The sequence below is a fragment of the Tachyglossus aculeatus genome, chromosome 6 (genome assembly GCF_015852505.1).
Source record: "Tachyglossus aculeatus isolate mTacAcu1 chromosome 6, mTacAcu1.pri, whole genome shotgun sequence".
NCBI classification, from domain to species: Eukaryota; Metazoa; Chordata; class Mammalia; order Monotremata; family Tachyglossidae; genus Tachyglossus; species Tachyglossus aculeatus.
In genome coordinates, this window is record NC_052071.1 from 46,054,106 (window position 1) to 46,198,064 (window position 143,959).

Below are 143,959 nucleotides of genomic sequence, written 5' to 3' on the forward strand. Positions count from 1 at the left end.
CAACGCGTGTGACGCGGAGCGTGGGCGGGGGTGGGGGAGGGGCGGGCTGAGGTCACGCGCCGCGGGCGCAGCCTCGCCTCTTCCGAAGCGGCCGAGTGTGTGTGGGGGGGGGGAATGGAAACAGCTGCCCCACGTGCCGGGGGCCCGGGCCCGGCCCTGCCCGAGGGACCCGCCCCCCCCACCGCCCAGGCCACGCCCCCCTCCGCCCAGGCCACGCCCCCCTCCGCCCAGGCCACGCCCCCGAGCGCGAGCGCCCGCGCGAGCCCTCGGCCTCGCCCTCCGCAGGCCCCGCCCGACCCCGACGCCGCCATGGCCAGCACCGCCCAGGGTACGGCGACCCCTCCTCACCATCCCCCCCCCCCCACCTTACCTCCTTCCCTTCCCCACAGCACCTGTATATGTGTATATATGTTTGTACATATTTATTACTCTATTTATTTTACTTGTACCTATCTATTCTATTCATTTTATTTTGCTAATATGCTTGGTTTTGTTGTCTGTCTCCCCCTTCTAGACTGTGAGCCCGCTGTTGGGCGCTCAATAAATACGATTGATTGATTGATTCCCCACAGCACCTGTATATATGTAGATATGTTTGTACATATTTATTACTGTATTTTACCTGTACATATCTATTCTATTCATTTTATTTTGCTAATATGCTTGGTTTTGTTGTCTGTCTCCCCCTTCTAGACTGTGAGCCCGCTGTTGGGTAGGGACTGTCTCTAGATGTTGCCAACTTGGACTTCCCAAGCGCTCTGCACACAATAAGCGCTCAATAAATACGATTGATTGATTGATTCCCCACAGCACCTGTATATATGTAGATATGTTTGTACATATTTATTACTGTATTTTACCTGTACATATCTATTCTATTCATTTTATTTTGCTAATATGATTGGTTTTGTTGTCTGTCTCCCCCTTCTAGACTGTGAGCCCGCAGTTGGGTAGGGACTGTCTCTAGATGTTGCCAACTTGGACTTCCCAAGCGCTCTGCACACAGTAAGCGCTCAATAAGTACGATTGATTGATTGATTCCCCACAGCACCTGTATATATGTAGATATGTTTGTACATATTTATTACTGTATTTTACCTGTACATATCTATTCTATTCATTTTATTTTGTTAATATGCTTGGTTTTGTTCTCTGTCTCCCTCTTCTAGACTGTGAGCCCGCTGTTGGGTAGGGACTGTCTCTATATATTGCCAACTTGTACTTCCCAAGCGCTTAGTACAGTGCTCTGCACACAGTAAGCGCTCAATAAATACGATTGATTGATTGATTCCCCCCTTCAAGGCCCTACTGAGAGCTCACCTCCTCCAGGAGGCCTTCCCAGACTGAGCCCCCTCCTTCCTCTCCCCCTCGCCCCCCATCCCCCCGTCTTACCTCCTTCCCTTCCCCACAGCACCTGTATATATGTATATATGTTAGTACATATTTATTACTCTATTTATTTTACTTGTACATATCTATTCTATTCATTTTATTTTGCTAATATGATTGGTTTTGTTCTCTGTCTCCCCCTTCTAGACTGTGAGCCCGCAGTTGGGTAGGGACCGTCTCTATATGTTGCCAACTTGGACTTCCCAAGCACTTAGTACAGTGCTCTGCGCACAGTAAGCGCTCAATAAATGCGATTGATTGATTGATTGATTCCCCACAGCACCTGTATATATGTTTGTACATGTTTATTACTCTATTTTACTTGTACATATCTATTCTATTCATTTTATTTTGTTAATATGCTTGGTTTTGTTCTCCGTCTCCCCCTTCTAGACTGTGAGCCCACTGTTGGGTAGGGACCGTCTCTATATGTTGCCAACTTGGACTTCCCAAGCGCTTAGTACAGTGCTCTGCACACAGTAAGCGCTCAATAAATACGATTGATTGATTGATTTCCCCCCTTCAAGGCCCTACTGAGAGCTCACCTCCTCCAGGAGTCCTTCCCACACTTAGCCCCCTCCTTCCTCTCCCCCTCGCCCCCCATCCTCCCCCCGCCTTACCTCCTTCCCTTCCCCACAGCACCTGTGTATATGTATATATGCTTGTGCATATTTATTACTCTATTTTACTTGTACATATCTATTCTATTTATTTTATTTTGTTAGTATGTTTGGTTTTGTTCTCTGTCTCCCCCTTTTAGACTGTGAGCCTGTTGGGTAGGGACTGTCTCTATATGTTACCAACTTGGACTTCCCAAGCGCTTAGTACAGTGCTCTGCACACAGTAAGCGCTCAATAAATACGATTGATTGATTGATTCCCCCCTTCAAGGCCCTACTGAGAGCTCACCTCCTCCAGGAGGCCTTCCCAGACTGAGCCCCCTCCTTCCTCTCCCCCTCGCCCCCCATCCCCCTGTCTTACCTCCTTCCCTTCCCCACAGCACCTGTATATATGTATATATGTTTGTACATATTTATTACTCTATTTATTTTACTTGTCCATATCTATTCTACTTATTTTATTTTGTTAGTATATTTGGTTTTGTTCTCTGTCTCCCCCTTTTAGACAGTGAGCCCACTGTTGGGTAGGGACCGTCTCTATATGTTGCCAACTTGGACTTCCCAAGCGCTTAGTACAGTGCTCTGCACATAGTAAGCGCTCAATAAATACGATTGATGATGATGATGATGATGATACTAACCTCTTGGGAGGACACAGCCCACTGTTGGGTAGGGACTGTCTCTATATGTTGCCAACTTGTACTTCCCAAGCGCTTAGTCCAGTGCTCTGCACACAGTAAGCGCTCAATAAATACGATTGATTGATTCCCCACAGCACCTGTATATATGTAGATATGTTTGTGCATATTTATTACTCTATTTATTTTGCTTGTACATATCTATTCTATTTATTTTATTTTGTTAATATGCTTGGTTTTGTTCTCTGTCGCCCCCTTCTAGACTGTGAGCCCGCTGTTGGGTAGGGACCGTCTCTATATGTTGCCAACATGTACTTCCCAAGCGCTTAGTACAGTGCTCTGCACACAGTAAGCGCTCAATAAATACAATTGATTGATTCCCCACAGCACCTGTATATATGTTTGTACATGGTTATTACTCTATTTTACTTGTACATATCTATTCTATTTATTTTATTTTGTTAATATGCTTGGTTTTGTTCTCTGTCTCCCCCTTCTAGACTGTGAGCCCACTGTTGGGTAGGGACTGTCTCTATATATTGCCAACTTGTACTTCCCAAGCACTTAGTACAGTGCTGTGCACACAGTAAGCGCTCAATAAATACGATTGATTGATTGACTGATTCCCCACAGCACCTGTATATATGTGTATATGTTTGTACATATTTATTACTCTATTTATTTTACCTGTACCCTCCGCTCCTCTGCCACTAATCTCCTCACCGTGCCTCATTCTCGCCTGTCCCGCCGTCCACCCCCCGGCTCACGTCATCCCCCTGGCCTGGAATGCCCTCCCTCTGCCCATCCGCCAGCTCGATCACTTCCTCCCTTCAAGGCCCTACTGAGAGCTCACCTCCTCCAGGAGGCCTTCCCACACTGAGCCCCTTCCTTCCTCTCCTCCTCGTCCCCCTCTCCGTCCCCCCATCTTACCTCCTTCCCTTCCCCACAGCACCTGTACATATGTATATATGTTTGTACATATTTATTACTCTATTTACTTACTTATTCATTTATTTCACTTGTACATATCTATTCTATTTATTTTATTTTGTTAGTATGTTTGGTTTTGTTCTCTGTCTCCTCCTTCTAGACTGTGAGCCCACTGTTGGATAGGGACTGTCTCTATATGTTGGCAACTTGTACTTGCCAAGCGCTTAGTACAGTGCTCTGCACACAGTAAGCGCTCAATAAATACGATTGATTGATTGATTTCCCCCCTTCAAGGCCCTGCTGAGAGCTCACCTCTTCCAGGAGGCCTTCCCAGAGTGAGCCCCCTCCTTCCTCTCCCCCTCGCCCCCACTCCCCCCTTACCTCCTTCCCTTCCCCACAGCACCTGTATATATGTATATATGTTTGTACCTATTTATTACTCTATTTATTTTACTTGTACATATCAATCAATCAATCGTATTTTACTTGTACCTATCTATTCTGTTTATTTTGTTAATATGTTTGGTTTTGTTCTCTGTCTCCCCCTTCTAGACTGTGAGCCCACTGTTGGGTAGGGACTGTCTCTATATATTGCTGACTTGGGCTTCCCAAGCGCTTAGTACAGTGCTCTGCACACAGTAAGTGCTCAATAAATATGATTGATTGATTGATTGATTGACAGGGACAGCCGGGAGCAGGGGCAGGGGGAAGGGCAGGGGCGGGGCAGAGGCAGGGCATGGTGGGGAGCAGGGGAAGGGCAGGGCAGAGCAGAGGCAGGGAGAGGCATGGTGGGGAGCAGGGGGAGGGCAGGGAAGGGGCAGGGGGAAGGGAAGGGCAGGGGCAATCAATCAATCAATCGTATTTATTGAGCGCTTACTATGTGCAGAGCACTGTACTAAGCGCTTGGGAAGTACAAATTGGCAACACATAGAGACAGTCCCTACCCAACAGTGGGCTCACAGTCTAAAAGGGGGAGACAGAGAACAGAACCAAACATACCAACAAAATAAAATAAATAGGATAGAAATGTACAAGTGAAATAAAGGGCATGGTGGGGAGCAGGGGCAGGAGCATGGCGAGGGCAGGGCAGAGAAGGGGCGGGGGGGAGGGAAGGGCAGGGGTAGAGAAGGGGCAGGGGCAGGGCATGGTGGGGAACGGGGCAGGAGCAGGGGGAGGGCAGGGACAGGGTAGGGGGAGAGTAGGGGCAGAGGCAGGGCATGGTGGGGAGCAGGGGCAGGAGCATGGCGAGGGCAGGGCAGAGAAGGGGCAGGGGGAAGGGAGGGGCAGGGGTAGAGAAGGGGCAGGGGCAGGGCATGGTGGGGAACGGGCAGGAGCAGGGGGAGGGCAGGGGCAGGGACAGGGCATGGTGGGAAGCAGGGGAGGGGCAAGGGCAGGGATGGGGCAGGGGAAGGGATGGGCAGGGGCAAGGGAGGGGAATAGTAGAGGTGGTGGAAAGGGAGGGACTGGGTAGGGTCAGGGCAGTGGGGAGCAGGGGGAAAGGGAAGGGAGGGACGGGGTAGGGTCAGGGCAGTGGGGAGCAGGGGGAAGGGGAAGGGAGGGACGGGTAGGGTAGAGGGAAGGACGGGCAGGGTAGGGACAAGGGAAGGGGCAGAGCAGGGGCAGGGGTTAGGGACAGACAGGACAGGGGCAAGGACAAGGTAGGGTCAGGACATGGGAAGAGCTGGGACAGGGGGAAGGGAAGGGTGGGGGCAGGGGGAGCGGAAGGACGAGCAGGGGAAGGGTGAGGGGACAGGGGCAGGGGGAACGGCAGGATGGACAGGGTAGAGGCAAGGGCAGAGCAGGGGGGGTGCAGATGGAAAAAGAGGAAAAACATTGCACTCCAGACCGTCAGCTCATGCCTCTCGACTGTAAGCTCATAGTGGGCAGGGAACATGTCTGCTAATTCTGCTGCGTTGTTCTCCCCCAAGCGCTTAGAACAATGCTCTGCACCTAGTAAGCACTCAGTAAATACCACTGATTGATTGAGGCGTGGAGATGCAAGGATCTCAATGGGCTGGAGGGCTGAATGGTCACACTCCTGCTTCCTAGATGGAGAGACCCCAGAGGGGAAGCGACCTTCCTCCTCCTTCCCCCTCCTTCCTCTCCCCCTCCCCACAGCACCTGTATATATGTTTGTACATATTTATTACTCTATTTTGCTTGTACATATTTATTCTATTTATTTTATTTTGTTAATATGTTTTGTTGTCTGTCTCCCCCTTCTAGACTGTGAGCCCGCTGTTGGGAAGGGACCATCTCTATATGTTGCCAACTTGGACTTCCCAAGGGCTTAGTACAGTGCTCTGCACACAGTAAGTGCTGAATAAATACGATTGAATGAATGAATGAATGAATAATGGCCCAGGGTCACCCGAACGGCAGCAGGGGCTGGATTTCCCGCCTTTTCCCTAGCGATTGAGGGATGTAATAATAATAATCATGGTATTTGTGAAGCACTTACTCTGTGCCAGGCACTGTATTAAGCGCTGGGTTGGATACAAGGAAATCAGGCTGGACACAGTTCCTGTCCCGTAAGGGCCTCACAGTCTTAATTCCCTTTTTACAGATGAGGTAACTGAGGCCCAGAGAAGTGAAGTGACTTGCCACACAGCAGACAAGTGGTAGAGCCGGGATTAGAACCCATGACCTTCTGACTCCTAGGCCTGTGGTCTGTCTAGTACGCCATGCTGCTTCTTGGCCTCAGGCTCCTTGCCCTCTGCCATCCGGAGTAGCTGCTCCGACAGCACCTGGCCTCATTAAAACTTTTCTTTGAATCTGGGCATCTCTTCGAAAGACAATAATCGGATGCTGGTAAGCCCCTAAGGGCTGGAATTGTGTCATCCTACTCTATGGATACACCCCCGGAACAATTTCCGATCGATATGTGTCCATGGCTTCGCTGTGGGTTGGAGACGACAGCATAAGACGAGACAAGACTCCACTGTACTCTCCCAAATGTGTAAAATAGTAACTGCCCAGTGAATATCAATCAATCCAGCAATCTATCAATTGAGTGCTTACTGTGTGCACAGCACTGTACTAAGTGCTTGGGAGATGGGGAGAGTATAATACAATGTAACAGACACATTCCCTATCTGCAGTGAGCTTACGGTCTAGAAGGGGAGACAGATGTTAATATAAATAAATAAATTATGGATATATACATAAGGGCTGTGGGGCTGAGAGAGGGGTGGAAGGGGGGAGCAAATCCAGTTGCGAGGGTGACTTCCGAAGGGAGCGGGAAATGAAGGCTTAGTCATTTAATACGGCTTTGAAGGTGATTGATTGACAAGTGGAGTTTGCTTCTTCAGTTGTCCTTCCAGTGCATACACCTCCTTTTACAAAAGCAAACTTTCTAGAAAAGTGTTTGTGAAATATCTGCAAGTTTGGCATATGAGTTCTTTGAATTCTTAGTGACTCAGAGTCCGTAGGAGACTCTGAATCACTGCCCTGTCCATAATATTTAGCTGCTTCTCTCGGATCTTTAAATGTAACGGTTATATGTAATAGGTCTTTGAAACAACATGTTGTTGTTTGCAGCTCATGTCTACACTGACTCCCGCCTACCAATACATAAAGACAATACCTTTTCCCACTCCTTTTAATAGTAATACTACTAATAATTGTGGTATTAGTTAAGCACTTGCTGTGTGCCAGACAGTGTACTAAGCGCTGGCGGGGGGTGGGGGGGATACAAGCAAATCCCTGTCCCACATCGAGCTCAGTCTTAATCCCTAATTTACAGATGAGGTAACTGAGGTCCAGAAAAATGAAGTGACCTGCCCAAGTCACACTGCAGTCAAGCGGCGGAGTCAGGATTAGAACCCAGCTCCTTCTGACATTCAGGCCAGGGCTCTTTCCACTAGACCATGCTCCTTCTCTGACATAAAACAAGGCCTAACCTCAAAGGAAACAAAATTTATAATTGAAATTAAAAGGAACTCATTTGGGGGATTTTGAATTTGTCCAGAAAGATTCCAGGATTTTCAGGCATCTTTAGAAATAGAAGGGTCCCTACATTCATACAGTCGTAGTTCCTGAGGGTCTCTTTTGTGCAGAACATTACACTAAGCACTGATTGATCAATCAACTAGTCGGTGGTATTTATTGAGCGCTTACTATGTGCAGAGCACTATACTAAGCTCTTGGGAGAGTCCAGTACAATAGAGTTGGCAGACGTGTGCCGTGTCCACAAGGAGCTTGCAATCAATCCATCAATAGGACAAGATACAAGGTATTAATTAAGAGTCTGTCCCGGGCTCATAGAAGGCTCACAACCTAAGAAGGCAGGGGTGAGTGGCGACATATACAAAGAGCGACTGAGTTTGTGAAAGTAGCAAAACGCGAACGTTAATTAAAAATAATAAGAGCTACTTCAGGGTGGTCCCAAGGCAGTCACCCCTTCGCCCAACATTCTTTCAAAAGGTGTGTTGCCACTGTGTGCATTGGTGAGTACAATAAAACAGTTGGTAGACGTGTTCCCTGCCCCAAACAAGTGTACGTTTTAGATGGGGGAAATAGACATTAATGTAAATAAATCATTAATACTACATAATTTATAATTGTTGCTTATACAATGTATAGATATAGACTCTTTCGAGGCCCTATATCGTTCTCGCCTGTCCCGCCATCGACCCCCGGCCCACGTCATCCCCCGGGCCTGGAATGCCCTCCCTCTGCCCATCCGCCAAGCTAGCTCTCTTCCTCCCTTCAAGGCCCTACTGAGAGCTCACCTCCTCCAGGAGGCCTTCCCAGACTGAGCCCCTTCCTTCCTCTCCCCCTCGTCCCCCTCTCCATCCCCCCATCTTACCTCCTTCCCTTCCCCACAGCACCTGTATATATGTATATATGTTTGTACATATTTATTACTCTAATTATTTTACTTGTACATATCTATCCTATTTATTTTATTTTGTTAGTATGTTTGGTTTTGTTCTCTGTCTCCCCCTTTTAGACTGTGAGCCCACTGTTGGGTAGGGACTGTCTCTATATGTTGCCAATTTGTACTTCCCAAGCGCTTAGTACAGTGCTCTGCACATAGTAAGCGCTCAATAAATACGATTGATGATGATGATGATATGTACATAGGTGCTGGGAGGTTGTGGGGGCAGGGCAGATAGGTGCCCATAGGTCACGAGAAGCAGCGTGGCTCAGCGGAAAGAGCCCGGGCTTTGGAGTCAGAGTTCATGGGTTCAAATCCCGGCTCCGCCAATTGTCAGCTGTGTGACTTTGGGCAAGTCACTTCACTTCTCTGTGCCTCAGTTACCTCATCTGTACAATAGGGGTTAAGACTGGGAGCCCCACGTGGGACAACCTGATCACCTTGTAACCTCCCCAGCGCTTAGAACAGTGCTTTGCACATAGCGCTTAATAAATGCTATCATTATTATTATTATTATTATTAAATACAAGCGCACAGACTACCCAAAGGGGAGAAGGAGCTGGGGAAAAGAAGGCTCGATTGGGGAATGCCTCTTGGAGGAAGTGTGACTCTAATAAGGCTTTGAAGATGGAGAGAGGTGATCCCGTATATGCAGAAGGGGGAGGGACTTGCAGGCCAGAGGGAAGATCAATCAATCAGTCGTATTTATTGAGCGCTTACTGTGTGCAGAGCACTGTACTAAGCGCTTGGGAAGAACAAGTTGGCACCATATAGAGACGGTCCCTACCCAACAGCAGGCTCACAGTCTAGAAGGTGAGAAGCAGCGTGGCTCAGTGGAAAGAGCCCGGGCTTTGGAGTCAGAGGTCATGGGTTCGAATCCTGCTCCACCACATGTCTGCTGTGTGACCTTGGGCAAGTCACTTGACTTCTCTGAGCCTCAGTTCCCTCATCTGTAAAATGGGGATTAAGACTGTGAGCCCCGCGTGGGACAACCCGATCCCCTTGTAACCCCCCCCCCAGCGCTTAGAACAGTGCTCCGCACATAGTAAGTGCTTAACAAATGCCATCATTATTTATTTATTTATTAGAAGGGGGAGACAGAGAACAAAACCAAATGTACTAACAAAATAAAATAAATAGAATAGTAAATATGTACAAGTAAAATAAACAGAGTGATAAATCGGTGGGATGTGGGAAAGGAGTTGGCAGGGATATCGAGGTACAGTGAGCCGGCTGATGCTAGAGGAGCAAGCGGTGAGGCTGGCCTAAGGTAGGAGGGGGGCAAACTGGTTGAGTGCTTGGCTGCGAGCTCATGGCAAGCAGAAATTGTCGTTGTTTATTGTTGTATTGTACTTTCCCAAGCGCTTAGTAGACTGCTCTGCACCCAGTAAGCGCTTAATAAATACGATTGAATGATTGAATAAAGCTAGTGATAAGGAATAACAAGTAGCAGCGGTAGGATACGAACCCAGACCTCCAGGGAGACTGGAGGCTCATATGGCTCAGTGGAAAGAGCACGGGCTCGGGAGTCAGCGATCATGGGTTCAAATCCCCGCTCGGCCACGTATCAGCTGTGTGACCTTGGGCAAGCCACTTAACTTCTCTGTGCCTCAGTTCCCTCAACTGTAAAACGGGGATTAAGACTGTGAGCCCAACGTGGGACAGCCTGATCACTTTTGCATCCACCCCAGCGCTTAGAACAGTGCTTTGCACATAGTAAGTGCTTAACAAATGCCATTATTATTATTATTATTCTCTGTGCCTCAGTTACCTCATCTCTAAAATGGGGATTAAGACTGTGAGCCCCACGTGGGACAACCTGATCACCTTGTATCCCCCCCCCCAGCTCTAAGAACAGTGCTTTGCGCATAGTAAGCGCTTAACATAGACCAACATTATTATTATTATTATGTGATCTTTTTGTGTGATATCCGTTCCGAGTCTTCTTCTGGAATAAGACTAGTAACCCAAAATTTACAAAAAGAAAAAAAAACATTGTATTGATTTCAAGGGGGTGAGCCTGGCTGAGTAAAATGGTCAGTACTTAAAGTAATCAAAACTGAAATTAAGTACAATGATTTCACACATCTATTGCATTAATTTACTTTAGTGTTGTAGTCATGGCTTCACAATCCCAGGGAGGCAGGTAGTGATCTAAGTAAGAGCTTGAGCTTTAGACTTGACTGCCCTTGGTTTACCGTGAGGATATAGGTGGGTGATTTCACTTCTTTTTTTAAATTCATGAAATAGGGATGATATTGAGAAGCAGCGTGGCTCAGTGGAAAGAGCATGGGCTTTGGAGTCAGGTCATGGGTTCAAATCCCGGCTCTGCCAATTGTCAGCTGTGTGACTTTGGCCAAGTCACTTAACTTCTCTGGGCCTCAGTTACCTCATCTGTAAAATGGGGAGTAAGACTGTGAGCCCCCCGTGGGGCAACCTGATCACCTTGTAGCCTCCCCAGGGCTTAGAACAGTGCTTTGCACATAGTAAGCGCTTAATAAATGCCATCATTATTATTATTATTATTACTGCTTTCCCTTACAGGGATGATGGGTTAAACATGATTATATTAGTGGTGGTAATGGATATATCACAAGCCAGAGGTTTATTTTGGTTGGTGACTAGGAACATGGAAATTGCGTGGTCTTTAGGAGGCTTAAGATTTTTCAGTCTGGTCCAAGAATCCTAGCTAGTTGCTAGTGGACTCTTCCTTATGAGAAAACTACTTTGAAATATTTGAAGTACAGATATATATATATATATATATATGTATATATATATATGTACATATATATATACATATATATATATATATTAATGCAAACAAAACCGAGTTTTTCCAAGTTCTTAACCTGAAAAATCTTTGGGGCCCTGGCCATTTTTTTTTTCCATTTTATTCATTTCCAGTGCTTAGTACTGTGGTCTCTGCACCCACTAGTGTTTTTCAATAATTACTATCGAATGGATGACAGAGATCCAAACAGAAAAATGAATGGAATAAGAACACGATCTAGTTGACAGTCTGTATATTTTGATGGTACTCTTCTGACTTCTACAAATTATTAAAAATTTGGTTAATTTGTGCCATCTCCTTAAAAGATGGGTTTTTTACTCAAGTTTTGACTAGGTCAAGCTGAGCCCAATGTTGCTATCTGTCTGATGTAATGATTCTATCAATGGCTTTGTATTAGAAACATGTTTATATGTATATATGTTTGTACATATTTATTACTCTATTTATTTATTTTACCTGTACTTATCCATTCTATTTATTTCATTTTGTTAGTATGTTTGGTTTTGTTCTCTGTCTCCCCCTTCTAGACTGTGAGCCCACTGTTGGGTAGGGACTGTTTCTATATGTTGCCAACTTGTACTTCCCAAGTGCTTAGTACAGTGCTCTGCACATAGTAAGCGCTCAATAAATACGATTGATGATGGTGATGATGATGTTGAGGAGTCTAGCACTAAATAAACTAGACATGTTCACTTGTATCGTAATTTGGCTCTCATGTGAAATTTAGGGAAGCTGCATGGTCTAGTGGTAAGAACTTGGTCCTGGGGGTCAGAGGACATGGGTTCGAATCCCAGCTCTGCCACATGCCTGCTGTGTGACCTTGGGCAAGTCACTTCACATCACTGTCCTTCAGTTGCAGTATCTGCTGTGTGACTTTGGGCAAATCAATCAATCAATCGTATTTATTGAGCGCTTGGTGTGTGCAGAGCACTGTATTAAGCGCTTGGGAAGTACAAGTTGGCAGCATATAGAGACAGTCCCTACCCAACAGTGGGCTCACAGTCTCAAAGGGGGAGACAGAGAACAAAACCAAACATACTAACAAAATAAAATAAATAGACTAGATGTGTACAAGTAAAATAAATTCTGTATTTCAGTTGCCTCACCTGTAAAATGGGCGTTAAGACTGTGAGCCCCATGCAGGAACTGTGTCCAAACTGATTACCTCATATCTACTCTTGTGCTTAAAACAGTGCTTGGCACATAGGAAGCGCTTAACAAAGATCACTGTTATTATTTTCCAGAAAATTCCCAGTTAGAATTTAAAATAAAGAACGTAAAATCCCAAATATAAAAGTGTCGCGGCATAGATATTTAAGATTCCAAAAAAAACTAATATCCTTACCTTCCCTATATGGCTCAGTAACAAATTCAAATGTTTCGCGGTACATCTTATTAATGTTACAGGGAAATTTGACTCACTGGACCTTGCTGAATTCACAAAAAAACAGCCATGGTGGCGTAAACTCTTTGGTCAGGACTCCGGACCCTCTACTGAGAAATACAGCGTAGCAACACAGTTGGTGATCGGAGGGGTCACAGGATGGTAAGTGATGTGTAAGATGACAAATTGCCAAATCAACCTGTATTGCTAGAAATAAGTGGTGTTTTAAAATATTCTGTAGTACAAATGGATCAACAACCTTGTGCATATCTACTATTCTATTTATTTTGTTAATGATGTGCATCTAGCTTTATTTCTATTTATTCTGATGACACCTCTCCACATGTTTTGTTTTGTTGTCTGTCTCCCCCTTCTAGACTGTGAGCCTGTTGTTCGGTAGGGACCGTCTCTATATGTTGCCAACTTGGACTTCCCAAGCGCTTAGTACAGTGCTGTGCACACAGTAAGCGCTCAATAAATATGATTGAATGAATGGAACAACCTCCAAATACTGCAATAGTTTCATTCATTCAGTCGTATTTATTGAAAGCTTACAGTGTGCAGTTACGTTTGAGACACCTAATAAGAAAGACAATAATTCTTACTAAATTTGGAACTTGCATTTCTTTTTTTAACAGACACTTTAAAGCACAGCAAAGTTTTAAAAAATCCGCTCCAAAATTCATCCATCAGTCAATCGGTCAGTGATATTTGTTGAGCATGTACTGTGCTATACTGAGCACTTGGGAAAATGTAATACAGCAGACTTGGTAGACAAGATCCATGGCCATGAGGAGCTTACAATCTACGGGGGGAGACAGACATTCAGATAGATTTAGGAATCGGAGAAATAATAATAATAATAATAATAATAATAATAATAGTGGCATTTGTTAATCGCTTACTATGTGCAAAGCACTGTTCTAAGCGCTGGGGGGATACAGTGTGATCAAGTAGGGCTCACAGTCTTAATCCCCATTTTTACAGATGAGGTAACTGAGGCTCGGAGAAGCTAAGTGACTTGCCCAAGGTCACACAGCAGACTTGTGGCGGAGCTGGGATTCGAACCCACGATCTTTGACTCCAAAGCCCGTGCTCTTCCCACTGAGCCACGAGGATAGGAATATCTACATAACTTGTGGAACTAGGGCGTCAAGGTGTTGAAGGGGTACACAGCCAAGTTCATAGTTGACAAAGGGGGGAGAGCAGGTAGGGGAAATAAAAGGCTTCATCTGGGAGGGCTTCTTGGAGGAGATGTGATTTTAAGAGTTTTGATGGTGGAGAGCATGGAACCTAATTTTTAAAATGAGAGAAGCAGTGTGGTCCAGTGGATAGAGCATGGGCCTCGGAGTGAGAAAGACCTCTGACTAATCCCAGCTCCAACACTAGTCTGCCATGCGACCTTGGGCAATTCACTTTGCGTCTCTGGGCCTCAGTTTCCTCCTCTGTAAAATGGGGATTAAGAATGTGAGCCCTATGTGGAAGAGGGACTGTGTCAAACCCACTTATCTTGTATTTACCTCAGCGCTTAGAACAGTGCCTGGCACAAAGTAAATGCTTAACAAATACTATTATTATTATTATTATCATTCTAAAAATATTCTGATTTCGATTAGTGTGGGGCTGTTTTTAGTGTCTAACCCTAATTAAAACTTGAGGTTCTGTTATCTCTGAAAAAGAGAAGCAGCGTGGCTCAGTGGAAAGATCCCGGGCTTTGGAGTCAGAGGTCATGGGTTCAAATCCCGGCTCTGCCAACTGTCAGCTGTGTGACTTTGGGCAAGTCACTTCACTTCTCTGAGCCTCAGTTACCTCATCTGTAAAATGGGGACTAAGATTGTGAGCCTCACAAGGGACAACCTGATCATCTTGTATCCTCCCCAGCGCTTAGATCAGTGCTTTGCACATAGTAAGCGCTTAACAAATACCAAAAAAAAAAAAAGCTGTATAAAATGTTGTTGTGTACCCATTATTCTGACTGTTGGTCTGATTCTGTAGGTGCACGGGTTTCATATTCCAGAAGGTTGGAAAGTTGGCAGCAACAGCAGTTGGAGGGGGATTTTTTCTACTTCAGGTCTGTATGTGTAACTTTTAATTTATTTGGAGCAGGTTTTGAATGAAGAAGAGGGTTACACTCTACCCTGTTCCTAATTGAATCACAGTTTTCGGACTGTGACTCTCAAAAAGAAATTCCAAATTGTAAATCGTATTTCATTTTATGCCTGGGCTAGATCCTGGTTATTTGTTTTAGTATTCATAGCAGTTATAGCTTCTGCAGATAATTTCTACTGTTTTCTTGTCTGTCAGACATTTAAAAAAATATATATATAAGGGTCCATTTGCCATTTAATTTTTCTGTGTAAGAATTCTTCCCAATTAGTCCAACGAAAATCACATATAGATTCTGGGGCCTGAAAACTACATGGAAAAACTTAGGTACTCACTAACTTATTTTTCTTTCGTTTGGGCGCACAGAAATCTATAGCCAATTTTCCCTTTAAAAATCTGGGAAAAGCAGAAAAAATAGTATGCTTTTAGGTTTAACCCTTCTTTATCGCTTCACTCTTCCACTCTATAGATTGCAAATCATTCTGGCTACATCAAAGTGGACTGGCAGAGAGTGGAGAAGGACATGAAAAAAGCTAAAGCACAGTTGAAAATCCGCCAAAGCAACCAACTGCCCACAGAAGTTAAAAGCAAAGCCGAGGAGGTATGACTTCTTTTCCAAACGGGCTAATCATGAGTGGAAAAACAGTGAGTGACAGGTCAAGATATACAATATATATCAGAAAATTGTGGGTAGAGCTTGTGGACAAAAGGAAGAATCCAGTAGGGGAGCAAAAACCTTATTTTGGTGATATTGTCCAGTACTGAGAGTTCCAGTAACACCCCCAAACACATGCCCCATTTAAGCGGCATGGTGTAGTGGATAAAGCACAGGAGTCAGAAGGTTATGGGTTCTAATCCCAGTTCAGCCACTTAACAATAATAATAATAATAATAATAATAATAATGGCATTTATTAAGCACTTACTAAGTGCAAAGCACTGTTCTAAGTGCTGGGGAAGTTACAAGGTGATCAGGTTGTCCCTCGGCGGGGGGACTCACAGTCTTAATCCCCATTTTACAGATGAGGTAACTGAGGCACAGAGAAGTTAAGTGACTTGCTCAAAGTCACGCAGCTGACAGTTGGCGGAGCCGGGATTTGAACCCGTGACCTCTGATTCCCAAGCCCGTGCTCTTTCCACTGCGCCACGCTGCTTCTCTCACTGCTGTGTGACCGTGGGCAAGTCACATCCCTTCTCTGTGCCTCGGTTCCCTCATCTGTAAAATGGGGATTGAGACTGTGAGGCGCACATAGGACAGGGACTGTGTCCAACCCAGTTTGCTTGTATCCACCCCAGCGCTTAGTACAGTGCCTGGCACGTAGTAAGCGCTTAACAAATGCCACAGTTATTATTAATAAAGCAAATAGGTGGGAAAAGGGCTATTTGGGCTCTTGATATTCACCACACCCTCAAGTCCCACAGCATTTATGTAAATATCTATAAATTATACATTTTAAATCATTTGTATTAGTGTCAGTCTCCCCCTCTAGACTGAAGTTCATTTTGGGCAGGGTCTATGACTACCAACTCTGTTGTATTGTACTCTTCAGGAACTTAGTACAGTGCTCTGTGCTCAATAAATACCACTGATAGTGATCGTAGATGATTAGCAGGCAGTACCATGGGAGATGCAGTCTCACATGCTCCTTTTCTCATTGTTATTTCTTAGCTTTTTACCCTTATTTCCAGTGAGGCACCTTGATAATGTAGAGGGCAGCAACTGGTTGGTCATTTGTGACTGAGGCCCTCTTTTCCGGACAAACAAGAAAACCACAGCAGGTGTAGTCAAGGCCTAGTAGTAGTAGTAGTAGCAGCAGGAAGGGTATTTATTATGCCCCCACTGAATACAACACATTTTTTTAATATATTATGTGAATACAACACTTTTTTTTAAGTGTTTGTGAAGATACAGCAGAAGCACGAGACCCGTTCTCTGCCCACCAGGAATTGTACTTCCTCTGAGTAGCAGAATGACTTAATGGAAAGACCTTGGGCCTGGAAAGAGGAAAGAGCACAGGCTTGGGAGTTAGAGGACGTGGGTTCTAATCCCCGCTCTGCCCCTTGTCTGCTGTGCGACCCTGGGCAAGCCACTTAACTTCTCTGTGCCTCAGTTACCTCATCTGTAAAATAGGGATTAAGACTTTGAGCTCCACATGGGACAACCTGATTACCTTGTATCTACCCCAGTGCTTAGAACAGCGCTGGGCATATAGTAAGTGCTTAACACATATCATCATCATCATTATTATTATTATTATTATTATTAATCCTGGCTCTTCCACATATCTGCTGAGTGATCTTAGGGCACACTTCACTTCTCTGAGCCTCAGTTTCCTCATCTGCAAAATGAGGATTCGGTACTTGTTTCCCTCATACTTAGACTGTTAGGCCCATGTGCAACTTGATTAACTTGTATCTTTTCCAGCACTTAGTACAGTGCTTGACATGTAGTAAGTGCTTAACAAATACCACATTTAGTATTATTATTATTATTATTGTTATTATTCTGAGTCTGGGGCTCTGACTTATTCAGGCGAGTCCGATAACTTTTCTAAATCTTGCCTTACCAAGATACTAAACTTCTGCTGGGAAAAATCTTGCCTTACCAACATACTAAACTTCTGCTGGGAATATACCCAGCCGGTTACAGATAAGGGAGTCCTAAGGGTTGATTCTGCGTTGAGAGAAGCCCGAAATCGGGGTGTCTCATATCAGCGGAAGCAAAACCGCTAGTAAGTAATTGGAAGTTAAATCTAAGTCCCTTTTAGCGGAAATGAGCAATGTAACGAGTGCCCTATCAAAGAAGGGGTGTGGATTGCCGAACTGACTGTTCCATCTTCTGCGCTCAGGTGGTTTCATTCGTGAAGAAGAACGTTCTCGTGGCCGGAGGCTTTGTTGGAGGATTTCTGCTCGGCATGGCTTCGTAGGAGGAAAACATCCGTGCCTCCATTTGACAGGCTGCCTTGTCCAGGCTCCATTGCTCCCATCTACCCTTTCTCCTTCCCCACTGCTCTTAGTAAAGAGAGAGTTTTCCCAACTGGTTAAATCATCACAAATTCTGCTTTTTTCTTTGGTCAAGCTCAATTTGTCTAAGACTGGAAAACTTCTATTACCTTCTTTTCATTTGCTCCTGTAGCCATAATCACCAGTCTTGTCAGTGTGGTGCGTCCATCTCCCCGATGCCCCCTCCCCTCCTTCCAAACGCAAGACTTCCTAAACTTATCTGTGGCATGGGATAACTGAGGTGGCCACAATTATATCAAGAATAGCATGATATCTCTCCTCAGAAAACACTCTTAGCCGTCCTCGCTTATGTCAATGCTGCTATGTGGTCAGGTCTTCTCTACTAACAGGCAAGATCAAGTTTCCTCCCCTCACAGATTTCCTTTTGGATTGTGTGCTCGAAAGATGTCTAACTGTGGAGATGATTCATCCAAAAAGATTGCCTCTCTTTAGTTGGATGAGAAACTGACAGGCAGAGAAATGTCACGCAAACACAGCCTACATGGTGGAGGGTGTGAATACATTGGCCATTAATCCCGCAATGTTGTGGTGGACTTGCCTTGCTGTTGCTTCTTCACCCGGTCTCTGTCTGCAGGCAGCTATTTGGCATCTGCTGAGTTATTTATATCTTTACTGGAACTCCTACTTTGGCACTGTGTTTGGAAACTCTGAATGTTCTCTGAAGCTTTCCCAAAGACATACCCTGTGTATATACGAATGATTTATTGTGACTTTCAAAATGTATTTTTCAGCACAAAACACAAATTTTCCTTCCATCTGCTGAAGGGACTTATAGCCGGCACAGCCAGTGAAAAATAAAGAATTCAAAAGTTTTATTTTTATTGCAGGTAGAAAAGCTCAAAGGCTTAATTGCCCAGATGGAGATCTCAATTTCATTTGACCTGACAGTAGTGAAGCAGTTATGTAACATAACATGCCACCTCTGTTCCCCTATTTTCCCATATTTTCTTTAGTTACTTTGGAATCAGCATTTGCCCCAAAGGACTTTATATAAGAATATAAAGGTTCCAGACATATAACTCTGGGATATCAAACTATTCTATAGTCCCACTTCAGTTCTGAATATGAGCTAGATGCTTCTGGAAATAAGGGATCTGGTACCCATAGAGATTAGAATATTCAAATCTGTTCTTCTCCCTGATCCCTAACCTCCTGAATTTTTCCCGTTTTTAAAGAACTCCAACAATACCACAACATGTTATTTTTAAGGGTTTATTCTTTGAATGGTCATGCAAAATAAAGGAAATGTTATTTTTAAAGAACTCCAACAATACCACAACATGTTATTTTTAAGGGTTTATTCTTTGAATGGTCATGAAAAATAAAGGAAATGTTACATTTCATCTGAGCTTCTGAAGAGGCAAGGAAAAAATAAAGCTGATATTTATCTTGATATGTAGCAAGTGATATAATCAATTTTTCAATGAGAAAATAAATGGTTAACCAAGATAACGTCTCATCGGCCAACAAAATGCTTCAGCAGAGGTAGATTTTTCTTTAGCCCCATATGTAAACAGGGCCAGCAAAAGTGCTGCCTTTCCTGAAAGTAATTCCCAGAGACAATAATTTTCCCTTGAAGAAAACTGACTCCTGATGAGTACTTACGGAGCAGTTCAAAAACTTACTAAAATGAACCTAGATGTCTAGCTTCATTTTCATGTATATCTCAATAGCCTTTTGAGAACTGAGGCTGCCCGTGTGTGGGTCATAACTTATTAAGCATTGCACTTTTCTCCACTTTTTTTAACTTGCAGTAACGTGTTTTTAAGGCATTGTGTTACTTTGCTAGCATTGGATTTAAGCACAGGATACACCTGAAATCATGTCAGGAACTACTGTGTTAGAGACCTGTATTTTCCTAAAAGACCTATTTTGCCATTTTTGCAGAGATTTTAATCATGGTAAAGTGAATGCATTAGCTTCTAATTATTTGATATCATTGGTTTTCCGATTTTAAACCTTGGGCATTTCTTTCAGATCCTTAATGTGCTGTCATCTGGGAGAACGCTCCATTTTTGAAGATGAAGCCTTTGATTAGTTTTTACTACCCCATTTTTTTTTTCAAGATTTGAGGCACGCAGGGTTGAGGTACTGCAGAAGTTGTATCATGATCAATTTGGGGTGTGGAAAATACCTATTCCCATTTTCCAGTCTAACTGCTGACTGTTTTTTGACATCCCAAGTGTTGTTTGGGAGAACATGATGAATTAAAGCAACTTTTATATGAATCAATCTTGCCCAAGTTATAGATACATAGGTTAGTTACTGGGAAAAAGACTGGCCGTGCAGTTCTCATCTCTCCCCTACTCCAGATGTGGATTATAAACACCGTTTTCCTATTTGGGATTCCCAGCTTTAGCATCACCATTTCATTTCTTCCTCTTAAGTTTGAGCCAGTGCTCTTGATTTTCAATTTGTTTTCACAGTTGCTAAATTGGTTGAGTTGCTTTTATTGTTGTTCGAATTATTGTGGCAGGAAAGGTTTTGACCATAGCTATAAAGAGTGGATGTAGGGAATTTAATGGTATTAATGGTATTTATTGAGCACTTTGTGCAGAGAACTGTACTTAACGCTTGGGAGAGTAGTCAGTAGACACAATCCCTGCCCATAAGGAGTGGAGTCTACAGAGGGTGGCAGACGTTAAAATAAATTACAGATAGGGGAAATGGGAGAATATAGGACTAAGTCCTATAGGTGGACGATGGGTACGGAACCAAGTGCATAGATGATGCAGAAAGGAGGGTAAATAAAGGAAAATGAGGGCTTGGTAAGGAAATTGTTGCCAATTTGTACTTCCCAAGCGCTTAGTACAGTGCTCTGCACATAGTAAGCGCTCAATAAATACGATTGATGATGATGAAAGGTATCTTGGAGATATTATTTAAGTAGGGCTTTGGTGGTGGGGAGCGTGGTGGTCTATTGGATACGAAACCAATATAGCAGCATTTATTTTGAGGAAGTTGGGGCAAAGTGAGACTTTTACAGTGCCTCATGTCAGAGGCCTGCCTCATAAGCCTCTTCAGGGCAGGGAACTAATAATAATAATGATAGCATTTATTAAGCACTTACTCTGTGCAAAGCACTGTTCTAAGCGCTGGGGAGGTTACAAGGTGATCAGGTTGTCCCACGGGGGGCTCACAGTCTTAATCCCCATTTTACAGATGAGGGAACGGAGGCCCAGAAAAGTTGTCACACAGCTGACAAGCGGCAGAGCTGGGATTTGAACCCATGGCCTCTGAACTACCAACTCTATTATAGTGGACTCTCCTAAATGCTTAGTACAGCACTTAGTACAGTTAGAGCCCACCCTAGGCTGGATTTGCCTCAGCCAAATTTGCAAAAAAAGGGGTTGCTTGCTTAACTCCCACAGTCTGCTAGTGTTTTGTTTATTTTACAGAGTACTGTATGAGCCTGAAAATGCGGTATTGTAGATTATTTTTTTCAAGGAAGCTTCCCTAGCATTCGTGTCAAGTTAGAATTTAATAATGTATAGTTTTAAAACTGCTTTCTGTATTATAATGGAAGTGCTGGTTTGAGCAAAATATTTTATTAAACTGTTTTGCTGTACTCTGGGATTAACACATTTACTCTTTACCTACGCTTACCTACGTCAGAGTGTCTGGTCAAAGGGCATATTTATTACAAAGTGTGGATGTAGAATAATCATAACTAATGTTATGTCACAGAAAAACCTTCTTGGGTACGTGGTGAGGAAATTTTATGTCTATCCAATTCAGCATGGGCAGGTGACCAGAAACCTATTGCCTCAAGAAGTGATTCTTAGCAGACCATTGATAACATCACCCATTCAGGGCATGCTAAGAAAAAAAAAAGTGAAAAAAAATGAGCAAAAGTAATGTAACACATGAAAAAGTAAAAAAAAAAACCATGCATATACTAAAAACTCCTACTTGAAAGAAGGTACAGAAGGAATTGGAGGATCTTGGTCAGATCAGGGTTTTCACACCTAAAAAGACAAGAATTGTCCTAAGAACAACCTCAATGCTTAAAATGTTTTCCCTTTACAAATAAGGGGTTGACCAACTGATCCTACTCAAATATTCAAAATTGCTTCTGCGCTATGCATAATTCCATTTGTGGTAATGGCCTAAGTATTAGTATTTCCTACACTACTGACTTTTGAACAAAGGATTTTTTGGATGATTTGTCAGTGATACTTAAATTATTCTTATATTTTACCTTTCCATCTTGCCCTGAAACAATGTCATTTGTGAAATTAGTTAATGGACTCTGCACTAAACAAAATATTCAGAACACCTGAAGCAGAATAGGAATGCACTCTTGCTGGGAGTTCTGGACCCAGTTTTCTAACTTAAGTTTAGATTTTAGTGAAAGGAACGTGACAGTTTTTCCTAACATCCCTTCACTGTCAACCGTGCCAACTCCCCTGAGATTATTCTTGAATGGGTAATCTCAATGGGTATCCTTACAATAGAGCCTAGGTTCCCTTGTCAGCTCTCCCTCTAACTCCGATCTTAATGTAAATCAGCTTCCTCAGCCACAAAAGCACCATTTCTGCCCCTTCCTGATACCAGCAGCATTTAAGAATATGAGAAATTTGGGGTTCGTTTAATATATCCTGTGCCATAGATTTAATATCCACAGCAAGAATATATTTCACGAGCTTCATTAAAAAAAAGTATATTGGGCGGAAAACGAGAAGACGGAAGGGTAGAAATCCTTTTAGATTTTAAATTACTCGCATTCTGTAACTGATTCCTTGAGTGACCATTTCAGAATCAAAATATCCTACGTTATTCATTTATTTTATCAGGTCAGCTCCATGACAATTTACCACTTGGCAAAGTAAAAGGTTTTAGAAATCACGTCTTATTTCTTTACCAGGCTTTTATTCTCTGCATGTATTTGTGTGGCCTGGATAACATAACCAGTTATTCTTAGACTTGACTTTTCCATTTGGCAATTTGGGCTCCGGTTCAGGAGGCCAAATAACAACTGCTCGGTCGACTGTTCATCTTTCTGGAGAGGTTCACTCTGACTGAGGCTTAAGCTGCTGGCGTTCTTCACCCTCCTTTTCGAAGCCTGAACAGACCACAGACTTCCCCTTCGGGTACCGGGCACAGCACCTTCGTAGCTCTCGGATTACGTCCTCACACTTGGATTCTATGTAGTTGTTGGCTGAAGAAAAACACACACATACACACACAAAATGAGTTAATCTTTTGCAAGGTAACTGTTAAGTACTATGTGCCAGGCACCATACTAAGCGCTGGGTACCTTCAATCACCTGGCATGAGATCCTAGATTGTAGTCACCTGCCCTAACTGCGGGCCCAGCAGGCACCTGGTCCACCCCCCTACTCCCTCAAAATATATTGCCAATATCCGCTCAATATCAGGACTCTTGATTTTTGTATTTAATCTGGTGTCTACTGCAAATTTTCCCCCAAATGATATCGTCCAAGTCAGCAGACTGGTAGTCGAAGTATCCGGAAGCAGCGTGGCTCAGTGGAAAGAGCCCGGGCTTGGAGTCAGAGGTCATGGGTTCTAATCCCAGCTCCGCCGCTTGTCAGCTGTATGACTTTGGGCAAGTCACTTCACTTCTCTGGGCCTCAGTAACCTCATCTGTAAAATGGGGATTAGGACTGTGAGCCCCACGTGGGACAACCTGATCACCTGGTATCCTCCCTAGCGCTTAGAACAGTGCCTTGCACATAGTAACGCTTAACAAATGCCATCATCATCATCACTATTATTATTATTATCTGGACCAGAGCCCTGAATATTTTAGTTAACAGAAAGGTAGGGAATGGCTGGGTCTCGTTTCTCAGCTAGGATGGGGGACTTAGGCTCAGATCAGAAGAGCCCACTGTTGGGTAGGGACCGTCTCTATATGTTGCCAACTTGTACTTCCCAAGCGCTTAATACAGTGCTCTGCACACAGTAAGCGCTCAGTAAATACGATTGATTGATTGATCAGAAAGGAGATCTACGAGTCATTTTTCCTGCCAGCAGCCTGGGCCTTGGAATGAGGAGTGGTAATATATATATTTTTTTCAAGACTGCTTCTACAAGTTACCTCCCCACTGTTGCTGTTGTGGAAATAATCCTCTCATAAAACACAAAAAGCTCCTTCTAAACCGACAGTGGAAAGTTCTCCCTTTACACGGAGGGAGCCAGGACAGCTTTTCACCCAGGGAAACAGCATCTATCCCCACTCTGCTATCCCTGATGGAGGGGGCATAAAGCAGGTGTTCCTCGGGGGTTAAGGGGAAGGGAAGCGGGAGGGAATGGTAGTGAGTGGCACTGGCAAGCAACAGCCAGCTGAGGATGGGGTTGGGGCACCATTCATTCATTCAATCATATTGTGTGCAGAGCACTGTACTAAGCGCTTGGGAAGTACCAGGCACCCCTCTTTGGCTGGGCCCACGTGGGCAGGGGCATCACTATGACCAAAGGGTGGTTGGTTGCCATGGCAACAGTGCTGGGAAAAAAAATCTACATATGTGAGCCTCACAGCAAGTGAAGATTTGCATGTGGCTCACAAGCTGCAGTTTGGTCTCACCCTAGAGTCTAAGCTGCCTTAGATCTGTGTTCAAGTTTGCTGGTCATTCCCAGGGATTTACCCACAGCCCTGCCACCAACAGTACAAATCCCTAGGAATGAATCAGGTTGCGAAACTGATCACCAAAAGTTGTAGTTTGCTCTCTAAGCTTTTAGTAGACTTGTAAACCTGCTCCTCCCACGTGGGGGTCCGCACTGCTTGCCCCCATTTGCCAAGTGCTTTCTAAATCTTTCAAGAATCTTTCAGGATGACCATCTTATGTGTCGATAATATATTACGGGTTGCTGATTCTGAAAAATCAGTTGCAGAGGTGGGTCACCACATTTAACTCTTTAACTCGCAAATAAACAGATCAAACTGCAAACCCATTCGGATTCCGAAGCGCTGTACGTGGTACCTTGCAAGCATTTCTGTATTTCACAGGCTTGCTTCTGGCAGGGATCCTTCTGGGACATATCCAGAAAACTAAAAAAAAAGAGAAAAACATTAATGTACCATTTGTTTGCCTTTTCTCAGAAAAACACTCCAACTCATCTTATAAAACAGACCTCTATTTTTCCTTCTCTGGCCTCAATCACTGGCAAGTTGTTACACTCCAGCAATTCAAAACACTCGCAATTCAGCAGCTGAGCCCAATAGGGTGAGTATTACTGATTATCGGCTTAGGGAGAAAAGTATTTTATGTAGTTTTTACACAGGGTTAATAAAGGACATTATGGAGGGACTGTCTTTTCGGCCACCTCACACAACGGTTTAAGTCCTCGTCAGCAACGTCCTCTCTGAATATAAAGGGTTTAATGGAGGTGTGTGTGCGCGTACCTTAAAGACATTGAACGCTAGAGTAACCCTTAAAAACAGAAAATCTATTTACTGCTTTGTCGTTTTGAAAAAGGAAACTTTTACAGTTCAAGTGCAATTGAACTATCATACCTATTATTAATTCAATTTTAACTCAAATCTCCTTAGTCTTTTTTTTTTTTTAATTCAACATTATCGGTCATATTGCCTAGGGAAAACGCCGTTTATGCAACTAACATTTTTAAAGATCCTGGAAGCGTGATTTTTACTTAACTGAAAAGCTCCACAAGGCCATGCCCCAGTTAATGATTTTCAATCAAATAAAACTGCAGAGTCAGAAGAGTCCTAGACGGTACCCTACCTTTGAGCGTCGGTGAGTTTTCAACGGATTAAAAAGCCAGGATAACCTAACTGAACCCAGATGTTGGGAGAATGAGGAGAAGGAAAGGGTTGCTGATATCAAAAAAGTCGGGGCCTTAGCTGGAGGCACACCTCGGTCAGTACCAAGTTAGCATGTCGGTCGGGGGATGCTGTGGGAAGCTTTTTCTGCTTTTCGAGTGAGACGCCAAACCTCGGATGTGTACATCAGACATTCCATGGCACTTTTCTACAGAGTCAGGAGTTCCAAGCTAAAATGTCTTGGCTAAACTTTCGTTTCGAATTTGCTTTCTGCCTACCTAGAGCTCCCTCTTCGGTTTCAATCGGATACAGTACTCTTCACTTCCCTTCCTAAACTGTTGAGCTGTGTTCTTGAACAGTTCCACGTTTCGCCCCAAAGAGGGGATAGCATTTTAGTGCTGGGTGAAGTGATTCCCAAATACTGTACAAAACAACTGGGCATGTCTTCTAAGCTTCCCAGCACCTGGAAAATAAAGACACGATTAAACCACCACCGCAACCAGGCAGGAAAAATGTACACCGGGGAGGTGGAGGGGGTGGCGTCGACTATTACCAGATTAATCGTCAGGCAAAAGCTTAAGCAGCAGCTCTTGCACTCCCCTCACCTGTTGGGTGAAGAAGAAACACCGGTTTAGAATGAGGAATGCCACCGCCGCCGCCGCTGCTGCAAGCAGCCGGATAAAACGAAGGACGTTTAGCCGGAATATATACCATTATATGGTGCTCTATCTCCCATAACCGGGAGTTACTATCCTTGTAGTGCTCGTCGGGGTACAGCTGCCACATCAGCGGTAACTGGGACGGCGGGAGGAGACTGGGCCGCACCGGATCGCCTAGTGGGACCTGAACCTGCTGGATTCGGACCCTTAGGACACCGGCCTCCTACGGGAAAAACATCGACAGGCGCTGAGACTAAAGGCGCCGAAGCGTGGAGAATCAAAGGAACCCCAACCGTCGGAAAGCAGGGGACTTACCTCATCCAGGACCGCGACCCACGTCCGCTGATGTTCGTCCCGGTAGACGCCAGCCCGGTGCACCCAGAGGTGGTCGGGTGAGGCCCCTGCGCCCCCGCCTTCTGCCATTCTAGATTTTTGGTTTTGGAGATGTGCTGACCTTTCTCCACCTAAGCCTGCAGCATCCCCATACGACACATGCGCAGCGCCTTAGGTCTGAATGAATGCATGGGGGAATTAGCCCAATAAGTCAATATCAGGTGTCAGAGACCACCCTGAAGGTGGTGGGGGGAGGTGGGGGGAACCTAATAGATTCCCATCTGCATGACCTTAATACAGCTGAGGAAACCACAGATGCCCAAACTGCTTACATCTTTAGGCTTTGGTCAGCATACGGTTTGTGAAGCGCTCAAGGGTCCTTCTGGATGACAGGCCCTATGGCTACCTCTAAGGTTCGTTCTTTCCGAGAAGTCTGACGGTGGCCTTTTAAACTGTGCTAGGATGCATTCCTGCACTGAGAGAATAGAGACTTTTGGCAGAACGAGTGAGCAGGCACATATGCGAGTGAAAAGCTGTGTCCTAGTCCCCAAACAGTCCTAATTTTGAGTGAAGTTCAGGTGGAGGAGACTGGAGAAGCCATTTCTGAAATCATCTCCATTCTGACAAGTGGGATTTTGCAGGCCAGATGAAAAGTTTTTTTTTTCCGTTCATATTTGGAACTGCCTTTCGCTTTTTTCCCCCTTAGGTGCTTAATTCAGTACTCTGCAGAGTACACGTTCAGTAAATATCACTGATGGATTGATTTCCCCTTTTTTTAAGGGCAGGAGCAGGAGGTTCTGTTGACAAGTATCGGAGCTCACACGGAATATCAGCTAGAGGAAGGAGTCCATCCTAGCCAGCAAAGCCTTTTCCTGCCAGAATTTTTTTACTGGATCAACCTCCTCAGCCACTGTGTGAATAATAAAAGAAAATCTCAATACTCGACTGGGGAAAGAGGAAGGCTAAGATCAATTTTGTGATTTAGAAACGAGTGGACATTCAGAATCCAACCAGTGGTATTTACTGAGCTCTTACCGCGTGCGCAGCACTGTACCTACGTGCTTGGGGATGTATGTTGACCTGGTCCCTGCCTTCCTAAAATCACTCATCACTTCCTTTTAACTGTTCCAACTAGGCCTATGACATCCTGTTTCTCGGGAGGTTTTTCTAAAGCCCTGCTCAAGTGGGGCCTAAGAGGATAATCTGGAGCGGGGATGCGTCCTCCCCCACGGGGGCCTGAATTCTGCTTCTAACAGAAGAGCTCGGGCTTTACTGCAATTCAGTGGGATGCGGCGCTCATAGTGCTAAAGGGAGATTTCCATCACAACTCCGTTTTGTCCGGAGTAGAACCAGTGAAATGGGATAGAAATGTGAGAATCAAGCTGAAGCCATTTCCTTCGGGGAATCTTTTCACCTAATGAAATACCTTGGGTGCAGTTCATTTACTTCTGCACGAGGTCTTCTACTGATTCAAGGATCTTCAAAGGGAGATAGCAGATGCCTTGCTAAGTGATAAATTGTCAAGTTTGGAGTCATTTTCAGTTAATATCACATTATCATGAATGCCCTATTACTACCAGTCACTTAGTGCACAAGTTTTCATTTTCCTAAAAGCACACTGACATTTTTTTTTAGATTTATTTAGCTGTTTTTCCCCCAAAACAGAATCACTCTGTTTTAAATTTGAGAGTAACATCTGTACTTCACTGAACTACAGAAGATCCAGACCGCCTCAGAAAATACGGTGAGCAGAAATGTCCATGCTATAAACTTTGGAGTTTCGGGGTAGAGAGGGAAATACAATGGTTTAGCGTGTCATGGACACAGACAAACACACAGTGCACTTAATGGGGATCACTGCATGGCTGGCAAATGAAAATACGAACCAACTATTGAGAGACTCAGATTCTGATACATTTTTTAAGCACTGTAGTTCGTTCCAAGACGTGCCGCTTTGTCCTTTTAAATGACAACGCTTCACTGTGATGGATGGTGGATGAAATTGGGGCCATTCACACATAGGAGCATCTGCCATAAGCACCCACAGAGCTAAGTCTTTTCAATGAATCTAACTTTCCTTTTCCTTTGACGGATTCATCTTTTGTGTCCTAAACAGCCTTAGTCTACTTTGATTTGCCCGTGTTTTGAGAACATATGTGAAAGTATATGTATTATTTCAAGATTCAACAGACCCTTCAAAGAAACTACTCAGTACCTCCAGTCAACTAGTTTCGATTTCAAAAAAATTTATAGCATTAGCTTATTTCATTCAGTGATTTATACAGTGCTCATAGTTGTAGCCAAGTTACTTGCAACTTTAAACATTTATTTTAGCGCCTCCAAAGAATGACATTCTCAAAAACAACCCCCCTCCCCGCAAAAAAAAATAACCCTAGACATTTTTGTGGTGCCTTTTATCCTGAAGGAAATTAAGCACTTTAGATAAATTATCCACTACTAAAAGCTAACCCTTTCTGTTCAGTCTCAACAGCAATGTACAACAATTTAGAAGTGAAGAGAAATAGGCTATTCCGATGGAAACCGAAGGGACAATCTAGCTAGGCCAAACGTAATTCTTCAGTTTGAAATCTGGGCAGGACACCACTGTTAATGTCCTGGTATTTGGGGGGAAAAGTGCCATGGGATCTCTAATGAGCACACGTGGAGAGAACCTTGATTTTTCCATTTTTGGGAACAATGCCTTAAATCTTAGTGAGTTTCTATATGGATTTTTGGACTAAAGAGCCTTACCAGTGACACCACTTCCCACACCTCTCAGGAGCTCTCCCAAGACTAGCAAACCACTGTCGTTCAAAGGCTCAGAAAAGAATCCTCGCAGTACAAAACTCATAGTGAATTTTTCTTCAATAAAAAAAACCCTAACCCATTCCAAGATACAGCAACAAAGATGGGTGAATTGGTGGGCGAAGAGGGCGGCATCTCCACTGTTGAACTTTCTGATGGAAAATGAGAGCTTCACAGAGGACAGTACACCACGGGATCACCGAGAACTTGGGACAGTTCAAGACTTTCAATCAATTGAATCTGTTGAGTACTTACTGTGAGCAGGGCACGGAAGGGAATGCTTGGGAAAGTAAAATATAACAGAGTTGGTAAACGTGGTCCTTGACCACAGTGAGTTTAAAAGTCTATAGGACTGTACAACTTTCCTCCTAGATACCCTGAATCAATCAATCAATGGGATATATCGAGCACTTAGTGTGTGCAGAGCACTTGGGGAAACTACAATAGAGCTGGTAGACAACATCCCTGCCTTCAAGGAGCTAAGAAACTCTTTCTAAACGCTGGAATTTGGGACCAAAGGAACCAAAAGCTTTTTGCTTTTGAAATCGTATGGGGCAAAAGCCTATTTCCAAGGACCAGCAGATATTGCCCGGAGGTTACTAGATACACAGCTCTGCCGCTTGCCTGTTGTGCGACCCTTGGCAAATCACTTAATTTTTCTGTGCCTCATTCTCCACCTGTATAAAATATGGACCAAATTACCGGTTCTTCCCACTTAGAATGTGAGCCCCACGTGGGATGGGGACCGTGTTCATCCTGGATATCTTTGGATCCAGGATTTAGGAGAAAGCAGCATGGCGTAGCGGAAAGAGCTCGGGCTTGGGAGTCAGAAGGCCACGGCTTCTAATCCCTGATCCACTGCTTATCTGCTGTGTGACCTTGGGTAAGTCACTTCACTTCTCTGGGCCTCAGCTCACTCATTCTGTAAAATGGGGATTAAGAGTGTGAGCCCCACGTGGAACAGGGATAATGTCCAACCTGATTTGCTCGTATCCATCCCAGTGCTTAGTACAGTGCCTGACACTGAGTGGTTAACAAACACCATAATTATTATTATCTACTCCCAGTGTTTGGCACAGAATAAGCACTTAAATACCACAGCCATTATATATATATATATATATATATATATATATATATACACATATATACACACATATATATACATATATGTATATATATACATATATATGTACATATATATGTATATATATAATTGTAAATATATGGGTATAAAGTTTACACAACATATACTTGAACATTCCCTATGAATTACTGCATGATTGTTTGGAGCGTGGCATAGTGGATAAGAGCATGGGCCTGAGGAGTCAGAAGGACCTGGGTTCTAATCCTGATTCTGCCACATGTCTGCTGTGTGACCTCAGGGAAATCACTTCACTTCTCTGAGCCTCAGTTCCCCCACCTGTAAAATGGGGATTAAGAGTGTGAGCCCCATACGGGACAGAGACTGTGTCCAAGTGATTAAGCTGATCTACCCCAGTGCTTGGCACAGAGTAAGCACTTAACAAGTACCATAATTATTATTATCATTATTATTATTATTGCGAGCTCGTTGTTGGCTAGGGATTGTCTCTTATTCGTTGCCGAATTGTACTTTCCAAGCGCTTAGTCCAGTGCCCTGCACACAGTGAGCGCTCAATAAATATGATTAAATGAATAATTATTAACAGTGGCTTTAAGGGGCCTAATCCCGGAACACAACTAATATCACCTCCCCCATGAAAACTGCATTTGCTCATTTCCAGCGAAAGAAAACGACCAAGAGCAATTCGGCCCCGCAACCATCTAATCACCTCTCCGCCACTTGTCAGCTGTGTGACTTTGGGCAAGTCACTTCCCTTCTCTGCCTCAGTTCCCTCATCTGTAAAATGGGGGTGAAGACTGGGAGCCCCACGTGGGACAATGTGATCACCTTGTATCAGCGCGGCTCAGTGGAAAGAGCGCGGGCCTCAGGAGTCAGAGGTCATGGGTTCAAATCCCAGCTCCGCCAACTGTCAGCTGTGTGACTTTGGGCAAGTCACTTCACTTCTCTGTGCCTCAGTTCCCTCATCTGTAAAATGGGGATTAAGACTGTGAGCCCCAAGTGGGACAACCTGATCACCTTGTAACCTCCCCAGCGCTTAGAACAGTGCTTTGCACATAGTAAGCGCTTAATAAATGCCATTATTATTATTATTATTCCCCAGCGCTTAGAAGAGTGTGTGGCCCATAGTAAGTGTTTATTAAAAACCATCATTAAGCAGCGTGGCTTAGTGACAAGAGCCTGGGCTTTGGAGTCTGAGGTCATGGGTTCTAATCCCAGCTCTGCCGCTTGTCAGCTGTGTGACCTTGGGCAGGTCACTTAACTTCTCTCTGCCTCAGTTCCCTCATCTGCAAAATGGGGATTAAGACTGTGAGCCCCACGGGGAACAACCTGATTGCCTGGTATCGACCCCAGCGCTTAGAACAGTGCTTGGCCCATAGTAAGTGCTTAAAAAATGCCAACATTATTATTCTTATTATCCCGGAGGCTGATGAGAAGCAGCGCGGCTTAGTGGAAAGAGCCCGGGCTTGGGAGTCGGGGGTCGTGGGTTCTAATCCCGGCTCTGCCACTTATCAGCTGTGTGATTTGGGGCAAGCCAGTTCACCGGGCCTCAGTTCCCTCATCTGTAAAATGGGGGAGAAGACTGTGAGCTCCTCGGAGGGCAACCTGATGGCCTCGGGAGAAGCGGCGTGGCTCAGTGGAAAGAGCCCGGGCTTTGGAGTCAGAGGTCATGGGTTCAAATCCCTGCTCCACAACTAGTCAGCTGTGTGACTTTGGGCAAGTCACTTCACTTCTCTGGGCCTGTTACCTCATCTGTAAAATGGGGATGAAGACTGTGAGCCCCCCGTGGGACAACCTGATCACCTTGTAACCTCCCCGGCGCTTAGAACAGTGCTTTGCATATAGTAAGCGCTTAATAAATGCCATCATTATTATTATTACTCCACTGCTTAGAACAGTGCTTGGCCTATAGTAAGTGCTTTACAAATGCCAACATTATTATTATTATTATCCTGGAGGCCAATGAGAAGCAGCGTGGTTCAGTGGAAAGAGCCTGGGCTTTGGAGTCAATCAATCATATTTATTGAGCGCTTACTGTGTGCAAAGCACTGTACTAAGCGCTTGGGAAGTACAAGTTGGCAACATATAGAGACAGTCCCTACCCAACAGTGGGCTCAGAGGTCATGGGTTCAAATCCCCGCTCCACCACTAGTCAGCTGTGTGACTGTGGGCAAGTCACTTCACTGGGCCTCAGTTACCTCATCTGTAAAATGGGGATGAAGGCTGTGAGTCCCCCATGGGACAACCTGATCCCCTTGTAATCTCCCCAGCGCTTACAGCAGTGCTTTGCATATAGTAAATGCTTAATAAATGCTATCATTATTATTATTATTACTCCAATCAATCGTATTTATTGAGCGCTTACTGTGTGCAGAGTACTGTACTAAGCGCTTGGGAAGTACAAGTTGGCAACATATAGAGACAGTCCCTACCCAACAGTGGGCTTAGAGGACATGGGTTCAAATCCCTGCTCCACCACTAGTAAGCTGTGTGACTGTGGGCAAGTCACTTCACTGGGCCTCAGTTACCTCGTCTGTAAAATGGGGATGAAGGCTGTGAGCCCCCCATGGGACAACCTGATCACCTTGTAACCTCCCCGGCGCTTAGAACAGTGCTTTGCATATAGTAAGCGCTTAATAAATGCTATCATTATTATTATTACTCCAATCAATCAACTGCATTTATTGAGCGCTTACTGTGTGCAGAGCACTGTACTAAGCGCTTGGGAAGTCCAAGTTGGCAACATATACAGACGGTCCCTACCCGACAGTGGGCTCACAGTCTAAAAGGGGGAGACAGAGAACAAAACCAAACGTACTAACAAAATAAAATAAATAGAATAGATATGTACAAATAAAATAAATAGAGTAATAAATATGTACAAACATATATACAGGATGGTTGAATGGATGGACCTGAGGGGAAGCGCTTAGTCCAGTGCTCTGCACACAGTAAGCGCTCAATAAGTAGCGTAGCTCAGTGGAAAATAGAGTAATAAATATGTACAAACATATATACAGGACGGTTGAATGAATGGACCTGAGGGGAAGCGCTTAGTCCAGTGCTCTGTACATAGTAAGCGCTCAATAAGCAGCGTGGCTCAGTGGAAAGCGCCGGGGCTTTGGAGTCAGAGGTCACGGGTTCAAATCCTGCCTCCGCCACTCGTCCGCTGGGCGACTTTGGGCAAGTCGCTTCACTTCTCTGGGCCTCCGTTCCCTCCTCTGTAATAATAATAATAGGCATTTGTTAAGCGCTTACTATGTGCCAAGCACTGTTCTAAGCGCCGGGGAGGATCCAGGGTGATCAGGTTGTCCCATGTCCCACGTGGGGCTCACGGTCTTCACCCCATTTTATGGATGAGGGAACTGAGGCCCCGAGAAGTGAATAAGTGAACATAAATATACGTTAAGTGAAAGTGAAATATAAGTGAAAATAAATATATGTTCACTTTTAGCCTGTGAGCCCACTGTTGGGGAGGGACCGTCTCTCTATGTTGCCAATTTGTACTTCCCAAGCGCTCAGTACAGCGCTCTGCACACAGTAAGTGCTCACTAAATACGATTGATGATGATGATACGTATTTATATATTAATAAATACGATTGATGATGATGATACGTATTTATATATTAATAAATATGACTGATCGAAACGGGGGCCACCCCGGGCCTGCCCCTGCGAGCTGAACTTTTTCGACCGTTGGGTAGGGACTGTCTCTCTGTGTTGCCAATTTGTACTTCCCAAGCGCTCAGTACAGCGCTTTGCACATAGTAAGCGCTCACTAAATACGATTGATGATGACAATACATATTTATATATTAATAAATACGATTGATGATGATGATCCGTATTTATATATTAATAAATACGACTGATTGAAACGGGGGCCACCCCGGGCCTGCCCCTCTGAGCTGAACTTTTCGACCGTTGGGTAGGGACTGTCTCTCTATGTTGCCAATTTGTACTTCCCAAGCGCTCAGTACAGCGCTCTGCACACAGTAAGCGCTCAATAAACATGATTGATGATGATGATCCGTATTTATATATTAATAAATACGACTGATTGAAACGGGGGCCACCCCGGGCCTGCCCCTCCGAGCTGAACTTTTTCGACTGTTGGGTAGGGACGGTCTCTCTGTGTTGCCAACTTGGACTTTCCCAAGCGCTCAGTACAGCGCTCTGCACACAGTAAGTGCTCACTAAATACGCTTCATGATGATGACACGTATTTATATATTAATAAATACGATTGATGATGATGATGATCCGTATTTATATATTAATAAATACGACTGATTGAAACGGGGGCCACCCCGGGCCTGCCCCTCCGAGCTGAAGTTTTTCGACTGCTGGGTAGGGACGGTCTCTCTCTGTTGCCAACTTGGACTTTCCTAAGCGCTCAGCACAGTGCTCTGCACATAGTAAGCGCTCACTAAATACGATTGATGATGATGATACGTATTTATATATTAATAAGTATGACTGATCGAAACGGGGGCCACCCCGGGCCTGCCCCTCCGAGCTGAACTTTTTCGACCGTTGGGTAGGGACTGTCTCTCTATGTTGCCAATTTGTACTTCCCAAGCGCTCAGTACAGCGCTCTGCACACAGTAAGCGCTCACTAAATACGACTGATGATGATGATACGTATTTATATATTAATAAATATGACTGATCGAAACGGGGGCCACCCCGGGCCTGCCCCTCCGAGCTGAACTTTTTCGACTGTTGGGTGGGGACTGTCTCTATATGTTGCCAATTTGTACTTCCCAAGCGCTCAGCACAGCGCTCTGCAGATAGTAAGCGCTCACTAAATACGATTGATGATGATGACACGTATTTATATATTAATAAATACGATTGATTGAAATGGGGGCCACCCCAGGCCTGCCCCTCCGAGCTGAACTTTTTCGACCGTTGGGTAGGGACTGTCTCTCTATGTTGCCAATTTGTACTTCCCAAGCGCTCAGTACAGCGCTCTGCACACAGTAAGCGCTCAATAAACACAATTGATGATGATGATCCGTATTTATATATTAATAAATACGACTGATTGAAACGTGGGCCACCCCGGGCCTGCCCCTCCGAGCTGAACTTTTTCAACCGCTGGGTAGGGACGGTCTCTCTATGTTGCCAATTTGTACTTCCCAAGCGCTCAGTACAGCGCTCTGCACACAGTAAGCGCTCACTAAATACGATTGATGATGATGACATGTATTTATATATTAATAAATACGATTGATGATGATGATGATCCGTATTTATATATTAATAAATACGACTGATTGAAACAGGGGCCACCCCGGGCCTGCCCCTGCGAGCTGAACTTTTTCGACTGGTGGGTAGGGCAGTCTCTCTATGTTGACAACTTGGACTTTCCTAAGCGCTCAGCACAGCGCTCTGCACATAGTAAGCGCTCACTAAATACGATTGATGATGACGATACGTATTTATATATTAATAAATACGATTGATTATGATGATTATCTGTATTTATATATTAATAAATACGACTGATTGAAACGGGGGCCACCCCGGGCCTGCCCCTGCGAGCTGAACTTTTTCGACTGCTGGGTAGGGACGGTCTCTCTATGTTGCCAACTTGGACTTTCCTAAGCGCTCAGCACAGCGCTCTGCACATAGTAAGCACTCACTAAATACGATTGATGATGACGATACGTATTTATATATTAATAAATACGATTGATGATGATGATGATACGTATTTATATATTAATAAATACGACTGATTGAAACGGGGGCCACCCCGGGCCTGCCCCTCCGAGCTGAACTTTTTCGACCGTTGGGTAGGGATGGTCTCCCTATGTTGCCAATTTGTACTTCCCAAGCGCTCAGCACAGCGCTCTGCACATAGTAAGCGCTCACTAAATACGCTTGATGATGATGACACGTATTTATATATTAATAAATACGCTTGATGATGATGATCCATATTTATATATTAATAAATACGACTGATTGAAACGGGGGCCACCCCGGGCCTGCCCCAAAAGAGCTGAACTTTTTCGGCCGTTGGGTAGGGACTGTCTATGTTGCCAATTTGTACTTCCCAAGCGCTCAGCACAGCGCTCTGCACACAGTAAGCGCTCAATAAACATGATTGATGATGATGGTACGTATTTATATATTAATAAGTACGATTGATTGAAATGTGGGCCACCCCCTCCGAGCTGAACTTTTTCGACTGCTGAGTAGGGACTGTCTCTCTATGTTGCCAATTTGTACTTCCCAAGCGCTCACTAAATACGATTGATGATGATGACACGTATTTATATATTAATAAATACGATTGATGATGATGATCCGTATTTATATATTAATAAATACGACTGATTGAAACGGGGGCCACCCCGGGCCTGCCCCTCTGAGCTGAACTTTTTCGACCGTTGGGTAGGGACGGTCTCTCTATGTTGCCAACTTGGACTTTCCTAAGCGCTCAGCACAGCGCTCTGCACATAGTAAGCGCTCAATAAATACGACTGATGATGATGACACATATTTATATATTAATAAATACGATTGACTGAAACGTGGGCCACCCCGAGCCTGCCCCTCCGAGCTGAACTTTTTCGACCGTTGGGTAGGGACTGTCTCTCTATGTTGCCAATTTGTACTTCCCAAGCGCTCAGTACAGCGCTTTGCACATAGTAAGCGCTCACTAAATACGATTGATGATGACAATACATATTTATTTATTAATAAATACGATTGATGATGATGATCCGTATTTATATATTAATAAATACGACTGATTGAAACGGGGGCCACCCCGGGCCTGCCCCTGCGAGCTGAACTTTTCGACTGGTGGGTAGGGACGGTCTCTCTATGTTGCCACCTTGGACTTTCCTAAGCGCTCAGCACAGCGCTCTGCACATAGTAAGCGCTCACTAAATACGATTGATGATGACGATATGTATTTATATATTAATAAATACGATTGATTGAAACGGTGGCCACCCCTGGCCTGCCCCTCGGAGCTGAACTTTTTCGACCGTTGGGTAGGGACTGTCTCTCTATGTTGCCACCTTGGACTTTCCTAAGCGCTCAGCACAGTGCTCTGCACATAGTAAGTGCTCACTAAATACGATTGCTGATGATGACACGTATTTATATATTAATAAATACGACTGATTGAAACGGGGGCCACCCCGGGCCTGCCCCTCCGAGCTGAACTTTTTCGACTGCTGGGTAGGGACGGTCTCTCTATGTTGCCACCTTGGACTTTCCTAAGCGCTCAGCACAGTGCTCTGCACATAGTAAGCTCTCACTAAATACGCTTGATGATGATGACACATATTTATATATTAATAAATACGATTGATGATGATGATGATCCGTATTTATATATTAATAAATACGACTGATCGAAACGGGGGCCACCCCGGGCCTGCCCCTGCGAGCTGAACTTTTCGACTGGTGGGTAGGGACGGTCTCTCTATGTTGACAACTTGGACTTTCCTAAGCGCTCAGCACAGCGCTCTGCACATAGTAAGCGCTCACTAAATACGATTGATGATGACGATATGTATTTATATATTAATAAATACGATTGATTGAAACGGTGGCCACCCCTGGCCTGCCCCTCCGAGCTGAACTTTTTCGACTGCTGGGTAGGGACCGTCTCTCTATGTTGCCAACTTGGACTTTCCCAAGCACTCAGCACAGCGCTCTGCACACAGTAAGCGCTCACTAAATACGATTGATGATGATGACACGTATTTATATATTAATAAATACGATTGATGATGATGATCCGTATTTATATATTAATAAATACGATTGATTGAAACGGTGGCCACCCCTGGCATGCCCTTCCGAGCTGAACTTTTTCGACTGCTGGGTAGGGACCGTCTCTCTATGTTGCCAACTTGGACTTTCCCAAGCACTCAGCACAGCGCTCTGCACACAGTAAGCGCTCACTAAATACACTTGATGATGATGACACGTATTTATATATTAATAAATACGCTTGATGATGATGATCCGTATTTATATATTAATAAATACGACTGATTGAAACGGGGGCCACCCCGGGCCTGCCCCTCCGAGCTGAACTTTTTCGACTGCTGGGTAGGGACGGTCTCTCTATGTTGCCACCTTGGACTTTCCTAAGCGCTCAGCACAGTGCTCTGCACATAGTAAGCTCTCACTAAATACGCTTGATGATGATGACACATATTTATATATTAATAAATACGATTGATGATGATGATGATCCGTATTTATATATTAATAAATACGACTGATCGAAACGGGGGCCACCCCGGGCCTGCCCCTGCGAGCTGAACTTTTCGACTGGTGGGTAGGGACGGTCTCTCTATGTTGACAACTTGGACTTTCCTAAGCGCTCAGCACAGCGTTCTGCACATAGTAAGCGCTCACTAAATACGATTGATGATGACGATATGTATTTATATATTAATAAATACGATTGATTGAAACGGTGGCCACCCCTGGCCTGCCCCTCGGAGCTGAACTTTTTCGACCGTTGGGTAGGGACTGTCTCTCTATGTTGCCACCTTGGACTTTCCTAAGCGCTCAGCACAGCGCTCTGCACATAGTAAGTGCTCACTAAATACGATTGCTGATGATGACACGTATTTATATATTAATAAATACGATTGATTGAAACATGGGCCACCCCGGGCCTGCCCCTCCGAGCTGAACTTTTTCGACCGTTGGGTAGGGACTGTCTCTCTATGTTGCCACCTTGGACTTTCCTAAGCGCTCAGCACAGCGCTCTGCACACAGTAAGCGCTCACTAAATACGCTTGATGATGACGACACGTATTTATATATTAATAAATACGCTTGATGATGAGGATCCGTATTTATATATTAATAAATACGCCTGATCGAAACGGGGGCCACCCCGGGCCTGCCCCTGCGAGCTGAACTTTTTCGGCCGTTGGGTAGGGACCGTCTCTCTGTGTTGCCAACTTGGACTTTCCCAAGCGCTCAGCACAGTGCTCTGCACATAGTAAGCGCTCACTAAATACGATTGATTGATCGATTAAAGAGGATTTTGGGTCCCCGGGCCCGGGCGGGGCGAGGCGGCGCTGAGGAGGGGAGCTTTGGGCCTTGTGGATGGAGGCCCCAGAGGAGGCCCGCCGAGGGGCTCGGCGCGCCGTTTCCATGGCGACGCCGCCTCAGCCCCCGAGGAGCCCCCCGAGCCTCCCCCCTCCCTCTGACCTACCTGTTCCCCAGCCAGTCAGCGGGCCTCTACCCTGTGCGCCGCCCTAATCCTTCCGCCTCCACCCCCGCCTGGGGCCCGGCCCGGCCCTCCGGCTCCACCGCCCCCGACCGGCCCGCCCTCACCCTCCCGGCCCCCCCTTCCCTCCCTCCCTCCTCCGGCCCACGACGAGCCCCCCGAGGGAGGGACGGCCAACGCGGGCGGAACGACAGGCGCCGGCGGACCGTTTCGGGGGACGGGACCGGAAGGGGACCGCCGGGGACGCCGGGAGTTGTAGTCTTCGCGCGCTCCCGGGGGGGGGCAGCTCGAGGCTCCTGATTGGTCGAGGGCGGCGGCGGCGGGAAATGGCGGGCGGGGCGCCGGGGAGGAGGAGGAAGGGGGAGGCAAGATGGCGGTGCAGGCCGTCCACCTGGAGTCCGACGCCTTCCTGGTGTGCCTCAATCACGCCCTCAGCACGGAGAAGGAGGAGGTGATGGGGCTGTGCATCGGGGAGGTGAGTGGGGACAGCTTCAATCAATCAATCAATCGTATTTATTGAGCGCTTACTATGTGCAGAGCACTGTACTAAGCGCTTGGGAAGTACAAATTGGCATCGCATAGAGACAGTCCCTACCCAACAGTGGGCTCACAGTCTAAAAGGGGGAGACAGAGAACAGAACCAAACATACCAACAAAATAAAATAAGTAGGATAGAAATGTACAAGTAAAATAAATAAATAAGTAAATAAATAGAGTAATAAACATGTACAACCATAATAAATATGTACAACCATAATAAAATAAAACAAAATAAAGCTTCTCCTTACATCCTCCTTACATATTTATTACTCTATTTATTTATTTATTTATTTATTTTACTTGTACATTTCTATCCTATTTATTTTATTTTGTTGGTGTGTTTGGTTCTGTTCTCTGTCTCCACCTTTTAGACCGTGAGCCCGCTGTTGGGTAGGGACTGTCTCTATGTGTTGCCAATTTGTCCTTCCCAAGCGCTTAGTCCAGTGCTCTGCACGTAGTAAGCGCTCAATAAATACGATTGATTGATTGATTGATCCTCATCATCAATCGTATTGATTGAGCGCTTACTGGGTGCAGAGCACTGGACTAAGCGCTTGGGAAGTCCAAATTGGCAACATAGACAGTCCCCACCCAACATCATCATCATCAATCGTATTGATTGAGCGCTTACTGTGTGCAGAGCACTGTACTAAGCGTTTGGGAAGTACAAGTTGGCAACATACAGAGACAGTCCCTACCCAACAGTGGGCTCACAGGCTAGAAGGGGGAGACAGGGATCAAAACCAAACATACTAACAAAATAAAATAAATAGAATAGATAGGTCCAAGTAAAATAAATAAATAGAGTAATAAATATCAATCAATCGTATTGATTGAGCGCTTACTGTGTGCAGAGCACTGTAATAAGCGCTTGGGAAGTCCAAGTTGGCCACATAGAGAGACAGTCCCTACCCAACAGTGGGCTCACAGTCTAAAAGGGGGAACAAAACCAAATCAATCAATCAATCAATCGTATTTATTGAGCGCTTACTATGTGCAGAGCACTGTACTAAGCGCTTGGGAAGTACAAATTGGCATCACATAGAGACAGTCCCTACCCAACAGTGGGCTCACAGTCTAAAAGGGGGAGACAGAGAACAGAACCAAACATACCAACAAAATAAAATAAGTAGGATAGAAATGTACAAGTAAAATAAATAAATAAATAAATAAATACATAAATAGAGTAATAAATATGTACAACCATATATACATATATACAGGTGCTGTGGGGAAGGGAAGGAGGTAAGACGGGGGGATGGAGAGGGGGACGAGGGGGAGAGGAAAGAAGCAAACAGACTAACAAAATAAAATAAATAGAATCGATAGGTACAAGTAAAATAAATAAATAATAGCTGTAATTGATTTATCTATTCATTTGATTCATTGTTCTCTGTCTCCCCCTTTTAGCCTGTGAGCCCACTGTTGGGTAGGGACCGTCTCTCTATGTTGCCAATTTGTACATCCCAAGCGCTTAGGACAGTGCTCTGCACGTAGTAAGCGCTCAATAAATCCGATTGATGATGATGATGATTCATTTATTTATGTCAATTCAAGGCCCGGCCCTCCCTCAGCCCCCTGACCCACGTTGGCCAGAGTGGCGGGGTGGCCCAAAGGTTAGCGCCCGGTCGGCGGAAGTTCAGTCAATCAACCGATCGATCGTTTTGATTGAGCGCTTACTGTGTGCGGAGCACTGTACTAAGCGCTTGGGAAGTCCAAGTTGGCAACATAGAGAGACAGTCCCAACCCAACAGTGGGCTCACAGGCTAAAAGGGGGAGACAGGGAACAAAACCAAACATGCTAACAAAATAAAATAAATAGAATAGATAGGTCCAAGTAAAATAAATAAATAGAGTAATAAATATCAATCAATCGTATTGATTGAGCGCTTACTGGGTGCAGAGCACTGGGCTAAGCGCTTGGGAAGTCCAGGTTGGCCACACAGAGAGACAGTCCCCTACCCAACAGTGGGCTCACAGTCTAAAAGGGGGAACAAAACCAAACAGACTAACAAAATAAAATAAATAGAATCGATAGGTACAAGTAAAATAAATAAATAATAGCTGTAATTGATTTATCGATTCATTGTTCTCTGTCTCCCCCTTTTAGACTGTGAGCCCACTGTTGGGTAGGGACTGTCTCTCTATGTTGCCAATTTGTACTTCCCAAGCGCTTAGTACAGTGCTCTGCACACAGTAAGCGCTCAATAAATACGATTGATGATGATGATGATGATTCATTTATTTATGTCTATTCGAGGCCCGGCCCTCCCTCAGCCCCCTGACCCACGTTGGCCAGAGTGGCGGGGTGGCCCAACGGTTAGCGCCATGGCGGCAGAAGTTCAGTCAATTAACCGATCAATCGTTTTGATTGAGCACTTACTGTGTGCGGAGCACTGTACTGAGCGCTTGGGAAGTACAAGTTGGCAACGTAGAGAGACAGTCCCAACCCAACAGTGGGCTCACAGTCTAGAAGGGGGAGACGGAGAACAAAACCAAACATACTAACAAAATAAAATAAATAGAATAGATAGGTCCAAGTAAAATAAATAAATAGAGTAATAAATATCAATCAATCGTATTGATTGAGCGCTTACTGGGTGCAGAGCACTGGGCTAAGCGCTTGGGAAGTCCAGGTTGGCCACATAGAGAGACAGTCCCCTACCCAACAGTGGGCTCACAGTCTAAAAGGGGGAACAAAACCAAACAGACTAACAAAATAAAATAAATAGAATCAATAGGTACAAGTAAAATAAATAAATAATAGCTGTAATTGATTTATCTACTCATTTGATTCATTGTTCTCTGTCTCCCCCTTTTAGCCTGTGAGCCCACTGTTGGGTAGGGACCGTCTCTCTATGTTGCCAATTTGTACTTCCCAAGCGCTTAGGACAGTGCTCTGCACGTAGTAAGCGCTCAATAAATACGACTGATGATGATGATTCATTTATTTATGTCTATTCAAGGCCCGGCCCTCCCTCAGCCCCCTGACCCACGTTGGCCAGAGTGGCGGGGTGGCCCAACGGTTAGCGCCATGGCGGCGGAAGTTCAGTCAATTAACCGATCAATCGTCTTGATTGAGCGCTTACTGTGTGCAGAGCACTGTACTAAGCGCTTGGGAAGTCCAAGTGGGCAACGTAGAGAGACAGTCCCAACCCAACAGTGGGCTCACAGTCTAAAAGGGGGAGACAGGGCACAAAACCAAACATACTAACAAAATAAAATAAATAGAATAGATAGGTACAAGTAAAATAAATAAATAAATAAATAGAGTAATAAATATCAATCAATCGTATTGATTGAGCGCTTACTGTGTGCAGAGCACTGGGCTAAGCGCTTGGGAAGTCCAAGTCGGCAACATAGACAGTCCCAACCCAACAGTGGGCTCACAGTCTAAAAGGGGGAGACAGACAACAAAACCAAACATACTAACGAAATAAAATAAATAGAATAGATAGGTACAAGTAAAATAAATGAATAAATAGAGTAATAAATATCAATCAATCGTATTGATTGAGTGCTTACTGTGTGCAGTACACTGGGCTAAGCGCTTGGGAAGTCCAAGTTGGCAACATATAGAGACAGTCCCAACCCAACAGTGGGCTCACAGTCTAAAAGGGGGAGACAGGGCACAAAACCAAACATACTAACAAAATAAAATAAATAGAATAGATAGGTACAAGTAAAATAAATAAATAAATAGAGTAATAAATATCAATCAATCGTATTGATTGAGCGCTTACTGTGTGCAGAGCACTGGGCTAAGCGCTTGGGAAGTACAAGTTGGCCACATAGAGAGACAGTCCCTACCCAACGATGGGCTTACGGTCTAGAAGGGGGAGACAGACAACAAAACAAGCAGGCAGGTGTCAATACCGCCAGAATAAATAGAATTATAGCTATATGCATGTCATTAATAAAATAGAGTGATCAGTATGTACAAATACGCAAGTGCTGTGGGGAGGGGAAGAGGATAGGGCGGGGGGGGGGGTGATGAGGAGGAGGAGGAGGAGGTGAGCCCTACTGAGAGCTCACCTCCTCCAGGAGGCCTTCCCACACTGAGCCCCCTTTTTCCTCTCCCCCTCCCCATCCCCCTGCCCTACCTCCTTCCCCTCCCCACAGCACTTATACATATTCGTACAGATTTATTACTCTATTTTACTTGTACATATTTGCTATTTATTTTGTTATTGATGTACATTTAGCTTTAATTCTATTTGTTCTGACGATTTTGACTCGTGGCTCCATGTTTTGTTGTCTGTCTCCCCCTTCTAGACTGTGAGCCCGTTGGTGGGTAGGGACCGTCTCTGTCTGTTGCCGACTTGGACTTCCCAAGCGCTTAGTCCAGTGCTCTGCACACGGTAAGCGCTCAATAAATACGATTGATTGAATGGATGAATGAAAGAGAGCTAGCTTGGTGGATGTGTGGAGGGAGGGCATTCCAGGCCAGGGGAAGGACGTGGGCTGGGGGGTCGATGGTGGGACAGGCGAGAATGAGGTGGTTAGTGGTGGAGGAGCGGAGGGTGCGGGCTGGGCTGGAGAAGGAGAGAAGGGAGATGAAGTAGGAGGGGGCGAGGTGATGGACAGCCTTGAAGCCGAGAGTGAGGAGTTTTTGCTTGATTCGTAGGTTGACAGGCAACCACTGGAGATTTTTGAGGCGGGGAGTGACGTGCCCAGAGCGTTTCTGTACAAAAATAATCTGGGCAGCAGAGTGAAGTACAGACTGAAGTGGGGACTGTATTCTGTAATACTGTATAATGTATAATAATATGCATAAATTGTATACACCATACTTCACTCCGCTGCCAGGATCATCTTTCTACAGAAACGTGCAGGACATGTCACCACCCACCCTCAAAAATCAACAAAACACGTGGGCAGGTGTCATTCATTCATTGTCGTATTTATTGAGCGCTTACTGTGTGCAGAGCACTGTGCTAAGCGCTTGGGAAGTACAAGTTGGCAACATAGAGAGACGGTCCCTACCCAGCAGCGGGCTCACGGTCTAGAACCTGTGCTCGGCGGAGAGACAGGCGAGATGGAGGCCCAGTGAGAGGAGCCAAGTGTGCAGGCTGGGGTGCGGAAAGAGGTTCTCAGTTTTCCAAGCCCCTGCTAGATGGTGTATATATGCTTGTACATATTTATTACTCTATTTATTTATTTATTTATTTATTTATTTATTCATTTATTTATTTATTTATTTATTTACTCGTGCATTTATTTATTTATTTATTTATTTATTTATTTTACTTGTACATATCTATTCTATTTATTTTATTTTGTTAGTATGTTTGGTTTTGTCTCCCCCTTTTAGACTGTGAGCCCACTGCTGGGTAGGGACTGCCTCTATATGTTGCCAATTTGTACTTCCCAAGCGCTTAGCCCAGTGCTCTGCACACAGTAAGCGCTCAATAAATACGATTGATGATGATGACGACGGCGAAAATAAATGCTTCTGCGGCTTCGCCTCACGCTCCTAACAAAACCTTCAGAATAAATAGAATTACAGCCATAGGCACATCATTAATAAAATAGATAAAGTATGTGCCAGGCACTGTACTAAGCGCTGGGGTGTATACAGGCAAATCAGGTTGGTCACAGTCCCCGCCCCAAGTGGGGCTCACGGTCTTAATCCCCATTTTACAGATGAGGTAAATGAGGCTCTGCGAAGGGAAGTGACTTGCCCAAGGTCACACAGCAGACAAGTGGCGGGGCCAGGGTTAGTGAGCCCGCTATTGGGTAGGGACCGTCTCTATATGTTACCAACTTGTACTTCCCAAGCGCTTAGCACACAGTGCTCAATAAATACAATTGAATGAATGAATGAATGAATTCATTCAGTCAGTCATACGTATTGAGCGCTAACTGTGTGCAGAGCACTAGAGAAGTACAGTTCGGCAACAGAGACAGTCCCTACCCAACAACGGGCTCACAGTCTAGAAGGGGGAGACACACAACAACACAGAACAAGTAGATAGGCATCAATAGCATCAAAACGGATAAATAGAATTATAGATATATGCACATTATTAATAAAGGAAATAGAATAATAAGTATGTACAAATATAAACAAGTGCTGTGGGGCGGGACTTCTGACTCATGACTCCCAGCCCTGTGGTCTATCCACTACCCCATGCTACTTCCCAACATGGGCCCCGCACTGTGCTCCCTGAGGAGAGGCGTTCCCAAGAAGCGAGTCTCCCCGAGGAAAATCTATAATAATAATAATCATAATGACGGTATTTGTTAAGTGCTTACTATGTGCGAAGCACTGTTCTAAGCTCCGGGGGGATAAAAGGTGATCAGGTTGTCCCGTGTGGGGCTCACAGTCTTCATCCCCATTTTCCAGATGAGGTAACTGAGGCACAGAGAAGTTAAGTAACTTGCCCAAAGTCACACAGCTAAGTGGTAGAATCAATCAATTGTATTTATTGAGCACTTACTGTGTGCAGAGCACTGTACTAAAGCGCTTGGGAAGTCCAAGTTGGCAACACATAGAGACGGTCCCTACCCAACAGTGGGCTCACAGTCTAAAAGGGGGAGACAGAGAACAAAACCAAACATACTAACAAAATAAAATAAATAGAATAGATATGTACAAGTCAAATAAATAAATAAATCGGGTTTAGAACCCACGAACTCTGACTCCCAAGCCCGGGCTCTTTCCACTGAGCCACGCTGCTTCTGTTTATAGACAGCCAAGGGTTTTCCAGGGAGTCTTGAATTTCTTCAACCCTCAGCTTCCATTTTGTAAAGTGTGCTTGGCTGTAGAATGTAAGCTCCCTGTGGCCCGGGGTCTTAGTGCTCTGCACACAGTAAGCACTCAATAAATACGATTGAATGAATGAACCCGACTGTATTTCACATTTATTCTGACGGTTTTGACACCTGTCTACATGTTTGTCTCCTCCTTCTAGATTGGGAGCCTGTTGTTGGGTAGGGACCGTCTCTAGATGTTGCCGACTTGTACTTCTCAAGAGCTTAGTACAGTGCTCTGCACACAGTAAGCGCTCAATAAATGCGATTGAATGAATGTTCTCAAACTCCAAGTACACGGGCATTCAAAAAGTGCCTTTGATTCATTGATCGTCCTATCAAGGCTTGACAAGTACATCAACAACTCTTCAAATCCAGCAGTGGTTACCTCTTCTTATCTGCATCAAACAGAAATTCCTGACCAGTGGCTTTAATCAGCTCCCTCCCTCCTACTTTTTGCACTCTCTCCTTCCACTATATCCCAGCTCGCACTCTGCATTCCTCTCAAGCTAACCTAATCACGGCCCCTCGTTGTCCTCTCTTCTGCCATTTGCTAGGGCTCTCATCATCATCATCAATTGTATTTATTGAGCGCTTACTGTGTGCAGAGCACTGTACTAAGTGCTTGGGAAGTACAAATTGGCATCATATAGAGACAGTCCCTACCCAACAGTGGGCTCTCAGTCTAAAAGGGGGAGACAGAGAACAAAACCAAACATACTAACAAAATAAAATAAATAGAATAGATATGTACAAGTAAAATAAATAAATAGAGTAATAAATAGGTACGAACATATATACAGGTGCTGTGGGGAAGGGAAGGAGGTAAGATGGTGGGGATGGAGAGGGGGACGGGGGAGAGAGGAAGGAAGGGGCTGTCCCCCTTTATATCTGACCGACCACAGCCTTTTTAAAGCCTTTTTGAAAATACATTTCTTCCAGGAGACCTTCTCCAATCTCCCCACCTTATATCCCCCCAGCTGCTACTTTGGCCTTTTTTTGCCCCCTTAACACTCTCAAACCTCGTAGCACACTCTTTTATCTTAAACACTAGTTAATTTCTCCCATCTGTGTTTGTCACTGCCTCTAGGTTGCAAGCGGCGTGGCCCAGTGGAAAGAGCCCGGGCTTTGGAGTCAGAGGTCGTGGGTTCAAATGCCGGCTCCGCCAACCGTCAGCTGTGTGACTTTGGGCAAGTCACTTCACTTCTCTGTGCCTCAGTTACCTCATCTGTAAAATGGGGATTAAAGCTGTGAGCCCCCCGTGGGACAACCTGATCACCTCGTAACCTCCCCAGCGCTTAGAACAGTGACTTGCACATAGTAAGCGCTTAATAAATGCCATCATCATTATTATTATTATTATCTCAAGGGCAGGGATCGTGTGTAATAATTCCATCGTCCTCTTTCAGTTGCTTAGTACTGTGCTTTTTTAAATGGTACTTGTTCAGCACTTACTATGTGCTAGGCATTCTTGTAAGTGCTGGGGGTAGATACAAAGTAATCATGTTGGACACAGTCCACATGGGGCACACAGTCTTAATCCCCATTTGACAGATGAGATAATCGAGGCACAGGGAAGGAACTGACTTGCCCGAAGTCACATGGCAGAGTCATCATCAATCGTATTTATTGAGCGCTTACTGTGTGCAGAGCACTGTACTAAGCGCTTGGGAAGTACAAATTGGCAACATATAGAGACAGTCCCTACCCAACAGTGGGCTCACAGTCTAAAAGAGGAAGACAAAACCAAACATACTAACAAAATAAAATAAATAGAATAGATATTTACAAGTAAAATTAATAAATAAATAGAGTCGGGATTAGAACCCAGGCCCTTTTGACTCCTACACCCGTGCATAGTCAAATGCTATTGTTTGATTAGAAAAACCTTGTCTAATGGTGGTTAAAAGCTGGAACAAGTTTCAAGGGAGGTTGTGGAGGGACTAGATGGTCGTCTGAATTATTTGCCTTTCACCTAGTTGGAGGCCTGCAGGGGGTTGGATAATAATAATAATACTTTTATTTGTTAAGCATTTACTGTGTGCCAGGCACTGTACTAAGCACTGGGGTGGGTACAAGCAAATCGGAGCAGACGCAGTCCCTGTCCTGCATGGGGTTCACAGTCTTCATCCCCATTTTAAAGATGAGGGGACTGAGGCACAGACAAGTGAAGTGACTTGCCCAAGGCCACGCAGCAGACCAGTGGCAAAGCCAGGATTGGCACCCAGGTCCTTCCGACTCCGAGGCCCATGCTCTATCTATTGCTCCAGGCGGCTTCCCAGTTCGAGGATCTCTCAAAGCCCTTGACACTTGGAAGATTCTGTGATTCTCTTCCCCAGCGTTGCACCATCTCCTGGCAGGATTAACTTTACCTAATAAATGCCAAAAGAAAACGGAAGGGAAGCTAAAATTATAAAATCCAGAGCCAGTAAAGACATATATTAAACACAATATTACGAAATGCAGGGGTTCAAATTCAAAGGCTTTGCTTCAGACATGACTTGTAGCCCAGTCGAGAGGTGGGGAGAGCAGGCGCACAGGGAAAGAATAATGGGAATTTCAGCAAAAAGCACCATTAAGAATGCCAGAAAATTACTCCTGGGAGGAAATAAGCTTCAGGCTCGTCATTGCCTCTGACAGTGCAGTCTTTGGTTCAAGCTACCAGAATCTTTCCAAGATTCCTGATGTGGTGTGGACTATCTTCCTCTTGTCATTGAATGATGCCCTTGGGCCCTAAAGCCAACCAGGCCCTCCAGGAGACCAGCCCAGACCTAACCTTATTAATACTAATAATAATAATGATAAAAATGGTATTTGTTAAGCACTGACTATGTGCCAGGCACTGTATTAAGCACTGGGGGGTCTACCAGCAATTTGGGTTGGACACAGTCCCTGTCCCACATAGGGCTCACGTCTTAATCCCCGTTTTACAGATGAGGTAACTGAGGCACAGAGAGGTGAAGCGACTAGCCCAAGCCCACACAGCAGACAAGTGGCGGAGCTAGAATTAGAACCCATGACCTTCCGATTCCCAGGCCCATGCTCTATCCGCTACACTATGCCGCTTCTATGTGTAGACTGAGTTGGTAAACAGGTCTGCAGTGGAAATAAAACACGTCGTCCCTGTTTTCAGAGAGCTTATCTAATGGAGAGGAATGAACCGAATAGGTAAAAGGTTAAGCATACTAAAAATGATCAAAAAGTCAAGTAAGCAATTCGGCAGACATGCAGTTAGGTGCTAAGGTGGGGGTTGGAGTAGAAGATTAATCAGGGGATAATTAGAGACCTGTCTTATCTTGTTTCTGCCCAAGAGCTTCGTAGAGGTCTTGGCATATAGTAAGTGCTTAACAAATATCCCCCATTATTAATGTTATTCGGTTCCACTGGATCAGTTCAGTTTTAAAAACTACTATGAACTAGCAAAGTCAGAAATCTGACCATCAGACGGCTACTCCGTCATTCATCCTGATGCATCGGAGATGTTACAGTGCAGTCACATCTACCCAAGTTACACCTTGATGTGTTTCTTCCAATTGTGATATGCTGTATGACACAGGCTACTTATTTACATTCCACTTAATTGAGTGTTTGGGACGCAATATGTTTCTTATAAAAAAAGCTCTTTTTTTTTTAGGTCGGATTGAATGTCACTTAAGTTGAATGCATGTTCTTTTGAGAGCCAGTACCAGTACTGAATATTGAAAGTGGCTCTTCTCTCTGATTTTTGTTTTTCCTTTAGGTTGATACCAGCAGAATAGTCCATATTCACTCCGTGATCATCTTACGGCGTTCCGACAAGAGGAAGGATCGAGTGGAGATTTCTCCGGAGCAGCTTTCTGCGGCTTCTACAGAGGCGGAGATATCCTTTGAGAAGCGGCCTGGCGTTGTGGATAGAGCCCGGGCCTGGGAGTTAGAGGGACCTGGGTTCCGATCCCGGCCCCGCCACTTGTCTGCTGGGTGACCACGGGCAAGTTACTTCACTTCTCTGGGCCTCAGTTCTCTCATCTGTAAAATAGGGATTAAGACTGTGAGCCTCATGTGGGACAGGGACCGAGTCCAACCCGCTTTGCTTGAATCCACCCCAGTGCTTAGTACAGTGCCTGGCACATAGTAGGTGCTTAACAAATACAATTATTATTATTATCATTTTGTGGGCAGCAGAGTCGAGGAGCCTCTTGGGGCGAACAGGGCCAAAGCTGAGCAGCCGGGTCACTGCCGTAGCTTTCTTTGATCTGCTCAATCAATCAATCAATCGACTGTATTTATTGAGGACTCACCGTGTGCAAAGCACTGTACCAAGCACTTGGGAGAGTGCAGTTCAGTCGAGTTGGGAGACATGGTTGGGAAGCAGCGTGGCTCAGTGGAAAGAGCACAGGCTTAGGAGTCAGAGGTTTGGGTTCTAATCCCTGTTCAGCCACTTGTCTGCTGTGTGACTTTGGGCAAGTCACTTAACTTCTCTGGGCCTCAGTTACCTCATCTGTAAAATGGGGATTAAGACCGTGAGCCCCATGTGGGACAACCTGATTACCTTGTATCCCCCCCCCAGTGCTTGGCACATAGTAAGCACGTAACAAATGCCATCATTTATTACGGTCCCTGTCCTCAAAAAATTTACCAGTGATCTTAAGCTGTCTCTAGACTGTAGACTTCTTGTCGGCAGGGAATGAGTTGTGTTGTACTCTCCCCAGCGCTTAGTACAGTGCTCTGCATATAGTAAGTGTTCAGAGAAGCAGCATTGACTGGTGGATAGGGCATAGGCCTGGGAGTTGGGAGGACCTGGGTTCTAATCCCGGCTCTGCCTCTTGTGTGCTGTGTGACCTTGGGCAAGTCACTTAACTTCTCTGTACCTCAAGTCCCTCATCTATAAAATGGGAATTAAAACGATGAGCCCCATTTGGGACATGGGCCGCGTCCAACCTGATTAGCTTGTATTGACCCCAACACTTAGTATAGTGCCTGCCACACTTAACAAATACCATCAATCAAGCTGGCGGGGCCTATAGTAAGTTCTGGGCTCAATACAAGCTAATCAGGTTGGACGCAACCCATGTTCCACCTGGGGGAACCTAACAAATACCATCAATCAATCAATCAATCTGATTGATTGTTCTGAGGCTATTCTGTTGTAACAGGGCATTTCTGTAATCCCTCCGGATGATACTTCCCCAGATTTCATATTTGCCCTCTCTGTCCAGGTGTTTGGTCAGATGGGATTTCTTCCTCTAAATTGGAGAAGGAATTGCCAAATCTTACTCCTCCTTTTGCAGACTTTAAATATTTCCCACGTACTGTACTGTAAGATCTAGGCAAAAGGTCTCTCTCAGCGGGTTAAGAAATTTGGAAACGTCTTGTGATCCATTCTAAGAGGCCTGCTTCATTAGACTGCTTCCTTTGCTACATAAATAAGAGGAGGTAAGATGTAGCCATCTGCCTGCTCAATCTTCCTACCATTCAGCCGGTTAAATTGGGCATGGCAGATTAAAATAGCTTCAGTTTGTCACATATGAACCACCTTTTAAACTTGAGGGTCTTGTACTAATGAAGCCTTAGTACAGTGCTCTGCGCACAGTAAGCGCTCAATAAATGCGGTTGAATGAATGAAGTCATACTGCTTTCTTTCACAAGCGTTTTCCTTGAATTCGATTGCTCTAATTGTACTAATAAGTTTCTTGTACTAATGAAGCCTTAGTACAGTGCTCTGCACACAGTAAGCGCTCAGTAAATGCGGTTGAATGAATGAAGTCATACTGCTTTCTTTCACAAGTGTTTTCCTTGAATTAGATTGCTCTTAAGTTCACCTTCACTTTTACAAGGCTCCGTTTCACCTTCCAGTTGCTTCCCAAGCCCTGTATAATAATTCTGGTACTTGTTAAGCGCTTACTCTGTGCCAAGCACCGTACTAAGCTCTGAGGTAGATAGAAGATAGAGCGTACCCTCAGTACCCCGTACACTCAGTACCCCACATGGAGCGGACAGCGTAAGTGGGGAGGAATAAGGTAGCATCACCACTTTCTCTTTCTCTTTTTAAAAATGACCTTGACCGACACACAGATTGGCTGAGATAACTGGACGCCCCATGAGAGTCGTGGGCTGGTACCACTCCCACCCCCACATAACGGTCTGGCCGTCCCACGTTGGTAAGTTCAGTCCCGCAGCTTCTGACGAGTAAAGCTCTCGGACTAACTTGTCCAGAAATGACTCAGGCCCTAAACCGACGTTCTGTCTAGCTTTAAACTACCGGGTTTCCGTGTTATTTTAGTTTTTCTTGAGTTTATAGGAGGCTGAATTTGTCCAAAAATGGACTCAGGCCCTAAACCGACATTCTGTCCTGCCTTGAACAACCAGGTTTCTGTGTGTTAGAGAAGCAGTGTGACTCAGTGGGAAAAGCTCAGTCTTGGAAGTCAGAAGTCATGGGTTTTAATCCTGGCTCCGCCACTTATCAGCTGAGTGACTTTGGGCAAGTCACTTCTCTGTGCCTCAGTCACCTCATCTGGAAAATGGGGATTAAAGACTGGGAGCCCCTTGTGGGACGACCTGATTACCTTGTATCTCCCCCAGCGCTTAGAACAGTGCTTGGCACATAGTAAGCGCTTAACGAATGCAAAAATTATTATTATCTTTATTTTAGTTTTTCTCGAGTTTATATGAGGAAAAAAATGCCCATTTTTGTATTGGGGTAGGTAAAAAGTAAAATTTCAAGTCGAGTTTTAGAAGTGGTTTAGAGAATGGGATCCCAGGTGAAATGAGATCTGGGAGAAGGGCATTTTTCCAAGAGCCACTGAGAGCGGCAGGGTAGGAGTTTTATCTATGAAGAGAGGCCCAGTGTACCTTAATCTTAAGGGCTGAATTGTGTCCTGCAAGGCTGTCACCTTGAAGCGTGTCCTCCTGATAAAAGTGAAAGGCTTCCATTAGAGAACACTGAATTCTGGGCTCTACCGATCAGCTAACAGATCTGCTTGATCTTTATCCGGTCTTATCCTGCCAGGATGGAATTGTTCAAGGAAAATTCTATGGAGCCACTCGGAGGTCCGTGGCTGGAGACTTTTCTAAGTAAAATTCCAAATTTTCCCTATCTCAGAAAGGACCCAGGCTTCTCCAGTTGGCCTTCAAAATGTCAATGCAAATTTTCAATGAGCACAAACTAGAAAAAAATCCAGGTTTTCCTCTCCAAGCGTTCACTGGGAGCACTGTTCAGACGCTGTTGAGGTGAGCAGAGCTGGATGAGGGAAGGCCTGCTGCCTCAGTTGATTTGGAGTCCTATGAGCACATCCTTTCCTACCAGTTGTCTGTACGTGGGTCTCTTTCAGTCCGTGACTTTCCTAGCCACTGCATGCATCATCAGGACATGAGATACTGTTTAGACCATATTCATCATTGTCGTATTTATTGAGTGCTTACTGTGTGCAGAGCACTGCACTTAGCACTTGGGAGAGTCCAGCATAACAATAAACAGACACATTCTCTGCCCATAATGAGCTTACAGTCTGTAGGTATCCCAGCCCGGCCTTTTGTCTTCAGCGGTGATCCCACCCTTGATAATAATAATAATAATGATGATGATGATGGCATGTATTAAGCGCTTACTATGGGCAAAGCACTGTTCTAAGTGCTGGGGAGGTTACAAGGTGATCAGGTTATCCCACGTGGGGCTCACAGTCTTAACCCCCATTTTCCAGATAAGGTAACTGACGCACAGAGAAGTTAAGTGACTTGCCCGAAGTCACAGAGCCGAAAAGTGGCGGAGCCGGGATTTGAACCCATGACCTCCGACTCCAAAGCCCGGGCTCTTTCCACTGAGCCACGCTGCTTCTCTTGCTATAATAATGATGGCATTTGTTAAGCGCCTACTATTGTGCAAAGCACTGTTCTAAGCGCTGGGTTGATACAAGGTGATCAGGTTGTCCCACGTGGGGCTCACAGTCTTAATCCCCATTTTCCAGATGAGGGAACTGAGGCTCAGAGAAGCTAAGTGACTTGCCCAAGGTCACACAGCAGACAGTTGGCGGAGCCGGGATTCGAACCCATGACCTCTGACTCCAAAGCCCGGGCTCTTCCCACTGAGCCACGCTGCTTGCTATCATCTAACACCCCTTACATTTCTGCCAATTAACCTTATGTTTCCAATCACCCATCACTTCATCTTTGTGTTTATGATGTGCCAGGCACTGTGTTAAGTGCTGGGCTAGATACAAGTTAAACCTCCATTTTACGGATGAGGGAACTGAGGCACAGAGAAGTGAATTGACTTGCCCAAGGTCACACAGCACAGAAGAAGCAGAGCTGGGATTAGGTCCTCTGACTCCCAAGCTCTTGCTCTGTTCACTAGGGCACGCTGCTTCTCATCCAAACCGCTGCTACATCTCTTGCTATTTTCCTCCTCGTTATTTCTTCTGGAAGTGAATTCTGTGAACTTTTGCCCATTGTTTGAAGATGCACTTCCTTCAGGCTTTAATGGCTACCCCCTAATTCTCATATGATGGGATTTGGGATTTTCACAGATCTTTGCTTCCCTCTCCACGCTCCCTCCCTTCCAAGCTTTCGCCCCCTAGTTCGAATCTAAAATAACTTTTTGGTTCACCGCAGTTGGAACTTGCTCTACCTGCGTCTTTTGTTTAATAGAAAAAGAAATCTCATGTATTAAATTAAAAATTAACTGGATCAAACCCTTCTGATGTTATGGGTGCAAATGAGATTTCCTTTAGTGAAATAAGTCTTCAAACCTCTTGTTCAGATTTGTTTTGAAGGTGGATCAGTAATTTGAGCTTTCACCTGTGTTTCTGTTTCCCTAAGGGAAGAGAGCTTTACTTAAAGTGCTTTGAAATCAGCAGCAGCTGGTCAGCGTTGAAATCAAAAGCTGGTCAGCAAGGAAGAATGAATAATTTTGTGTATTTTGGCGGATGGTTTTATTTATGTTTATCTGTTTACAGATGTTCGTACCCAAGCCATGTATCAGATGATGGACCAGGGCTTTGTGGGACTTATTTTCTCCTGTTTCATTGAGGACAAAAACACCAAGGTGTGCAAGACCAAAACAGAGAAAGCCCAAGAAACCCTCTTAGCTAGCTGCTTTGAAACTAATATCAATTGCTACTTTGCTGAGGTGTCTGTTAAGCCATGAGAAAATGATGTTTGGCACCAGGCCAGCATGTGTGCTTACTGTGTGTGCAATAGCTCTCATCACACCTCTTGAATGTGTGGAACAAACCGGGAAATCTCAACATGAATAGATTTTGAAAAGAAATCCAACGGGTTCCCCTTACCGTTATCAATTTGCTTCCGAGTGTTGTAGTCCTGTTCTTCAGTTTCACTCCTTCAATCTCAGTTTCCTCAAGAGATCATCTCCTCTCCTCAATCTCCACCCAAGCACTCAACATGCTGGTTTTGTTCTTAAGTTTAAATTAGGACTTGGCCCGTGTAAATTTAGCCCCAAATTTAACTGTGATTTTAAAGGTGGAATTTGCCATTTTCTAGTTCTGAGCGCCTTTGATTTCACACTAAGGACATTCTTCCTTTCTCTTTCTTCCTCACATCCAATCCCTCCCCCTGGCCATCCTTGTGAAAACAAATGCTTGTGCGGTTTCTCTGCCTTTTTGGTACCCTTTGCTCCTACTCCAGTAACTGCTTTGGCGTTTGGATGAGTCGATGTGTTCTTTACAGTCAGTTCTGACTTGTTTCTGCGTGAATCGAACCCAGCCTGACTTCCACTTCTTCTGATTCCGTAGACTGGCCGGATACTTTATACCTGCTTTCAGTCCATTCAAGCCCAGAAGAGTTCGGAGTAAGTAGCACAAGAAAGATACGTGTTTTCAGGCTCAGCCCACCAAAGAGAACTGATTCTCTCTGTTTCCTTTCACTCCTGAGCTTTTTGTTCAGTCAGTCGGTGGCATTTATCGAGCTCTTACCGTGTGCAGAACACTGAACGAAGTGCTTGGGAGACTACATTGTTGGAAGGAGAGACTTTTCATGAGTTTAAGCTCCTTGTGGGCAGGGAACATGCCTTCCAACTCTGTTGTGCTCTCCCGCACTTCATTCAGTGTTCTGCACACAGTAAGCACCCAGTAAATTATATTGATTGAAGGAGGGATCTCAGACTTTTTCAGAATACTTACTTTTCGGGAATTCCTTTGAGAATTATCGATTAACCTCTCAGACCACAAACCTGGGAGTCAGAGGATTTACGTTCTAATCCCGGCTCCGTAACCTTGGGCACCTCACTTAACTTCTCTATGTCTCAGTTACCTCATCTGTAAAATGGGGATTAAGTGTGTGAGCCCTATGTGGGACATGGACTGTATCTAACCTGATTAGCTTATATCTAGCCCCGCGCTTATAACTGTGCCTGAAATTTAGTAAGCACTTAACAAATCTTGTCTATGCCGTCTAGTAGTTTCTGACCCATAGCGACACCACGGACTCGTCCCATTCTCTGTTGGCTTCTTGCAGCTTCTGTTGCCGGATCCTGAACTGAGGAGCCCACATTGATCATGTGAAGCAGCGTGGCTCAGTGGAAAGAGCCCGGGCTTTGGAGTCAGAGGTCATGGGTTCAAATCCCGGCTCTGCCACTTGTCAGCTGTGTGACTTTGGGCAAGTCACTTCACTTCTCTGGGCCTCAGTTATCTCATCTGTAAATTGGGGATTAAGACTGAGCCCCATGTGGGACAACCTGATCACCATTTAGAACAGTGCTTTGCACATAGTAAGTGCTTAATAAATACCATTAATATTATTATTATTATCTCTCCCAGAACACCCCGCTCTCCATCTGCAATCATTCTGGTAGTTTATCCATAGAGTTTTCTTGGAAAAAATATGGAAGTGGTTTACCATTGCTGCCTTCCACGCAGTAAACTAGAGTCTCCGCTCTCGATTCTGTCCCATTCCACTGCTGCCCAGCATGGGTGAATTTTGACTTGTAGCAGATTGCCTTCCGCTCGCTAGCCACTGCCCAAACTAGGAATGACTGTACTTCCCAAGTGCTTAGTACAGTGCTGTGCACGCAGTAAGCGCTCAATAAACACGATTGAATGAATGAATGGAATGGGTAGACCTCTGCTTGATTCTCCCTCCCATAGCTGAGACTGGTAGAGTAATGGAAACTCTCCAGGTGCAACCCTGAGAGGGACTTAACAAATACCAAGTGTACATATGTATATATACATTTGAAGCCTAGAGATGGGTTCTGATCTGCCCAATGTCAGGTGGGCCTGAATAAAACCCATGGTTACTCATTCATGAGGAGAACCCAATATGACACCTAGTCCTTTTTCCTTTCCCTTTTATTTATTTATTATTCCTTTTCCTTTTCCTTTTATTTATTATTTATTTATTTATTTATTTATTTTACTTGTACATTTCTATCCTATTTATTTTATTCTGTTGGTATGTTTGGTTCTGTTCTCTGTCTCCCCGTTTTAGACTGTGAGCCCACTGTTGGGTAGGGACTGTCTCTATGTGTTGCCAATTTGTACTTCCCAAGCGCTTAGTACAGTGCTCTGCACATAGTAAGCGCTCAATAAATACGATTGATTGATTTCCCTTAGTTACCTAAAAGTAAGTGGCACTGCTATTAGTCAACCCAGTGAAAAACTGTAATGAAATGAGAACGTGTTGAGAATCGGGGCTGCATTGCAGTCTAACAGGTCCAAAGGCTTTATTTCTACCTTTTGGAAAGTTATTAAACCATCTCCGTGTAGATATCATCACTTGTAAAATAACATCCGGTACCGATTCTTCCTTTCACTCCAGGAGCCTAAGGCATTTTGGAAAACATCCTTATTGAACCCTTTTTTAAAATGGTATTTGTTCAGCGCTTCCAGTAGGTCCCAAGTCGTTAATGAACTTGCTGCTTTGGTGCCACGTGTTGTCTTGGATTTGATGTGTCCCTCTACCTTTGATGTTCTTGGCACCAACCAGCTTTAAATGTGCACTCTGGAGGTCTTAAACCGTGAGTTGGGGAAACTAGAATCACCATTGAAGTGCGGAGGAGCTCTGAGAAACGATTTCATTGCAGGTACGAGCGAATCGAAATCCCCATCCACGTGGTCCCTCACGATACCATTGGGAAAGTGTGTCTCGAGTCAGCCGTAGAACTGCCCAAGATCTTGTGCCAGGAGGAGCAAGATGCCTACAGAAGGATCCACAGGTACTGTGACATTCGAGACCCAGTCAGAATTAATAATAGGATTTGTATTCATCCTCTACAGTGTACGGTCGCTGTGGTCAGGGAACACGCCTACCAACTCGGGTAGATTATATTCTCCCAAGCGTGTAGTACAGTGCTCTGCACACAGTAAGCACTCAGTAAATACCACTAATTATCACACTTCTTGGGAGGAACTTGAATCACTTCACACAGAGCACGGTATCATTTCATATGTTCTCACAGTGTCTCTTTGAAGTAGGTGTGGGTAGATATTGTAATCCCCCCGGCCCTTCTGTGATAGCTGTGCATTTGGCTCGGTCCCCTGTAAGCACTTGATATTCACCCCACCCTCAACCCCACAGCGCTTCTGTCCCTATCTAATTTATTTTCGTGTCCATCTTCCCCTCTAGACTGTCAGCTTCTTCGGGGGCAGGAAATGTGTCTGTTGTATTGGGCTCTCCGAAGCTTTTAGTACAAGGACCTTGCTCACGGGAAGTATTCAGTACCACTTATTGATGGATTCCAGAGGTGTGAAATGATCAGCCCAGGATCACTTGGTTAGCTCTCAAGCCAGGATGAGAACCTGAGTCTTGTACAGAGCTCTCTTCAACTGTTTTCTCACCCGAAAGACCCCAGAGTCCTAAGTCTTTCCCGACGTGACTCTGTAGCGTAGCTGCAGTTACCACGATTACGCTCGAGTGAAGTCACGGGGAGATCACAGGCTCATTAAGCATTTAACGAATGGCGAAGCGACTCCCGACTTTGAGGTTTCACCGTCGTTCAAGCTGGTTTTGTGTTCCTGTCCACAAACCTGACTTGTGTTTTCTCTTTAGCCTCACTCATCTGGACTCAGTAACCAAGATCCACAATGGCTCAGGTGAGATCCTTTTCTCGGAAACTCAGGGCTGGAAGGAGTAAAGCCAAAGGCCGGAGCCTTGAAACCCTAACAGGACGGGCGGGGTGGTGTCAGTCCACAGAGGGCAGTTAATGTTCCTGTGAAGTTCTCATCCAGTAGGTGAGAAGTTCTCATCTCATAGAGAAGCAGTGTGGCTCAGTGGCAAGAGCCCAGGCTTTGGAGTCAGAGGTCACGGGTTCAAATCCCAGCTGTGTGACTTCGGGCAAGTCACTTCTCCGTACCTCAGTGACCTCATCTGTAAAACGGGGATGAAGGCTGTGAGCCCCACGTGGGACAACCTGATCACCTTGTAACCTCCCCAGCGCTTAGAACAGTGCTTTGCACTTAGTAAGCGCTTAACAAATACCATTATTATTATTATTATTATCCAGGCTTTGGAGTCAGAGGTCACGGGTTCAAATCCCAGCTGTGTGACTTTGGGCAAGTCACTTCTCCGTACCTCAGTGACCTCATCTGTATAACGGGGATGAAGACTGTGAGCCCCACGTGGGACAACCTGATCACCTTGTAACCTCCCCAGCGCTTAGAACAGTGCTTTGCACTTAATAAGCACTTAACAAATACCATTATTATTATTATTATTATTATTATTATTATCCAGGCTTTGGAGTCAGAGGTCATGGGTTCAAATCCCAGCTGTGTGACTTCGGGCAAGTCACTTCTCCGTACCTCAGTGCCCTCATCTGTAAAACGGGGATGAAGACTGTGAGCCCCCCGTGGGACAACCTGATCACCTTGTAACCTCCCCAGCGCTTAGAACAGTGCTTTGCACTTAGTAAGCGCTTAACAAATACCATTATTATTATTATTATTATCCAGGTTTTGGAGTCAGAGGTCATGGGTTCAAATCCCAGCTGTGTGACTTTGGGCAAGTCACTTCTCCGTACCTCAGTGACCTCATCTGTATAACGGGGATGAAGACTGTGAGCCCCACGTGGGACAACCTGATCACCTTGTAACCTCCCCAGCGCTTAGAACAGTGCTTTGCATTTAGTAAGCGCTTAACAAATACCATTATCATTATTATTATTATTGTTATTATTATCCAAGGTCTTTTGGGAGGATTGATTGGTCAGTCCTGAGCCAACCTGCCCATCACCAAGTGGCCCAGATGAAGCAGAAGAGGGCAACGCGACTCAACTATGCAGAGCATCGAGGCAGGGCACTATGGAAACCAAACCACATTTAAACGGCGCTACAGGGGAAAAGTGATTCACCCTGATAAGTCGCCGCTATTTCCCCTTGATGACTCCTTCCTGCTTTTACAGCCGAGCCCCTTGATTTCCCCCTCCCTCCGTTCTCAGCCAGCCCTAAAAGCGTTCCAAAAACCCCTTTGCTTGCCCTTCAGGTTAATACTGTAGCGGAATCTGCCGCCGGTTCAGCGTTTCAGCCACCCGCGGTTATTCTAAATGTCAGCCTTGGTCAGTAGAATTTGAATTTGTATATAATTGAGGGAAAATTATTGGGCTTTCCTAAGTCGGCGTCAAGATTTTGGTTAACCTTTTTAACATTTTGGGTTTTATTTTAGCTGGAATGATTCACACGCACCGTCCACCCGGCAAGAGTTGCTTGGCGGATGACTCAATCAACGATATTTAGTGAGCACTTTCTGTGTGCGGAGCACTGTACTAAGCACTCGGAAGTTGGTAGTCACATTCCCAGCCCTCAGCGTGCTTACAGTGCAGAGGGATGCAACTGGATAAAGAGAGAAGCAGCGTGGCTCAGTGGAAAGAGCGCGGGCTTTGGAGTCAGAGGTCATGGGTTCAAATCCCGGCTCAACCAACTGTCAGCTGTGTGACTTCGGGCAAGTCATTTAACTTCTCTGTGCCTCAGTTACCTCATCTGTAAAATGGGGATTAAAACTGTGAGCCCCCCACAGTGGGACAACCTGACCACCTTGTAACCTCCCCAGCGCTTAGAACAGTGCTTTGGCACATAGTAAGTGCTTAACAAATACCAAAAAAAAAAAATGCTGACCATCACAGCTATCAGTTGGCCTTCATTATAGTGTTACAGCTGCCTTGCTTAATTAGCATCACTCCAGAATTTAATACTCTCTGAATCTCGGTTTTGAGGCGAACTCTACACTGGCCTGAGAATAATGGTAACAATCTCACAATGGACAGACAGAGACCACCCATCAGGTGCCAGTTACCCAAGGAAGTACCAGCCTCTCATCATCAATCAATCATATTTATTGAGCGCTTACTGTGTGCAGAGCACTGTACTAAGCGCTTGGGAAGTACAAATTGGCAACATATAGAGACAGTCCCTACCCAACAGTGGGCTCACAGTCTAAAAGGGGGAGACAAAACCAAACATACTAACAAAATAAAATAAATAGAATAGATATGTACAAGTAAAATAAATAAATAAATAGAGTAATAAATATGTACAAACATATATACATGCATATATCTCTCTGCAGAGAGGAAGGTAGGAAATACACCAGAAAAAAAAGAAAAGAGACCAATAACACATTTTTAAATGGTCATCCCTTTCCGGTATCACATTTTAAAAACATACGTCACCGATGTTAACTCAGTCAAAAGCATTTTTAAGGAGATTTAAGGCTCATGAAGTCAATAGGGTGAATTCATAAAGTGGCCCCAATCTATTAGTCTGGGAAAACTAGAAAATTAAAATAGATAATACAAATCAGAGGGATAGGAAAACTTAATATTCAAACCTTAAGTAAAGTTAATCTCAAACTGTAAATTGGTAACAGGCGGGAACCATAGCTTCATCTTGCTTTGTTTAGTGCATCAGTCAGTTACCACGTGATTGAGCCCACTGTTGGGTAGGGACTGTCTCTATATGTTGCGAACTTGTACTTCCCAAGCGCTTAGTACAGTGCTCTGCACACAGTAAGCGCTCAATAAATATGATTGATTGATTGATTTCAACCATCTGTCATTATCTTCATCCCCCAAAGGCATAACGGTAACATCTGTTTCATAGGAAGAAATTTACCCATTTTCTCCCTTAGTAATAATATTAATAATGGTATTTATTACGTGCTTACTATGTGCTGAGCCCTGGGGTAGATGTAAGATAATCAGGTTGAACACAGACCCCGTCCCACGTGGGGCTCACAGTCTGAGTAGGATTTAGGTCCTGTTTTACGGTGGGGAAACTGAAGCCCAGAGAAGTTAGCTGACTTGCCCAGAGTCACGCAGCCGGTAAGTGGCGGAGCTGGGATTAGAACTTGGGTCCTCTGACTCCCAGGATCAGGTTCTTCCTCGAGCGCTTAGTACAGTGCTCTGTAGATCGTAAGTGCTCAGTAAATATGATTGATGCCACTAGGCCATGCTGCCCGCATGTCACTTGAAATCAACTTGTTCCTTCCCGGATGCCGGGGGTGTTGAGTTACCTCACGGCAGACACAAATACCTCTGTGCATCGATATTGCCATTGATGAAGGTGGGATGATGATGATGGCGGCATTTGTTAAGCGCTTACTATGTGCAAAACACTGTTTTAAGCGCTGGGGGGGATACAAGGTGATCAGGTTGTCCCACGTGGGGCTCACAGTCTTAATCCCTCTTTTACAGATGAGGTAACTGAGGCTCAGAGAAGTTAAGTGACTTGCCCAAGTTCACACAGCAGACGTGGCAGAGGTGGGATTCGAACCCGTGACCTCCGACTCCAAAGCCTGGACTCTTTCCACTGAGCCACGAGCTGTTACTCGTGGGATGGTCAGGGTTCTGGCAGACAAGAAGCAGCATAGGCTGCTGCCCAGCACATAGTAAGTGCTTAACAAGTAGGAAAGAGCCCGGGTTTGGGAGTCAGAGGTGGTGGGTTCTAATCCCAGCTCTGCCACTTGTCAGCTGTGTGACTTCGGGCAAGTCGCTTCACTTCTCTGGGCCTCAGTTCCCTCGTCTGTAAAATGGGGAACGTCTGTGAGCCCCGCATGGGACAACCTGATCACCGTGTCTCTACCCCAGTGCTCAGAACACATAGTAAGTGCTTAAAAAATACCATCGTCGTGATTATGATTACTCTAATAATAATTGTGATTATCACGAAGCCAAGGCCTTGTGCTCTGCTCCCCTGAGTTGCTGTTCTCCGTCTGCCTCCCTGCAGTTTTCACCAAGAATCTGTGCAGCCAGATGTCGGCCATCAGCGGGCCCCTCCTGCAGTGGCTGGAAGATCGGCTGGAGCAGAACAAGCAGCGGGTGCAGGAGTTACAGCGGGAGAAGGAAGAGCTCCTGCAGGAACTGGCCGCCCTGGAATAGAGCCTCAGCCGGACGGAAAACCCGACACGTCCGCTCTGCGGACAGAGACACCGCGCGTAACCCCCGACATTGGACCGGGCTTAACCCTGGGCCGGGCGCTGGGCCCGCTCTCCTTCCCTCGGAGGAATGCTTAGTCCGTCACGCTCCATCCAGACGGGGTCTTGACCGGATTTCCAGCTCAACTGGCTAAAGCCGCCCTTCCCCTGCTAGCCAACGGCACGGAGACTTGCCACTTGCGTGTCACCAGCTTAGGCGATGAGCAAATCCAAGGCCGAGCTGCAGGGAGCTCGGGAGGAGATGCCTGGCCCGTGACTTTCGAGTTGGTCTTCACCTTGAAATCCCTCTTCCCATTTTAAAAGATTGCCGGCTCCCTGAGATGAGCCAAGGGAGGAGGAGGAGGAGGAGGCCGGGGGTTTCCTCTGCCCGGTGGTAATGGCGACTTGGGCGTGGAACAAGTGGACGAGCAGCGCGGCCGTGATGAATTGAAAGAGCCGCGTCTCACCGCCACACAGATAGGAAAAGTGGAACCTTTCAAGCGGGTCAGGGTTTGCTTCGAGGTGTTCGGGCCTGGCGGAATAAACCGCGCGCCGGCGCCTTCTGCTTTTAGGGAAAATAAATGATTATTATTATGGTATTATGTCAGTCAGTCATATTTATAGAGCACATTCATCCAGCCAGTCATATTGAGCGCTTACTGTGTGCAGAGCACGGTACTAAGTGCCAGGAAAGTACAATTCAGCGACAGAGACAATCCTTGCCCACAACAGGCTCACACTCTAGAAGGAGGGAGTCAGGCATCAAAACAAGTAAACAGGCATCAGTAGTATCAGTATAAATTAATGGAATTATAGATATAATAATAATAATTATGGCACCTGTTAAGCGCTTACTATGTGCAAAGCACTGTTCTATGCACTGGGGAGATACAAGGTGATCAGGTTGTCCCACTGGGGGTTCACAGTCTTAATCCCCATTTTACAGATGAGGGAACTGAGGCACAGAGGAGTTAAGTGGCTTGCCCAAAGTCACACAGCTGACGGTGGAGCTGGGATTTGAACCCCTGACCCCTGACTCCAAAGCCCGTGCTTTTTCCACAGCCACGCTGCTTCTATATTCATTCATTCAATCGTATTTATTGAGCGCTTACTGTGTGCAGAGCACTGTACTAAGCGCTTGGGAGGTACAAGTTTGCAACCTATAGAGATGGTCCCTACCCAACAGCAGGTTCACAGTCTAGAAGGGGGAGATAGACAACAAAACAAAACATAACAAAATAAATAGAATAAATATGTACAAGTAAAATGGAGTAATAAATACATACAAACATATATATATATACACAGATGCTGTGGGGAGGGGAAGGAGGGGGCTCAGTCTGGGAAGGCCTCCTGGAGGAGGTGAGCTCTCAGTAGGGCTTTGAAGGGAGGAAGAGAGCTAGCTTGGCGGATGGGCAGAGGGAGGACATTCCAGGCCCGGGGGAGGACGTGGGCCGGGGGTCGACGGCGGGACGGGCGAGAACGAGGTATGGTGAGGAGATTAGTGGCAGAGGAGCGGAGGGTGCGGGCTGGGCTGGAGAAGGAGAGAAGGGAGGTGAGGTAGGAGGGGGCGAGGTGATGGATGGCCTTGAAGCTGAGGGTGAGGAGTTTTTGCCTGATGCGTAGGTTGTACGTATAATGTGGGCAGAGCACTGTACTAAGCGCTTGGGAGGGTACAGTATAACAATATAACAGGCATATCCCCAGCCCACAACAAACTTACAGTCTAGAGGGGGAGACAGACATCAATACAAATAAATAAATCGCAGATATGGACGTAAGTGTGGTGGGGCTGGGAGGGGGGATGAATTAAGGGACTACTATTGCTATTACCTCCTTCCCTTCCCCACAGCACCTGTACATATGTATATATGTTTGTACATATTTTTTACTCTTTATTTTTTTTGTACATATCTATTCTATTTATTTTATTTTGTTAGTTTGGTTTTGTTCTCTGTCTCCCCCTTTTAGACTGTGAGCCCACTGTTGGGTAGGGACTGTCTCTATATGTTGCCAATTTGTACTTCCCAAGCGCTTAGTACAGTGCTCCGCACATAGTAAGCGCTCAATAAATACGGTTGATGATGATGATTAGATCTTGTCATCTTGCGATGGTGTCTGCCTTATGCTAAACTGTCAGCCCACAGTGAAACTATTGGAGGGGAACCCCCTTTTGATGAAGATGTAGAGTCAGGCTGACATGACCAGAGGGGAGAGTAGCCAGAGGAGAGGTCATGGCTTCTTTCTCCCAAATTACATCATCTTGCTCGGGCCGGACAGGTGCTGCTGGCCTGGTTGCATTCCTTTCTCCATTTAGTTCAAAGAAGGTATCACTCAACACTTACCAAAATATCTGGTTGCGGCGTGGCCTTCTGGAAAGAGCAGAGCCTGGAAGCCCGAGGACCTGGGTTCTAATCCTGACTGCCACGTACCTGCTGTGAGAGCTTGGGTAAGTCACTTCTCTGTGCCGCAGTTTTTTCAGCTTTTAAAAGGGGATGAATGCAAATACCTTTCCTCCCACCTACTTAGACTGTGAGCCCCATAATAATAATAATAATTGTGGTATTTGTGAAGTGCTTACTATGTGCCAAGCACTGTTCTAAGTGCTAGGGTGTATACGGGATAATTGGGTTGGACAGTCCCCAACCCACATGGGGTTCACAGCCTTAATCCTCATTTTACAGGTGAGAGAAATGAGGCACAGAGAAGATAAGTGACTTGCTCAAGGTCACACAGCAGACATGTGGCGGAGGTGGGATTAGAACCCACATCTTCTGACTCCCAGGTTTGTCATCTTTCCAGTAGGCCACACTGCTTCCCACAACTTAATCAGGTTCGACACAGTAGGATTTAATCCCCACCTTACAGATGAGGAAACAGGCACGGAGAAATGACTTGCCCAAGATCACGCAGCAGGCATTTTTTTTGAGCCAGAATTAGTCCTTCGTTCATTCAATCATTTATTGAGCGCTTACTGTGTGCAGAGCACTGTACTAAGCGCTTGGAAAGTACAAGTTGGGAACATATAGAGACGGTCCCTACCCAACAGTGGGCTCACAGTCTAGAAGGGGGAGACAGAGAACAAAACCAAACATACTAACAAAATAAAATAAATAGAATAGATATGTACAAGTAAAATAAATAGATAAATAGAGTAATAAATATGTACAAACATATATACATATATACAGGTGATATACATATATACAGGTGTACACTACACTTCTCTAGGCCTCATTTACCTCATGGGGATTATTGGGGATTAAGACTGTGAGCCTCACGTGAGGCAGGGACTGTATGCAACCTGTAGGCATTTTTTTTGGAGCCAGAATTAGTCCTTTGTTCATTCAATCGTATTTATTGAGCGCTTACTGTGTGCAGAGCACTGTACTAAGCGCTTGGGAAGTACAAGTCGGCAACATGTAGAGCCCAACAGCAGGCTCACAGTCTAGAAGGGGCAGACAGACAACAAAACATGTAGACAGGTGTCGAAGCCATCAGAATAAATAGAATTATAGCTATATGCACATCATTAATAAAAAAAATATAGTAAATATGTGCAAGTAAAATAAATAGAGTAATAAATATGTACAAATATATACAAGTGCTGTGGGGAGGGGAAGGAGGTAGGACGGGGGTGGCGAGGGGGAGGGGAAGAGGAGAGGAAAAAGGGGGCTGAGTCTGGGAAGGCCTCCTGGAGGAGGTGAGCTCTCAGTATAATAATAATAATAATGATGGTATTTATTAAGCGCTTACTATGTGCAAAGCACTGTGCTAAGCGCTGGGGAGGTTGCAAGGTGATCAGGTTGTCCCACGGGGGGCTCACAGTCTTAATCCCCATCTTCCAGATGAGGTAACTGAGGCACAGAGAAGTGAAGTGACTTGCCCAAAGTCACACAGCTGACAATTGGTGGAGCCGGGATTTGAACCCGTGACCTCTGACTCCAAAGCCCGGGCTCTTTCCACTGAGTCACAGTGCTTCTCTAGGGCTTTGAAGGGAGGAAGAGAGCTAGCTTGGTGGATTTGTGGAGGGCAAGGGCGTGGGCTGGGGGTCGATGGCGGGACAGGTGAGAATGAGGCCCAGTGAGGAGGTTAGTTGCAGCAGAGGAGTGGAGGGTGCGGGCTGCGCTGGAGAAGGACAGAAGGGAGGTGAGGGAGGAGGGGGCGAGGGAGGAATTAGAACCCAGGTCCTTTAACTCCCAGGCCTGTGCTCTTTCCATTAGGCCATCCTGCTTCTCCATGGCTATTCTCAGAGGCCAGGCCAGGAAACGGTGGTACGGATGCGTGTCCAGGCTTCCTGTCTCCAATGGCGGATAATAATAATAATAATGATGGCATTTATTAAGTGCTTACTATGTGCAAAGCACTGTTCTAAGCACTGGGGGGGTTACAAGGTGATGAGGTGGTCCCACGGGGGGCTCACAGTCTTCATCCCCATTTTACAGATGAGGGAACTGAGGCCCAGAGAAGTGAAGTGACTTGCCCAAAGTCACACAGCTGACAGTTGGTGGAGCCGGGATTTGAACCCATGACCTCTGACTCCAAAGCCCGGGCTCTTTCCGCTGAGCCATGCTGCTTCTCTGTCAATAAGGATGCTGTCAATAAGGTGGGCTCTCCACACAGACGTGCCCTCATAGCACCAACAACCTACTTACCCTAGCTCAATCTTTGCTTAGCCTGAAAATGAGGTTGCTAACATCCTAAGGGGAAAAATGACACACATCCCTCCCCACCCCCCTTTTTTTTTCCAAGTAGAAACATATATTCCTGACATGAAAATGTTTGACTTTCCTTGGAAGGAACTGCTACCAAGTTAGGTTCTGCCCAGGAAAAGTCCCTTGAATTTAAGGTGCCAAGGAAAGGCAATGCTGATTTTTCTTACCTCTATTGCACTCCCCGAAGGGGTTAGTACAATCTTTTGCATAGAGTAGATGCTCAATTCTTTTCAGTGGTATTTATTAAATGCTTACTATGGGCTAAGCTCTGTACTAAGCACTGGGTTAGATACAAGATAAGTAGTGCTATTGATTAACTAAAACTGGGAGAAACTGGGGCTAAAGATGAAGGAAGAGTTCCATCCCTCCGCCTTACCTCCTTCCCTTCCCCACAGCACCTGTATATATCTATATATATCTATATATATATTTACTACCGTGTATATATATAATATATATATATACACGGTATATATATATAGATATATATATACACGGTCTATATATATAGATGTATATATATATACACGGTAGTAAATATATATAAAGATATATATAGATATATATATATATATCTTTTAGACTGTGAGCCCACTGTTGGGTGGGGACTGTCTCTATATGTTGCCAACTTGTACTTCCCAAGCGCTTAGTACAGTGCTCTGCACAAGTAAGCGCTCAATAAATGCAATTGATGATATGTATATATGTTTGTACATATTTATTACTCTATTTTACTTGTACATATTTATTCTACTTATTTTATTTTGTTAATATGTTTTGTTTTGTTCTTTGTCTCCCCCTTCTAGACTGTGAGCCCACTGTTGGGTAGGGACCGTCTTTATATGTTGCCAACTTGTACTTCCCAAGCGCTTAGTCCAGTGCTCTGCACACAGTAAGCGCTCAATAAATGCGATTGAATGAATGAATGAATGGGTTCCAGGCGGAATGAAGATGATTTGAGAAGCATCTTGGCCTAGTAGAAAGAACGCGGGCCTGGGAGTTGGGAGGCCTCAGTTGCCATCTTGGGTCTGCCACCCTCCAGTTGTGTGACCTTAAGCAAGTCACTGAACTTCTCTGTGCCTCAGTTCCCTCATCTGTAAATGGGGGATTAAATACCTGTTCTCCCTCCCCACTAGACTGTGAGCCCCATTTGGGTCAGGGACTGTGTCCAGTCTGCTTACCCTGTATCCACTTCAGTGAGTCGGTGCATAGGGCTTGGTACATATCATCATCATCATCATCAATCGTATTTATTGAGCGCTTACTATGTGCAGAGCACTGTACTAAGCGCTTGGGAAGTACAAATTGGCAACATATAGAGACAGTCCCTACCCAACAGTGGGCTCACAGTCTAAAAGGGGGAGACAGAGAACAAAACCAAACATACTAACAAAATAAAATAAATAGAATAGATATGTACAAGTAAAATAAATAAATAAATAAATAGAGTAATAAATATGTAGAAACATATATACATATATACAGGTGCTGTGGGGAAGGGAAGGAGGTAAAATGGGGGGATGGAGGGGGGGACGAGGGGGAGAGGAAGGAAGGGGCTCAGTCTGGGAAGGCCTCCTGGAGGAGGTGAGCTCTCAGCAGGGCCTTGAAGGGAGGAAGAGAGCCAGCTTGGTGGATGGGCAGAGGGAGGCCATTCCAGGCCCGGGGGTCGATGGCGGGACAGGCGAGAACGAGGTACGGTGAGAAGATTAGCGGCGGACTGAACAAACATCACTATGATTATGATGAAAAACAGTATGGAAATTCAAGGAAAATCGTACCTGGACCGAAAGAGCAAGAAGCATTTTATTCCTTTTTGTGCCTGGCACATAGTAAGCGCTTAACAAATACCATAAACAATAACGATAAGATTTATTCGATGCTTTTTTTGTGTCAAACACCGTGGTAGATAAAAAAAGTTCTATCAGTCACAGTCCCGAGGCCTTCCCAGACTGAGCCCCTTCCTTCCTCTCCCCCTCGTCCCCCTCTCCACCCCCCCATCATACTCCTTCCCTTCCCCACAGCACCTGTATATATGTATATATGTTTGTACATATTTGTTACTCTATTTTACTTGTACATATCTATTCTATTTATTTTATTTTGTTAGTAAGTTTGGTTTTGTTCTCTGTCTCCCCCTTTTAGCCTGTGAGCCCACTGTTGGGTTGGGACTGTCTCTATATGTTGCCAACTTGTACTTCCCAAGCGCTTAGTACAGTGCTCTGCACACAGTAAGCGCTCAATAAATACGATTGATGATGATGATATGGAGCTTCTAAGCTGAGAGACAGGGGTGGCAGGTTTTGAATTCTGTTTTTACAGGGATTTTGAGGAAACTGCGGAACAGGTAGATTGTCTCTTACCCAAGGTCACATATCAGACAATTGGTGCATCCGTAACTAGAGCCCACTGCCTCCATGCTTTTATCACTAGGCCGCACTGCCTCAATCTAAATAATAATAATAATAATGTTTCTTGCTAAGTGCTTACCATGTGCCAGGCACTGTACTAAGCACTAAGGTAGATACAAGATAATTGAGTTGGACACAGTCCCCGACCCCCACTGGGCTCCCAACGTCGGTTGCCGTTTTACAGATGTGGTCACCGAGGCACTGAGATGCTAAGTGATTTGCCCAAAGTCACACAGCAGACAAGCGGGATTAGAACCCGGTCCTTCTGACTCCCGGGCCTGGGCTCTGTGTGCTAGGTCACATCCTCATCATCCTCCTGCTTAGGAAAAGATTCGTGTCTTCCAGGAAGTTACAGCCCAAGGCAACTTGAACCCACTGCAAGACTCGTTGTCCTCCTTATCCCTACGCTCACAGCTGTGGTGTGCCTCTAGAAGCAGCTGGGAGCTGAGTCTTGCCAAGGGTGTGGAGCGCATGGCGTAACCTTCTACTCCTTCATTCAATCGTATTTATTGAGCGCTTCCCGTGTGCAGAGCACTGTACTAAGCGCTTGGGAAGTACAAGTCGGCGACACATAGAGACGGTCCCTACCCAACAGCGGGCTCACAGTCTAGAAGGGGGAGACAGAGAACAAAACAAAACATATTAACAAAATAAAATAAATAGAATAAATATGTACAAATAAAATAGAGTAATAAATACGTACTAACATATATACAGGTGCTGTGGGGAGGGGAAGGAGGTAAGGCGGGGGTGATGGGGAGCGGGAGGAGAGGAAGGAGGGGGCTCAGTCTGGGAAGGCCTTCTGGAGGAGGTGAGCTCTCAGTAGGGCTTCTAGACTGTTGGGTAGGGACTATCTCTATATGTTGCCAACTTGTACTTCCCAAGCGCTTAGTACAGTGCTCTGCACACAGTAAGCGCTCAATAAATACGATTGAATGAATAACCAAGGGAGGGGGAGTCCATGCAGTGACACGTGTGTTGGGAGGAGGGAGAAGAGGAGGAAGAGAAGGTGGAAGAGCATCAGTCGAGGCAGCTCTCAAGACAGTTCCCTGGATCTGTGGCTGCCTAACTGGGGAGAGAAGTCAATAATAATAATAATAATAATAATAATAATAATAATGATGGCATTTGTTAAGCGCTTACTATGTGCAAAGCACTGTTCTAAGCGCTGGGGGATACAAGGTGATCAGGTTGTCCCACTTGGGGCTCACAGTCAATCCCATTTTACAGATGAGGTAACTGAGGCTCAGAGAAGTGTAGTGACTTGCCCAAGGTCACACAGCAGACGTGGCGGAGCTGGGATTCGAACCCATGACCTCTGGCTCCAAAGCCCGTGCTCTTACCACTGAGCCATGCTGCTTCTCTAATCAATGGTATTGATTGACTGCCTGCTGTGTGCAGAGCACTGTACTTCCCAAGCACTTAGTACAGTGCTCTGCACACAGTAAGCGCTCAATAAATACGATTGATTAATAATAACAATGATGGTATTTGTTAAGCGCTTACTATGTGTCAACCACTGTTCTAAGCGCTGGGGTAGATACAAGCTAATCGGGTTGGACGTAGTCCCTGTCACACTTAATAATGATTTTGGTATTTGTTAAGCACTTACTATGTGCAAAGCACTGTTCTTTGCACAGGGGAGGATCCAAGGTGATCAGGTTGTCCCATGAGGGGCTCACCATCTTAATCCCCATTTTACAGAATAGGTAACTGAGGCACAGAGAAGTTAAGTGACTTTCCCAGCTCACACAACAGACAAGTGGCGGGGCCGGGATTAGAACCCAGGTCCTTCTGGCTAGAAGCGGCGTGGCTCAGTGGAAAGAGCCCGGGCTTTGGAGTCAGAGGTCATGGGTTCAAATCCAGGCTCTGCCAATTGTCAGCTGTGTGATTTGGGGCAAGTCACTTCTCTGTGCCTCAGTTCTCTCATCTGTAAAATGGGGATTAAGACTGTGAGCCCCCCCGTGGGACAACCTGATCACCTTGTAACCTCCCCAGTGCTTAGAACAGTGCTTTGCACGTAGTAAGCGCTTAATAAAAAATGCCATTATTATTAAGGCCTGTGCTCTAACCGCTAGGCCATGCTGCTTCCCTAAGCACTGTACTAAGTGCTGTACTGTACTAAACGCTTGGGAGAGTACAGCACAACAGAGTTGATAGACACGTTCCCTGCTTGTAATGAGACTACAGTTTGGAGATGAAAAGGTCAGTGGGACTGTGACCGGGTATATGGACACCAACTTTGTTTTAGTGGGAGGCCTTTTTTGAGTTTGCTGGGATAGGATGATCATGTGCCCAGAGTGCTACTTTGATAATAATAAAAATTATAATAATAATGGCATTTAAGTGCTTACTATGTGCCAAGCACTATCTATTTTACTTGTACATATTTACTACCCTATTTATTTTATTAATGATGTGCATATAATAGCTACAATTCTATTTATTCTGATGGTTTTGACACCTGTCTACTTGTTTTGTTGTCTGTCTCCTCCTTCTAGACTGTGAGCCCATTGTTGGGTAAGGACCGTCTCTATATGTTGCCGACCTGTACTTCGCAAGTGCTTAGTACAGTGCTCTGCACACAGTAAGCGCTCAATAAATACCATTGATTGATTATGGATAACCAAGAAATATGCCAAATTGTACTTTCCAAGCGCTTAGTACAGTGCTGTGCACACAGTAAGCGCTCAATAAATACGATTGAATGAATGAATGAATAAATAAATACAATTAAATGAATGAATGAATGAATACTAAGCAATGGGGTAGATACAAGGTCATCAGGTCCCATATGGGGTTCTCAGTCAGTCAATCATATTTATTGAGTACTTACTATGTGCAGAGTACTGTACTAAGCACTTGGGAGGGTACAATAAAACAATAAACAGACACATTCCCTGCCCACAACAAGCTTACAGTCTAGAGGAGGAGACAAATATTAATATAAATAAATACATTATAGATATGTGCGTAAGTTCAGTGGGGCTGGGGGCGGAATGAATAAAGGGAGCAAGTCAGGATAATAATAATAATAATAATAATAATGGCATTTACTAAGCACTTACTATGTGCAAAGCACTGTTCTAAGTGCTGGGGAGGTTACAAGGTGATCAGGTTGTCCAAGGGAGCAAGTCAGGATAATAATAATAATAATAATGGCATTTACTAAGCACTTACTATGTGCAAAGCACTGTTCTAAGTGCTGGGGAGGTTACAAGGTGATCAGGTTGTCCCACGGGGGGGCTCAGTCTTCACCCCCATTTTACAGATGAGGTAACTGATGCACAGAGAAGTTAAGTGACTTGCCCAAAGTCACACAGCTGACAATTGGCAGAGCCAGGATTCGAACCCATGACCTCTGACTCCCAAGCCCGTGCTCCTTCCACTGAGCCATGCTGCTTCCCCTTCTCGGGGCTCTAGTTACCTGAACTACAAAATGAGGACCAAGACCGTGACCCCCATGAAGGATGGGAAATGTGTCCAACCTACTTCGTGTGTCGCCCAGTGCTTAGTGCAGTGCCTGGCACATAGTAAGCGCCTAGCAAATACCATAAATAAAAATTCAGGAATGATTAGAGCAATATATCTGCTTCCTGCAGCCTGTCCAAAAGGTATCTGGAGCATGTAATAATAATAATAATAATAATGATGGTATTTGTTAAGCACTTACTTACTTACTCATGTCATGTAGCAAGCAATAAGCTGACGTTGAAGCAGCTTCTGAGCACAAGAAGTGTGGGGTGAAAGGAACCGGGGAAACAGCATTGCCTAGTGGAAAGCACAAGGGCCTGGGTGTCAGAGGATTATTATTATTATTATTATTCATTAAATCACATTTATTGAGCGCTTACTGGGTGCAGAGCACTGTACTAAGCGCTTGGGAAGTGCCACTTGGCAACATATAGTGACGGTCCCTACCCAACAGCAGGCTCACAGTCTAGAAGGGGCAGACAGACAACAAAACATATTAACAAAAAATAAATAGAATGAATATGTACAAATAAAATAGAGTAATAAATACGTACAAGCATCTATACATATATACAGGTGCTGTGGGGAGGGGAAGGAGGTAAGGCAGGGGGAAGGGGGAGGAGGGGGAGAGGAAGGAGGGGGCTCAGTCAGTCATTCATTCGCATTTAGAGAAGCAGCATGGCTCAGTGGAAAGAGCACAGGCTTTGGAGTCAGAGGTCATGGGTTCGAGTCCCGGCTCCGCCACATGGCTGCTGTGTGACCTTGGGCAAGTCACTTAACTTCTCAGAGCCTCAGTTACCTCATCTGTAAAATGGGGATGATGACTGTAAGCCCCACGTAGATGGGGATTGAGACTGTGAGCCCCCTTTGGGACAATCTGACCACCTTGTAACCTCCCCGGCGCTTGGAACAGCGCTTTGCACCTAGTAAGCACTTAATAAATGCCATCATTACCCAATTTGTACTTCCCAAGCGCTTAGTACAGTGCTCTGCACATAGTAAGCGCTCAATAAATACGATTGATGATGATGATGAGTAGGCCTAGGGTTACAGTGCTGCGGGTTTCGGGTTTGTCGAGCGTTTCCCGACTCTCCAGCCTCCTTCTCAAAACAACTTATCAATAGTTGTCTAGGAGCAAGCCCCCTTTTCTCCAGTAATCGAGGCTGGGGAAAGGAGGAAGAGATGGGGCTCCCTTCACCAAGCAAGTCACCCCCCTGGGGTGACTTCAAGGCCCTGCTGAGAGCTCACCTCCTCCAGGAGGCCTTCCCAGACTGAGCCCCTTCCCTCCTCTCCCCCTCGTCCCCCTCTCCATCCCCCCATCTTACCTCCTTCCCTTCCCCACAGCACCTGTATATATGTATATATGGTTGTACATATTTATTACTCTACTTATTTATTTATCTTACTTGTACATTTCTATCCTATTTATTTTATTTTGTTGGTATGTTTGGTTCTGTTCTCTGTCTCCCCCTTTTAGACTGTGAGCCCACTGTTGGGTAGGGACTATCTCTATGTGTTGCCAATTTGTACTTCCCAAGCGCTTAGTACAGTGCTCTGCACATAGTAAGCGCTCAATAAATACGATTGATTGATTGATTGATTGGTGTGCTGGCAGATGATGCTTTCGCTGTCTTTCTGCCGCCATCGTTCCATCCTCACGCTCCGCAGCAACTCAGCTGTGTCTCGTTAACGCAGAAAAATCTGTGTATCGCCCCACCCTTCTCCCTTTCCCTTTTCCTTTCAGATTCTAGAGGTTTTACGGGAGACTCTGGGTGCAGGAAACTGTTCCACACTCTCTGTTGGTTCTAATTCCAGCCCTGCCACTTGCCTGCTGTGTGTCCTTGGGCAAGTCAATGAACTTCTCTGTGCCTCAGTTACCTCCACTGTAAAATGGGGAAAGAGACCGCGAGCCCACGGTGGGCCAGAGACTTCGGCCAACCTGATTTGCTCATATCCACCTCAGCATTGAGTACAGTGCCTGGGCACATAGTAAGCGCTTAACGAATACCGTAAGTATTTTAGACTGTGAGCCCACTGTTAGACTGTGAGCCCACTGTTGGGTAGGGACTGTCACTATATGTTGCCAATTTGTACTTCCCAAGCGCTTAGTACAGTGCTCTGCACATAGTAAGCGCTCAGTAAATATGATTGATTGATTGTTCTTATTTTACAGATGAGGTAACTGGGACCCAGAGAAGTGCAGTGACTTGCTGAAGGTCACACAGCAGCCAAGTGGTGGAGCGGGGATCGGAACCCAGATCCTTCTGACTCTCAGGCCTGTGCTCTTTCCACTAGGCCATACTGGCAATTCTGGCGGGGGGACCTTCATCTGGAAGGGAAGATGGGGGGGAAATCAATCCCCTGAATCCTGCTTTGAAGGAACTTCTCCCCTTCCCCTGCTCCCCACACCCCTTCCTCTACTTCCCACGCTGCACAAAATTTGGAATGCCAAGGGGCTGAGGCATCCAAGACTTTATTTTTAGGAAGTAAGGCCAGTGGGTGTGTCCGTTCCACTTTATGCTCCTGCTCCACTTTAGGTTCCCATTCCACTTTGGATCCAGCTCAAATCCGTGCCAAGTGTTGCTGAGTTTTCATGTCTTCTGCACAAGCACTTTCTGAAGTGCAGAATTGCAGTGTTCCTCGTGTCACAGGATTTCTTTTGGTTGTTTTTATGGTATTTGCTAAGTGCTTACTATGTGCAGGCTCTGTACTAACTGCTGGGGAAGATCTAAGCTAATCAGGTTGGACACAGTCTATGTCTCGCGTGGGGCTCGAAGCCATAATCCCCATTTTACAGATGAGGTAACAGGCATAGAGAATTTAAGTGACTTCCCCACCATCATCATCATCAATTGTATTTATTGAGCGCTTACTATGTGCAGAGCACTGTACTAAGCGCTTGGGAAGTACAAATTGGCAACATATAGAGACAGTCCCTACCCAACAGTGGGCTCACAGTCTAAAAGGGGGAGACAGAGAACAAAACCAAACATACTAACAAAATAAAATAAATAGAATAGATATGTACAAGTAAAATAAATAAATAAATAAATAAATACAGTAATAAATATGTACATACATACATACAGGTGCTGTGGGGAAGGGAAGGAGGTAAGATGGGGGGATGGAGAGGGGGACGAGGGGGAGAGGAAGGAAGGGGCTCAGTCTGGGAAGGCCTCCTGGAGGAGGTGAGCTCTCAGTAGGGCCTTGAAGGGAGGAAGAGAGCTAACTTGGCGGATGTGCGGACAAGTGACAGAGCCAGAATTAGAACCCAGGCCCTCTGACTCTTAGGCCCATGCTCTTTCTGCTAAGTCAAGGTGTGTCACTTAAGGAGAATCTCATGGCTTCCTTGAAGTTTTGAGGAAGAATGTCTTCTAGAAGAAGAAAACAAGTGGGTAAACAGGAGTGATGAAGGAAAAGATGTTTTCCTCTCCGCAATGATCACCCAATCCAGTAAGGGAGAGGTAGTGGAGCACAGTCAGGCTTCTGGACATGTGAGAATTTCCACTGGAAGAAGATGGATTGGGATTTGAAGTTTTTTCTTTTCCAAAAAGTACTGAGGAATTTCCCCAATTGTCAAGGCAGCCTAACTGCTTCCATTTGCTCTCTTTTAGATTCCCTGTTTCTAGTCCCTTTCTCATTCCTTGGTTACAACAGTTTTTTTATTTGGACTTGGAAGCAGCGTGGCTCAGTGGAAAAGAGCCCGGGCTTTGGAGTCAGAGGTCACGGGTTCAAATCCTGGCTCCGCCAATTGTCAGCTGTGTGACTTTGGGCAAGTCACTTAACTTCTCTGTGCCTCAGTTACCTCATCTGTAAAATGGGGATGAACACTGTGAGCCCACGTGGGACAACCTGATCACCTTGTATTCCCCCAGTGCTTAGAATAGTGCTTTGCACATAGTAAGCGCTTAACAAATACCATCATCATCATTATTATTATTATTCAGTTGAATTTACTGAGCATTTACTGTGTTCAGGGCACTATACTAAGTTCTTGGGAGAATACAATAACAGTGCTTTGCACATAGTAAGCGCTTAATACCATTATTATTATTATTATTCAGTTGAATTTACCGAGCATTTACTACGTGCAGGGCACTATACTAAGTTCTTGGGAGAATACAATATAACAATAAACAATCCTTCCTGTTCTTCCACTCTGATAGGGAGGTGAATAATGGTGGTACATGCAGAATGCTAACTTTGTGCCAAACATTATTCTAAACATTGTGTTAGATACAAAATAATCATGTCTCCACAGAGCTAGTACCTGGACTAGCCACTGAAAGCCACCCCGAAGTGATTGGTGTTTTTGCTGGCCTACTGTTTTTACCTTCAGCGAGAGCTCACCCGCCGCAGCACTGGAAAATACTGGGGTGATGAGTACAAATTCTGCCAATATCCAGCCCCCTAGCAACTCAGACAACCCCACCTCAGACAATCACTGCTTTTTAGAGAAACTGTTGGGGAAATGAAGCCAGAAACTGCACTAAGCACCGTGGGAAGCCATCCTTCCTGCATTTAGTTGCTAATTCAAAGTCAAACCAGGTGACTGAGATTGCTAATTGGTTCTCTGGCCTTTGGTCACCTGGAGTACAATTTGAGTTGGTAATCTCATTCCAAAGAAGGGTTAGGGTCAGAAGGGCTGGGAGTCCCTGGAGGGCAGGGACTGTGTGTGTGTGCGTATGTTGTATAAAGTGTCAAACATGCTGTGGGTGTTGGGTAAATATTCAGCAAGAATAACAATCACAGTAGGAGTCCTTGGGTGACCATCTGTTCTGTTCCACCCCCTACATTCCTGAGCTCAAATGGCTCTCTCCCCAATCCCTTCCCATCCTCCCAGCTTCCAGTGGGTAAGAGGAGCTGGTCACCCTTGTGGATCTTGCCTTCTTTTTTCATTCATTCATTCATTCATTCAATCAATTGTATTTATTGAGCGCTTACTGTGTGCAGAGCACTGGACTAAGCGCTTGGGAAGTACAAGTTGGCAACATATAGAGACGGTCCCTACCCGACAACGGGCTCACTGTCTGGTGGTGGTGAGAAGGGCGGAGCGGGTAGGAGTGGAGGAGTGAGGCTGAGATTTAAGTAGGTCGGTAACACTGCGGGCCTTTGCTACTCTGATTCTGTGAAACAGATGGATCCCAGACTGAGCCCCTTCCTTCTTCTCCCCGTCGTCCCCCTCTCCATCCCCCTCGTCTTACCTCCTTCCCTTCCCCACAGCACCTGTATATATGTATATATGTTTGTACATATTTATTACTCTATTTATTTATTTATTTTACTTGTACCTATCTATCCTATTTATTTTATTTTGTTAGTATGTTTGGTTTTGTTCTCTGTCTCCCCCTTTTAGACTGTGAGCCCACTGTTGGGTAGGGACTGTCTCTATATGGTGCCAATTTGTACTTCCCAAGCGCTTAGTACAGTGCTCTGCACGTAGTAAGCGCTCAATAAATACGATTGATGATGATGATGATGATCTACGATGGAGAAGCTCCCTACCACTCTGTCCTAGCAGAATCATCCCTACAGGGTACCCCACCTTTCCCCTTCTCCCCCAGAATGATATTGCGAACAGTGCTCCTGGCCTTGCTCTCTCCCTTTCCCTGGAATCAACAATCGAAATCCCCAGGGCCACACACTTCCACAATCCCTTCTGCTTCTCCAGGCCCGGAGCACATCACAGACTGCGGGTTTCCTCCTCTTTCTCCCTGTTCCTTGCCACCTCCTGAAGGGATTCTGAGTCAACAGGCTAAAAATACATTGGTTCAGGCAGACTGCAAGTGGGTTATGTAGGCAGGGAGTCTGAGGATCACGGTTGTGCCTTGCTGGAATTGGCCCTGATCTTTGTGGAGGGAGGGAGGGAGAAACCACCTCCAAGTATTCTCAGGACTGCTCTCTCTTTCTTCTCTCTCCTCTCTCCATCTCTTCCTCTTTCTCTCTCCACCTCCCTCCTTTTCTCTCTCTTTCTCTCTAATATTCTGTCCTGACTCTCTGCCAAGAGGCTCCGGACAGCTCTGAGAGAGTCGCCCAAATCAGAAGAGTTTCCACCTTGGGGTCCTGATCTTCACAGAAGACTCCTACAGCCCCGTCCCCAACCCCCACCATCACCCAATAGATGACACCAGGCCCCTCTTGAATCTCATCCACTGCCCAAACCCCAAGGCAGCCCCAGGGCCTTAAGGCCCCCCAATAATAATAACAAGTATAATAATAATTGTGGTAGTTTTTAAAAATGCTTACTATATACTAAGCACTGAGGAAGATACAAGTTAATCAGGCTGACACAGTTCCTGTTCCACATAGGGCACACAGTCTAAGTAGGCATGAGAACAGGTATTGAATCCCTATTTTACAGATGGGGAAACTGAAGCCCAGAGATGCGAAGTGACTTGCCCAAAGTCACACAGCAGATACGTGGCGGAACAGGTCTTAGAAACCAGGTCCTCTGTCTTCGAGGCCTGTGGCCTTTCTACTAGGCTATGCTGCGTCCCAAAACCTGAAATGTATTTTGAACTGGAGTTGAACGTGGCGGAACAGGTATTAGAAACCAGGTCCTCTGTCTTCGAGGCCTGTGGCCTTTCCACTAGGCTATGCTGCGTCCCAAAACCTGAAATGTTTTTTGAGCTGGAGTTGAACCATTGACTGAGGGACCTGAGAATTGTGGGGAGGTAGAGCTGCAGAACTATTCCGAGTCTGGGGCTTCTTAGCTGGGCTACTGGGTCTCCTGGATTCATAGTCGGGCTCATAGACAGTTATGTTGAGCTGGATTCTCCCCTCAATCAATCAATCAATCATATTTATTGAGCACTTATGGTGTGCAGAGCAGTCTACCCCTCATCCCCCTCTCCATCCCCCCTTCTTACCTCCTTCCCTTCCCCACAGCACCTGTATATATGTATATACAGTTTGTACATATTTATTACTCTACTTATTTTATTTGTACATATCTATTCTATTTATTTTATTTTGTTAGTATGTTTGGTTTTGTTCTCTGTCTCCCCCTTTTAGACTGTGAGCCCACTGTTGGGTAGGGACTGTCTCTATATGTTGCCAATTTGTACTTCCCAAGCGCTTAGTACAGTGCTCTGCACACAGTAAGCGCTCAATAAATACGACTGATGATGATGATGATGATGATACTAACCTCTTGGGAGGACACAGCCCACTGTTGGGTAGGGACTGTCTCTATATGTTGCCAACTTGTACTTCCCAAGCGCTTAGTACAGTGCTCTGCACACAGGAAGCGCTCAATAAATGCAATTGATGATGATGACACAGTACAACAGAATTAGTGGACACGTTCCCTGCCCATAAAGAGTTTACAGCTAGAGAATTGGAAGCCTGCCCTACCCCAGTGTGGAAGGAGAAGAGCCTTTCTCTTGAATGTCAGCTCAGTGTGGGAAGGGAATGTGTCTGTTATATTGTACTCTCCCAAGTGCTTAGTACAGTGCTCTGCACACAGTAAGCGCTCAATAAATGCGATTAAATGCATAAATGAATGCTTCCACAGTGGTGTGCAGTGAGTGCTGGGTAGGCCAGGGAGAAGAAGGGAGGGAAGGGGAGAATGATTGCAGGCTGGGTGGGGGACAGGGTAGCTTTGTTACTTGATACTGATGTCAATCAATCAATCAATCGTATTTATTGAGCGCTTACTATGTGCAGAGCACTGTACTAAGCGCTTGGGAAGTACAAATTGGCAACACATAGAGACAGTCCCTACCCAACAGTGGGCTCACAGTCTGTGGCTCATACCCACGGCACAGAGAGTCTCTTAATCCTCCAGCGGCCAGCTGGGCTACCAGTTGAGTATCCCGCAGGGGAGGGAATGGGGCCAGAAGGGGGGAATTCCACTTATTCTGTCTATGGGACATCCTCCCATCTGTGCATCCCATCTCATGAGAGAGCTCCCCTCATTCGTGTTTTTTTTCCTTTCCCATTCCATGGCTCTCCTGTTGTCCTTTGGAATCTGGCCCTCACACAAGACCAGGAGCCTGCTGGCTTTTTCCATCCACTACAAACTAGCCTGCTCCATATGGCTGCTTGGCTGGTATTGGCTGTTGTCAAGTGACTTTGGGCAAGTCACTTCACTTCTCTGGGCCTCAGTTACCTCATCTGTAAAATGGGGATTAAGACTGTGAGCCCCCCGTGGGACAACCTGATCGCCTTGTAAACTCCCCAGTGCTTAGGACAGTGCTTTGCACATAGTAAGTGCTTAATAAATGCCATTATTATTTAAGAGGGGACATCGGACGCGGCCAGCCTGTCGCTTGAAAACACCCCTGACCCAGAGTCTTAGGAAATGCCCCCTCGATCTTTCAGAGGAATCAGGAACTATTTCCCCGTCCAAGCATTCCAGAGGGGGTCAGATCCCTAGAAAAACAAACAGCAAAGAAAGCGAGAGGGAATATGGCAAGTGACAGACCAAAGTCCCTTTTAGACTGTCAGCCCACTGTTGGGTAGGGACTGTCTCTATATGTTGTCAACTTGTACTTCCCAAGCGCTTAGTACAGTGCTCTGCACACAGTTAGCGCTCAATAAATAGGATTGATGATGATGAGGATGAAGGGCATTAACAGACAGAGGGCAGGGAGAAAGGAGAAGCAGTGGAAGCCAAGAGATCGAGTGTAATGGGAAAGTGAGAGGGATTAAGTATGGGAAATCCAGAAATAATTTTCTTAATAGAGGGAAAGTGAGAGATGGGGAATTAATCAGTAGTGGGAAGCAGCGTGGCTCAATGGAAAGAGCACGGGCTTTGGAGTCAGAGGTCATGGGTTCAAATCCTGGCTCTGCCAATTGTCAGCTGTGTGACTTTGGGCAAGTCACTTAACTTCTGTGAGCCTCAGTTACCTCATCTGTAAAATGGGGATTAAGACTGTGAGCCCCAAGTGGGACAACCTGATCACCTCATAACCTCCCCAGCGCTTAGAACAGTGCTTTGCACATAGTAAGCACTTAATAAATGCCATCATTATCATTACTCTCCCAAACACTTAGTCCAGTGCTCTGCAGATAGTAAGTGCTCAATAAACATGATTAAAGCATCCACCCCCATTGCCATGTTTAATATGGCCCTCGGTCCAAAGCAACATCATTATCCTCAGTAGGGTCCTTCCTTCAAAGCCCTACTGAGAGCTCGCCTCCTCCAAGAGGCCTTCCCAGACTGAGCCCCCATTTTCCTCTCCTCCTCCCCATCCCCCCGGTCCTACCTCCTTCCCCTCCCCACAGCCCCTGTATATATGTTTGTACAGATTTATTACTCTATTTTACTTGTACATTTTTACTATTCTATTTATTTTGTTAATGATGTGCATCTAGCTTTAATTCTATTTGTTCTGACGGTTTTGACACCTGTCTACATGTTTTGTTTCGTTGTCTGTCTCCCTCTTCTAGACTGTGAGCCTGTTGTTGGGTAGGGGCTGTCTCTATATGTTGCCTATTTGTACTTCCCAAGCGCATAGTACAGTGCTCTGCACACAGTAAGCGCTCAATAAATACGAATGAATGAATGAATTAATTTATTTATCCCGTGCTTGCTGGGGGTGAAGGACTGTATTCAGTGTTTGAAGAACTTGCAAAAGAAGCCAAAGTCCCATTCCCTGTCCTCAAGGAGCTTAGATTCTTCAACTATTTCGTGAGGCCCCTAATTTGAATTATCATTCTGTTAAGCACTAACTTTGGATCAAGCAGTGTCCTAAGCACTGGGGAGGATACAAGTTATTCAGGTTAGACACAGTCCCTGTCTGACATGACGTGACACAGTAGGAGGGAGACTAGGTATTGACTCTCCATCTTACAGTTGAGGAAACTGAGGCAGAGAGAAGTTCAATGACTTATCCAGGGTTACCCAGGAGGAAAGTGGCTGAGCTGGGATTAGAACTCAGATCCTCTGACTATCAGGCCTGTGCTCTTTCCACTAGGCCATGTTGCTCTTCCTGCCTGAAATCTAGCAGATAGATATCCCTTCCCCACATGAGCGAGCATGGCTTAGTGGAAAGAGCCCAGGTTTGGGAATCAGAGATCATGGGTCTAATCCCAGCTCTGCCACTTGTCTGCTGTGTGACCTTGGGCAGGTCACTTAACTTCTCTGTGCCTCAGTTTCCTCATCTGTAAAATAGGGATTAAGACTGTGAGCCCCATGTGGGACAACCTGATTACTTTGTATCTACCCCAGCTCTTTGAACAGTGCTTGGCACATAGGAAGCACTTAACAAATGCCATCATTATTATTGTTTTATTATTATGAGGAATGATGACTCTAGAGGGATCTGTGGCTGGGATAAAATGGGTGTGCCTTGGGGAAGCGCTTAGTACTGTGCTCTGCACACAGTAAGCGCTCAATAAATATGATTTAATGAATGAATGACCCAGAGAAACAGTATGGCTTAGGGGAAAGAGGACAGGACTAGGAGTCAGGACTCCTGGGTTCCAATTTGGGTTCCACCACTTGCCTGCGGTGTGATCTTGGATAAGTGCCCAATTTACCACTGCCTCTGTTTCCTCCTCTGTCAAATGAGGATTAAATACCAGTTCCCCTCCCCTGTGAGCTTCACATGGCCCAGGAACTGTGTCTGATCTGATTAACTTGTATCTATTCCAGTGCTTAGTTTAATGTTTGGCACATTGTATGCGCTTAACAAATGTTACAGTTATTAGTATAGAACCCAGAATGCTCTTAATAATAATTATGGTATTTGTTAAGCACTTACCATGTACCAGGCCCTAAGCACTGGGGTGGATACAAGCAAGTCGGGTTGGACACAGTCCCTATCCCCTGTGGGGCTCACAGGGTCAATCCCCATTTTACAGATGAGGTAACAGAAGCCCGGAGACGCAAAGCCATTTGTCCACGGTCACACTATTTATTGAGTGTTTACTGTGTGCAGAGCACTGGACTAAATGCTTGGAAAGTACAGTTAGGCAACTACCAGAGAAAATCCCTGCCCAGCAACAGGCTCACAGTCTAGAACCTCATCTATCAAATGGGGATGAAGCCTATGAGTCCCACGTGGGACAACCTGATTCATTCATCATTCATTCATTCGTATTTGCTGAGCGCTTACCTGGTGCAGAGCACTGTACTGAGCACTTGGAAAGTACAGTTCAGCAACAGAGACAACCCCTACCCAACAGCGGGCTCACAGAGGACCTTGTGTCTCTCCCAGTGCTGGGAACAGTGCTTGGCACATAGTAAATGCTTAGCAAGTACTATTAACATCATCACCATCATTATGATTATGACTATTAAGTGAGTGTCCTTGGGTGGCTTTAGGACCCAGAGGACAGCTGCTGAGCTAGCAGTGTGAGTGAATGGAGGGGAGCCGGGCAGAGCTCTGATGCCACGCTCTCCCTGGCACATAGTAGACGCTTAGCAAATACTATTAATATCATCACCATCATTATGATTATGACTATTAAGTGAGAGTCCTTGGGTGGCTTTAGGACCCAGAGGACAGCTGCTGAGCTAGCAGTGTGAGTGAATGGAGGGGAGCCGGGCAGAGCTCTGATGCCACGCTCTCCCTGGCACATAGTAAACGCTTAGCAAATACTGTTAACATCATCACCATCATTATGATTATGACTATTAAGTGAGTGTCTTTGGGTGGCTTTAGGACCCAGAGGACAGCTGCTGAGTAGCAGTGTGAGTGAATGGAGGGGAGCCGGGCAGAGCTCTGATGCCACGCTCTCCCTGGCACATAGTAAACGCTTAGCAAATACTGTTAACATCATCACCATCATTATGATTATGACTATTAAGTGAGTGTCCTTGGGTGGCTTTAGGACCCAGAGGACAGCTGCTGAGTAGCAGTGTTAGTGAATGGAGGGGAGCCGGGCAGAGCTCTGATGCCAGGCTCTCCCTGGCACATAGTAAACGCTTAGCAAATACTATTAACATCATCACCATCATTATGATTATGATTATGACTATTAAGTGCGTGTCCTTGGGTGGCTTTAGGACCCAGAGGACAGCTGCTGAGCTAGCAGTGTGAGTGAATGGAGGGGAGCCGGGCAGAGCTCTGATGCCACGCTCTCCCTGGCACATAGTAAACGCTTAGCAAATACTGTTAACATCATCACCATCATTATGATTATGACTATTAAGTGAGTGTCCTTGGGTGGCTTTAGGACCCAGAGGACAGCTGTTGAGCTAGCAGTGTGAGTGAATGGAGGGGAGCCGGGCAGAGCTCTGATGCCACGCTCTCCCTGGCACATAGTAGATGCTTAGCAAATACTATTAACATCATCACCATCATTATGATTATGAGTATTAAGTGAGTGTCCTTGGGTGGCTTTAGGACCCAGAGGACAGCTGTTGAGCTAGCAGTGTGAGTGAATGGAGGGGAGCCGGGCAGAGCTCTGATGCCACGCTCTCCCTGGCACATAGTAGATGCTTAGCAAATACTATTAACATCATCACCATCATTATGATTATGAGTATTAAGTGAGTGTCCTTGGGTGGCTTTAGGACCCAGAGGACAGCTGCTGAGCTAGCAGTGTGAGTGAATGGAGGGGAGCCGGGCAGAGCTCTAATGCCACGCTCTCCCTGGCACATAGTAAACGCTTAGCAAATACTATTAACATCATCACCATCATTATGATTATGATTATGAGTATTAAGTGAGTGTCCTTGGGTGGCTTTAGGACCCAGAGGACAGCTGCTGAGCTAGCAGTGTGAGTGAATGGAGGGGAGCCGGGCAGAGCTCTGATGCCACGCTCTCCCCCCTACCTAACTCCACCCCGCCGGGCCATTCGGACACTTCGCCCTCCCTCCTTCCTGACACTTGGACAGCCTGCCAAGCTGCTGGACGGAGGGACCAAGCTTTAGGAGGAGCAGATGGAACGGGAAACTGTTGGTGGCTAAACTTTTTCATTTTATTTCTCCCCCCCCCCCCCACCAGCCTCTTTCCCTGCTGCTGCAGCTCCAGAGCCAGAGAGCAGCATGTCTTCCGACGAAGCCTCCGTGTTGCAGCCCTTCAAGCTGATTGCCCTGTTCTGCATCTCCATCGCTCTGTCCTTAGACGTGGTGGCCCTCCTGAGTCCGGCCTGGGTCACCTCGGACCGCTACTCTCTGTCCCTCTGGGAGGCCTGCAAACAGTCCACAGATGTGTGGCACTGCCTGTCCACCTTAAAGACAGGTAAGAGCTGCCGGGGGAGGAGGGGAGGCAGGGTGAGGGGGAAAGGGGGGCCCCTTTATCTGCTAAACTAGGGGAAATCAATCCATCAATGAGTGGTATTTCAGTGCTCATGGTGGGCAGAGCACTGTACTAAGCGCTTGGGAGAGTACAAGGGAATTAGCAGATCCATTCCCTGCCTGTGAGCTAATAGAGGAGGAAATAGACATTAATATGAAATAGGCAACTGACAAAGGTGGGGGGACCTTCATAATATCTGTGCTTACCTTGTGCTAAGCACTGTTCTAAGCTGAGGGGTAGATACGAGTTAATCAGATATCACACAGTCCCTTTCCCACCCGGAGCTCACAATCTAAGTGGGGAAGAGAACAGCTGTTGAATCCCCATCTTAGAGGTGGAACCTGAGGCACAGAACAGTTCAGTGACTTGTCTGATGTCACCCAGCAGGCGAGCGCAAGAGCCTGGATTAGAACCCATGTCCTCGGACTTCCAGGCCTGTACTTTTTCCACTAGACCTTAAAGCTCTTTGTTCAAGATTCTTATTTATCCATGTTGTGTGTATGAGTGTGTTGGTGAGAAGCAGCGTGGCTCAGTGGAAAGAGCATGGGCTTTGGAGTCAGAGGTCATGGGTTCAAACCCCGGCTCTGCCAACTGTCAGCTGTGTGACTTTGGGTAAGTCACTTAACTTCTCTGTGCCTCAGTTACCTCATCTGTAAAATGGGGATTAAGATTGTGAGCCCCCCGAGGGACAACCTGATCAACTTGTATCCTCCCCAGCGCTTAGAAAGGTGCTTTGCACATAGTAAGCTCTTCTTAATAAATGCCATCATTATTATTATTATTATTATTGGTGGGGGTGGGGATTGATCATCTGTAAAATGAGGATTAAGACTGTGAGCCCCACATGGGCCAGGGACTGTGTCCAACCTGATTAGCTTGTATCTACCGCAGCACTTAGAAGAATGCTTGACACATACTAAGTGCTTAACAAACACTATTATTATTATTATTATTATTATTATTATTATTACTATTATTATTATCTGCCATGCTGTTTCCTAACAAATATTAAGAAACATTTCTGTTTCTGTTTCTGTGCTGTGCTTAACAAATACCATTATTATTATTATTATTATTATTATCTGCTGTGCTGTTTCCTAACAAATGTTAAGAAACATTTCTGTTTCCGTTTCTGTGCTGTGCTTAACAAATACCATCATTATTACTATTATTATCATCTGCTGTGCTGTTTTGCTGTTTGAGAAGCAGCACGGCTTAGTGGAAAGAGCCTGGGCTTGGGAGTCAAAGGTCGCGGGTCCACATCCCGGCTCCACCACTTGTGAACTGTGTGACTTTGGGCAAGTCACTTCACTTCTCTGTGCCTCAGTTCCCTCATCTGTAAAATGGGGATGAAGCCTGTGAACCCCACGTGGGACAACCTGGTTGCCTGGTATCTACCCCAGTGCTTAGAACAGTGCTTGGCACATAGTAAGCGCTTAACAAATACCATCTTTATTATTACCATCAGGTTTGGGGTCTGCCTGGGCTGGGGGCCACACAGATCTCACAGGTTCAGATGAGGGAAAGAAATTTGGTGATTCTCCCACCATTTGCAGGCGGGGCAATGAGATCCAGGAGGCCTTCCCAGACTGAGCCCCTTCTTTCCTCTCCCCCTCGTCCCCCTCTCCATCCCCCCATCTTACCTCCTTCCCTTCCCCACAGCACCTGTATATATGTATATATGGTTGTACATATTTATTACTCTATTTATTTATTTTACTTGTACATTTCTATCCTACTTATTTTATTTTGTTGGTATGTTTGGTTCTGTTCTCTGTCTCCCCCTTTTAGACTGTGAGCCCACTGTTGGGTAGGGACTGTCTCTATGTGATGCCAGTTTGTACTTCCCAAGCACTTAGTACAGTGCTCTGCACATAGTAAGCGCTCAATAAATACGATTGATTGATTGATTGATTGATTGATCCAGCCTCCTGACCCTCAAACTCCAAATTCCGATAGGGGTGGAAGTTGTGGGGAAACAAGGCTTGGGAAGAACTGAGGTAAAAGTACCAGCTTCTGGTTCAGGCTCCGCATCCTCCTGGCACAAAGCAACCCAGAGCTTAAAGGGACAGTGTTTGCCGCTGCCTCGGTTCGGTGGGAAGAGCCTGGGTTGAGGAGAAACTGTTTCCACAGGAGATTTGAGTGTGTGCCCAGTTTAAGTTGCTCTGGCCGTACCCCTGTGGAAAGGGAGGGGTGAATCTCTGGGCTTGGCAAACACACAGCCTCCCCTCGGTGGAGAGCGGCTTGGCCTTGGCCAGAAAACCCTCAGTAAGGTTTGATTTTCCTCTCAGCTGCTCCCATTTGCTCCCGATGTTGCTCTTTCCCTTGTGAAGCTGCCAGGAAGTGCTAGGATCATCATCATCATCAATCGTATTTATTGAGCGCTTACTATGTGCAGAGCACTGCGCTGGGGAAGTACAAATTGGCAACATGTAGAGACAGTCCCTACCCAACATTGGGCTCACAGTCTGAAAGGGGGAGACAGAGAACAAAACCAAGCATACTAGCAAAATAAAATAAATAGAATAGATATGTACAAGTAAAATAAATAATAGAGTAATAAATATGTACAAACATATATACATATATACAGGCGCTGTGGGGAAGGGAAGGAGGTAAGATGGGGGGATGGAGAGGGGGACGAGGGGGAGAGGAAGGAAGGGGCTCAGTCTGGGAAGGCCTCCTGGAGGAGGTGAGCTCTCAGCAGGGCCTCGGTAGGATCCGAGACAGTGGACTAGATGCTCCTTTCCATCTGACCTTCAGGGATGGGAAAAGCAATGTTATCAACCGGAGGACGAAACATTAATATCCAGACAACAAAATGAGGGGGAGGTTGCACCACAAGGAGAACAGCCAGGAATGAGAAAGTAAACTATTATGTGAGGGGGCTGAGGCTGAGATTTCAGTTTTCTTCAAGAGGAGATTAAGAAAAGGAGGGTAAACTGAAGGTAACTTTGGTTCTGATGGTGGTGGAGGGGCTGGGGAGGAGGAGGCAGAAACAAAGACACGCAGCTAGAGATGGTTAAAAAGGGGCAGGCTCTGTCCCCTGTGGCTTCCTAAAGTTGTGAAATTTAAGAGAGAGGAGGAGGAGGAGGCCTGCTTAGTGCAAGGACACCTCAGCAGGCTTAAGAGCTAGAAATTGCAGCTTTGTGGTTCTAAAGATCTTGGGCTGTTCTGAAGTCAAAGCCACATTTGCGGAAATCAGGAAGAGGGGGCTGTCCCCAGGGAGAGGCTCAACTTGGACGGGCCCCGTCTCCATAGGGATGAGATCTTAAAGCACCAACCCGCTGCGACTTATCGTTGGGATACTCCATGTCTAAGAACTCTGATTCCCCGAGCCCGTTTAAGGTATTTCTCTTCCCTTGAGGGGGAAAATAGAGAAGTAGCATGACCTCGTGGAAATCCGCCCAAGTCAAGGAAGTCACTTCACTTCTCTGTGTCTCAGTTACCTCATCTATAAAATGGGGATTAAGCCATGTGAAACATGGACTGTGTCCAATTTGATTAGCTTGTTTCTACCCCAGTGCTTAGTATAGTTCCTGGAACATAGTAAGCGCTTAACAAATACCATAATAAAAAAAGAAATGAGACCCAAAACGGCAGTAATAGAAAATAAAGAGGGTCGAGTTTAAAACAACTTCCAAGCCATCTCCCAATCCTCAGGACCTACACCAAGGAGGAAGCGAAGAGATCTGTTTTCACATCTTCCTGGTTCCCCATTCACTAACCAGCTGTAGTATAGTGTAGACCTGTGGTCTCCTGTGGAACTTGACATTTTGGGAGCCAGAAAAGCCCTACAAGAGACAGTGAACCAAGGGTACATTTTCGTTCTCCGTTCCCACTCACAGTTCCCACAAACAAGCCTGTCGGTACAAACAGGCTTCTCTCGTTAGTCCAGGTTGTCTCAAAGCTTCTATTTTGTCTCTAAAATCCATCCCATTTAAGCTCCCTGCTCAGAACCACCATCAATGGTAGCTAAAAATAAGCCTGCGGGGAACTCGGAGGAGGAGGGGAAGGAATGAAATGTGGCAGAGTCTCAAACAATTCTCCAGTGGCATGGGCCATTTCGGTGTCGAGCTCTGGAGTGATCCCTGGATGGAGTCAGATGTGACCACATCCCCAGGGCCCCCCAATTCCCCATTTCTCTTGAGCCCACCTCTGACTCTGGGCTCCATCTCACCCTTCTGCCCCCATCTTGGGTTGAGGAATTAGAGGAAGGGAGAAGGAAAGGTGTTGGGGTATTTGGAAGGCTTTATGAATGGCAGCTTTTCTAGCAACAGTTCACATGAAGGGGGAGGAATACCAGTCTGCAACAAGGGAGAGTGTGTATAGCTGACTCTGTGATGGGAAAAAGGAATCACCTAAAACCTCTTCTGCAGCTCAGACTCTGGCGTTATCATCCCATAGCCCTTTTCCTCGGTCTTCTTTCTGATTCAACATCTGTAGAAGTATCAAACCCTAAAATTTCCTGATCCCTTTCAATGCCATTGTTGGTCCCTTAAGGCTTTGAGGGAGTGTATGAGAAGTTTACCAATGGAACTGTGTGGGAGAGCATTTTGGGTAAGGGGGTCACTTCAATCAGTGGTATTTATTGAACGCTTACCGTGTGCAGAGCACTGTATTAAGTGTTTGGAAAGCACTTGTACTTTCTTGAAGGTGAATGTTCAGTATGCCGGAGAATGGTAATGGGGCAAGCTGAAGTGGACGGCTTAATTTCAGGAGCTTGCATGAGGCACCATTTATGGTTTTAAAGGGCTTTGAAATGCATAGATGAAAGGTGCTATAAAATTGATGGATAAAAATAATAGTGAAGATGTCTCCCTGCCATATAGCCTCTTATTCAATGAACTCCTGGCGTTTTACCAATACTGAGTTAATTTATTAAGTCTCACGAAACCCTGGGGAGATAAGGACTGCCGAAATAAGAACCTTCAAAAATGTCGATGGTTGGATAATTAGAAAGTGCGATAGAAAATTCCCTACTAGGCACAAAGAGCTATTTGGATGAAGGCTGGATGTAACTAGATAAAAGGGAGAATCTAATAGTGTGGGAATTCCTTGTGGGTAGAAAACATGCAGAGACATGTAGAGAAAGAAGAGTCTTTCTATTATATCGTTCCCAATGCTTAGTATAGTGCAATGCACCCAAGGGATACTCAATAAATAATAGTAATTGTGGCATTTGTTAAGCACTTACTATGTGCCAGGTAATGTACGTAGCACTGGGGTGGATACAAGCAAATCAGGTTGGACACGGTCCCTGTTCTGCACATGGCTCACAGTCTTAATCCCCATTTTACAGATGAGGGAACTGAGGCCTAGAGAAGTGAAGTGACTTGCCCGAGGCCACACAGCAGACAAGTGGTGAAGCTGGGATTAGAACCCATGACCTTCTGGCTCCCAGGCCCATTCCCGGCTCCGCCAATTGTCAGCTGTGTGACTTTGGGCAAGTCACTTCAGTTCTCTGTGCCTCAGTTACCTCATCTGTAAAATGGGGATTAAGACTATGAGCCCCCCGTGGGACAACCTGATCGCCTTGTAACCTCCCCAGCGTTTAGAACAGTGCTTTGCACATAGTAAGCGCTTAATAAATGCCATCATTATTATTATTGTTATTATTGAGCAAAGCCAACAGGAAAAGCAGAGTCTCCTGCTTCTCGAGGGCCACAAACCTCGGCCCTCGAGCTTCTGGAGGAAGTCCCTGGGTACCATCTTGGCCTGCGGCCCAAGGTGGAAGAGCTTGGAAGCCAGTTGAAGGGAAGGACTCCCTGTTGGTGTCTTTTCTTGGCCATCTGGACTGGGGAGTAATTTAAGCTCAGATAGGCCCCTCTGGGGACCATGAAGGCCTCACATAAAAGCCAAGAGTATTGCAGGAAAGATTCTCTGATCATCATCATCATCATCAATCGTATTTATTGAGCGCTTACTGTGTGCAGAGCACTGTACTAAGCGCTTGGGAAGTCCAAGTTGGCAACATATAGAGACAGTCCCTACCCAACAGTGGGCTCACAGTCTAAAAGGGGGAGACAGAGAACAAAACCAAACATACTAACAAAATAAAATAAATAGAATAGATATGTACAAGTAAAATAAACAGAGTAATAAATATGTACAAACATATATACATATATACAGTCCTCACCAGGCTGGCAGTACCACAAACCCTACCCCTCTTAACCACTGGTGTCTGAGCATGACATGGAGCCAGAAAAAATGTACTTCTAGAAGAGTTTCACGGACAAGGTGTACAAATGTGCAGATTCTCTCACTGGACTGTAAGCTGACTATGGGCAGAGAGCGTGCCTGCTAATTCCATTGTATTGTATTATACAATGGATAATACTGATGCTCCCACGGGCTCAGCCAGCAAACAGCTGGGCTCACTGAAGGGGAAGGGTGACATTCTTCATGAGAGAGAAGGGCTGCCGAACTCCCTCCCTCACCCCACTGGAACTCTGTTTCTTACAGACCCAAGAGAGAACAATGGGAAACGAGCAGGGAGAGATTGGCTGGAGAGTGGAGGCAGAAAGCAAATGCTCTAAAGACTCTTCTTTTGTTTTCTTTCTGTTGGCCGCAATTTGGCTGGAAAATTCTGGGGCTAGGGCTGCAAGTGGGCCCAAAGGGAGGGAGGGAAATATGCCTGTTTGCTTCCATTAGGAGAGTAAGGGCTAACTTGCCGGCGGGTGGAGGGAGGGGAGGCATTCTGACCAGATGTTTGGGGTGCATGATATCAGCTCTTTGCTCCTGAGAAACTTTGCCCTTCCGCTGTTGTCCTCCACCCCTGTGATTTATGTCAAACCTTTGGCTAATCCCCCGTCCCATCTGCAGAGTCTGCTAAGCAAAAGGTCAGCTCCTCTCTGCTTCCCTGCCATATGCTGCCATTCTATTCAGTGACAAGGTGATTGGGAGAAAATAGAGATCTCCCAGATGCAACGAGGCAGCACCGTACCTGTAGCACTCTCCGACCTCGAAGTATAATAATAATAATAATGATAGCATTTATTAAGCACTTACTATGTGCAGAACACTGTTCTAAGTGCTGGGGAGGTTACAAGGTGATCAGGTTGTCCCACGGGAGACTCACAGTCTTAATCCCCACTTGACAGATGAGGTGACTGAGGCACAGAGAAGTGAAGTGACTTGCCCAAAGTCACACAGCTGACAATTGGCGGAGCAGGGATTTGAATCCATGACCTCTGACTCCAAAGCCCGGGCTCTTTCCACTGAGCCACGCTGCTTCTCAGAAGCTTATCTGGGAAGTGTGTTGCTCTCCTATATGGCGAGTGACCTTGGAAAATTTCAGAGCATTCCTCTGAGCCAGAGCTCTTGGATGCACACCCACCCTGTTTGGGGAAACTCTGGCCTTGGCTGTTAACCTAGGCTCTAGGACTCAGTGGGTGTTTTTTGTTTCATTTTGTTTTGTTTTTTTGGTAAGAAATGCCTGCTTTGTGCCAGGCACTGTACTAAACTCTGGGGTAGACACAAGCTCATCAGGTGGAACACAGTCCCTGTCCTACATCAATCAATCAATCAATCAATCATATTTATTGAGCGCTTACTGTGTGCAGAGCACTGTACTAAGCGCTTGGGAAGTCCAAGTTGGCAACATATAGAGACAGTCCCTACCCAACAGTGGGCTCACAGTCTAAAAGGGGGAGACAGAGAACAAAACCAAACATACTAACAAAATAAAATAAATAGAATAGATATGTACAGGTAAAATAAATAGAGTAAAAGTTGGAGGTGGAGGGTGATTAGGTTGTCCCACTTGGGGCTCAAAATCTTAATCCCCACTTGACAGATGAGGTGATTGAGGCTCAGAGAAGTGAAGTGACTTGCCCAAAGTCACACAGCTGACAATTGGCGGAGCTGGGATTTGAATCCATGACCTCTTACTCCAAAGCCCGGGCTCTTTCCACTGAGCCACACTGCTTCTCAGATGCTTATCTGGGAAATGTGTTGCTCGGAACACAGTCTCTGTCCTACATGGGGCTCCTTAATCCCCACTTGACAGATGAGGTGACTGAGGCTCAGAGAAGTGAAGTGACTTGTCCAAGGTCACACAGCAGAACAGTGGAGGAGCCGGGATTAGAACCCAAGTGCTCCCGACTCCAAAGCCCATGCTCTATTGATGAGGCCACACTGCTTTTTGAGTCTCCTTATCACTTTTGTAGAAAGTTCCACAGTGACGACACTGGTCCCCTGCAAATGGAAGCAAATTGGGAGGGTAAACCGAGTGAAATTAAACAAAACAGTGAGCTGCCCTTTAAGGACTTCTTTCCTCCTCAGAAGCCATTTGTTTGGCTCTCCAGGCACCAGGGATTGAGCTGGACACCCTACGAAGTTACGATATCCGACATGATCCCTGATCTCTGGGTGCTTACTATCACACCACAGCAGCATGGCTCAGTGGGAAGGGCCCGGGCTTGGGAGTCAGAGGTCATGGGTTCTAATCCCGGCTCCGCCACTTATCGGCTGTGTGACTTTGGACAAGTCACTTAACTTCTCTGTGCCTTAGTTACCTCATCTGTAAAATGGGGATTAAGATTGTGAGCCCCACGTGGGACAACCTGATCACCTTGTATCCCCTCAGTGCTTAGAACAGTGTTTTGCATATAGTAAGCACTTAACAAATACCATCATTATTATCAACTTCATCAGCAGCAGCAGCAGTAGCACAGAAATGCCTTAAGCAGGACAGGCAGAGTTAATAATAATAATGAAGGTTTTTATTTAGCACTTGCTATGTTCCAGGCATTGGGCTAAACCCTGGGGTAGATATAAGAACAACCTATTAGCCAAAGTCATTACAAAATCATTTGTAATTATATTACAAATCATTTATAAACAGTGTTATATCTGCCTCCCCTGTTAGAGTAAAAGCTCCCGGTGGGTAAGGAAATTCCCGATTCCTCAGTACAGTGCATTGCACCTAATGGGAGTTCAACAAATACACTCGCTCCTTCTATTACTGGGGCCTTAATACAGCGCTTGAATGATAATGATAATTATTATTATGGTATTTGTTAATCTCTTACTATGTGTGAGGCACTGTACTAAGCACTGGAGTGAAAGAAGCAAATTGGGTTGGACACAGTCCCTGTCCCATGTAGGGCTCACAGTCGCGGTGATTTTGATGAACGATCAGCCTCAAAACACCGTGGGTCTGCCCTTGACTAGGGTTCATTCATTCATTCATTCAATCGTATTTATTGAGCGCTTACTGTGTGCAGAGAACTGTACTAAGCACTTGGGAAGTACAAGTCGGCAACATATAGAGACGGTCCCTACCCAACAACGGGCTCACAGTCTAGAAGGGGGAGACAGACAACAAAACAAAACAAGTAGACAGGTGTCGATACCATCAGAATAAATAGAATTATAACTATATACACATCATTAATAAAATAAATATAGTAAATATGTACAAATAAAATAGAGTTATAAATATGTACAAATATGTACAAGTGCTGTGGGGAGGGGAAGGGGGAAGGGCGGGGGGGCGATGGGGAGGGGAGGAGGAGGAGAGGAAAAAAAGGAGGGGTTCAAAACAAAGCAAGTGCAGAAGTTTTTGAGAATTCCTTGTAACCAGCAAATAGTCAAATCCTGATTTTACGAAGCCAAGTTCTTTTCTACAGGGATTACAGGGAGAAAATCTGAAAGCGTGTTGATCTGTCTACTCCTGTTGCCTCTGTTTCCACTGTGGGAGAGCAGGAACCTTGTGGGAATCCCCTGAAAAGCATTTTTTTAAATGGGATTTGTAAAGCGCTTACTACATGCCAGGAACTATACTAAGTGCTGGGGTAACTACAAGCTAATCATACGAGACACAGTCCCTGTCCCACCTTCATTCATTCATTCATTCAATCGTATTTATTGAGCGCTTACTGTGTGCAGAGCACTGTACTAAGCGCTTGGGAAGTACAAGTTGGCAACATATAGAGACGGTCCCTACCCAACAGTGGGCTCACATGGGGCTCATGGTCTTAATTTCCATTTTACGGATGAGGGAGCTGAGGCACGGAGACGTTAAGTGACTCGCCCAAATTTCCACAGCAGGCAAGTGGGAAAGCAGGGGTTAGAACCCAGATGGCTTGACTTCAAAGCCCCATACTTTTTCCACCGGGCCACGCTAATTCTGGGTCATCATCATCATCAATCGTATTTATTGAGCGCTTACTATGTGCAGAGCACTGTGTACTCAGAGCACTCAGGTCCTTTCTGAGACACTGATCTGAGCAGGGACCAGAAACACTGCCGTGCTTCATTCAGCCCATTGTAACTCTGCCAATCCACACTCGCTGTTTGCTGGGCTAATTCATGCGTGACACAGACAAAACCCGAGGGTCATAACGGGAGACCCGTGTTCCCAGGCTCTGGTGTGAAAAAGGGGCCAACACGACAACACTTGCCTCAAGCCTCTGTTGCTAAGCACGGTAGCTATTTTTTTTCCATCATACCAGAGTGCAAATCCATACTTCAAGTGCCCATCCGTGGTAGGCTGATTTTCCAAAGGGAAGACAGTTTCCGATAAACAGCATGGCCTATTAGAGCCCAGTCCTGGGGACCTGGGTTCTAATCCCGGATCCACCACTTGTCTGTTGTGTGACCTTGAGCGGGTCACTTCCCTTCTCGGTGCCTCAGTTACCTCATCTGTAAAATGGGGATTAAGACTGTGAGACAGGGACTGTGTCCGACTCGATTATCTTGTATCTACTCCGGTGCTTCCCTCTCAGGGTCGCACCTGGAGAGTTTCCAGTCCTCTACCAGTCTCGACCATGGGAGGGAGAGCCAAGAGGAGTCCTACCCATCCCATTCCTAGCTTGGGCAGTGGCTAGTGAATGGAAGGCAATCTGCTACTTCGGGCTGTGGCACGTGGAAACCTCTACCGCATCGCAGGCGACAAGGTGGCATAGCTAGGGGTTGGGGCTTGCGAGGTGGTTGCTCTTCTACCACGACTCTATTTATTTATTTATTTCTCTATTTATTTATTTTACTGTACATATCTATTCTATTTATTTTATTTTCTTGGTATATGCTGCCAATTTGTACTTCCCAAGCGCTTAGTACAGTGCTCTGCACATAGTAAGCGCTCAATAAATACGATTGATGATGCTGCAAGTCAATACTCACCCGCGCTGGGCAGCGGCGGCACTGGAGAGAGTTGAGGACGGAGTCTCGAGTTTACTGAGCGGAAAGTGGCAGTGGTAAACCACTGGCGTATTTTTACCAAAAAAACTCTATGGATACACTACCAGAATGATTGCAGATGGAGAGCAGGAGGTTCTGGGAGAGATGTGTCCGTGGTGCCTGGAAACGACTCGATGGCATAAGTGCTAAATACAGTGCCTGGCACATAGTAAATGCTTAACAGATACAATTATTATGATTAATAAACCCATATTACTGAGCCCCTGAAAGGGGTCGGGGGAGAGGATGAGACTCATTGGCCCAAGCAAATGTTAACATCATGACAGGGGCGAAGAAAAACCTTCTTCACACTGCTGCAATGCTACTTCGGGCTGTGGCACGTGGAAACCTCTACCACAACACAGGCGACAAGGTGGCATAGCTAGGGGTTGGGGTTTGTGAGGTGGTTGCTCTCCTACCATGACTCTATTTATTTATTTATTTATTTATTTCTCTATTTATTTACTTATTTTACTGTACCTATCTATTTAATTTATTTTATTTTCTTGGTATGTTTGCTTTTTGCTCTCTGTCTCCCCCTTTTAGACTGTGAGCCCACTGTTGGGTACGGACCGTCTCTATATGTTGCCAACTTGTACTTCCCAAGCACTTAGTACAGTGCTCTGCACACAGTAAGCGCTCAATAAATACGATTGATGATGATGATGATGATAACTCTTCACCGTTACTGATCTCTTGTGTGCTTTTCCACTTGGCACTCAATCAGAGTCATTTCTGTGCCAAAATGCCACTTGTCTGCCGTGTGACCTTGAGCCAGTCACTTTACTTTATTGTGCCTCAGTTCCCTCATCTGTAAAATGGGGATTAAGACTGTGAACCCTACATGGGACACGGACTCTGTCCAACCGGATTATCTTGTGTCTACCTCAGCATTGAGTATAATGTCTGGCACATAGTAAGTGCTTAACGAATTCCATTAAAAAACAGACCCTGTAATGAGGAACATGAGGTGATCCAGCCTGCGAATAGAGCTGAACGGGATTCCCAGTTGGAATGGCCATTCTTAAGGTCCAGTTTTTGGCCATTTCGGATTCAGCATAGTCATCCATTCATTCTTTCAATCGTATTTATTGAGTGCTTATTCTGTGCCGAGCATTGTACTAAGCGCTTGGGAGAGTGTAATATAACAATCAGCAGACACAATCCCTGCCCACAACGAGCTTACAGTCTAATCAGTCAATTGTATTTCTTGAGCACTTCCTGCATGCAGAGAACTGTACTAAGCACTTGGGAGGGTACAATAGAACAATATAACAGACACATTCCCTGCCCACAGGTGCATCAAAGCACAGAGGGAGCTTTGATGACTCTTACCTCAGGGCCCACATTCCCTATCCTGCCACAGGAGAGGCTCAATCATTAACAGCTCAGAGCTTCTGACTGAAAATAAGCATTAAGGGGCCAACCTCATGGTAGAAGGCTAGTACCACTGGCTCCTATACTGGGGTTTGAGACCCCCTACCCCCAAAACAAGATTATCCCAAGCTCCCATCCCAGGAAAGTCTCCTCTGACACTACATGAGTCTTCTCCAAGAGGCCTTCCCCGACTATGCCCTCCTTTCCACTTCTCCCACTCCCTTCTGACACCCTGCCTTGCTCCATTTATTCATCCCCGTCCCAGCCCCTCAGCACTTGTATCTCCCACTCTAGATTGTAAAATCATTGTGGTCATGGATTATATCTAATTATTGTTATGTTGTTCTCTCCCAAGCGCACTTAGTACAGTGCTCTACACACAGTATTATTATTGAGTGCCATTGAGTCGTTTCCGATTCATAGAGACTCCATGGATATACTTTCTCCAGAACGTCCTGTCCTCTGCCATAATCCGCAACCTTTCTAATAGTTCTTCTGTTATCCTTGTTATGGTCTCTATCCATCTAGCTGCTGGTCTGCCTCTTCCATGTTTTCCCTGGACTATTCCTAGCATTAGCATCTTCTCCAGAGAATCAGTCCTCTTGATGATGTGCCCAAAATATGCTAATGTAAGTCGAGTCATTTGACCTTCCAAAGACCACTTTGGTTTAATTTGCTCCAAAATCCAATTGCTTGTTTTTCAGGCAGTCCATGGTATTCGCAAAAGCCTTCTCCAACACCACATTTCAAAAGAATCAATGTTCTTTCTATCCTGCTTTTTCACTGTCCAGCTTTCAGATCCATACGTCGTCACTGGAAACACCGTAGAGTTGGCAATTTGTATTTTTGTGGCAATTGTTACATCAGCATGTTTCATGATCTTTTCCCAGGCTCTTCATAGCAAGTCTTCCTAACATTAATCTTCGGCATATTTCTTGGCTACTAGTTTCTTTATTATTGACTATCGATCCCAGGAGAGGAAAACTGTCAATTATTTCAATCTTCTCTCCATCCACTACGAATATGTTAAAACTTCCAGTTGACATGATTTTCGTTTTCTTGACATTCAAATATAGGCCCATCCTTTTGCTCTGTTCCTTAACTTTTAATAATAAGCCCTGCGAATCTTCTTCACTTTTTGCTAGTAGGGTTGTATCATCAATATAACGAAGGTTGTTTATATTCCTTCCTCCAATCTTTACTCCTGATTCGTCTTCATCCAATCCGGCTACTCTCATTAGGTATTCGGTATAAAGGATGAACAGATAAGGTGATAAGCTACCTCCTTGTTTTACACCCTTACTGATGAGAAACCAATCTGTTTCTCCATATTTTGTTCTGACTGTTGCCTCCTGTTTTTCATGCAGGTTCTGTATTAATGCAATTAAATGATCCAGCATGCCCATTCTCCTTAATGTGCTTACTGCACACTGTAAGTGCTCAGTAAATACAATTGATTGACTGACTGAGGGCCCCTGAGCTGGACTCCCCTGGCGATGGGGGAGAGGTAACTCAACCAACTTTAGCTTTTGACATTTGGGGCAAAAACCTCAGTCCATACTTCACTCTGCTGCCTGGATTATCTTTCTTCAGAAGCGTTCTGGGCATATCACCCTCCTAAAAAATCTCCAGTGGTTGCCTTTCAGCTAAAACTAGCATCAAACGAAGTATCAAACAAAACCTCCGCACTACCGGCTTCAAAGCTCTCCATCACCTTGCCCCTTCTTACCTCACCTCTCTTCTCTCCTTCTACAACCCAGCCTGCACATTCCTCTAGGATGGTGCTAACCTTTTCATTGCGCCTCTCTCCCCTGTCCCACATCCTACCTCTGGCCTGGAATGCCCTCCCTCCTCAAATCCTCCAAACAATCACACTTCCCCCCACTTCAAAGCCCTACTGAAGGCTCACCTCCTCCAAGAGGCCTTCCCAGACCAAGCCCCCCTTTTCCTCCACTCCCCCTCCCCTCCATGTCACCCTGATTCGCTCCCCACCCCCTCAGCACTTGTGTATATGTGTACAAATCTATAATTCTATTTATTAATATTGATGCCTGTTTGCTTGTTTAGATGTCAGTCTCCCCCCTTGTAGACTGTAAACCCGGTATGGGCAGGGATTGTGTCTACTGCTGAACTGTACTTTCCGAGCACTTAATACAGTGCTCTGCACACAGTAAGTGCTCAATAAATTCGATTGAATGAATGGAAACCAATAACAATGAGAAGCAGCATGTCCTAGTGGAAAGAGCAGGAGCGTGGGAGTTCCGGCTCCACCACATGTCTGCTGTGTAACCTTCGGCAAGTCACTATCAATCAATCAATTGTATTTATTGAGCGCTTACTGTGTGCAGAGCACTGTACTAAGCACTTGAGAAGTACAAGTTGGCAACATATAGAGACAGTCCCTACCCAACAGTGGGCTCACAGTCTAAAAGGGGGAGACAGAGAACAAAACCAAACATACTAACAAAATAAAATAAATAGAATAGATATGTACAAGTAAAATAAATAAATAAATAGAGTAATAAATATGTACAAACATATATACATATATACAGGTGATATACATCTCTCTCTATATATAATTGTTGCCAATTTGTACTTCCCAAGCGCTTAGTACAGTGCTCTGCACATAGTAAGCGCTCAATAAATACGATTGATGATGATGATGATCTATACATATAGGTGATATACATATATACAGGTGTACACTAAACTTCTCTAGGCCTCAGTTACCTCATGGGGATTAATGGGGATTAAGACTGTGAGCCTCATGTGAGGCAGGGACTGTATCATCATCAATCATATTTATTGAGCGCTTACTGTGTGCAGAGCACTGTACTAAGCGCTTGGGAAGTACAAATTGGTAACATATAGAGACAGCCCCTACCCAACAGTGGGCTCACAGTCTAAAAGGGGGAGACAAAACCAAACATACTAACAAAATAAAATAGATAGAATAGATATGTACAAGTAAAATAAATAAATAGAGTAATAAATATGTACAAACATATATACATATATACAGGTGCTGTGGGGAAGGAGGTAAGATGGGGGGGATGGAGAGGGGGACGAGGGGGAGAGGAAGGAAGGGGCTCAGTCTGGGAAGGCCTCCTGGAGGAGGTGAGCTCTCAGCAGGGCCTTGAAGGGAGGAAGAGAGCTAGCTTGGTGGATGGGCAGAGGGATTGGGGGCATTCCAGGCCCGGGGGATGACGTGGGCCGGGGGTTGATGGTGGGACAGGCGAGAATGAGGTACGGTGAGGAGATTAGCGGCAGAGGAGCGGAGGGTGCAGGATGGGCTGTAGAAGGAGAGAAGGGATGCAACCTGATTACCTTGTATCCACCCCAGCTGCTTAGTACAATGCCTGGCACACATAGTAAGTGCTTAACAGTACCACTGAAAACAAATAAACAAAAACCAAAAAGAACTCACTGGCCATATGGGCATTCCAGAGTGGAACTGCTGAGAGCAGCAGGGGTGACAGGATGTACTTAATGTGTAGAGGAATGGACAGCTGTGGCATTAACCCCTTCCCACCCACACCAGCCATGGGAGAGAATAGCCCCTCCCCTCTCCCACTTCCCTTTCCTTCCCCTCCCTCTCTGATTCCTCATTATCACCCTTGGTCCTACAGGCTGGCTCAGACTCCTGACTTGAATGTTGGGGATGAAGCAGGGGGAACCATAAAGTCGGTCACCCAGGGCACAAGTTGGGGAAACCTGTCATAGGTGTCAACGTATTTAGTTATAATAATGGTGGTATTTGTTAAGCGCTTACTATGTGCAAAGCACTGTTCTAAGCGCTGGGGGAGATACAAGGTCATCAGGTTGTCCCAGGTGGGGCTCACAGTCTTCATCCCGGCCCCGCCCATTGTCAGCTGGGCGGCTTTGGGCAATTCACCTCACTTCTCTGGGCCTCAGTTACCTCATCTGCAAAATGGGGATTAAAACTGTGAGCTTGTAACCTCCCCAGCGCTTAGAACAGTGCCTTGCACATAGTAAGCGCCCTTCAAGGCCCTACTTCTAGACTGTGAGCCCACTGTTGGGTGGGGACCGTCTCTAGATGTTGCCAGCTTGTACTTCCCAAGCGCTTAGTAATAATAATAATAATAATAATAATGGCATTTATTAAGCATTTACTATGTGCAAAGCACTGTTCTAAGCGCTGGGAAGGTTACAAGGTGATCAGGTTGTCCCACGGGGGGCTCGCAGGCTTAGTCCCCATTTTCCAGATGAGGGAACTGAGGCACAGAGAAGTGAAGTGACTTGCCCAAAGTCACACAGCTGACAATTGGCGGAGCCGGGGTTCGAACCCATGATCTCTGACTCCAAAGCCCGGGCTCTTTTCCACTGAGCCACGCTGCTTCTCTATAAATTCTGTGAGACTGAGGGTGGGCTGAATGATGATGATGGCATTTGTTAAGCGCTTACTATGTGCAAAGCACTGTTCTAAGCGCTGAGGAGGATACAAGGTGATCATATTGTCCCGTGTGGGGCTCACAGTCTTAATCCCCATTTTACAGATGAGGTGACTGAGGCACAGAGAAGCTAAGTGACTTGCCCAAGGTCACACAGCTGACAATTGGCAGAGCTGGGATTTGAACCCATGACCTCTGACTCCAAAGCCCGTGCTCTTTCCATAAGCCCAAGCATGAGAAGTAGTGTGGCTTAGTACAGTGCTTAGTACAGTGTTCTGCACACAGTAAGCGCTCAATAAATACGATTGAATGAATGAATCCCCCTTTTACAGATGAGGGAACTGAGGCCCAGAGAAGTTAAGTGACTTGCCCAACATCACACAGCTGACAAGTGGCGGAGCCGGGATTTGAACCCACGACCTCTGGCTCCCCAACCCGTGCTCTATCCACTGAGCCACTCTCTCTCTTATTCAAACATAGTCCTTGGCACTGATTCACAGTCTCAAAAACCTGCTGTTTTGATAGTTCCCAGCACACATGTTGAGCCTTATTTCTCCCTAGGAAATTCCCCTTCTCTTTTCTGCTTCTTTCCCCTGCTCACTGGCATGAAGTAGGGGCCTCATGCCCTTGGTTTCCCTCTCTCTCTGTGCATGATTTTGTTAACTGTGGTATTTTCCAGGCACTGCACTAAGCACTGGGGTGAAAACAAGTGAATCGGGTTGAACACAGGCCCTGTCCCGCGTGCGGCTCACAGTCTTAATCCTCATATTCCATATCAGGTAACTGAGGCCCAGAGAAGTGAAGTAACTTGCCCAAGGCCACACAGTGGACAAGTGGCAGTCCTGGAATTAAAACCCATGACCTTCTAACTTCCAGGCCTGTTCTCTTTCCACTATGCCATGCTGCTTCTCCATGCTGCTCTGCCACTTGTCTGCTGTGTGCCCTTGGGCAAGTCACTTCACTTTGCTGTGCCTCAGTTACCTCATCTGTAAAATGGGGATTAAGACTGTGAGCCTCATGTAGCTCTCTTCCTTCAAAGCCCCACTGAGAGCTCACCTCCTCCAGGAGGCCTTCCCAGATTGAGCCCCCCTTTTCCTCCCCTCTTCCTCCCCTCCCCATCGCACCCCACCCTACCCCCTTCCCTTCCCCACAGCACTTGTGTATATTTTTACATATTTATTACTCTATTTTTTAATGATGGATATATAGCTATAATTCTATTTATTCTGATGATATTGACCCCTTCTAGACTGTGAACCCATTGTTGGGTAGGGACTGTCTCAATATGTTGCCGACTTGTACTTCCCAAGCGCTTAGTACAGTGCTCTGCACAAAGAAAGTGCTCAATAAATACGATTGAATGAATGAATGAATGTGGGACAGGGACCCTATCATTATCATCAATCGTATTTATTGAGCACTTACTATGTGCAGAGCACTGTACTAAGCGCTTGGGAAGTACAAATTGGCAACATATAGAGACAGTCCCTACCCAACAGTGGGCTCAATTTGCTTGTATCCACTCCAGCGCTTAGTACACTGTCCGGCACACAGTAAGCACTTAACAAGTACCACAGTTATTATTATTGTGATTATTGTTAACTCTCATGGAAACGTCTTTGCAACCCTTTGACTCTTTTTCCTCTCACTGTTCTTTTTTCTATGCCCTCTTCTGCCAGTTCTTTCAGTTTCAGCCCTGTTATCCTCTTGCTCCCTTTATCTTTCAGCCCGGCTCTTCATTATTCCCTTATGGCTTTAATAACGATGCCATTTAAATGCTTACAATGTGCCAAGCACTGTGCTAAGTGCTGGGGTAGATACAAGGTAATCAGGTTGAACACAGCCTCTGTCCCACAAGGAGCTCGCAGTCTAAGTGTGAGGGAGAACAGGTATCGAAACCCTACTTTAAAGATGAGGAAACTGAGACATAGAGAAGTTAAGAAATAAGCTTCAACCAATGCCCTCATTACCTATTGCCGTGGGATTTGGTGAATAGCAATTCTGTGTTCTCCCTCTCCACATCCTTCATGATTTTATAGGTTTCAAATATGTTCCCCACTGTTGGGTAGGGACTGTCTCTATATGTTGCCAATTTGTACTTCCCAAGCGCTTAGTACAGTGCTCTGCACACAGTAAGCGCTCAATAAATACGATTGATTGATTGATTGATTCCCCCTCAGTCTCCATTTTTCCAATGATATTTACTGAGCACTTACTGTGTGCAGAGCACCATACTAAGTGCTTAGGACTCGAGTACAGTATAACAGAGTTGGTAGACATGTCCCTTGCCCACAAGGAACTTATAATGAAGGGAGGGGGGTGAGGGTGGTGGTCATCGATGTTCTACTGGATAGTGGTGGGGAAAGGGTTGGGAGGGATTTGGGTCAGTCTGACATATCTCAGGGACTAATCTGACTTCAAAAAATCGGTTTCTTTGCTGTATTGGAGTCTGGAACCGAGAGACCATTATAGTATCTCTGTACTGCCGACTCCTTTCATCCATCTCCACCTCCACCCCAAACCTACAGATCCTTCTCTTAGCCAGCCTTTTATGCTCCATGCTACACCCAAATTTCCTTCTATTTCTACTCTTTCCACTTTCTCCAAATCCTCCCCAGACTGGCCATTACTTTTTTTTAAGGTATTATTTTTTTTTTTAAATGACATTTATTAAGCGCTTACTATGTGCAAAGCACCGTTCTAAGCGCTGGGGAGGTTACAAGGTGATCAGGTTGTCCCACGGGGGGCTCACAGTCTTAATCCCCATTTTACAGATGAGGTAACTGAGGCACAGAGAAGTGAAGTGACTTGCCCAAAGTCACACAGCTGACAATTGGCAGAGCCGGGGTTTGAACCCATGACCTCTGACTCCAAAGTCCGGGCCCTTTCCACTGAACCACGCTGCTTCTCACAGTAAGCACTTTGTTAAGTGCTTACTCCGTGACAGGCACTGTTCCAAGCACTGGGGTAGATAGAAGATACTCAGGTCGGCCACCTTCCATGTCCCACGTGGGGCTCACAGTCTTAATCCCCATTTTACATATGAGGTAACAGGCTCAGAGAAGTTAAACAATTTGCCCAAGATCACACAGCAGACTAGGGGCATGGGATTAGAGCCAAGCCCTTTTGACTCCCAGCTCATGCTCTGCCCACTAGCCCACACTGCTTCTCTAGCTGAGTCAATGAGTTAGTAATAACAATAATAATAATAATAATGGCATTTCTTACTATGTGCTTAGCACTGTTGTTCCCAAGCACTTAGTAAAGTGCTCTGCACACAGCGCTCAGTAAATACGATTGAATGAATCCCCCCATCTTACCTCCTTCCCCTCCCCACAGCCCCTGTATATATGTGTGTACAGATTTATTACTCTTATTTATTTAATTGTACATATTTACTATTCTATTTATTTTATTTTGTTAATGTGTTTTGTCATCTGTCTCCCCCTTCTCGACTGTGTGCCCGCTGTTGGATAGGGACCGTCTCTATATGTTGCCAATCTGGACTTCCCAAGCGCTTAGTACAGTGCTCTGCACACAGTAAGCGCTCAATAAATACGATTGAACGAATGAATGACTGAATGAGTTGTCCTAGAAGAGGTGACAATATGTCTTTGCTTCAAATACAGCTTAATTTGAGCGTCCATCCAAGTCAAGTCAATGCACAACCCCCGAGCAACACAAAAACACACACAGAAGTTGAGTGGCATTTCCATGCCGAGATAGTGGTAAACTTGATTAGAGAGACCGTTAATCAATCATTCTCTTGCAACTGCACGATGCCTTTCTCTAATGAACTGCACCACTCTCTCTCCCTTATTAATGCGCCTGATCTGAGCAGTAGAAACAAGGAGTGTGGGCTTCTAAAGGCCGGGAGTATTGGTGGGTGGGAGGGGGAGGAATAAAGACCATGGAGGAGGAGGTCAATAGCAAATGTTTTATTAGGCTGGAACCTCCTTGCAGGGGGCTCTGCATTCAGAGAAACAAGCCAGACAAGGTCCTGTTATGAAACTATGGACAAACCTCCAAATGAAATCATCATCATCATCATCATCAATCATTTATTGAACACTTACTGTGTGCAGAGCACTGTACTAAGCGCTTGGGAAGTACAAGTTGGCAACATATAGAGACAGTCCCTACCCAACAGTGGGCTCACAGTCTAAAAGGGGGGAGAAATGACCCTATCTGAAGCATTCCTACTGAAAAGTCCTTAAGCATCCTCAGTGCTCCCCTGTTCCATGTTTCAATCCAACATAGAGACAGATTCTCTGAATACAGATCAATCCCTCAAATTCACTCAGGCTAAATCTAACCCCTCCATTCATTCATTCATTCAGTTGTATTTATTGAGCACTTACTGTGTGCAGAGCACTATACTAAGCGCTTGGGAAGTACAAGTTGGCAACATATAGAGACAGTCCCTACCCAACAACGGGCTCACAGTCTGGAAGGGGGAGACAGACAACAAAACTAAACCTGTGGACCGGTGTCAAGTCTTCAGAACAAATAGAATTAAAGCTAAACTGCTCTTTGTCACTCTCGTCCTCCAACTCTTCCTCCTGCCTATCTAAACCAAGGAGGGAAACTTTTCTTAATAATTCAGGATTGAGTCCAGCCCATGCCCACCTTTTAACCCATCGGATGCATGCCTGCTGAAATCTAAGGGGGTTTGGGATGTCTCCCAGCTATTAATTGCTGATTAACAGAATTGGAGGCCAGTCTTTTGTTGCTGGGCCATTCACTGGCCTTTTATTCTGCCGTTTCCAGATGCTTCACCCACTGTATTCCCAACTGATGCTCACAAGCCAAAGCCTTAGTTAGCGCGATTTCCCAATTCAGCTCTGCTCTCTTGCCCTTCTTGAATGGTTTCCCCAGGGATGTCGGATTCAATTCAGCCCTCCACCAGCTAGTGTTTTTCCATTCTGCAGTATTTTTGGAAAGGACATGACTGAGATGATTGTCTTTTTGATGAGTGTGTGATTCTTCATTTTTTTTTTTAATGTTACTGGTTAAGCACTATGTTCCAGGCACTGTACTAGTGGTAGGGGTAGTTACAAGACAATCAGGTTGGACCCAGTCCCTGCCCCCCAGTCTGTTGGAGGAAGGGGGATTTAATCCCCCGTTGATCCCCATTTTACAGATTAAGTAACTGAAGGACAGAGAAGTTAAGTGATTTACCCAAGATACTAATAATAGTAATAATTATGGTATTTGTTAAATGCTTTTTATGTGTCAGGCATTCATCATCATCATCATCATCAATCGTATTTATTGAGCGCTTACTGTGTGCAGAGCACTGTACTAAGCGCTTGGGAAGTACAAGTTGGCAACATATAGAGACAGTCCCTACCCAACAGTGAGCTCACAGTCTTAAAGGGGGAGACAGAGAACAAAACCAAACATACTAACAAAATAAAATAAATAGAATAGATATGTACAAGTAAAATAAATAAAGAAATAAATAGAGTAACAAATATGTACAAACATATATACATATATACAGGTACTGTGGGGAAGGGAAGGAGGTAAGATGGGGGGGTGGAGAGGGGGACGAGGGGGAGAGGAAGGAAGGGGCTCAGTCTGGGAAGGCCTCCTTCAATTATATGATTCATTCAATCATATTTATTGAGCACTTACTGTGTTCACAGCACTGTACTAAGCGCTTGGGAAGTACAAATCGGTAACATATAGAGATGGTCCCTACCCAACAACGGGCTCATAGTCTAGAAGGGGGAGACAGACAACAGAGCAAAACAAGTAGACAGGCGTCGATACCATCAGAATAGATAGAATTATAACTATATACACATCATTAATAAAATAGAGTAATAAATATGTACAAATAAATGCAAGTGCTGTGGGGAGGGGAAGGGGGTAGGGCAGAGGGAGAGAGTAGGGGTGATGGGGAGGAGGAGGAGGAGAGGATAAGGGGGGCTCAGTCTGGGAAGGCCTTTTGGAGGAGGTGAGCTCTCCGTAGGGCTTTGAAGGGAGGAAGAGAGCTAGTTTGGTGGATGTGTGGAAGGAGGACATTCCATCATCAATCGTATTTATTGAGCGCTTACTATGTGCAGAGCACTGTACACTAGCTACTGTACTAAGTACTAAGCGCTGTACTAAGCCTGGCATTCCAGGCCAGGGGAAGGATTTGGGTTGGTGGTCGACGGTGGCACAGGCGAGAATGAGGCCCAGGGAGGAGGTGAGCGGCGGGACCAGAGGAGCGGAGGGTGCGGCCTGGGCTGGAGAAGAAAAGAAGGGAGGTGAGATAGGAGGGGGGAATGTACTGTACTATACTGTAGTACTGTACTGAACTGTAGTACTGTACTGTAGTACTGTAGTACAGTACAGGCACTGTACTTAGTGCTGGGGTGGATGCAAGCAAATCGGGTTGGACACAGTGGGGCTCAGTGACTCGATCCTCCTTTTACAGATGAGGAGACTGAGGTACAGAGAAGGTAGGCGACTTGCCCAAGGTCACACAGCAGACAAGAGGAAGAGCAAGGATTAGAACCCATGACCTTCTGACTCCCAGGACCCTGCTCTATCCACTACACCATGCTGCTTCCTAAGGACTTGGCCAAGGTCACACAGCAGATAGTAGCAGAGCCGGGATTAGAACCCAGGTCCGCTGGCTCCCAGGGCCGTGCTCTTTGGACTAGGCCACGCTGCTTCCTTATGTTACGTGTAAACATCTGGAAATCACCCCTTTGATCAATCAATGGCACTTATTGAGCGTTTAATGTGTGCAAAACACTACTAAACACTTGGAGGAATACTATTCAATGGAGTTGGTAGACATGATCCCTACCCACGAGAAGTTTACAATCTAGGGGGGATACAGACATTAAAATAAATTAGAAATAGGGGAAATGGGAGAGTATAAGGAATGTACACTAGTGCTTAAGTGCTTAGTACGGTGCTCTGCACATAGTAAGCGTGCAATAAATACGATTGATAATGATAGTGCTGTGGGTCTGGGGATGGGGTGAATATCAAGTGCTTAAGGATTGCCCCGTACACAAGTACAATCCCTCCATCGCTCAATTAATCAATCATGTTTATTGAGCGCTTACTATGTAGAGAGCACTGTACTAAGCATTTGGGAATGTACAATATAGTAGAGTTGGTAGACACATACCCTCTGTGGGACAGGGACTGTGTCCAACTTGATTATCTTGTATCTATCCTAGTGCTTAGAACTGTGCCTGGCATATAGTAAGTGCTTAACAAATACCATTAATAACAAGAATCTAGAGGGGATGACAGAGAGTAATATAAATAAATAAATTATCGATATGTACCTAAGTGCTGTGGGGCTGAGGGAGGGATAAGCAAAGGGAGCAAATCCAAATGCAACTCTTGAATGTGTGCAAATTCAAGTATTGCAAATAAGTGCATTTGGCACTTAACTTATCTGTGCCTCAGTTACCTCATCTGTCAAATGGGGATTAAGACTGTGAGCCCCCCATGGGACAACCTGATCACCTTGTAACCTCCCCAGTGCTTAGGACAGTGCTTTGCACATAGTAAGCACTTAATATATTCCATTTAAAAAAATATGGGAAGATCAGACAATGCAGAGTGAATACAGGAGGCCTTTTCTGTTTGTAGCAATATGATTGCTATGCTTTGATTTGCCCCTCCTTCCTCTCCCCCTCGTCCCACTCTCAATCCCCCCCGTCTTACCTCCTTCCCTTCCCCACAGCACCTGTATATATGTATATATGTTTGTACATATTTGTTACTCTATTTATTTTACTTGTACATATCTATTCTATTTTATTTTGTTAATCTGTTTGGTTTTGTTCTCTGTCTCTCCCTTCTAGACTGTGAGCCCACTGTTGGGTAGGGACTGTCTGTATATGTTGCCAACTTGTACTTCCCAAGCGTTTAGTACAGTGCTCTGCACACAGTAAGCGCTCAATAAATACGATTGATTGATTGATTGATTGATAGTAGTCCTCTATGGCCTCCGAGTTATGGTTTGGGAAGTAACGGCGAATGCCAAGGAAGTGAATCTCATTTGGAAAAATCAGTTTAGATTCCAGTGCAGCTTGAGTCGTGTGCACCCTGGACTGTTCTGACCTCTCGCCCACATCCTGCCTCTGGCCTGTAACATCCTCCTTCTTCCTTTCCGACAAACAATGATTCTCCCCACCTTCAAAACCTTCTTGAAGGCACATCTCCTTCAAGAACCTTCTCTAACTAAGCCCTCCTTTCCTCTTCCCACTTGTGGGAACAGCATGGCTTATTGGAAAGAGCTCGGGCTTGGGAGTCACAGGTCATGGGTTCCAATCCCAGCCCTGCCACTTTTCAGCTGTGTGACACTTAACTCATCTGTAAAATGAGGATTAAGACTGTGATTCCCCACGTGGGACAATCTGATTACCTTTTATCTGCCCCAGCGCTTAGAACAGTGCTTGGCACATGGTAAGCGCTTCACAAATACCATCATCATCATTGTCATCACTCCCTTCTGTGTCGCTTTGACTTGCTCCCTTTACTCATCCCCCCCTTCCAGCCCTTATGTAGATATCTGTAATTTTATTTATTTATATTAATGTCTGTCTTCCTCTCTAGACTATAAGCTCGTTGTGGGAAGGGAATGTGTCAGTGTTAGGTACAGTGCTCTGCACATAGTAAGTGTTCAGTAAATAAGATTGACTGACTCTTTGGCACTCTGCACACAGTAAGCGTTCAATAAATGCGATTGAATGAATGAATGAATGTGCTAAGCGCCGGGGTGGATACAGGCAAATAGTCCCTGTCCCATGAGGGGCTCACAGTCTCAATTCCGATTAGAACTGTGCTTGGCACATGGTAAGCGCTTAATAAATGCCGTTATTATTATTATTATTATTATTATTACGAGGTAACTGAGGCCCAGAGAAGTGAAGTGAGCTGCCCAAGATCACACAGCAGACAAGTGGCAGGGCCAGAACTAGAAGCTTCTGACTCGCCCTCGTTTATACTCTGGAAACTGCATGCAGGAGGAAGGGGCTACCAGTCCTGGAGGGCACCAGAGAACTAGCCCGCGGGCGACTTCATTTGACGAGCCCCCTCCTTCCTCTCCCCCTCATCCCCCTCTCCATCCCCCGTCTTACCTCTTTCCCTTCCTCACAGCACCTGTATATATGTATATATGTTTGTACATATTTATCACTCTATTTTACTTGTACATATCTATTCTATTTATTTTATTTTGTTAGTATGTTTGGTTTTGTTCTCTGTCTCCCCCTTCTAGACTGTGAGCCCACTGTTGGGTAGGGACCGTCCCTATATCTTGCCAACTTGTACTTCCCAAGCACTTAGTACAGTGCTCTGCACACAGTAAGCGCTCAATAAATACGATTGATTGATTGATTTTGCACTGATATTGGCCAGAGGAAAGAGCAATGTCCTCTGGGGATCAGGAGGTCTATGTTCTAACCCCAGCACTGCAAATATGGGAATGCCTGCTGGCTCAATATCGTCAGTGATGAAGGTTTGTGAATTAAGAACCCCTAGGACACCCCACAAGATGGATAGACCCAGCAGGAATCCTGAAAAACAGCTGACCAATCCATTGTATTTACTGAGCTCTTACTGTGTGAAGAGAGAGCACTGTACTAAGCGCTTGGGAACAGAGTTGGTAGACATGATCGTTGCCCACAAGGAGCTTACAGTCTACAAGAAGGGAAGCAGACCTAGCAGATAGAGCACAGAATTAGGAGTCAGAAGGAGCCATATTCTGATCCCAGCACTGCTACCTGTCTGCTGTGTGACCTTGGGAAGTCACTTAACTTCTCTGTGCCTCAGTGACCTCATCTGGAAAATGAGGATTAAGGCTGTGAGCCCCATGTAGGACAGGGACTGTGTCCAACCCGGTTAGATTATATGTACCCCAGTGCTTAGTACACTGGTATCTAAGACAAATACCATCAAAAAAAAGGACAGCGAACACCATAGTGACTAGTGGCTACCAAGGCTACTCCCTTCTGGGCCACAATACAGCATCGATCATTTGTTGCTGTCATCCGCTAATACCATGTCAGACAGGCACATTGGATTGGTAAAGAAAGCCAGAAAATCCTGAACTGACAAGACATGACATGGCAAACCTGAACTGTCCAGGCAATATCAATGCAAGCTTCCAGAACGGTGTTGGAACCCTATTTCAGCTAGGAAGGAGATCATCATCATCATCATCAATCGTATTTATTGAGCACTTACTGTGTGCAGAGCACTGTACTAAGCACTTGGGAAGTACAAATTGGCAACATATAGAGACAGTCCCTACCCAACAGTGGGCTCACAGTCTAAAAGGGGGAGACAGAGAACAAAACCAAGCATACTAACAAAATAGAATAAATAGAACAAAATAAAATGGCTTTCCAAACTGGAGTTAGATCTTTCACAAGATGATTCTTTAATCCTCAGATGTGAGCTGGGTTGTCAACCTTGGGATCTCCTGCCCATTTCATGTCTTACAGGAATCAAACTTTGTAATTATTTCTAACGATTATATAGTATTAGCAGCTGAAGGTGGCTCTCTAGGTTTGGGGAACAGCCTCTACATTCAAGGCCTGAAGTGAGGGTGTTTTTTCATTTTGGTGATAATAATTATGGTATTTATTAAGCGATTACTAGGTGGCAGGCACTATACTAAGCATTGGGGTAGATACAAGATAATCAGGTTGGACATAGTCCCTCTTCCACATCAATCAATCAATCAATTGTATTTATTGAGCGCTTACTTTGTGCAGAGCACTGTACTAGGCGCTCGGGAAGTACAAGTTGGCAACATATAGAGACAGTCCCTACCCAACAGTGGGCTCACATAGAGCTGGCAGTCTCAGTCCCTCTTTTGCAGATGAAGTAACTGAGGCACAGAGAAGTAAAATGACTTGCCCAGTGTCACACAGCAGACAAGGGGCAGAGATGGGATTAGAACCCAAGTCCTCTGATTCCCAGGCTCTATCTACTAGGCCATGTTACTTCTAGTGCTCATAGTGATTCTATAACGTTGGTGATTGCCACAGAGACTGAAAGGCAAGGTTCTGAAGCTTCAATCAATCAACGGTATTTATTGAGCGCTAACTATGTGCAGAGCACTGTACTAAGCGACTGGGAGAATACAATAAAATGTAACAGATAATGAATTTACAGATCTATCCAAAGAACTGGGCCAGTTAGCAACTCTCTGAAGTTGGGAGTCATGATCTGCAGGTCACTACCCTGTCCACAGAAAGCACCCCTCTCCATCATCATCATCATCATCATCAATCGTATTTATTGAGCGCTTACTATGTGCAGAGCACTGTACTAAGCGCTTGGGAAGCACAAATTGGCAACATATAGAGACAGTCCCTACCCAACAGTGGGCTCACAGTCTAAAAGGGGGAGACAGAGAACAAAACCAAACATACTAACAAAATAAAATAAATAGAATAGATATGTACAAATAAAATAACTAGAGTAATAAATATGTACAAACATATATACATATATACAGGATATACATATATACAGGATATCTTGTATATATATCTCCACTCCCGCCCCCCACCCAACCCAAATTTCAGGCCTCTTTGGACTGAGGATATTGTGATTTTTGATAACTGAAGTGGATTTGGGACATCCTACCAATCTCATCAGCAGGCAGGGATGGATCTGAGAGTCAGAGGGACCTGGATTCCAATCCCAGCTCTGCCTATTCTTTGCTGTGTGACTTTAGTCAAGTCACTTTACTTCTCTGTGCCTCAGTTACCTCCTCTGTAAAATGGGGTTTGAAATGGTGAACCCCATGTGGGACAAGGACTATATTCAACTTTGTATCTACCCCAGTGCTTAGTATTGTGCCTGGCACAAAGGAAGCACTTAACAAATACCACAATTATTATTATCATTATCAATAATAATAGTGGAGACAGGTCAATCAATCAAGTGTATTTATTGAGTGCTGATTGTGTGCAGAGGACTGTAATAAGCTCTTGGGGGAGTACATTATAACAGAGTTGGTTGGGAAGCAGAGTGGCTCAATGGAAAGAGCACGGGCTTGGGAGTCAGAGGTCATGGGTTCTAATCCCAGCTCCGCCACTTGTCGGCTGTGTGACTTTGGGCAAGTCACTTACCATCTTTGGGCCTCAGTTACCTCATCAGTAAAACGGGGATTAAGATTGTGAGCCCCTCGTGGGACAACCTGATCACCTTGTATCCCCCCCAGTGCTTAGAACAGTGCTTTGCACATAGTAAGCGCTTAACAAATATTATTATTATAGGCATGTTCCCATGACAAGCCTCCAGTCTAGATGAGGAGACGGACAGTAATCTAAATAAATTAAAGCTAATAATAATAATAAAATAATGATATTTGTTAAGCACTTTCATTCATTCATTCATTTATTGAGCACTTACTGTGTGCAGAGCACTGTACTAAGCACTTGGAAAATACAATTCGGCAACAGACAGAGACAATCCCTACCCAACAATGGTCTCACAGTAGGGATCAGGGGGACTTGCTATATGCAAGACACTGTATTAAGTGCTGGGGTGGATACAAACAAATCAGGTTGGACTCAGTCCCTGTCCCACATGGGGCTCACGGTCTCAATCCCCATTTTACAGATGAGGTCACTGAGACACAGAGAAGTGAAGTGACTTGCCAAAGGTCACACAGCAGACAAATGGTGGAGGAGGGCTTGGAACCCATGAATTTCCGATGCCCAGGTCTGTGCTCGATCTATTATGCCGTGCTGCTGTCCATAAGTGTAGTGGAGCTGAGGAAGGGGTGAATGAAAGGTACAAATCCAAGTGCAAGGGTGACGAGATTGAGTCCCTGCCTCCTCTCCTTGTTCTTCCGGGAAACGGCGTTGGGCCCACTGGGGCATCTGGCCATATACAGACCCCACACAACGCGGGTGGGACCCGGCTCCAGATTTCCAGTCTTGGGTGGGATTCCAATTCTGGCATACCACATCCAGGCTTGAGAAATATTCAGTGGAAAAAAAAAAGGAAAAAATGTAATTCTTGAAGAGCCAGAACCAGGGTGGGGTGAAAGATGCCTCTTGGAATTCCCAGGACGGGGCACAGCTGAAGAGATTCGGGAATCAGGGGGTTTGCCGGCTTTGCAGCCAAAGTCCTTTATTGGCTCTTAAACATTCATTCATTCAATTGTATTTATTGAGCGCTTACTGTGTGCAGAGCACTGTACTAAGCGCTTGGGAAGTACAAGTTGGCAACACATAGAGACGGTCCCTACCCGACAGTGGGCTCACAGTCTAGTATGAAGCACCCATACTTCATGCTGCTGCCCGGATTATTTTTGTCCAGAAACGCTCTGGGCATATTACTCCCCTCCTCAAAAATCTCCAGTGGCTACCAATCAATCTGCGCATCAGGCTGAAACTCCTCACCCTAGGCTTCAAGGCTGTCCATCACCTCGCCCCCTCCTACCTCACCTCCCTTCTCTCCTTCTACTGCCCAGCCCGCAACCTCCGCTCCTCCACCGCTAATCTCCTCACTGTACCTCGTTCTCGCCTGTCCCGCCGTCGACCCCCGGCCCACGTCCTCCCCCGGGCCTGGAATGGCCTCCCTCTGCCCCTCCGCCAAGCTCGCTCTCTTCCTCCCTTCAAGGCCCTGCTGAGAGCTCACCTCCTCCAGGAGGCCTTCCCAGACTGAGCCCCTTCTTTCCCCTCCCCCTCGTCCCCCTCTCCATCCCCCCATCTTACCTCCTTCCCTTCCCCATAGCACCTGTATATATGTATATATGGTTGTACATATTTATTACTCTATTTATTTATTTATTTATTTATTTTACTTGTACATTTCCATCCTGTTTTATTTTGTTGGTATGTTTGGTTCTGTTCTCTGTCTCCCCCTTTTAGACTGTGAGCCCACTGTTGGGTAGGGACTGTCTCTATGTGTTGCCAATTTGTACTTCCCAAGCGCTTAGTACAGTGCTCTGCACATAGTAAGCGCTCAATAAATACGATTGATTGATTGATAGAAGGGGGAGACAGAGAACAAAACAAAACATATTAACAAAATAAAATAAATAGAATATGTACAAATAAAATACATAATAAATAGAGTAATAAATATGTACAAACATATATACATGTATACAATGTCTGCGCAGGGCCTAGGGGACAGCCAGAGGTGATAGACAACGTCCACCCACTTGTCAGCTAGGTGACTTTGGGCAAGTCACTTCACTTCTCTGGGCCTCAGTGGCCTCATCTGTAAAATGGGGATGAAGACTGTGAGCCCCCCGTGGGACAACCTGATCACTTTGTATCCTCCCCAGCACTTAGAACAGTGCTTTGTACATAGTAAGCACTTAATAAAAATGCCATTATTATTATTATTATTATTATTATTAGTTCTGACTTCAAGTACTACAGTTGGGTGCTGGAGGCCCCTTCCCAGTGGAGGGATGGCCTCCCTCTTCAAATCCCAGCTCTGCCGCTTGTCAGCTGTGTGGCTTTGGGCAAGTCACTTCACCTCTCTGGGCCTCAGTTCCCTCATCTGTAAAATGGGGATTGCTAGGCAATGCAGAAGAGGGATCCCAGTACAGGATGATTGAGAAAAATATGATGAAGCCCGTATTTGTTTTCCTGGCTTATTTGTCTGATGGGTTGGTCGGTATTTTACTATAAAAGGCTCCAAGAGAGGAAGTGTTGGGAGAGCTATCCAAAAGAAATCTCATAGAACCAAGGAGTCACCGGCTCAAATTGGAAGGAGTAGTGGGTAGAAAAAGCATCTGCTGCAGCTAATAAACTTATTTGCTTTTGTAGTACAGCCTTTGTGAAGCAGCGTGGCTCAGTGGAAAGAGGCCGGGCTTGGGAGTCAGAGGTCATGGGTTTTAATCCCGGCTCCACTACTTGTCACCTGTGTGACTTTGGGCAAATCACTTCACTTACCTGTATATATATTACCTGTATATATGTATATATGTTTGTACATATTTATTACTCTATTTATTTATTTATTTATTTTACTTGTACATATCTATCCTATTTATTTTATTTTGTTAGTATGTTTGGTTTTGTTCTCTGTCTCCCCCTTTCAGACTGTGAGCCCACTGTTGGGTAGGGACTGTCTCTATATGTTGCCAATTTGTACTTCCCAAGCGCTTAGTACAGTGCTCTGCACATAGTAAGCGCTCAATAAATACGATTGATGATGATGATGATGATTCTTTGTGCCTCAGTGACCTCATCTGTAAAATGGGGATTGAGACTGTGAGCCCCACGTGGGACAACCTGATTATCTTAGGTCTTCCCCTGGTCTTAGAACAGTGCTTGGCACACAGTCAGTGCTTAACAGATACCATCATTATTATTATTAGCTGGTGTTTTCCCATTCTATTTTTTCCCCCTCTGGCACCCGTTGCTCTTCTCAAAGCCATTTGGGTTTGTTTCTTAATATCCTGTCTTCTTCTGGGTGGTTGCAAATTGATAGTTCCATCATTTATTCTAATAACTTCCCAGATAGCGATGTGAAAAGGCTACGGTGCCCCTCCTCTTCCTTTCAGTATTAATAAAAATCATGTTTTTTATTAAGCACTTTCTATGTAGTAATAATAATTCTGATACTTGTTAAGCATTTACTATGTGCCAAGCACTGTTCTAAGCATTGCCAGGTTGGACATTCATTCATTCATTCAATCGTATTTATTGAGCGCTTACTGTGTGCAGAGCACTGTATTAAGCGCTTGGGAAGTACAAGTTGGCAACATATAGAGACGGTCCCTACCCAACAGCGGGCTCACAGTCTAGAAGGGGGAAGACAGAGAACAAAACATAGTCCCTGTTCCACTTGGGGCTCACAGTCTCAATCCCCATTTTACAGATGAAGTGACTGAGGCCCAGAGAAGTGAAGTGACTTGCCCAAGGTCACACAGCAGAAAAGTGGTGGAGCCAGATTTAGAACCCGTGACCTTCCTACTCCCAGACCCGTGCTCTGGGCTAAGCCCTATGGCAGAAGCAGGATAATTAGAATAGAAACAGTCCCTTTTCCACAAAGGACTCACAGGCTAAGGGGAGGAAGAACAGGAATTTAACCTCCTTTTTACAGATGAGGAAATCGAGGCATTGAGAAGTCAAATGATTTGCCTCAGGTCATATAGCAGGCAAGAAGTGGAGCAAGGATTATAACCCGGATCTCCTGACTTCTAGTCCTGAGAGATTGCTGCCAGATCAGGCTGTGATGGGATGAAATTTAGTGACTAAATGCCTGTGGAAAGAAGCAAATTCATATCCCATTGGCCTTTTTCTGAGGTGTTTATGCGTCAGAAAAAGGCTGTAGATCTTGGCAGGTTCAGCACATCTTTTGCACCAGGCTTAAACCCAACAGTACATCTGAAGAGCCAAAAGGTTGGTAGTGTGCCATTTACGCTTGTGGCTGTTGTACCCACTGCCGGTGAATTGGGGAGAAAATGGGGCAAATTAGCAAGCACTGCTATTATCATTTACAAAATTTGATTGCAAGCAGGCTTGAAACCCAACTCATGGGTGAACCATTTAAAGCAAGCTAAAACCCTGAAACATCTCTGAAAGAAAATTGGAATCTGCTCATCTGTATTTTAATGAGAGATTTGAGGTTTCCATTACCTGTTTTTCTGAGTGCCCAGCTCCCATTCCGATGACTTTCCTATCCTCATACTCTGAATTGGTTTCCAAAATCTGCACCATCAGTCAGGGTCTAACTCCCAGTACATGCCTGGGAGTCGGAGGATGTGGGTTCTAATCCTGGCTCTGCCACATGTCTATTGTGTGACCTTAGGTAAAGCACTTCTTCACTTCTCTGAGCCTCAGTTACCTCATCTGTAAAATGAGGATGAAAACTGTGAGCCCCATGTGGGACATGGACTGTATCCAGCCTGATTACCTTGCAATTACCCCAGCACACAGAACCGTGAGTGGCACATAGTAAACACTTGTCTTGTATTATGCGTTCAATCATCTCCAACCCATAGTCTTTTAGACTGTGAGCCCACTGTTGGGTAGGGACTGTCTCTATGTGTTGCCAACTTGTACTTCCCAAGCGCTTAGTACAGTGCTCTGCACACAGTAAGCGCTCAATAAATACGATTGATGATGATGATAGCGACTCCATGAACACATCTGTCCCAGAACGCCCTACCTCCATCTTCAGTCGTAATAGTAATAATAATGATGGCGTTTGTTAAGTGCTTACTATGTGCAAAGCGCTGTTCTAAGCGCTGGGGAGGATATAAGGTGATCAGGTTGTCCCACGTGGGGCTCACAGTCTTAATCGCCCTTTTACAGATGAGGTAACTGAGGCACAGAGAAGTTAAGTGACTTGCCCCAACTGACAAGTGGCAGAGCTGGGATTTGAACCCATGACCTCTGACTCCCAAGCTCGTGCTCTTTCCACTGAGCCACCCTGCTTCTCTAATGGATCCATAGTTTTCTTGGTAAGAATACGACAGTGGTTTACCATCACCTTCTTCCGCACGGTAAACTGGAGTCTCCCCTCCTCGACTCTCTCGAGCTGCTGCTGCCCAGCACAGGGGAGTTTTGACATGTAGTAGATGCCTTTCACTCACTAGCCACTGCCCAAGCTAGGAATGGAATGAGTAGGCCTCTGCTTGACTCTCCCTCCCATTGCCGAGACTGGTAGAGGACTGGAATCTCTCCAGCTGCGATCCTGAGAGGGGAGTAAGTGCTTACCAAATACCATTATTATCATTATTATTACGATTATTTGACTAGTCAGATCCAAACGTGGAGCTGCTAGATTCTGCTGTGGATGAGCTGAATGACTCTCTACCTCGCTTTAATAATTACGGTATTTGTTAAGCTCTTACTACGTTTCAAGCAGTGGGGTAGCTATAATTAGGGAAGCAGCGTGGCTCAGTGGAAAGAGCATGGGCTTTGGAGTCAGAGGTCATGGGTTCGAATCCCGACTCCGCCACATGTCTGCTGTGTGATCTTGGGCAAGTCACTTAACTTCTCTGGGCCTCAGTTACCTCATCTGTAAAATGGGGATTAAGAATGTGAGCCCCATGTGGGACAACCTGTTTACCCTGCATCCTCCCCAGCGCTTAGAACAGTGCTTTGCACATAGTAAGTGCTTAACAAATGCCAATTATTATTATTATTATTATTAATTAGATTGGAAGCAATCCCTATCAATCAATCAATCGTATTTATTGAGCGCTACTGTGTGCAGAGCACTGTACTAAGCGCTTGGGAAGTACAAGCTGGCAACATATAGAGGCAGTCCCTGCCCAACAGTGGGCTCACAGTCTAGAAGGGGTAGACAGAGAACAAAACCAAACATACTAATAAAATAAAATAGAGTAGATAGGTACAAGCAAAACAAATAAATAGAGTAATAAATATGTACAAACATATATACAGGTGCTGTGGGGAAGGGAAGGCGGTAAGATGCGGGGGATGGAGAGGGGGGCGAGGGGGAGAGGAAGGAAGGGGCTCAGTGGGGGAAGGCCTCCTGGAGGAGGTGAGCTCTCGGCAGGGCCTTGAAGGGAGGAAGAGAGCTAGCTTGGCGGCACACGGCTCAAAGGCTAAGAAAGGGGGAGAACAGGTACTGAATCCCCATTTTACAGATGAGGAAATGGAGGCACTGAGAAGTTGTGACTTGCCCAAGGTTGCGCAGCAGGTAAGTGGCAGAACCATGATTAAAATGCAGATCCTCTGCCTCCTAGGCCTGTGCTCTTTCCACTGGGTCATGCTGCTCTTTGAGGTGAAAGAAGCAAGGCTGAGGCAGTGGTTTGTACCATCACATACTCAGGCATAGGAATAGAAAGAAATGATGTATTCCTCAGTACATCTGAAGTCATTTGCCAGTCAGTCAATCGTAGCTATTGAGCGCTTACTGTGTGCAGAGCGCCGTACTAAGTGCTAAGGAGAGTACCGTATAACAATAAGCAGACCCATTTCCTGCCGCAGTGTCTCCACAGCGGACACAGTTTGGAAAAATGAACAAAAATCACTTTCAATCCAATGAACCGGAGATTGCTAACCGGTGTTTTGTTATTTGGGGTCAGTTGGGCAGTAATAATAATAATATTAATGATTGTGGTATTTTTTAAGCGCTTACTGTGTGTCAAGCCCTGTTCTAAGCACTGGGGTAGGTACAGGCAATTCAGGACGGACACAGTCCCTGTCCCACATGGGGCTCACCGTCTCAATCCCCGTTTTACAGATGAGGTAACCGAGGCACAGAGGAAATGAAGTGACTTGCCCAAGGTCACACAGCAGACAAGTGGTGGAGTGGGATTAGAACCCAGGTCCTGAGTCCCAGGCCCGGGCTGTATCCACTAGGCCATGAAATACTGGGCTTCAAGGCTGTCCATCACCTCGCCCCCTCCTACCTCACCTCCCTTCTCTCCTTCTCCAGCCCAGCCCGCACCCTCCACTCCTCCGCCGCTAATCTCCTCCCCGTACCTCGTTCTCGCCTGTCCCGCCATCGACCCCCGGCCCACGTCATCCCCCGGGCCGGGAATGCCCTCCCTCTGCCCATCCGCCAAGCTAGCTCTCTTCCTCCCTTCAAGGCCCTGCTGAGAGCTCACCTCCTCCAGGAGGCCTTCCCAGACTGAGCCCATTCCTTCCTCTCCCCCTCGTCCCCCTCTCCATCCCCCCGTCTTACCTCCTTCCCTTCCCCACAGCACCTGTATATATGTATATATGTTTGTACATATTTGTTACTCTATTTATTTATTTTACTTGTACATATCTATTCTATTTATTTTATTTTGTTAGTATGTTTGGTTTTGTTCTCTGTCTCCCCCTTTTAGCCTGTGAGCCCACTATTGGGTAGGGACTGTCTCTATATGTTGCCAATTTGTCCTTCCCAAGCACTTAGTACAGTGCTCTGCACATAGTAAGCGCTCAATAAATACGATTGATGATGATGATGAAATACTGCGGGGACTGCTTTGAGAATGCTAGGCAGGGTTTGTGGAGACAAGGCAGCTGCTTCGCGGTATGCCGTGAAGTCCTAGGATGCGCCGCTGACCTTCTAAGCTTGATTGAAGGTGATGTCTGGGAGTTGCAGTGGTCCTGCCCTTTTCCCTCACTACGCCTCCAGCCTGTCTGAATTTGGGCAGTTACCCTGAAGACTCCTAAGCTGAAGGTGGTGTAAAAAAGAGATGGAAAAGCCCCTGTCTATCTGTAATAATATTGATAATATTATCACCTCACCCCCTCCTACCTCACCTCCCTTCTCTCCTTCTCCAGCCCAGCCCGCACCCTCCGCTCCTCTGTCGCTAATCTCCTCACCGTACCTCGTTCTCGCCTGTCCTGCCGTCGACCCCCGGCTCATGTCATCCCCCGGGTCTGGAATGCCCTTCCTCTGCCCATCTGCCAAGCTAGGTCTCTTCCTCTCTTCAAGGCCCTACTGAGAGCTCACCTCCTCCAGGAGGCCTTCCCAGACTGAGCCCCTTCCCTCCTCTCCCCCTCGTCCCCCTCTCCATCCCCCCATCTTACCTCCTTCCCTTCCCCACAGCACCTGTATATATGTTTGTACATATTTATTACTCTATTTATTTATTTATTTTACTTGTACATATCTATTCTATTCATTTTATTTTGTTAATGTGCTTGGTTTTGTTCTCTGTCTCCCCCTTTTAGACTGTGAGCCCACTGTTGGGTAGAGACTGTCTCTATATGTTGCCATCTTGTACTTCCCAAGCACTTAGTACAGTGCTCTGCACACAGTAAGCGCTCAATAAATATGATTGATGAGGATGATGATAATAATAATAATGGTATTTGTTAAGCGCTTACTATGTGCAAAGCACTGTTCTAAGCTCTGGGGGGATACAGGGTGATCAGGTTGTCCCACGTGGGGCTCATAGTCAATCCCCACTTACAGATGAGGGAACTGAGGCACAGAGAAGTGAAGCGATGTGCCCAAAGTCACACAGCTGTCAATTGGCGGGGCTGGGATTTGAACCCGCGTCCTCTGACTCCAAAGCCCGGGCTCTTTCCACTGAGCCATGCTGCTTCTCTGCTTCTGTAGAGACTGAATCTCAGTCAATCAATCAATGACATCACCTACATTTTAGTAGGGTCAGGAGGGGAGAGCCCTGTGCCGCTGGGCATTTTTCTTCCCCACTCATCCTCATTCCCCCTCCCCCTCAATCAATCAATCAATCAATCGTATTTATTGAGCGCTTACTGTGTGCAGAGCACTGTACCAAGCGCTTGGGGAGTACAAGTTGGCAACATATAGAGACAGTCCCTACCCAACAGTGGGCTCACAGTCTAAAAGGGGGAGACAGAGAACAAAACCAAACATACTAACAAAATAAAATAAATAGAATAGATATGTACAAGTAAAATAAATAAATAAATAAGTATCTCACCCACCAGAGGGTGAGACACTGGGTTTGGACCAGAGTTGGGTAGACAGCAGAGGTTTGCAGATTCGTAACAGTTCTGCTCTCTCCCTATTAGACCCCATCCTCCTGAAAAAATACATCATCTCTTTAAATTGGGTGGAACCCAATTTAAACAATAGGTGTTTTAAACAATGTGCCAACACTCAGGCGAGTTTAGACCAAGTGCCTAGAGCAGGGCTGTGCCCTCTGCAGGTGTTCAGGAAATACTAATTCGTCATGTCGATGGAGATGATGATAATAATAATAATAATGATGGCATTTATTAAGCACTTACTATGTGCAAAGCACTGTTCTAAGCACTGGGGAGGTTACAAGTGATCAGGTAGTCCCACGGGGGGCTTAAAGTCTTAATCCCCATTTTACAGATGAGGGAACTGAGGCCCAGAGAAGTTAAGTGACTCGCCCAAAGTCACACAGCTGACAAGTGGTGGAGCCAGGATTTGAACCGATGACCTCTGACTCCAAAGCTCGGGCTCTTTCCACCGAGCCATGCTGCTTCTCTGATCATTTCCCCTTTTCACCTTCCCTTGTGCATTGGCTTTGCACTCAGATCTGTACCCTTTAAAGCACTAGTTACCCCACCCCCAGGCTCTCAGCACTGTAAGCTCGCTGTGGGCAGGGAATGTGTCCGTTTATTGTTGTATTGTACTCTTCTAAGCGCTTAGGACAGTGCTCTGCACCCAGTAAGCACTCAAAAACTACGATTGAATGAATGAAATATACATATCCTTGTATTCTCCCCTTTCCCTTGTCTCTAATTTATTTTTAATGTCTGTCCTCCACTCTAGACCGTGATCTCCTTGGGGACAGGGATTTTAGCTACAAACTCTATTACACTGCAATCTCCTAAGTGCTGAGAACAGTGCCTTTCTAGCAGAAAGTACTCACGAATACCACTGATTGACTGTTGGACCGCACTGATAAAATTTGGCAGGGTGCATAGATTCCCCCTGAATCTGATTCCTGAATCAGATCTTTGTTAGTATGTTTGGTTTGTTAGTATGTTTGGTTTTGTTCTCTGTCTCCCCCTTTTAGACTGTGAGCCCACTGTTGGGTAGGGACTGTCTCTATATGTTGCCAACTTGGACTTCCCAAGCGCTTAGTACAGTGCTCTGCACACAGTAAGCACTCAATAAATACTATTGATGATGATGATGATCTCTAGTTTACAAGCCATCAGTTTCAGGTTCCTTTCTCAAGACTTGGTTAGGAATAGGCGTCACATAAAATAACACATCCTACAGAAAAAAAAAAAAGTGAGGCAGTTTCCAGACATAAACAGCTTCAGATCTTTTACAGCTCCGCTCCCGGCACCATGTGGAGCGAACAAAGTGAAGACTTTTGGCTTTATTTCAGTAAACATTTCCTTAGGAGTAATTAAGCAACCCCTCCCAAACATTGGACATTTGATTTAGAAAGAGAAGCAAAACAAACATTCTCACTTTTCATGGCAAACGTTCTCACTTTTCATCACAGACATCCCTGGTGTTCAGATTGAACCTTGTCTCCAACACGTAGCGAGGGCTATCACCCTGCAGGAGGTAATTTTAGTCGCAATTAGAATTTAGCATACAATCCTTTTTCATTTCTCCACCTTTGGATAGCGATACATGGTTACTAGAGAGTTCCTATCCTCCACTGCAGAACTGTAGACATTTCATCCACTGATTCAATCGAATTTATTGAGTGCTTACTATGTGCAAAGCACTGTACTAAGTGCTTGGGAGCGTACAATCCAACAAAAACCAGTGGCATTCCTGCCCACAACGAGTTCCCAGTCTACAGTGGGGGAGACAAACATCAGTACAAATAAATGAAATTACAGCTACATATATAAGTACTCTGGGGCTGGGGTAGGGTGGGGAGAGCAAAGGGATAAATAATATTACAGAATTTCCCTGGTGGAGGATTGTTAATGGAGTTTGGGAGGTGCCGCAGGTAAGCAAGATGATTATTCATTCATTCATTCTTTCATTCATTCAATCTTATTTATGGAGCGCTTACTGTGTGCAGAGCACTGTACTAAGTTCTTGGGAAGTACAAGTCGGCAACATATAGAGATTACCATTATGAATGACAGATAAAACTTGATGGAAATCCCAAATTCACTGATAATTTTTTGTTGTTGTTGAGATCTGTATTGCCTAAGGATGTCTTTTCAATCAGTCAAACACTCAATTAATTGTATTAGTTGAGCACTTACTGTGTGCAGGGCACTGTACTAAGTGCTTGGGAGAGGACAATATAACAGAGTTGGTAGACTCATTCCCAGCCCACAGTGAGCTCTCGGTCTAGAGGGGGAGACAGACATTAATGCATCTTTTTTTTTTTTTTTGACATATTTTGGTTGGGATTTTCCTTAGCCACTTGATAAAGCCTTTAAAAGCAAAAACCCACAATGAAACCATTGTAGTGACAAGAATAAGCAGGCTGGATCCAAAAAGAAAAAATCCCCAAAGAGAACGGGCAAAAACAAATTAGTATTTTAATGTGGAACGTGAGAGTCAAAGAAATGCCTGTCTGAAAATTGCTGAGTCTGAGATACTCAGGGGTTTCCCAGGTACCCCATTCTTTCTTTTCTATCAGTAGGTGGTTTGTGGGTTTTTTTCTTTCTTTTTTTTTTTCCTTTCCCTCTCTCTTATCTGCTAATTTGTTAGTCACCCTCCAGATGTGTTTGAGGCCTGTTAGGGTAAGTCTGTTTGGACAAGTCTGTTTACTGCCAGATGGTCTCATTCGGCCATTTTCCAGGTTTCCAAAAACTGAGACGTTTTTCCTTTTGTAACACTTGAGATAAATAATGGTCTCTCTCATAATTCAGCTTTATTGGTGGAACTCAGTTCCAAAATATTTACTCCAGCCAATTAAAAGAATAATGAAGACGTTTTCTAGGACTCTTCCCGACTCTCAGTTTGTAACACCTTTATAATCATCCTCCAAACATTCATTTCGGTTTTTACTGAAAGTAGCAGCGCCCCGATTTCCGAGAGGGAAAATGGAGACCCAGGAGTCGGGGGCTTCCAAGAGTGAAAATTTATTTTATTTTGTTAGTATGTTTGGTTTTGTTCTCTGTCTTCCCCTTTTAGACTGTGAGCCCACTGTTGGGTAGGGACTGTCTCTATATGTTGCCAATTTGTACTTCCCAAGAGCTCTGCACATAGTAAGCGCTCAATAAATACAATTGATGATGATGATGAAAACGTGCAGCAGTGCTCCACTGAGGTCCAGAAGTAAAGCCAACTGTTTGGGCTGCTAATTTACCAGAGTGCCAAGAGAAAAACCACTGAAAACAAAAAGGAGTGAAGGAATTTGATTCATTCCTAGCAGATGTCTCATTTGAATCAAGGGGCTGCGAGACAATGTACTTTACAAATCACCCATTCCCACTAGTTCCTTGTTTGCAGTGGCTTTGGAGGTGGGACAGAGAGGGGAGTAAACAAAGTACTTAAAAGAAAACTGAGACCTTTATTAAGTATCACTGCTCCAAATACCTGTTCTCTGACTCATCTTTGTTCCACCACCCCCGTTCCCAAAGAATATGTTTAATAAATTGAATTTAACTATCCCATGTAAACCTCTCTGTGATTCAAAGCTGTTCCTAGATTTAATAATAATAATATTGATAAGAATGATGGTATTTGGTAATCGCTTACTAAGTGTCAAGTACTGTTCTAAGCACTGGGGTAGATACAAGGTAATCGGGTTGTCCCACTTGGGGCTCACAGTCCTAATCCTCATTTTACAGATGAGGTAACTGAGGCACAGAGAAGGTAAGTGACTTGCTGAAAGTCACACAGCTGACAAGTGGCGGAGCCGGCATTAGAACCCATGACCTCTGACTCCTATGGTCGTGCTCTTTACACTAAACCATCATCATCATCATCATCAATTGTATTTATTCATCATCATCATCATCAGTCGTATTTATTGAGCGCTTACTATGTGCAGAGCACTGTACTAAGCGCTTGGGAAGGACAAATTGGCAACATATAGAGACAGTCCCTACCCAACAGTGGGCTCACAGTCTAAAAGGGGGAGACAGAGACCAAACATACTAACAAAATAAAATAAATAGAATAGATATGTACAAATAAATTAAATAAATAAATAAATAGAGTAAAAAATATGTACAAACATATATACATATATACAGGTGCTATTGAGCGCTTACTGTGTGCAGAGCACTGTACTAAGCGCTTGGGAAGTACAAGTTGGCAACATATAGCGACAGTCCCTACCCAACAGTGGGCTCACCCTCTTGACTCCACTGATCTATTTAATAATAATAATAATAATAATAATAATAATAATGGCATTTGCTAAGCAATTACTATGCGCCAAGCACTGTTCTAAGCATTGGGGTAGACACCAGGTAATCAGGTTGTGCCTCGTGGGGCTCACAGTCTTAATCCCCATTTTACAGATGAGGGAACTGAGGCACAGAGAAGTTAAATGACTTGCCCAACTGACAAACGGCAGAGCCGGGATTAGAACCCACGACCTCTGACTCCCGAGCCCGTGCTCTTTCCACTGAACCACGCTGCTTCTCTGTTTAGACTGTGTGCCCCATGTAGGACAGGGACTATGTCCAAACTGATTAACTTGTACCTACCTCAGTGCTTATAACAGTGCTTCACACAAAGTAAGCACTTAAATATGATAATAATAATAATAATAATAAAATAATAATTAAAAAATCTGTGACCCTGGGAAGGAGCATAGCCTAATGGAAAGACCGTGAGACTGGGAGTCAGGAGACCCGAGTCCTCTAGATTGTAAGCTTCTTGTGGACAGGGAACATGTCTACCAACTCTGTTGTACTCTCCCAAGCATTCAGTACAGTGCTCTGCATTCAGTAAGCACTCAATAAATAGTATTTAGTGATTGAATCATTGATCATTGGTGAAGCAGTGTGGCATAGTGGAAAGAGCACAGGCTTGGGAGTCAGAGGTCATGGGTTCTAATCCCGGCTCCGCCGCTTATCAGCTGTGTGACTTTGGGCAAGTCACTTAACTTCTCTGTGCCTCAGTTACCTCATTTGTAAAATGAGGATTAAGACTATGAGCCCCACATGGGACAACCTAATTACCTTGTATCTACCCCAGTGCTTAGAACAGTGCTTGGCACACAGTAAGTGCATAACAAATGCCATTATTATTCTAGTACTGGCTCTGCCATTTGTTTGTTGGGTGACCTTGGACAAGTCACTTCACTTTCTCTGGACCTCAGTTTCCTCCTCTGTAAAATGGGGATTCAATACCTGAACCCCTTCCCTTTACTTCTCTGGACCTCAGTTTCCTCATCTGTAAAAATGGGGACAAAATACCTGTTCTCCCTTCCTCCTCATGCCGTGAGCCCTATTTGGGACAGGGATTGTGTTTGATCTACTTCTATTGGATTTATACTAGTGTTTGATAGAGCGCTTCACACAGAGTAGTCATTTAACATATATCATTATTATTATGATCAATTTTATGGGACTTGTGAGCCTAAAAGAGGAATGTTTCTACGCATCTTCTTAGATCACGAAATTTGAAATTCTTGATTTAGGGGTTTCTGGTCAAAGTAAATTGGTGTGAGACTTGGGTTTCTGGGATGGGTGTACAGTTGGTCTTCAGTGAGAAAGCACTGATTAAGTTCTCTCAGGGTGGCCTAGGTGAAAGGAAAGAGAATGCAACAAATTCCCCTTCACATAAGCGCTTAGTACAGTGCTCTGCACACAGTAAGCGCTCAATAAATACGATCAAATGAATCTGCCTCCTCACTGGGCTAATTCTCCGGGCCCAGGTCCTGCTAATCCTGTACAAGGCAAGCTAATGGAGGTAATCGGGGTCTCACGGTCTTAATCCCCATTTTACAGATGAGGTTACTGAGGCCCAGAGAAGTTAAGTGACTTGCCCAAAGTCACACAGCAGACAAGCGGTGGAGCTGGAATTGGAACCCATGACCTCTGACTTCCAAACCCCTGCCCTTTCCACTGAGCCACGCTGCTTCTCTACTGTGTTCGGATTGTACCGCTCCATCCAGCAGCCTCCTGGCACCGTTTCACACTGAGGGTTGAGGACTCAAGTGCTAATTCTTGCATTTTCTCTCCCCTAGACTGGCAAGTGGCCACTCTGGTGTTGATCCTGGCGGCATCCACCATCACCCTGCTGGCATTCCTCATCTCCTTAATCTCGTTCTGCTCCGGGACTTACAGGCGCTATTATCGCGTTGTTGCCGTCTTCCTCTTTGGTGCTGGTAAATGTTTCTATTATTATTATTATTATTATTATTATCATTAGCAATGATAATAATAATCATATTTGTTAAGTGCTTACTATGTGCCAGACACTGAACTTAAGCTCTGGGGTTGAACAGAATCCCTGTCCCCCATTGCGCTTGTAGTCTCAATCCTCCTTTTACAGATGGGGTAACTGAGGCACAGAGAAGTGAAGTGAGTTGCCCAAGATCACTCCAGCAGACAAGTGGCAGAGCTGGGAATAGAATCCAACTCCTTCTGAATCCCAGGCCTGTGATCTATCCACTAGGCCATGCTCCTTCCAGTTTATAACCATATTCCAAAATCAGTACGTCTTAATCAGGAGAAGCGGCGGTGTGGCCTAATAATAATAATAATGATGATGGTATTTGTTAAGCGCTTACTATGTGCAAAGCACTGTTCTAAGCACCGGGGAGGTTACAAGGTGATCAGGTTGTCCCACGGGGGGCTCACAGTTTTAAGCCCCATTTTACAGATGAGGTAACTGAGGCACAGAGAAGCTAAGCGACTTGCCCAAAGTCACACAGCTGACAGTTGGCGGAGCTGGGATTTGAACCCATGACCTCTGACTCCAAAGCCCGGGCTCTTTCCACTGAGCCATGCCTAGTAGAAAGAGCATAGTCCTGGAAGCCAGGTGACCTGGGTTTCAGGACCAGCTCCATAACTGGCCTTCTGTGTGTACATATTTATCATTCTATTTATTTTGTTAGCGATGTGCATTTAGCTTTAATTCTATTTATTCTGATGACTTGACACCTGTCCACATGTTTTGTCTGTCTCCCCCTTCTAGACTGTGAGCCGGTTGTCAGGTAGGGACCGTCTCTATATGTCGCTGACTTGTACTTCCCAAGCGCTTAGAACAGTGCTCTGCACACAGTAAGCGCTCAATAAATACAATTGAATGAATGAATGAATGATCTTGGGGAAGTCATTTTACTTCTCTGTACCTCAGTTTCCTCATCTGTAAAAATGGGGACAAAATACCTGTTCTCCCTCCTCCTTATGCCGTGAGCCCTATTTGGGACAGGGATTGTGTTTGATCTACTTCTATTGGATTTATACTAGTGTTTGATAGAGCGCTTCACACAGAGCAGTCATTTAACATATACCATTATTATTATTATCAATTTTATGGGACTTGTGAGACTAAAAGAGGAATGGTTCTACGCATCTTCTCAGATCACGAAATTTGAAATTCCTGATTTAGGGGTTTCTGGTAAAAGTCAATTGGTGTGAGACTCTTGGGTTTCTGGGATGGGTGTACAGTTGGTCTTCAGTGAGAAAGCACTGATTAAGTCCTCTCAGGGTGGCCTAGGTGAAAGGAAAGAGAATGCAACAAATTCCACTTCACATAAGCTCTTAGTACAGTGATCTGCACAAAGTAAGCACTCAATAAATACGATTGAATGAATCTGCCTCCTCAATGGGCTAATTCTCCGGGCCCAGATCCTGCTAATGCTGTACAAGGCAAGCTGTCTAATAGATCAATAATTATAATCAGAAAGAGTTTCTGGATAGTATACTATATTTCATATAGTATATATATATATTTCATATATATATATATATACAGCATTATATTTCATTTCAACCCTTCTGGGTGACTTGGGCAGAGGTTGGAGGGAAGTTAGACTTTCCTGTGGATTCCAAACATTTGGGGTTGGACTACACTTTTTTTAAAGTGGTATTTCTTAAGCACTTACTATGTGCCCGGCACTATACTAAGCACTGGGGTAATAATAATAATAATAATAATGGTATTTGTTAAGCGCTTACGATGTGCCAAACACTGTTCTAAGTGCTGGGGTACATACAAGGTAATCAGGTTGTCCCACATGGGGCTCACAGTCTTAATCCCCATTTTACAGATGAGGTAACGGAGGCAAAGAGAACTGAAGTTACTTTGCCCAGGGTCACACAGCAGACAAGTGGAGGAGGCAGGATTAGAACCCAGTTCCTTTTGATTTCCAGGCCGGTACTCTATCCACTAAGCCATGCTGCTTCTCATTCTCATTTCATTTGGTGGCCCAGAGGGAAGAAACCCCGACCTCACGCTTCTGTAGCCTCTGGATGTGAGGGCAAACTTAGGATCAATCAATCAATCGTATTTATTGAGCGCTTACTGTGTGCAGAGTACACAACTTGTACTTCCCAAGCGCTTAGTACAGTGCTCTGCACACAGTAAGCGCTCAATAAATACGATTGATGATGATGATGCAGAGCACTGTACTAAGCGCTTGGGAAGTACAAGTTGGCAACATATAGAGACAGTCCCTACCCAACAGTGGACTCACAGTCTAAAAGGGGGAGACAGAGAACAAAACCAAACATACTAACAAAATAAAATAAATAGAATAGATATGTACAGGTAAAATAAATAAATAAATAGAGTAATAAATATGTACAAACATATATACAGGAGGGTGAGGTTTTGAAGGGGTGGGAGACAGAAATCAAAGGAGACACGCAGAGAGAGGGAAGAGAAACAGAGAGACAGGCCCAGAAAAGAAAAAGGAGAAAAAAAGCAAGATGGAGAAAAGAGAACCTGAGAGGAAAAAGAAGCCAGAGAGAGATAGATACTGGGGGAGTGAAAATCCAATCCAGTCAGGAATCAAGTAGGGGAGAGACCAGAAGATCAGAGCCCTGGACTGGCCTCAGAGTTGCTGGGCACTCAGGGACTCCATTTAAGACCCTTCCCTGGCTCTGAGGTGAGTGGAGATCTTGGCCCCGTCTGGTGACCGGATAATAATAATAATTGTAGCATTTTTTAAGTGCCAGGCACTGTACTAAGTGCTGGGGTGGATACAAGCAAATCAGGTTGGACAAAGCCTCTGTCCCGCATGGGCCATTTTACAGATGAGGTAACTGAGGCCCAGAGAAGTAAAGTGACTTGCCCAAGGCCACACAGCAATCAATCAATCATATTTATTGAGCGCTTACTGTGTGCAGAGCACTGTACTAAGCGTTTGGGAAGTACAAGTTGGCAACATATAGAGACAGTCCCTACCCAACAGGCTCACAGTCTAAAAGGGGGAGACAGAGGACAAAACCAAACATACTAACAAAATAAAATAAATAGAATAGATATTTACAGGTAAAATAAATAGAGTAATAAATATGTACAAACATATATACATATATACAGGTGCTGTGGGGAAGGGAAGGAGGTAAGATGGGGGGATAGAGAGGGGGACGAGGGGGAGAGGAAGGAAGGGGCTCAGTCTGGGAAGGCCTCCTGGAGGAGGTGAGCTCTCAGTAGGGCCTTGAAGGGAGGAAGAGAGTTAGCTTGGCGGATCAATCAATCAATCAATCGTATTTATTGAGCGCTTACTATGTGCAGAGCACTGTACTAAGCGCTTGGGAAGTACAAATTGGCAACACATAGAGACAGTCCCTACCCAACAGTGGGCTCACAGTCTAAAAGGGGGAGACAGAGAACAGAACCAAACATACCAACAAAATAAAATAAATAGGATAGAAATGTACAAGTAAAATAAATAAATACATAAATGAATAGAGTAATAAATATGTACAACCATATATACATATATACAGGTGCTGTGGGGAAGGGAAGGAGGTAAGATGGGGGGATGGATAGGGGGACGAGGAGGAGAGGAAGGAAGGGGCTCAGTCTGGGAAGGCCTCCTGGAGGAGGTGAGCTCTCAGCAGGGCCTTGAAGGGGGGAAGAGAGCTAGCTTGGCGGATGGGCGGATGGATTGGGGGCATTCCAGGCAGAGCCAGGATTAAAACCCGTGACGGTCTGACTTGCAGGCCCGTGCCGTATCCACTAAGCCATGTGAGAGCTCACTCACTGCCATGACTAGGTCTTGAGAGAGCTTGGGCATGGCCTACCGGTAGCGGGTAGTTAACAAAGTGGAGGCACCATCTTGGCAGCTTTCATCTCTTTTTAGTCTCTTTGGGCTCCTGCCAGTCCCACCCAAAATGCTGCGAGGGTGAAGGAATTACCTTCCCCTCCACTAGGCCTTCTCCAGAAAGGGAGGGGGAGAATGGAAAGCCCTCCTCACTCTCACAACTTCTATCCATCCTAACTGACGACCGCCGGCTGAATCTCACCTTGGAGGACGGAGAGAGGGCTAGGGCAGAAACCAAAGCAAAGTCTGCGGCCTTGAAAGAAATTAATTAGAGCTCCAAACCTACAACTCAGCCTCTGTCAAACCTCCAGAAGGAGCAGCATCCAGGAGGAAGTCAAGGCCCTCAGATCCTCTCAGGTGTGACTGAACTTGGATGCCTTCTAATGAGAAGGAAGCGCTTAGTAAGCGCTCAGTACAGTGCTCTGCACACAGTAAGCGCTCAATAAATGCGATGGATTGATTGAGAAGGAACCTGAAGAGAGAAACTCCACCTTGTCCTTAACCACTTGATTTTCACTCTGTGGGTGGATGGCAGCCAGCGTTCACATGAAAAGCCCGGTAGTATCTTTGATGGCTATTCCTCTTGAGGTTCCTCCCGATCCCACGATCCTAGGGTTGCTATTACTTTCTCTTTGTTTCACGATGCTGCCGGGTGTTCCAGAAATAAATTCTGCCTTCTCTCGGAACGGCATAGTTGTGTAGCCCAGGGCAGAGAAGTCTACCATGTTCTCATTAGCTCCTAATAAACATTTTCATGGTAATATAGCCAGGACTAAAGGCCCGTGTGTTGATTCAGATCAAATGGAATGTTTGAACTTCACTAGACACGATTAATTTAACTAAGTGGAAGACACAGAACCCCAAAATGTGCTCAGGGATTTTGGCTCTGAATCGGAGAAGCCAAGCCAGCCATTTTTCAGGAGGAGAGCAAGGGGCTGAACCAAGGGGAAGGAGTCCGGTGGGCGTTTTGTCCCGTTGTTTATCGATCCTGGGTTTTAACTCGTTTGTTTTCCCCTCCCGTTTCCTTTGTGTGTAGTAGTCCTGCAGGTCTGCGCCTTAATCCTCTACCCGATCAAATTCATCGACAGCAGCATGCTGAAATCCTACCATGAGTTCAACTGGGGCTACGGCCTGGGCTGGGGATCGGCTATTTTCATGCTCGGTGGTGCCATTCTTTACTGCTTGCGCACAGACATTTATGAGGACGCCTATTACTAGCAGAGCCTTTGGCCGGAGTGAACGAGTGTGGGTTCCTGGACTGTAACGGGAATGATGGGGGGAAGTGGAGGGCAGAAAGGCGATTTCCTGGGTGGCCTTGTGGGCAGGTAATGTGCCTACCAACTCTGTCTTATTGGATAATAATAATAATAATAATGGTGGTATTTGTTAAGCGCTTACTATGGGCAGAGCACTGTTCTAAGCGCTGGGGGGAATAAAAGGAGATCAGGTTGTCCCACATGGGGCTCACGGTCTTCATCCCCATTTTACAGATGAAGTACAGAGAAGTTAAGCGACTTGCCCAAAGTCACACAGCTGACAAGTGGCGGAGCCGGAATTAGAACCCATGACCTCTGACTCCCAAGCCCGGGCTCTTTCCACTGAGCCAGGCTGCTTCTCCCAAGCACTCAGTACAGTGCTCTGCACACAGGAAGCATTCAATAAATACGATTGATTGATTGGTTCAGAATTGAAAGCGTTCCAATTGCAGAAAGAGTACAGGCCTAGGAGTCAGAAGACCTGGGTTCTAATTCCAGCTCTGCCACCTGTCCTCTGTGTGGCCTTGGGCGAATCACTTCGCTTCTCTGAGCCTCAGTTACCTCATCTGTAAAATGGAGATTTTAAGACTGTAAGCCCCGTGTGGGACAGGGACTGTGTCTAACATGATTATCCTGTATCGATTCCAGTGCTTAATACAGCGCCTGACTCATGGTAAGGGTTTAGCAAATGCCATTGAAAAAAGAAACATCTGCCCTCTCCCATAATAATAATAATAATAGTGATGGCGTTTATTAAGCGCTTACTATGTGCCAAGCACTGTTCTAAGCGCTGGGGAGGTTACAAGGTGATCAGGTTGTCCCATGTGGGGCTCACAGTCTTAATCCCCATTTTCCAGATGAGGGAACTGAGGCACAGAGAAGTGAAGTGACTTGCCCAAAGTCACACAGCTGACAAGTGGTGGAGCGGGGATTTGAACCCATGACCTCAGACTCCAAAGCCCAGGCTCTTTCCACTGAGCCACGCTGCTTCTCTGTAATAATAATAATAGTGATGATGATGATGGTATTTGTTAAGTGCTTACTGTGTGTCAAGCACTGTTTTAAGTACTGGAGTAGATACAAGCTAATCAGGTTGGACACATACAGTCCCTGTCCCACAGTGGACTCACAGTCTTCATTTCACAATTGAGGTAATTGAGGCACAGAGAAGTTAAGGGAATTCTCCAAGGTCACACAGCAGACAAATGGCAGAGCTGGGATTAGAACCCAGGTCCTCTTGACTCCAAGGTCTGTGCTTTATCCACTAGGCCATTCTGCTTCCCCGTGCTACCAAATGGTAACAGGAAGACAAAACATAAATTTGAAAAACAGACCCTGTTTTGGAATAAGCAGGACCTTAGAACATAGCTAGAATTGTCCTCACCTACCCCTGTCCCTTCCAGACTTTTTCCGTTTGGGCTGTGAATTGAGGTGAGGTGAGACAGGTTTCAAAGAAGGCAAAGGTTTAGGAGGCCAGAATTGATTTTATATTTTAATGTACTGTATTTGCATTTGTATCTGTGTCATAGAGAGTGTTTGAAGTGTGTCAGGTGGAATCCTGCTTCTTTTTCATATAAATAAACGTGTGCAAAGATCATCTGGAGTCTATTCCTTCCCTCCCTCCTTTCGTAGTGGATGCCCTGTGTGGCTTGTGTGTATGTTCAGAGGCAAAAAAAAAAAATTAACATTTAAAGAAAGAAACTGGGTTATGGAACCTATACCTCCTTCAGAATTTTTAATGAGCTATCATCATCTGGTGGCCTAAGGAAGACAGGCCAGAGTTGAAAAAAAATAAAGAAAAGGACCAGTTCTTTGGAGCTTCAGACACGGGAAGGAATTCAGAGTCACTATGGGAATAGTTTTCCTTTTTCACTCCACATTTCCCAAAGAACACAGCGAAAATTTTCCAGTTACAAACTGCCCTGAAATTCTCCTTAGTAAAGTGAAAAATGAAGTAATATTACAATTCCAGACAAAATGATCCCTTGCTTGGAATCGATATCCCTCACTTGCAATGGAATCCCAAATGCTAATAATCTTTGGCAAGATATTTCTTATATCCAGTCTCTATAAGCCTTACCTTACTAGATCACTCATTTCCAAGAATTTAGTTTAATTCCAGAGCTACATTTGCTCAGGTGTGAACACACTAGTATGCTTGATTCTTCTCATTAACTAATAAAATGAAATATTACCATGTGGCTCAATGGGAAGAGCATGGGCTTTGGAGTCAGAAGTCGAGGGTTCAAACCCTGGCTCTTCCAGTGGTCAGCTGTGTGACTTTGGGCAAGCCACCTAACTTCTCTGTGCCTCAGTTACCTCATCTGTAAAATGGGGATTAAGACTGTGAGTCCCCCTTGGGACAACCTGATCACCTTGTACCCACCCAGCGCCTAGAACAGTGCTTTGCACATAGTAAGTGCTTAACAAATGTCATTATTATTATTATTGTAATCCTTTTTCTAAATGGTAAGTCATTCATTCGATTGTATTTATCAAGCGCTTACTGTGTGCAGAGCACTGTACTAAGCACTTGGGAGAGTACAATACAACAATAAACAGAAACATTCCCTGCCCACAATGAGTTTACAGTCTAGAGGCGAGGAACCAACAGGGGAGACAGCGCAACGTAATGGAAAGAATAGCATCTGGGGTTTCAATCATTCATATTTATTGAGCGCTTACTATGTACAGAGCACTGTACTAAGCGCTTGGGAAGTACAAATTGGCAACATATAGAGACAGTCCCTACCCAACAGTGGGCTCACAGTCTAAAAGGGGACGTTTCTTATCCCAATTCTGCTACTAGCCTACTGTGTGTCTTTGGGCAAGTTACTTAACCATTCTGGGTCTCAGTTTGATAAGAGATTAGTGCTATGCTCTGCAGACAAAAAGTGCTCAAAAAATTTTAATTAACTGCGTAAAATGGGGAGAATAATAATAATGATGGTATTTGTTAAGCACTTATTATGTGCCAAGCACTGCTGTAAGTGGTGGGGGAGATACAAGGTTATCAGGTTGCCCAGGTGAGGCTCACGGTCTTAATCTCCATTTTACAGATGAGGTAACTGAGGCCCAGAGAAGTTAAGTGATTTGCCCAGAGTCACACAGCTGACAAGTGGTGGAGTTGGGATTATAACCCCTTCATTCATTGATTCAATCATATTTATTGAGCGCTTGCTGTGTGCAGAGCACTTTACTAAGCGCTTGGGAAGTATAAATTGGCAACATATAGAGACGGTCCCTACCCAACAACCCATGACCTCTGACTCCCAAGCCTGGGCTCCTTCCACTAAGCCATGTTGCTTCTCAGGGGATGATATCTCTTCTCCCACCCTTATAATGATAATAATAATAATGATAAAAATGAGGGAATGATTATCTTATACCTATTTCAGCAGTTACCCAGTGCCTCGCCCACAGTAAACATTTAATACTATAAAATGAGTGGAAGAACAAGGCCCAGTGGAGCAAATACAGGCATGAGACTCTAATCCCAGCTCTTCCACTTATAATAATAATAATAATAATAATAATAATAATAATAATAATAACAATAATGGTATTTGTTAAGCACTTACTATGTGCCAAGCACTGTTGTGAGTGATGGGGGAGATACAAGGTTATCAGGTTGTCCCAGGTGAGGCTCACAGTCTTAATCTCCATTTTACAGATGAGGTAACTGAGGCCCAGGGAAGTTAAGTGATTTGCCCAAAGTCACACAGCTGACAAGTGGTGGAGTTGGGATTAGAACCCCTTCATTCATTGATTCAATCATATTTATTGAGCGCTTGCTGTGTGCAGAGCACTGTACTAAGCGCTTGGGAAGTATAAATTGGCAACATATAGAGACGGTCCCTACCCAACAACCCATGACCTCTGACTCCCAAGCCTGGGCTCCTTCCACTAATCCATGTTGCTTCTCAGGGGATGATATCTCTTCTCCCACCCTTATAATGATAATAATAATAATAATAATAATAATGAGGGAATGATTATCTTATACCTATTTCAGCAGTGACCCAGTGCCTCGCCCACAGTAAACATTTAATACTATAAAATGAGTGGAAGAACAAGGCCTAGTGGAGCAAATACAGGCATGAGACTCTAATCCCAGCTCTTCCACTTATAATAATAATAATAATGGCATTTATTAAGCACTTACTATGTGCAAAGCACTGTTCTAAGTGCTGGGGAGGTTACAAGGTGATCAGGTTGTCCCACAGGGGGCTCACAGTCTTCATCCCCATTTTTACAGATGAGGGAACCGAGGCACAGAGAAGTGAAGTGACTTGCCCAAAGTCACACAGCTGACAATTGGTGGAGACAGGATTCGAACCCATGACCTCTGACTCCAAAGCCCGTGCTCTTTCCACTGAGCCACGCTGCTTCTCTACTTATCTACTTTCATTCAATTCAATCTTATTTATTGAGCGCTTACTGTGTGCAGAGCACTGTAATCTACTTATCTACTGTGTGATCTTGAACAAGTCACTTAGCTTCTCTGTGCCTCAGTTACCTCACCCGTAAAATGGGAATTAAATACCTGGTCTTCCTACTTAGACTGCCCTCCACATGTGTAGGATGGGGTCTGTATCCCACCTAATCAGGTTGCATTTACTCCAGTGCTCAGTAATAATAAAAATAATTATATTATGTTATTTGTTAAGCACTTACTATGTGCCAAGCACTGTACTAAACTCTGGGTGGACACAAGCAAATTGGGTTGGACACAGTCCCTGTGCCACATGGGGCTCACAGCCTCAATCCCCATTTTACAGAAGAGGTAAGTGAGGCACAGAGACGTGAAATGACTTCCCCAAGGTCACACAGCAGACAAGTGGCGGAGTCGGGATTAGAACCCATGACCTTGCGATTCCTTGGCCTGGGCTCTATCCACTACGCCATGCCGCTTTCACAGCATAGTGTGTGGCGCATAATCGACACAATAAATATTATTATTATTTTGGTGTCATCTTGTTTTAATTTCCTCACATAAATCTGACACTGCAACGATATTTCCACTTTGGCATTTTTAGAAGACAGTCTCTGAAAGAGTTATTTACATAGATTTGGTAACTGAAAGAAAAAGCTAAGAAATTCTTTTCTGGAATTGGTTTTGGATCACATTACATATTTTGAAAGAAACTTCCCTTTCGCCCTTAGAGAACAATATAAAGTACTGCACTGAAACTTTCAACAGCACAGTTGTGGGGCCTGCCATACTCTAGGACTTTTCAGCCAGCAAATACTTTAAATTTCAGAAATCTGAGCTTCAAGTAATGAAAGTTTTTTCCATTACTGGAGACTTTACTGTTATAGCTTGCTTTACCTGAAGAGCTTTAGATTCCAAGCAGAAGTGCCCCCAAAATAGAAGCAGCATGGTGTGGTGGATGGAGAATGGGGCCGGGAGTCAGAAGCACCTGGGTTTTAATCCTGGCTCCACCACATGTCTCCTGTGTGACCTTGGGCAAGTCACTTTTCTCTGTGTCTCAGGTACCTTATCTGTAAAACGGGAATAACAGTACGAGCCCCGTGTGGGTAGGGATTGTGTCGAACCTGATTAACTTGTATCTACCCCATTGCTTAGTTCAGGGCCTGGCACCTAGTAAGCGGTTAACAAATACCATAAAAAAACAAAAAACAAAACTCAAACTATCCTTAATAATAATAATGATGGCATTTGTTAAGCGCTAACTTTGTGCAGAGCACTGTTCTAAGCGCTGGGGGGGGATACAAGGTGATCAAGTTGTCCCACGTGGGGCTCACAGTCTTAATCCCCATTTTACAGATAACTGAGGCTCAGAGAAGTTAAGTGACTTGCCCAAGGTCACACAGCAGACATGTGGCGGAACCGGGATTCGAACCCATGGCCTCTGACTCCAAAGCCCGGGCTCTTTCCACTGAGCCACACTGCTTCTCCGCTTCCACCTCTCCCCAACACTGGAGTCCAGTGCTGAAGAGAAAAGAGGGGGCATCTGGATCCCATTCCTGGTTCATAGTTGTAAAACCAGGGGACCCCTCATCCTGAACAAATGGGATTTGAGTACTCATTCATTTATTCATTCAATCATATTTATTGAGCACTTACTGCCTGTTCATTAAGGCAATCATATTGAGTGTTTACTCCGTGCGGAGCACTGTACTAAGCC

General features: G+C 45.2%; 5 protein-coding genes and 2 non-coding genes across 13 annotated transcripts; 4 read left to right on the forward strand and 3 right to left on the reverse strand.

The window, feature by feature from the left end:
* The first annotated feature begins 225 nt into the window (after window positions 1-225).
* On the forward strand, window positions 226-19,218 carry FUNDC2 (FUN14 domain containing 2). Its single transcript, XM_038747665.1, has 5 exons — window positions 226-328; window positions 12,660-12,798; window positions 14,632-14,707; window positions 15,212-15,343; window positions 17,591-19,218. The coding sequence occupies exons 1-5, from the start codon at window positions 310-312 to the stop codon at window positions 17,666-17,668; spliced, it is 444 nt and encodes a 147-aa protein (XP_038603593.1). The 5' UTR covers window positions 226-309; the 3' UTR covers window positions 17,669-19,218.
* Window positions 19,219-20,863: 1,645 nt separating this feature from the next.
* CMC4 (C-X9-C motif containing 4) lies at window positions 20,864-39,686 on the reverse strand. 5 transcript variants are annotated; one of them, XM_038747670.1, is made up of 3 exons: window positions 31,240-31,264; window positions 24,710-24,777; window positions 20,864-22,926 (listed from the first exon to the last, which is right to left on the reverse strand). In XM_038747670.1, exons 2-3 carry the CDS (start codon window positions 24,765-24,767, stop codon window positions 22,778-22,780), a joined length of 207 nt encoding a protein of 68 aa, XP_038603598.1. In that variant the 5' UTR covers window positions 24,768-24,777; window positions 31,240-31,264; the 3' UTR covers window positions 20,864-22,777. The 5 variants fall into 5 exon arrangements, with proteins under 5 accessions (XP_038603598.1, XP_038603597.1, XP_038603596.1 ...); XM_038747669.1 differs by lacking the exon at window positions 31,240-31,264 and adding an exon at window positions 29,562-29,583; XM_038747668.1 differs by lacking the exon at window positions 31,240-31,264 and adding an exon at window positions 25,788-25,876.
* Window positions 25,882-27,178, reverse strand: MTCP1 (mature T cell proliferation 1). Its single transcript, XM_038747666.1, has 4 exons — window positions 26,484-27,178; window positions 26,221-26,391; window positions 26,063-26,114; window positions 25,882-25,972 (listed from the first exon to the last, which is right to left on the reverse strand). Exons 1-3 carry the CDS (start codon window positions 26,589-26,591, stop codon window positions 26,067-26,069), a joined length of 327 nt encoding a protein of 108 aa, XP_038603594.1. The 5' UTR covers window positions 26,592-27,178; the 3' UTR covers window positions 25,882-25,972; window positions 26,063-26,066.
* Window positions 39,687-40,002: 316 nt separating the features above from the next.
* On the forward strand, window positions 40,003-64,916 carry BRCC3 (BRCA1/BRCA2-containing complex subunit 3). 2 transcript variants are annotated; one of them, XM_038748510.1, is made up of 8 exons: window positions 40,003-40,117; window positions 50,678-50,797; window positions 52,988-53,075; window positions 55,866-55,954; window positions 56,661-56,716; window positions 58,949-59,080; window positions 59,914-59,957; window positions 64,083-64,324. In XM_038748510.1, the coding sequence occupies exons 1-8, from the start codon at window positions 40,013-40,015 to the stop codon at window positions 64,232-64,234; spliced, it is 786 nt and encodes a 261-aa protein (XP_038604438.1). In that variant the 5' UTR covers window positions 40,003-40,012; the 3' UTR covers window positions 64,235-64,324. The 2 variants fall into 2 exon arrangements, with proteins under 2 accessions (XP_038604438.1, XP_038604437.1); XM_038748509.1 differs by lacking the exon at window positions 55,866-55,954 and having other exon boundaries at window positions 64,083-64,916.
* A 22,609-nt stretch (window positions 64,917-87,525) lies between these two features.
* On the forward strand, window positions 87,526-137,927 carry LOC119929961 (transmembrane protein 47-like). 2 transcript variants are annotated; one of them, XM_038748348.1, is made up of 4 exons: window positions 87,526-87,541; window positions 87,769-88,005; window positions 132,517-132,657; window positions 137,588-137,927. In XM_038748348.1, exons 2-4 carry the CDS (start codon window positions 87,810-87,812, stop codon window positions 137,767-137,769), a joined length of 519 nt encoding a protein of 172 aa, XP_038604276.1. In that variant the 5' UTR covers window positions 87,526-87,541; window positions 87,769-87,809; the 3' UTR covers window positions 137,770-137,927. The 2 variants fall into 2 exon arrangements, with proteins under 2 accessions (XP_038604276.1, XP_038604275.1); XM_038748347.1 differs by lacking the exon at window positions 87,526-87,541 and having other exon boundaries at window positions 87,608-88,005.
* LOC119930262 lies at window positions 98,789-98,926 on the forward strand. Its single transcript, XR_005451744.1, has one exon. It is a non-coding gene; the product is annotated as a small nucleolar RNA SNORA7 (small nucleolar RNA).
* Window positions 122,573-122,709, reverse strand: LOC119930205. Its single transcript, XR_005451693.1, has one exon. It is a non-coding gene; the product is annotated as a small nucleolar RNA SNORA7 (small nucleolar RNA).
* Window positions 137,928-143,959: the final 6,032 nt, after the last annotated feature.

Bases quoted from the DNA above. Each gene is read 5' to 3' on its own strand.
- CMC4 (XM_038747670.1), bottom strand. From the start codon at position 24,767: ATGTCCCAGAAGGATCCCTGCCAGAAGCAAGCCTGTGAAATACAGAAA. The intron at 22,927-24,709 runs GTACCACGTACA...GTTTTTCTTCAG, and splicing joins AATACAGAAATGCTTGCAAG to CCAACAACTACATAGAATCC.
- FUNDC2 (XM_038747665.1), top strand. The intron at 12,799-14,631 runs GTAAGTGATGTG...CTGATTCTGTAG, and splicing joins ATCGGAGGGGTCACAGGATG to GTGCACGGGTTTCATATTCC. The intron at 15,344-17,590 runs GTATGACTTCTT...TTCTGCGCTCAG, and splicing joins TTAAAAGCAAAGCCGAGGAG to GTGGTTTCATTCGTGAAGAA.
- MTCP1 (XM_038747666.1), bottom strand. From the start codon at position 26,591: ATGGCAGAAGGCGGGGGCGCAGGGGCCTCACCCGACCACCTCTGGGTG. The intron at 26,392-26,483 runs GTAAGTCCCCTG...TTTTTCCCGTAG, and splicing joins GGGTCGCGGTCCTGGATGAG to GAGGCCGGTGTCCTAAGGGT. The intron at 26,115-26,220 runs GTATATATTCCG...TTCACCCAACAG, and splicing joins AGATAGAGCACCATATAATG to GTGAGGGGAGTGCAAGAGCT.
- LOC119929961 (XM_038748348.1), top strand. From the start codon at position 87,810: ATGTCTTCCGACGAAGCCTCCGTGTTGCAGCCCTTCAAGCTGATTGCC. The intron at 88,006-132,516 runs GTAAGAGCTGCC...TCTCTCCCCTAG, and splicing joins CCTGTCCACCTTAAAGACAG to ACTGGCAAGTGGCCACTCTG. The intron at 132,658-137,587 runs GTAAATGTTTCT...CTTTGTGTGTAG, and splicing joins CGTCTTCCTCTTTGGTGCTG to TAGTCCTGCAGGTCTGCGCC.
- BRCC3 (XM_038748509.1), top strand. From the start codon at position 40,013: ATGGCGGTGCAGGCCGTCCACCTGGAGTCCGACGCCTTCCTGGTGTGC. The intron at 59,081-59,913 runs GTACTGTGACAT...TTTTCTCTTTAG, and splicing joins GCCTACAGAAGGATCCACAG to CCTCACTCATCTGGACTCAG. The intron at 59,958-64,082 runs GTGAGATCCTTT...GCCTCCCTGCAG, and splicing joins CAAGATCCACAATGGCTCAG to TTTTCACCAAGAATCTGTGC.